Source organism: Conger conger, chromosome 13, assembly GCF_963514075.1.
Source record: "Conger conger chromosome 13, fConCon1.1, whole genome shotgun sequence".
NCBI classification, from domain to species: Eukaryota; Metazoa; Chordata; class Actinopteri; order Anguilliformes; family Congridae; genus Conger; species Conger conger.
The window spans coordinates 44,495,285-44,639,463 of record NC_083772.1 but is presented as its reverse complement, the minus strand read 5'-3'; positions in this window follow the sequence as shown (position 1 = coordinate 44,639,463).

Sequence of the window (144,179 nt, the reverse complement as noted above, 5' to 3'; positions counted from 1 at the left end):
GAATCCGAAAACGAAAGTCGAGAAACTAAAACGGGTTGATAAACTGCAGTTCAAAACAAGGCAGACGGTAAAAGCAAAATGCCGAAGTCGGATACAAAACAGAAATCAATCAGCTATAAATGCTGAAGAGTATGGTATAGACACAAAATAATCTGGCGACTAACTGGACAAACAAAGGGGTTTATATAACACAGATAACAAGAGGGAATGGTAATCAGGTGTGGGAAACAATCAGGAAGTGAAAAGCAGGTGAAACGAATAATAGTGAATGAATGAACTGACAGACTGACTACGGTGTGCACAGAGGGTAATAAAACACGGACATGCTGAGTACTTCGACAAAGACTAGACAACGAAAAACACAGAACCTGACACACACACAATGTATGTTCGTTTCACCCCTGGACCCTAGGAAAGCACTCCATATCAACTTAACTGTAACACAGCTTTTAATCTAACAATTACTTCCATGTAGAGGTTTGGCTCTTTTGCCTTCACTCCATGGTTTAGACTTTAGGCTGATTAGTGAGTTTTCATGACACCAGAGAGTAACCTCACCATGGTCTGCCATTTATGGAAAGAGCACCGCCCTCCATTTGCATCTGGTTTACCAGATCTTTCATGTATTACGGTTAATTCTCAACAGAGGACAGCCATATGGATACATATGGAGCAATCTTGCCTTTATAGATCATTGTTTGCCACTATTTGTACATTAGCGTGATGTCTGGTAATGCTTTTCTATGGATCATCATTAGCTCAACAATGTATGTACACTAAAAGGGTTGCGGGTCGATACCTTCACACTTACGTGGTACAAGCTATTATGTGCTGTTGCTATTGTTACTGACCTTGGCCTTGTGACATGGAGTTAATGTACCCTGCCGGAATGGATTCACAAGTCAATCCCCATAAAATTGTATAAAACATTTATTAAAAAACTATTGAATATTGTCTCCTTGTGCTGACTACATACCTATGGTGTGGTCAGAGCTTGAAGGATGAAAACTTTGCATTCCCAGCTGGAGGGCATCATTCAGCGGCATGTTCTCAATCACGAAGCATGTGTATAGCCAGTCATGGTCAAAATGCACATAATTATTCATTTGGAGCACGGTCTCAACTTCCAGAAAATTCCAGATATAACCTGCTTTGATAAAAACTGGTTTTGACACACAGAACGAGACACCATTGGGAAATGATTTTTTGAAGTTATGACAGCGCAAAAGACAGATATTAGGGCTTGTCTCGCGTCTCTGAAAGGAGCAATCTACACTATGTGATTCAGTGATCGCCGATTGATTTTGTTTCTAAGTGAGTGGGGGAGAACTGGAGCTCTCGCCTCACCAGTCAGTGCAACCCTGCAATAAAATGGCACCAGACTAAAAAGACTAAATGGCTCTGAGAAATTTACAAACCATGTAAGGTTTTAGAAAGAGAAAGCCTATCCCATCAGGCGAGAGTCGGCAGGAATACACCTTGTACGGGTCACCAATCCAACACAGGGCGCACACACCATTCACTCACACATATTCATGTATCTACAGGCGATTTAGTGTCCCAATTCTGCGTAACGTGCATGTTTTTGGACTGTGGGTGGAAAGTCTAGTACCTGGTGGAGACTCAGACAGACACGAGATAAACCTGCAAACTCCACACGGAAAGGCCCTGGCCAGGATGATCAATCATTTACACCTTTACTGTAGCCTAATTTTCTCTTAACCGTATCACATTTAAAATAGTTATACCAGCAGAAACATGTGTTTTAGGCACAAATACCTAGATCAGGGATATCAACTTGAAACCAAATTCAGCCCTGGTTTTCTTTTCTCCAGGGTACTTACTGTTGGCCAGACTTCACACCTGACTCACGGGTAAATGGGTAAATGGAGGGTGGAAAACCAGCAGTCCCTCAAGGACTGCCAGTCTCTGATCCCTGAACTAGATGTTCTAACTTTAGTTGACAAGCACAGAACAAGGCAGCTGAAGCACGTACCAGTACGTTTGTATGTAATGGTGTAACGGACAACAATGATAATTCCTCCAGAGAAGTACACTATGGACATTCTATCAACGTTTCTCCAAGTTAGCATGTTTTTAGAATTAGAAACTATTATGGATTTGGTTTGTGGCTCTTACACTGACATTACCTGGATTTGTATAAATGGTAAGGTCACCCCAAGCTTGTTTTGCCACTCACATGTTACAAAATAAGGAACTGTTGTTGTTTAAGCAATGGCATCTTAAAATAGGTTATACAGATGTAAACATCAGTACTCTCAAGCAGTATACCCTGTTACCATAGTGATTTAAAAAAGGAATGAATGTAAACATTAACATTTCAATTCATCAGAAACTCAAAGTTTTCATGAATGTTGAACTCAAACAAACAAACAAAAGGTCTCATTGAGCGCGGATGCTGACTGATTTCCCAGTCTGAAAGATTTGTGTGTTTTCAGAGAGAAGCCAAAGGTAAAGCCACCCTTCCCCCCCGGAGAGGTAAAATACAATGGCGCACATGCCCAAGAGACCACAATGCTGAAAAAAAAGCTGTCACCAGTCTGAAAACCGATATTCCTGCTGCTCTGTAGAAACATGCAGTCTTAAATCAATTCCTGCCCAGCAAGCTACCTGGCTCTTTGTAGAATCACCAGCCACCCACAACAGACACTGTTCTATCTGCTTTTTCTGTTCAGAAAAAAAAGGAATTGCAGGTGTCGGAGCAGAATTAGTGTGCTGGATCCCCCCTGAAACTAAAGGCTGATTTATGACTCAGCAACAAAGTGTCTGCAACGTGTCCACGGACAAATAATGAGGCAAATTCGACAGTTTTCATATCAAGCCGACACTTTTGAGCATCGGGGACGGGTGTCCTTTTTGTAGGATAAAACTGAAACTAATTCTGGCCGGTGTGGCGGCTGTCACTCAGACAGCTGACGAGTCCACCGGTGTCTGGTGCCCTCCACAGCCTGTCTGGAGCCCCTGCCGGTGGGGGGGGCGCGGCAACTCTTGTTTGAGTCGGGATTACCGCTGTGTTTCTTATTACTGTCTGAACTCGCGTTCGCAGGGGGGGTGAGGAAAGGTCACCGCAAAGACAATGGCTTCTCTCCGCTCTGCTCCCAGACCACCCTGAGCAGTCAGTCAGACATCGCTAAAGCAGGGGTTGTTAGATATATTCTGTTTGTGGACACATTTGTGCCTTGGTATTGTCAACACACAGCCCTGTGCTTTGAAGAAAAGTCAATTTACTGATCTATTGTCCCCCATCCAACCCCCATAAAACTCCCATCCAAGACCAATTTATTTTTTGTTTTGGTACCCTAAAAAGAATTACTTTTTTATGGTACCATTGGTGACTGGAAATTATATCACATATTAGAGGTGGCTTGGAGGTTTCTCCTCCCAAATCTACTCTAGGTAGCAGAAAAAGGAAAGGTGCTTCCAAACTTTGGAGCGGGGGTGTAAATATGCTCCTCAACAGGCAATGTTTGCATAACAGTATAACAGTGTCACTGAGTTTTTGTGTAAATGATCAGTCAGCTTTTAATGGGATGTTGGATCTCGATGAAAAAGGGCAGTGGGACGACATACCAAATGAAATCCCAGCCAGCAAACGCACAGTGAGCACGAGCAGGCAGCCATTGCCACACCTGTCCATCAGCCAACCTCCAATGGCCTGCCAGCAGACAGCCGAGGCCGTGTCCAAGGTGAGAACCAGCTAATAAAAGAATGCAAAATGTGTTCCAAAAGATATTGCACCTGTATGTACCTCTGTGGCGGCCATTTTATAAACGTTGGCAGACTGTCAGCGGGCCTCAGCAGTGGGCCAAAAGGTGCCTGCTTGCTGGGATGTCACAGTATGTGGGGGCGGACATGTAAAACAGGGAACACCTGGACATATCCTAAGCAAAGAGGTATTGAAAGATTAAAATACTACATCTACTACTACTACTACAACTGCATAATAATAATAATAATAATAATAAACTTCACAAACACTCATTATTGTTGAATATCTGATTCACTAATATATGCAATATATACAATTATATGCAAAAACAGAACTATTGTTGTTGTTTTGTGTTTGTACTCGAGCAAATTGGAAGTGAAATAGTTTAGTTTAGTTTATTCCTTCAGAAAGAGCCCTGAACCTACTGTAATTGGTGCCATTGGCTCTGGTGGTAAGAACAGTCGTCTGGCCGTTGGAGGGTTGGCGGTTTGATCCCATCCTGGATGAGTCCCTGAGCAAGACACTTTACCCTCAAATGCCCCTGACACACTGGTTGGTGCCTTGCAGCCAATCGCCGTTGGTGTGCGAGTGTGAGCATGAATGGGCAAATGAGAAGCATCAATTGCACAGCGCTTTGGATATAGGCACTGTATAAAGGCCTCCCATTTAGCAAGGTGGTTAATTCTCAACTAAACTGAGGAGTTGGGGTAATCCCTTCTCAATATAATTGAAAAGGTGCAGATACATGACTGGTTTTTACACATTTTACTGTAAATGGTTCATGGTTAATACATAATTCTACAACGGATAGGTCTGGTCCATTGTCTCTATTGGTCAGTTTGCATTCCAGCCAAGCCAATATGCGCAATATATGCACGGCTAAATGGAATGTTCACACATCTTTTAATATTACTCTACATTTGTAGATCACCGTTATCTACTTTGTAACTTAAATTACAATTGATAACGCAATTATCATCTCGCCGCTAGTAGCCTACCAAAGTGAAATAAAATTAGTGATTTTAAAGTGTCCATTGACCATCTCTGGGATTTGGAAAAGAGTAGGAACAAAATAAATACAACTAGGGCAACAAATGATGACATAACGACACTATGAGTTATTTCAATAACTGCATGTTATCTGGCAGTGTCAAGAGAAAACAAAGACAAATGACTTGTGTGTCAGTGTCGTCAGGTGTAATGTAAACTAGCAAGCTAGCTCGTTAACATTAGCAATACCATTGTTTAGTTACTGCAGAGGTGATACATTATTTCTAGCTAATGTTGGTTAGCTAGCACAGTGGGGATACATTATTGATAGCTAACGTTAACAATACCGTTGCTTAGCAACCATTATACAATGGATAGGTCCGGGCCATTGTCTCTATTGGTCAGTTTGCGTTCCAGCCGTGCCAATATCCATTATATACGCATGGCTAAATGGAATGTAATGAACAAAATTTAACATTAACATCATCTTGCCGCTAGTAGCCTACCAAAGTAAAAGAAAATGAGTGAGTTTAAAGTGTCCTTTGATTTGGAAAGGAGTAGGAACGAAAAAAACTTAGGCAACATCCTCGGATCGAAATACCAGCAATAGCACCAAACCCCGGCTAAGCAAATGATAACTCATAATGACACTATGGGTTATTTCAATAACTGCACGTTATCCGGCAGTGTCCCAATAAACATCTACAACAAAAATTTTTATTTGTGTGTCAGTGTCGTCTGGTGTAATGTAAACTAGCAAGCTAGCTAACGTTAATGCTGTGGAGATAAATAATTGCAATAGCATTGCTTAGCTAAGGTTAGTGCAGTGGGGATACATTATTTCTATTAACATTAGCTAACATTAGTACCGTTGCATCGATAGTGGAGTGGGGATTAACATTATTGCTAGCTAACGTTCACAATACCATTGCTTAGCAATAAACTACTGTTCAGTGGAAGAATACATTTACCATGAAACATAGTTCCATTAAAAATACATTAATTTCTTCTCTTTCTTTAGAGCAATTTTGAATAATAGTAGATAAAGTTAGATAAAAGTGGTAACCATTGTATAAAATGAGAACCTGTGGTATAGTGTGGATATTGGCACAGCTAGGGGGTATAATGGCACTTGGCTTCGCATCGTGCCTAACCACCCCGCTCGCTAGCTGTGCCAATATCCACGATATACCACGGGATATATACATTTTCAGCGAAAGAACACATTTACCATAAAACATAGTTCCATTAAAAATACATGAATCTAAATTTTGTCTTGTCTTTCTTTTGTGTCTACGGTAAAAGTAAAGCTGACAATGTGCACTTTTATTCTCATATACTTTAACATCATTTATATATATATATATATATATTTTTTTGGGCTCGTTTTGTTTTGGAGAACAAGAGGCAAAACAACAAAGATTGTGTCACAGGCCCAATACTTTCGCATTTACTGTTACTCTACATAATTTCATTTATATTTTATTCAGTCAAAGCAGGGGATTTATGTTGTCATCTCTGGCAAATGAAAAGACAAATGAATTATTCTAACACAATCAGCAAAAATATTTTAAATCTAAAATAATCAAGGCGTTATTAGTCTGGTAGTCACACTGCATTAAGCTAATTGTGGCACTGAACGTAATCTGAGCGTTATTATTTTATGGTAAGTGAGTTTTTATTTATTTAATTATTTTATCCGCAAGGGCGACTTTACTGCTACGCTGCTACCGTTTAAGGATGCCAATTACTGTCTGATTCTGCCGAAGTGAGAATCGTGTCTGGAGAAGGCGGGGCACGGGAAACCTCATTTGGCAACTTTCCAGAATCTTTACAAGTACATCCAGCGGGAGAGCTGGTAACGAGTGACACTTAACGAGACCGCATGTCTTGGAAGAGAAAAGTAGCAGAAAAGAAGCCGGGGTTTGTTCACAGCTTAAAATGTGGGGAGGGCTGTAGGTGACGTGCGGAAAAAAAGGGCAGTTAGAAGCTTCGGGGTTCTGTGTAGTACTGCTGCCACTCTTGTTCATTAATATTTAAGCATTTAAGGTTACATATTTCAAATCTGGCAACTCATTTCTGACATACTATGTATAGGAAAAGTTATTGTCAATATTTGCATTGCAATTGAGTTTTTTCAATCATTTATCTCACAGTAAAAATAGACGCTGTTGTGCAGGTCAGAATTTGGGAATGCAAAAAAAACAGGAATGTGACAACCTTCTGCCACTACAGGGAAATGTTATCTACACATTTATTTTTATTTTAATGGTTAGAGAAAAAGTATGTGTCTGATGCTGCAGCCCCAGAAACAGAACATCTGGCAGCAGGAAAATAGTCTGGAAAATCAAGGGAGCACGCATAATGCTGAACACAGGCCTGCAGTTTGGGGACTGGCCTAATGATAAACAATGTAGCGAATAATTAGATGTTCAATATGGGAAACCGTTTTAATGAATTTGGATGAAGAAAAGTTTCCTTGGAGAGGGAATGTTTTAATTTGAAGCATCTCGTGGCCAAGGATGACCCAGAGGAAGCGAGATGACTGTTCGACCCCCTGGGAGTAACCCCATGCCTTCCTGTTTCACATCATTTAATCTGCGCTCTGGGTCAACCATTTTGTTTTTCTTTCCACTTGATTTGGCTGAAGATTGTTTGTTAACCAGGTGATGCTCATTTGCATGCACAGGGATAACATTAAGATATTGACTTATAATAACCAGAGGCACCGGGGGAATTCCAGAAGGAATATTTCTATACAGCAATATAGCTTCATCCGATGGTGTACCCTGAAGCACTATAAACACTATGAATTACGAATCTCACTGCCCACATTCAGCTATTGTGATGTATTCTACTTATTGATCTCACAGACACCTAAAGTATGCAATCCTATAGTTTATTAATATACAGTGCATCCGGAAAGTATTCACAGCGCTTCACTTTTCCAACATTTTGTTATGTTACAGCCTTATTCCAAAATTGAATAAATTCATTTTTTTCCTCAAAATTCTACACACAACACCCCATAATGACAACATGAAATAAGTTTTTTAGAAATTTTTGCAAATTTATTAAAAATAAAAAACTAAGAAATCACATGTACATAAGTATTCACAGCCTTTGCCATGAAGCTCAAAATTGAGCTCAGGTGCATCCTATTTCCACTGATAAACCTTGAGATGTTTCTACAGCTTAATTGGAGTCCACCTGTGGTAAATTCAGTTGATTGAACATGATTTGGAAAGGCACACACCTGTCTATATAAGGTCCCACAGTTGACAGTGCATGTCGGAGCACAAACCAAGCATGAAGTCAAAGGAATTGTCTGTAGACCTCCGAGACAGGATTGTCTCGAGGCACAAATCTGGGGAAGGGTACAGAAAAATTTCTGCTGCTTTGAAGGTCCAAATGAGCACATGGAAATGGAAGAAGTTCGGAACCACCAGGACTCTTCCTAGAGCTGGCCACCCGTCTAAACTGAGCAATCGGGGGAGAAGGGCCTTAGTCAGGGAGCTGACCAAGAACCCGATGGTCACTCTGTTAGAGCTCCAGCGTTCCTCTGTGGAGAGAGGAGAACCTTCCAGAAGGACAACCATCTCTGCAGCAATCCACCAATCAGGCCTGTATGGTAGAGTGGCCAGACGGAAGCCACTCCTTAGTAAAAGGCACATGGCAGCCCGCCTGGAGTTTGCCAAAAGGCACCTGAAGGACTCTCAGACCATGAGAAACAAAATTCTCTGGTCTGATGAGACAAAGATTGAACTCTTTGGCATGAATGCCAGGTGTCATGTTTGGAGGAAACCAGGCACCGCTCATCACCTGGCCAATACCATCCCTACAGTGAAGCATGGTGGTGGCAGCATCATGCTGTGGGGATGTTTTTCAGCAGCAGGAACTGGGAGACTAGTTAGGATTGAGGGAAAGATGAATGCAGCAATGTACAGAGACATCCTGGATGAAAACCTGCTCCAGAGCGCGCTCCAGACGGTTCATCTATCAGCAGGACAACGACCCTAAGCACACAGCCAAGATATCAAAGGAGTGGCTTCAGGACAACTCTGTGAATGTCCTTGAGTGGCCCAGCCAGAGCCCAGACTTGAATCCGATTGAACATCTCTGGAGAGATCTGAAAATGGCTGTGCACCGACGCTCCCCATCCAATCTGATGGAGCTTGAGAGGTGCTGCAAAGAGAAATGGGCGAAACTGCCCAAAGATAGGTGTGCCAAGCTTGTGGCATCATATTCAAAAATACTTTAGGCTGTAATTGCTGCCAAAGGTGCATCAACAAAGTATTGAGCAAAGGCTGTGAATACTTATGTACATGTGATTTCTTAGTTTTTTATTTTTAATAAATTTGCAAAAATTTCAAAAAAACTTCTTTCATGTTGTCATTATGGGGTGTTGTATGTAGAATTTTGAGGAAATAAATGAATTTATTCCATTTTGGAATAAGGCTGTAACATAACAAAATGTTGGAAAAGTGAAGTGCTGTGAATACTTTCCGGATGCACTGTACTAGGCATAGGCTAGAAACATATGGTTTAAAATCACTTGTCACAGACATGAACATATACTGGTAGAATATATAAAATATATCTAATTACTTTATGAATAGAGATTGAAATACTGAATGGGGGAAAATAAAATAGTACTGTTTTAACCAACATTTGGATGTTTAATCCGTATTGGAATTTCATGACCTGACAAGACTATAACCTCACATTCTTGTCATTATACCAGCTAAATGGTTTCCATTTTGTCTATGCTGTATAAAATATTAATTCATTGCTTACATTTTCAGATGAGTTATCCTGGAAGTACATAACAGAAGCTCTTGAAATAATATGAAAATGAGTCATCTGAAAATGAATTGAGATTAAACGGCAAACTTCTGTATAAACGATAAAGTAAATAAATGGATAAGAACTCAACTCAGCCAGGAAGAAATAAAATATTTAAGTATTAATTCAAGAATTAAGAAAAAGGAAGGACAAATCTAATCTGCGGAAGACCGCAGCCACCATAGAAGAAACTGGTGTTATGTCCGTCCACAGACCCAAGCGCAGACCAAGGGATAATCAGGAATCATAGTTTTATTCAGACCAAGTGTCAAAGCAATCCAACAAACATGCCAAATCGAGTTTCAAAAAGAATGGTAAATAAACAGTCCAAAGTCAAAAAATCCAGAAAGGCAAAAGTACAAAGGGGCAAGGCAAGAGAGACGCGGACTGGATACACACAGACCCACATGTAATACAAACGGCTCCAGATTAGGGAGGGGACAATTGCACAGAGTTAGGAGACATACTGATAGCGGGAGGCAGGTGCAAACACTTCACTGAATCAAAGCAAGTAATCAGTGATAGAATAGAGAGGCGGAGTTACAGAGCAGAATCGAACTGGAGATAACGTTAGTCTGTTAGTTACGTGATTAAATCTAATTTACCCAAAACTAGTGACTGTTAGTTCATTAGTTAGACAGACAGTGCGTTAATATCGTTAGTACTGTACAATATCTATGTTAGTTGTTATTAATTAGTGCAATCTACAACATGAACTAGCAAAAAAGCAGGAAGTAAGACAAAGTGAGGCTGAGAAGGAATCGTTGAAAACCGGAAAACAATTCCGAAACCACCCGAATAGTGCAGCACGCAGACAGGGGAGTGACTAGGGCTCAGAAAAATACAGACACAGACATCACAGGGGAGACAGATGCAATACTGTGAATGAATAACCAGATGTGAAATAATAAAAATGACATACAAATGACAAGAATAATGAAAATAAACTCAGAATAACAGGAACATTACAGCTAGCCCATATGTAATAGTACACACTGAGCAGCCCAGGCCAACACCATAGTTCGACACCCTGAAAACCTTGGAAAAACTAATATTTTCTACTTTGCACTGAGGTCATGGAAATCTATTGAAAATTGAAGCTTTAATTCCGCTGAATGAATTCAAAACCTTTGTATTAAATGCTTTAGTTGAAAAATGTATAATATAGCTCCCTTTAAAAAGTCGTATCTCAAGGGAGTTCCAGGTTAAATAAAGGTTAAATAAATAAATAAATGTTGCTGAGGATGAGTCACATATTATTTGGAGTATTCAGCTGGCCAGCTCCTGTGTTCCTCCTGCTCTCTCTACTTCCAAATACCGGGGAGTTCTGGCTGGCAATAGGTGATTCTGCTTGTTCATAAGGAATATTCATAAATATGTTTTCCCAAGGACAGGGTGTCATAGTAATGAATAGTAGCAATCATAATGCAGCGACCTATCTGAGAAGTTCAGCTTCAGGGTATCTTGTTTTTCTCGATAATCTGAGGTTTTTCAGCACAGGGAGATGTGTGTGGAAAATGGCTTCTTCCTCCTGACTGCAGTCTTGCTGCAAATTTGCTCTGTTACGCAGACCACCCTCGTTGCCTCTCTCATCTGACTTAGGCACAGCAAGTACCAATTTCAGCATGAGAGATCCTATGGGATGGGATTATATTTAGAACATCAGCAAAAACGATGTGCTATCTATCATCTCCGTTGTGATTTGAAATAAGGAGGATGAAAATGATGACCTGACTATGAAAGGACTGGATGATAATAAGGAGTTGATAAAAGTGATACTAAAGAGGATATGGGAATGGTTAGACAGCAGTGGGGATAGTCGAGAGAAGGTATTAATATTGCTAGATTTGAAGGTATATTAATATTTATACTAATGAGGACATGCAATAGTGATAGTACCGGGGAGATAATAATAATAATAATAATAATAATAATAATAATTATTATTATTATTATTATTATTATTATTATTATTATTATTATTATTATTATTATTATTATGATTATTATTATTCCTTCCATTCACATAGCTTTGTATCAACCACCAAGGTGATTTATGGCAGCCATTTAGTGCCAGAACGCTAATCACACATCAACAATTCTTTAATGAATTAAATCAGGGGAAGATTACGTGGCAGATTGAGAATTTGGCTAGGACACTGGGGCACCCCATAATCTTTGTGATGAGCGTCATGGAATTAAACCAAGGTCTCGTGAGACAAGGTCTGTGTTTTAAAGTTTCATCCCAAAGACAGCGTCTCCTACCGCACAGTGTCCCCATCACTGCATTGGGCACAAATGGACACACATACATGTAGACATATTGACATAGGCAAAAACATGGTCTCTCTCTCTCTCTCTCTCTCTCTCTCTCTCTCTCTCTCTCTCTCACACACACACACACACACACACACACACAAACAGTGCTGAGTACACACAACTTTGCCTGAGGTGGAGAAAGAGGCCTGAGGAGAGTAGCTGTGCATAAAAGAGAAGCCACTATGAACAGAAGAGAGAAGAGACAGACACTGAGTAATCACTCTCACATCAAACATCCTGCATCCACCTCGACACATGAGTACACAAAACCCCAGCTGCCGGATCAGTCTGGCTGATGCACACGCACACACACACACACACACACACACACACACACACAAATGGACATACACACAACATACATTCCAACATATTAGGTATTTTTGTAGACTTAATAAGTCTTCTGCTGCTGTAGCCTATCCACGTAGAGGCTTGATGCATTGTGTGTTCAGAGATGCTCTTCTACATACCACTGTTGTAATGTGTGGTTATTTGTGTTCAGAGATGCTCTTCTACATACCACTGTTGTAATGTGTGGTTATTTGTGTTCAGAGATGCTCTTCTACATACCACTGTTGTAATGTGTGGTTATTTGTGTTCAGAGATGCTCTTCTACATACCACTGTTGTAATGTGTGGTTATTTGTGTTCAGAGATGCTCTTCTACATACCACTGTTGTAATGTGTGGTTATTTGTGTTCAGAGATGCTCTTCTTCATACCACTGTTGTAATGTGTGGTTATTTGTGTTCAGAGATGCTCTTCTACATACCACTGTTGTAATGTGTGGTTATTTGTGTTCAGAGATGCTCTTCTACATACCACTGTTGTAATGTGTGGTTATTTGTGTTCAGAGATGCTCTTCTACATACCACTGTTGTAATGTGTGGTTATTTGCGTTACTCTCACCTCCAAGGCGTTTCTGTCTGCACAACTGCTTCTCACTAACAATCATTCCACAGTCAAATTCACTTTGATCACATTTTTTTCCCCAGTCTGATGCTTGATGTGAACATTAACTGAAGCTACTGACCCATATATGCATGATTTTATGCATTGCACTGGTACCACATTGGCTGATTACATAATCACACAAATAAGTAGGTGTACAGGTGTTCCAAATACAGTGGGTGTATAAAAAACGTTTTTTTTTTTATGTGGGCGATTGGTCTGAACATAGGAACATCAGTATATGCAACAGTGTTTTGCTTTTAAGGCCAACCTAATTGTACAACTGAACAAAGACACAACTTTAGTTTTAAACCAGCTAGTTACAACATTCAGTGTGGACTTTACACATGTTGATTCACCCCAGTCTTTAATTTGTTCAGTTACTCACTTCATGTAACTGCAACATAGCACAATGTGAATATGGGAATTCTATTCTTCATTGCATAGCTATCTCTGACCTGGCTCAAGAGGGTAAATAATCCCTCTCAACATAACAAGTACCTCATTTGGATAAAATTAACAGCTTGTTGAAATTCTGGGAACGAAAACCAGCATACACGTGGGGCCCCCAGGGCCGAGTTTGGGAACCACTGCTCACAAGACGTCATGGCCTCCCACAGTTTTGTGTATCCTCTGAAGGACGACAGCCTCTGCACCTTCTTCATGTTCTCCCTCCCTCTTCCTCTCAAAGCCTGGGATAGTATATTATGAATGGCAGAATCACAGACAGCTCATTAGGTAGATATGCCTAGAAGTCAGCTCAAGGTAGCAGTCTGGCTGACAGTCCCATCATTGACTTACTCCTTTCATTATTAATGCATTCACTTTAGCAGTACAAACAACCCTGTCAGATCACAGAGCAAGCAATACTCAACAAACATTCCTGTGAGCCATACCTACTGAGCTGTTTCTAAAGATAGGATCCAGGCAGGGAAAGAAATTATGCAAATATTAGTGGTAACAATGAAACAGACAGATCAGAAAATAAATAAATAAATAAAAATCCAGAATAAGCAGAATAAATAAGGAAATGTGATTCAGCTGGCTGGCATGATTCGTCTGAAATAAGATAATAAGAAAAGCAGGAAATAAATTAATATTTAAAATGCTAATCTGATAAACACTTGTTTAATGAAAAATAAATGCAATTGCAAAAAAAAAAAACTAAGCCATCATAGACCTTTTTTATGAAAAAGCAGAAACATAATATTCTGTTTATCTGTTATCTGAGACAGAAACAGCAGTTTGAACAACAGGAGGCTACTTCTCAAGCGTCCCAATCTTATTACCTGCCCAAAATTCCCATAATTTCTATTATGGGTTTATAAAGTTTAAAAGGTTACAGTATCACATAAAGATCATGCTGGCACAGCCCTTGTAGAATGTTTTAACCAGACACTAGCAACTAGCCACTCGAATGCTAGAACAGGAGAGCTGCACGACTGTGGACAGCATCAACCACACTCACAGGCATGGTAGCTCATTATAAACAAATCTTCAAGAAAAGCCAAACAAGCAGAAAGACACATAGCTGCACAGAGCACTTAGGGTTAAGGAATTCAGCAGCTATATGAATCGCTATATTACTTTCATAAAAATGTATAACTTCTAAAAGCACCTAACCAAACTTGCACAATAGTCTAAGCTATAAATAAACAGCTTGTCGAAAAATAGCAGAGTCATCAATGTGCATACTGCATTGTTTTACCTACTACACTCTATTAAAGTAATACATTTCCCCTGGTCACAAATCTTCTGTTTCCATTGCTGAATTCCAAAATAACATTCATATCTGCTGTTGTTGCTGTTGGACATAGGATGCCTGTCAATTCTACTGCTTTACTTGCCATCTGTGTAACCCTCAGCATAAAAATATTTTGGATGATATAATATAGGTTTGGATATTACCTGCCTAAAAGAAGCCACTTCTTTGTTCATAAGTGTGATATTATTTTGTTCTAATTATCCTTTACTTTGTTTTCCTTGCTTGTGTGATGTCTTTTTATGGTCTGTCTGGCCCTTTGGAAAGTAAACCCACCCAACCCACCAATAGATTGAGCCCATTAACCTCTCTGTGACTGATATGATGCATTAAAAAAAAACGGATTTTCTTTTTACAACGAAATGGCGACATGGCTCAGGCAGTAAGAGCAGACATCTGGCAGTCGGAGGGTTGCCGGTTCGATCCCCTGCCTGGGCTGTGTCGAAGTGTCCCTGAGCAAGACACCTAACCTCCAAATGCTCCTGACGAGCTGGTCGGCGCCTTGCATGGCAGCCAATCGCCGTCGGTGTGTGAGTGTGTGTATGAATGGGTGAATGAGAAGCATCAATTGTACAGCGCTTTGGATAAAGGTGCTATATAAATGCCAACCATTTACCATTTTACCATTTACAACTATTAATACTTGCCTCCCTATTGTAGCACTGAAACATTTTGGGTGAAGGCCAACCGTGTTGTGTATAAATGTGTCCTAAACATTATGGTGCTATGTCTAAAGTGTAATCACTACATGGTGAAACCAAATGTCCATTATAATATCCTTTAAGAAAAGCTGAGTAGCTGCACTAAAATCGTGGAGCAATTTAAATTCAGATCTGAATGAAGAAAAAAAAATTCCTTGATCCCAGTTGTTATGGGGGGCACTGTATTCATAGAACATTAAATTAATTCTTAATTAAAAACCCTGAAGTTCTACAGGAATATCACCTTTAAATGACAACCATTTGCATTTCATCCAATTATCTTCAATAATTAATATTTTGCTAAATGTCTCTCTTCAGTCTGTGGTTGTTAAAAGACATGTGGAAAGCTAGTCATCCTAGTATGAAAGGAAGTCCTCTTGAAATGTTCATATTCACTGGATGAAAATATTGTATAATTCACTAACATCAGTTTCACACACACGCACAGAGGGACCAGGCAAGGATGCCCGCCCACATCACCAGTATTCGCCCTGTTCATTGAACCACTAGCCACTGCAATACATACAAATGATAACATCCCAACCCCCTCTACACACCACAAAATCAGCCATTATGCACACTATATATTGCGAGGCCCATCAAGCTCCCTGCAAGAGGCCATAAATTAATTCATCTAAATATCTGACTATGCTATAATCTGGACAAAATCAACAATTTTACCAATAAATTATGTTTATTGAAATGCTTCAGCTCAAAATTCACCCCACTCCTCCACTGGTAATATTAAATATTTTACCCAGCTTACCTTCTTGAAGTGGCAGAATAGCAACTGTAAAAATGACCATTCTACACTGTTCCAAAAATTCACTACCGACTCCATTGATTCCATTGATTTACTGATTCCAAATCAGTCCATCACTAAATTGTTTAACTGACTAAACTCCATGACAACCAAATTCTGCTGGAAAAATAAGATGCCCCAGATCAAACAAATGAAAATAATGAACAACGATTTACAACCACCCCCTCTAATGGATGAAATTTCTTATTAAATGAATCGATACCAAGAAAATTATTTCCAAATTATGCAAAATAATATCAACGACAGATAAAACAATATCCCTCCCCATCCAAGCCTGGGAAAAAGACTTAAGTCTTTTAAACTTAGACTAATTTCAGTGGATAAATAAATACAATATAAGGTACTGCACATATCACCCAGCACAAGATGTATACAATTGGATTCTTGGACTCAGATACTTGCATACACTGCTCATTGAACACTCAATGGCTCTGCCCACCAACTCATCATTTCCGGAAACAAGTCACAGAAAGTATCTCTTATTAGTTGTAGCATGTAGCTGTCCACCTCATCTCAATAATCAACCCACCAATCCAAAAAAACAAACCTATATTGATTGTTGTCCTAGCTATCGGCAAGAAACACAATAAATATCACACAATGGTTAAATCTTCTGAAAGAACACATATCCATGAAAATAATTTCATACCAGCACCAAAACTCACCATTCTGAAAACCACTTTATTTGCCTGTTCACTAATCCTCCCCTCACAAACATATGCTCACATACCGTAATTCCAGAAACAGATCTCGCTCATCTCTTGTTGTCTCATCTCATGAGAATCATGCATATTCTCTTGTTGTAATTTTTTTTATTCTTGTTTTCTGTATTTTGAAATGCATTATTAACGTTTTTGTTCATTATGAGAATTGGTGTTGTTGTTGCTGCTGTTATTACTATTATTGCAATTGGTGTTGTTTTAGTTTTTAATATTATTGTTGTCATTTCTAATCTTCATTATCATCACCATCATCATCATCGTCATCATCATCATCATCATCATCATCATCATCATCATCATCATCATCACTACCCTCCCTTTATTTTTGTATCTTTAGTTTTTCTTGTCAGTTTTTTTTACTCCACTCTCAAAAGGCTTCATAAAAAATTTGTTTTTCTTTTTCTCTCACTCAAAATTACAAAAAAAGTAAAACCTTTATTGAAAATTAATCAGACCTATTTATTGGTGGGGGGGGGCTTGATTCAATCCATCCATGTCAGGAAGAGGGAATACAAGCTTCGGCAGTGCCCTTCCATTTCACGTGGTGGACAATTTTCACTTAATTAAAACAATGGAAATGTAAATTGAATGAGGTGAAAGGTTAATCAGCTAATGCTTTAGTGGCCATGCATTACTGCTATCTTTTATGGATAACTAGCAGGGATAGCTGGACCTGCTATGTGCTTATACTCTGTGGGTCATTTCTCTACGAGTGCAGAAGATTTCTGGATCCATTTCTCCCGATTCCATTGTCTTTAGATGCTGGTGATGCATCCACAGTCCATCTGACGACAGTGAATCCTATGTTGTTCAGGTTGGAGGCAAATAATAATACTGCATTTCATTCTCACACCCCCATATGCACTGCATGGTCTGTGGCAGAAATAAAAAAGAAAAAGCCTTTAAGCGATTAAGCCCTCCTCCCAATGCATTGAACTAGCCAGGGGAACGCTCACGATAATAATTAATTATTGACAGAATGTTTGCGAGCAGGAGGCATGCCTTCTGCATGGATCTGCTGATGAAACACATGAAAACAGGAAGCTGAATTTAATTATTTTCTCGAAAGGTTCGCTCCCGTCTCACAGAGTGGCCATATTGGTTTCGCTTGGTGGTTATTTAATTTTCACCACGTGCATTAAGTGCTAAAGGAGCAATCGACTGTGCCCCAGGCTACAAGTCCTCTGGAGAAAATGAATGAATTGGCACTTATTTACCCATTTAAATGCTTCTTATGTGACCTCTGTGAGAATTGAAGCTTCCCTGTGCATTTTTCCTCTCCATTAATGGAAATATGTGTGGCATTAAGGAGATGCCATTGTTTGTATAGGGTAACGGCCCACACGCATCAGCGCTCTCTTCCTGGTTCAAGTATCTAAAACCCCCACAAAATGTTTGCAAAATGTTTTTTTGAAAAGTCCCTAACCCCAATCCTCTAATCTGCCCCCTACCCCCCATCCCCTGTGGTCAGCTCTCTGTGTTGACATTTAGCAACGTCATTCGATAATTATGCAAAAACATACGTCATGTAACATGGGAAATCGTTTTACAAACAACTCTGAAAAATAGCAGTTAGACCCTAAAATATGCATACTCTACCAAAATACCTGGTTGCCCTACAGTGCAATGCATAATTGGCAATAGTATCACCCTGTGGTAGGAAGGTTTTAGCCAGGATCTAAGCCCTAGGTACTCAACAGGTGGGCCAGATTATAATCCATAGATTTTGTAATCAACATTAAAAAAAAAGTCTTTTGAAATTTGTACATTGCGGCTTTTTTGATAATTGACATTCTTAAATAGAGGTTAATGAGAGTGCTATTTAACTGTGTGGCATATTTAACCAGTTTAATTGAACTTTCTTGCAAGATCATCTGACTATGAGCCACCATCTTTTTTTCCCATCATTCACAAACACATTTATTGTGGTAACAAAGAAAAGGAAAGTGGACAGTGAAAATATGGTTTTCAACACTTGAAATTTGTATTTGTAGAGATAAAGGAGACAAGCTGTTAGGTTTTGTGTTTGCAGAGATAAAGAAGACAAGCTGTTAGGTTTCCACTGTGTTGTATTCCGTCGAAGTGCATCGGTGTTCGACCGGGCCATCTCTGGACCAGCTGCCTCCCTGAACTGTTCCACATCCGCCAGGCCCCAAGTGGCCACTACGAGTACCCTGTGATGCTGTTCAGGCTCACCAACGCTCCAGCCGTCTTCCAGAACCTCACCAATGATGTCCTCTGGGACATGATCAACTGCTTTGTATTTATTTACCTGGACAATATCCTCATCTTTTCTGCTACCCTAGAGGAACACGTCAATCACGTCCGTCAAGTGCTCCGTTGCCTCCTGGAAAGCTGTCAAAGCCGAGAAGTGTGAATTCAACCAACCCTCAATCCAGTTCCTCAGCTTTGTCGTCTCCAGGGGGCAGCTGGAAATAGATATTGAAAAGACCTCCTCAGTAGCTAGTTGGCCCCCTCCTACCAACCGCAAGGAACTCCAACGCTTCCTGTGGTTTGCCAATTTCTACAGGAGGTTTATACGAAATTACAGCTCCTTTGCCGCTCCTCTGTCTACCTTGACCTCCAGCAAGGTCACCTTCTGCTGGACACCTACTGCCGACACCACCTTCAGGGAACTGAAGAGGTGCTTCTCCTCTGTTCCTGTCCTTACCATGTCCGACTCAGAGAAGCAATGGAGGTGGATGCCTCCGACACCGGGGTTGGAGCTGTCCTGTCCCAGCGGTCCCCAGACAACAAGATCCACCCTTGTGCCTTCTTCTTTCGTCACCTCTCACCCACAGGGAGGAATTATAGTATCGCAACCGGGAACTCCTGACTGTGAAGTTGGCGTTTGAGGAGTGGCATCACCTGTTGGAGGGGGCCACCCCTCCAACAGGTGTCTGGACTGACCACTGCAGCCTGGAATACCTGAGGTCGGCCAAAATACTCAATCCCTGCCAGGCCAGGTGGTCACTATTCTTCAACCGCTTCAACTTCTCCCTGACCTACCGACCTGGCTCCAAGAACGTGAAACCTGATGCCCTCTCCCAACTATATACTCACCTCCACAAGTTGATGAGGAACCTGCAACCATCCTGCCTTCCAATACCCTGGTCGCTGCCACTCAGCTCATCATTGTCAGCAAAGTGGAAGAAGCCCTGAGGGGCTGTCCTATACCCGAGAACACTCCGGCCAACTGCCTGGTCGTCCCTAAAGTGGTCCGTCCACTTGTCCTGGTGTGGGCCCACTCATCCCAACTCGCCTGCTACCCTTGGGTCAGCCGTACGCTGGGTATCCTGGGCCACCGCTTCTGGTGACCAATCGCCAAACCTGATACAGCCAAATTCCCAAAAAGTCACTCACTCGTGAAGGTGCCAGCAGACATACATACACACGCACTGTAAAGCGGTGAGATACGGACACAGTGAATCACAAATGTTCTACTTCTACACACACGCTATGACATGCAGTGAAAAGAACGGCACCACTTCCGACGGCGCCGCAGCGACCTCCACGCCAACCCAGATCCCAAACCACGCACTGCAACGTAACCAGTAACCCCAACCCAGATCCCAAACCACGCACTGCAACGTAACCAGTAACCCCAACCCAGATCCCAAACCACGCACTGCAACGTAACCAGCCACCCCAACCCAGATCCCAAACCACGCACTGCAACGTGACCAGTAACCCCAACCCAGATCCCAAACCACGCACTGCAACGTAACCAATAACCCCAACCCAGATCCCAAACCACGCACTGCAACGTAACCAATAACCCCAACCCAGATCCCAAACCACGCACTGCAACGTAACCAGCCACCCCAACCCAGATCCCAAACCACGCACTGCAACGTAACCAGTAACCCCAACCCAGATCCCAAACCACGCACTGCAACGTAACCAGTAACCCCAACCCAGATCCCAAACCACGCACTGCAACGTAACCAGTAACCCCAACCCAGATCCCAAACCACGCACTGCAACGTAACCAGTAACCCCAACCCAGATCCCAAACCACGCACTGCAACGTAACCAGTAACCCCAACCCAGATCCCAAACCACGCACTGCAACGTAACCAGTAACCCCAACCCAGATCCCAAACCACGCACTGCAACGTAACCAGTAACCCCAACCCAGATCCCAAACCACGCACTGCAACGTGACCAGTAACCCCAACCCAGATCCCAAACCACGCACTGCAACGTAACCAGCCACCCCAACCCAGATCCCAAACCACGCACTGCAACGTGACCAGTAACCCCAACCCAGATCCCAAACCACGCACTGCAACGTAACCAGCCACCCCAACCCAGATCCCAAACCACGCACTGCAACGTAACCAGTAACCCCAACCCAGATCCCAAACCACGCACTGCAACGTAACCAGCCACCCCAACCCAGATCCCAAACCACGCACTGCAACGTGACCAGTAACCCCAACCCAGATCCCAAACCACGCACTGCAACGTAACCAATAACCCCAACCCAGATCCCAAACCACGCACTGCAACGTAACCAATAACCCCAACCCAGATCCCAAACCACGCACTGCAACGTAACCAATAACCCCAACCCAGATCCCAAACCACGCACTGCAACGTAACCAGTAACCCCAACCCAGATCCCAAACCACGCACTGCAACGTAACCAGTAACCCCAACCCAGATCCCAAACCACGCACTGCAACGTAACCAGTAACCCCAACCCAGATCCCAAACCACGCACTGCAACGTAACCAGTAACCCCAACCCAGATCCCAAACCACGCACTGCAACATAACCAGTAACCCCAACCCAGATCCCAAACCACGCACTGCAACGTAACCAGTAACCCCAACCCAGATCCCAAACCACGCACTGCAACGTAACCAGTAACCCCAACCCAGATCCCAAACCACGCACTGCAACGTAACCAGTAACCCCAACCCAGATCCCAAACCACGCACTGCAACGTAACCAGTAACCCCAACCCAGATCCCAAACCACGCACTGCAAAGTAACCAGTAACCCCAACCCAGATCCCAAACCACGCACTGCAACGTAACCAGTAACCCCAACCCAGATCCCAAACCACGCACTGCAACGTAACCAGTAACCCCAATGGACTGTGTCATTATAAAGGAGGCAGCATCATGGTAAGTTGCTTTGGATAAAAGCCTCAGCTAAATAACAAAGATGTAAATTAATGAGGAATTTAGGCAACATAATTGGCCTTTCCAAGCTGCGGAGAAAACTAAGGAAAAAACAAAAAAATTAGACCCAAAATCTGTGTTTTTAGACATGCATGTCATGAATAGACGCAAGGATTTATTTTCGCACGTGCATTTACAGCCATTTTTTCATTCACACTGCATTCAAGATATTGTACTCTGCCTATTTAAGCATATGCATGACTTTCTCATCATTCACACCAATATGATATCCCGAGGCATCTCTGCCTTCTCAGTCTCACAGGGAAAAAGTCATTACATTTCCCACTCAACTGTGATATTTCTTCCGTCAAGTTACATTTTTGTTTTATTATTTTTAAATCGGTAAACAACAACTTAGTAAAATACAACATATAAATGCACCAAATCTGAGTTTTTTACAATTTAAAAACAGATAAATAATATTCACTTCTGTGTATGAAATAGTGCTTCCGATGTGCATCTGCTCCCACTGACATCGGTCAATGTCATAGTTACAGGCTGGTACAAGGCAGCTCTATTTTCTTTCTTTAATTATCGGAATTAATGATGCTTTTCTACTGGGACTGGGTGAGTTTCATACATTTGAATTATAAACATAAAGAAAATATGCTGAAGCAAATTTAGGAGTATATCAAAAACCCTTAAAAGCCCCACTGTGAGGTTGAGGAGGTGCGGAGAGCCAGGTGCGACTAAGGGGGTGACCCCTTGTAAGCGGACCCACAAACGAGCCCGCCACTAAGACCCCGGGGGGGTAGAGGAGACAGCACGGTACACGGAGACAACTCCGCACAAATAAAAGAAAGAGCCCCAAATAACGGCTCAGGAAATAAAAACTACCCTCCAAAACCAGGGCGAAAATCACAAACGAAAAATGAGTGCGTAAAGGCTAGCACTACTGCCCGGACCGGGGAAAACCCAAAATAAAAGTACAACCCAGTATAAAAGACTGGGCTAACGAAAATAAAGACTCAGGAGTCGCAGCTCCGAAAAAACACACAAACCAAAATACAAAATACCGGGGACAACGTCCCTCACCCACGGACTCACACGAGCCGAAAACAAAACGAAACAAAGAACCAAAGAACCTTTAGGAAGGCGTCTGCTTGTGCACACTGCACTAACGAGCTGAGCGCCTTCCTTACCTTTTTCTTTCAATAGAGAAACGAAACCACACCAGCACGATACCTGACTCATTTGGTTACCGAGTCTACCGTGTGCTTTACCAGCTTTGAGCCAGAGCGAACAGTGGACACCAAAGCGGAGACTGAGGGGAAATGAGGGCTTTAAATACCTTCAGGAGGTAGACATCAAGTAGGCACTAACGACCACCAGGTGAAAGTAATAAGCCCCCCTGGTGGCCACCATCAGTACTACCTCCAACCCTGACAGGACCCCCCTTCTAAGGAGCGGCCCCAGACGCTCCTTCAGCCCCCCGCCTGCGGAACTCATGGATGAGTTCTGGATCCAGAATGTTCCTAGTGGGAACCCAACAGCGCTCCTCAGGACCATAGCCCTCCCAGTCCACAAGGTACTGTCTACCCCTGCCCACGCGACGCTCAGCCAGGATGCGGCGCACCGTGTAGGCCGTACCCCCGTCAACTAACCGTGGAGGCGGTGGAGGAACCTCCGCCGGGGCCAGCACGCTGGTGAGCACCGGTTTAAGGCGGGAGATGTGGAAGGTGGGGTGGATCCTCATGGACCGGGGCAGTTGGAGTCTCATAGTAACTGGGTTGATCCTTTTAACAATACGGAATGGACCCACGTAGCGGGGGGCGAGCTTCCGCGACTCCACTCGCAATGGCAGATCGCGAGTGGACAGCCACACCCTCTGCCCTACCCTGTAGGCAGGGACCGACCGGCGATGTCTGTCGGCCAGTCGCTTCTGGGTAGCAGTAGCCCGTAGGAGTGCCGCCCGTACTTTTATCCAGGTGCCTCGGCACCGCCGAACAAAAGCCTCCGCGGAGGGCACCTCGGCCCCCTTCTCCAGTTCCGGGAACAATGGCGGCACGTACCCAAATTGAGCCTCGAAGGGTGAGAACCCGGTGGAGGCGTTGCGCAGAGTGTTGTGTGCGTACTCGGCCCACGCGAGCTGACGACTCCAGGACGTGGGGTTGGCCGCGGCTAAGCATCGCAGTGTGTTCTCAAGCGTCTGGTTAGTGCGCTCCGTCTGCCCGTTGGTCTCAGGATGAAAGCCCGAGGACAGACTTACTGAGGCCCCTAACAAGGCGCAGAACACACGCCAAAACCTAGATGCGAACTGGGGTCCGCGGTCGGACACCACGTCCTGGGGCAGACCATGTAGTCTGAAGACGTGGTCGACTACTAACCTTGCGGTCCCCGCCGCCGACGGTAGTTTCGGTAGTGCCACAAAATGAGCCGCCTTAGAAAATCGGTCAACCACTACCAAGATCACCTTATTGCCATCAGATGACGGCAACCCCGTAATAAAGTCAAGGGCCACGTGACTCCACGGACGTCTCGGGACCGGTAAGGGACGTAATAGCCCTGAGGGAGGTTGGTGCGATCCCTTACTACGGGCACAGACTGGACACGCGGCCACAAACTCCCGAACGTCCTTCTCCATCCCGGGCCACCAGAACCGCCTTGACAAGAAGTCCTTAGTGCGGTGAACCCCGGGATGCCCTGCCAGCCGTGAGGCATGTCCCCACTGCAGTACCTGAGACCGAACCCCCGCGGGCACGAAAAGGCAATGAGGTGGACCCCCTCCTGGATCCGGCTCGAGGCGCAACGCTCCTCGCACCGCCGCCTCCACCCCCCAAACCACTGGCGCCGCTATTTGCTCCTCAGGGATGATAGGTTGAGGAGTGTGCTCCCTGTCAGTGTTATCAAACACCCTGGAGAGGGCGTCGGGTTTTGTGTTTTTGGAACCGGGACGGTAGGTCAGGGTAAATGAAAAGCGTGCAAAAAATAGGGCCCAGCGGGCCTGCCGCGAGTTCCGTGTCTTGGCCGTCTGTATGTACTCTAAATTTTTGTGGTCAGTCCATACAGTGAACGGGTGTTCCGCCCCCTCCAGCCAGTGACGCCACTCCTCCAGAGCTAACTTGACCGCCAGCAGTTCCCTGTCTCCCACGTCGTAATTTCTCTCGGTCTGGGACAAGGACCGAGAAAAAAACGCACAGGGATGCACTTTTTGGTCTAGGGGAGACCGTTGGGAAAGAACGGCGCCCACCCCCAGCTCGGAGGCATCCACCTCCACAATAAATGGGCGCGAAGGATCTGGGGTTATTAAGATGGGTTCCGTGCAAAACCTCTCTTTTAACTCCGCGAACGCCGCTTCCGCACGAGAGTTCCACACAAAGCGCGCTGGCACCGTCTTCTTGGTAAGCGCAGTGATGGGCGCAACCACCGTGCTAAAACCTCTGATAAAACGGCGATAAAAATTTGCAAACCCTAAAAACCTTTGAACCTGCTTTATTGACGCAGGAGTAGGCCAGTTCTTAACAGCCGCTACCTTAGTTGGGTCCATTTCGATTCTCCCCTCAGACACAATAAACCCAAGAAAAGACACGGTATTCGCGTGAAAAATGCATTTCTCCGCCTTGACAAATAGGCGAGCCTCCAAAAGACGTGTGAGGACCTGGGTCACGTGCTGAATGTGTTCGGTGAGATTGTTGGAGAATATTAAAATATCGTCCAGGTAGACGAACACAAATTTCTCCAACATCTCCCTGAGCACATCATTCACCAGCGCCTGAAATACTGCGGGGGCGTTAGTGAGACCGAACGGCATGACTAGATATTCGTAATGCCCTGTGTGGGTATTAAACGCCGTTTTCCACTCATCGCCCTCGCGTATGCGTACAAGATTGTACGCATTACGGAGGTCGAGTTTAGTAAAGACCGATGCAGATTGCAGGCGCTCAAACGCGGAGTTCATTAGCGGTAGGGGATACCTATTTTTACGGGTTATCGTATTCAACCCTCTATAATCTATGCAGGGTCTCAGGCTCCCGTCCTTTTTCTTCACAAAAAAGAACCCGGCCCCCGCTGGTGACGTAGATGGTCTAATAAACCCGTTAGCTAATGCCTCGCGAATGTATTCGTTCATAGCTTTGCTCTCCGGTGCCGACAACGAATACAACGACCCCCTAGGTGGAGATGTTCCAGGGAATAACTCAATGGCACAGTCATAGGGTCGGTGCGGTGGTAACGTAGTGGCTCGCTGTTTGCTAAACACCTCCGCTACCTCCCTATATTCCCTGGGAACGTTCTGCGGGCGAGGAAACGCAATCGCCCCTATCATCCGCCCCTCATCTCCACTGTCAGAGCCCTGCACGGATCTCTCAGAGTCCCAGTCGGTGACGTCACTGACCTCCCCCTCGTCCACGGGGGGACTCCAGTCACAGACGGAGTCCCATTCCAGACTCTCCGCCTGCTCATCCGATACCTGAGGACTAGCCTGAACGCTGGGGAACTCCCTAGCCTCCCCCTCGTCCCCCTCGGAGTCTATATCGGTCTCTACGGGTGGAGCTGCGGGAGTGTGCGTCTGCTCAGAGTGATTAGCGCACTGCGGGCCCCACCGGGACACCGGATTGCTCCGGTCTCCCCAGTTTATTTGGGGTTGATGTTTTATTAACCACACGTGACCTAGTACAATCGGGTACGCCGGAGACTCCACCAAAAAAAAATAAATGCGCTCCCGGTGCCCCAGAAACGGAATCCGCATTACCACCCGCTCAGTCATCTGACGCACAACCCCGGACCCCAACGGACGACCGTCCAGCGCCGTGATGGATTGGGGCTGTGGCAACGACCGAACCGGCAGTCTGTGGTGTTTCGCCCACTGTCGGTCGATAAAATTGTCAACTGCCCCGGAATCAATAAAGGCGTCTGCCCTAACTCCACCCCCCTTCCACGTCAAGTTGATGGGGAGAAACGTGCGAAAGCTGATACCTCTCACCAGTCCCACTAGTGCCTTTCGCTCCACTAGTGGGACTGCGCTTTTCCCTTCAGGTCGGGGCAGTTTCTAACTAGGTGCCCAGGCCGCCTACAAAAGAAACACAATCCCTCTTTCCAGGGACGTTTCTTAGGGCGCACCAGATTAGCGCTGTCCACCTGCATAGGTTCCTCCCCCGTGTGTGTGTCTTGTCCCCCCACCGTACTGACAGCCTTGCCTGGAGAGGACGGAATAGGCCAGTTGAACTGACCTCCCTTGCCCGCTCTCTCCCTCGCCCGTTCACGAACCCGGTTGTCAATGCGGATAGCCGCGGATATTAGCGCGCCTAAACTCCCCGGTGGCTCCATGGTGGCCAGGGCATCCCGGACTGGGTCAGATAACGCGCTAGTGAACAAGGTTATGAGCGGGTCGTCTGCCCACCCCGTCTCACCTGCCAGAGCCTGAAACTCAACGGAAAACTCGGCAACACTCCGGGCACCCTGCTTTATCCATGTTAACCGAGATGCCGCCTCTCTACCCGTGATGTCGTGGTCAAAGACACGCGTCATCTCCTGCATTAGGAGCTGGGAGTCATTCATGAGGGGAGCCTGACCACGAATCAGCGGGTCTGCCCAGGCCAGAGCCGTCCCCGTCAACAGCGATAGAATGAACGCTACCCGAGCATCCTCCGTGGTAAAACGTGAGGGTTGAGATTTAAAAAAAATGAGGCACTGGGAGAGGAACCCCCTACATTTCCCTGCCTCGCCACCATACCGTAAAGGGAGCTGGAGCTTGGGCTCCCTAACCACCGGTGTAATGGGTTGGTAAGTAGGAGTGGTTACTTGGGGGGGAAGGGACGATTGGGAGGTGTCAGAGATGGGTGCGGGTGTTGGAGAAGACCGAAACTCGCTGGCTAATTGCCGGAACGTCTCGGCGAGTCCGAACAATACCTCCTGCTGTTGGTCTAACCTAGTTAATATCTCATCCTGCCGTTGAAATACCCTGGTTTGCTGCTCGGCAGTGGCAGTTTGTTGTGCACGCAACATCAATAATTCCTGCTCCTGCCTAACCAGAGCAGCCTGCTGGGCGGCTACAACCGCCTCCAGAGGAGAATCCCCTCCCACACTAGTCGCTGGCCTCTCCATGGTGGCTTTGGTGTTCTGTGAGGTTGAGGAGGTGCGGAGAGCCAGGTGCGACTAAGGGGGTGACCCCTTGTAAGCGGACCCACAAACGAGCCCGCCACTAAGACCCCGGGGGGGTAGAGGAGACAGCACGGTACACGGAGACAACTCCGCACAAATAAAAGAAAGAGCCCCAAATAACGGCTCAGGAAATAAAAACTACCCTCCAAAACCAGGGCGAAAATCACAAACGAAAAATGAGTGCGTAAAGGCTAGCACTACTGCCCGGACCGGGGAAAACCCAAAATAAAAGTACAACCCAGTATAAAAGACTGGGCTAACGAAAATAAAGACTCAGGAGTCGCAGCTCCGAAAAAACACACAAACCAAAATACAAAATACCGGGGACAACGTCCCTCACCCACGGACTCACACGAGCCGAAAACAAAACGAAACAAAGAACCAAAGAACCTTTAGGAAGGCGTCTGCTTGTGCACACTGCACTAACGAGCTGAGCGCCTTCCTTACCTTTTTCTTTCAATAGAGAAACGAAACCACACCAGCACGATACCTGACTCATTTGGTTACCGAGTCTACCGTGTGCTTTACCAGCTTTGAGCCAGAGCGAACAGTGGACACCAAAGCGGAGACTGAGGGGAAATGAGGGCTTTAAATACCTTCAGGAGGTAGACATCAAGTAGGCACTAACGACCACCAGGTGAAAGTAATAAGCCCCCCTGGTGGCCACCATCAGTACTACCTCCAACCCTGACACCCACATGTACCCTAGAAATGAAATATGTTGCAGAATATGTAAGGACTGGAGGTTGCAGAATATGTAATATACACTCACCCACTTTATTACACAAGTACGAGGTAGGACACCATTTTGCCTCCAGAACAGCCTGAAATGTGTTCACGGCTCCCCATCAGCCACTGTCTGCAACTGACGTGGCTTCGAACTGACGTTTTGAAGGAGCGCGGACATTCCATTTGCCTAATTCATGTTTTCTCGATTTCCTGGTCTTCACTTCTTTTTCGGGCCTCTCCTGATGGGTGGAGCCAGGATTAGAAAAAGGAGCAAGGAAAATAAATCAGAGAAAAATAAGCAATTGGAATGAGCGTCCTGTCGGGGTAGGTATTTAGCAAGATTCATCACCAGTGACAAGTGCATAAGGATTCTGTTCGTAGCAGCCTGCACTTGCTGGAATGTCTGCCTCAATGGGAGAATGCATCAGGAATGATCTTGATTAAATTCCTTGGTGTTGTTAATGTTGTTGCTGTTGTAGTTGTTGTTGATTTCTCAATGTCAGGTCATTGTAAATGATAATGTGTTCTCAATCGACCATCCTGGTTAAATAAAGGTCTATATCAGTTTCTTCGTTGTGTTTATCTTCATTCTATCAAGGAATAGAAGAAAACATTATTTTATTCGATACTGTCCTCCCAGCCGTGGCGAATACATTGACATGGCCTGGTTTACAATGGACGATCAGTGCCTAAAAGTAGTAAGGTATGAACAATGCTCAGTCGAGAGAGACCTTCTAGAACAATCTTTTGACAGGGAAGTGCAAAGGAAGTACTTTTGCGGTGAGTGAATGAAATCTTGCATTGTAATCCATTGTTAGAAAGAAGTCTTAATTGGAAAGCAATTAAGTTGGCAACAAAGAGAACACTATTTCCATTATGCCGCTAAAGCAACTTCAGTTAATATTAACTGTTTATAGACAAGTTTATACATTTTAAATCATGAAAAAAGTTTAAGCTGGCGATTTTAATGCTGTGGCTAATCGGTGTATGTATGTATGTATTTATTTGGTATAAAAGTCCAGGGAACAGTATATCCCAGATGATGAGAATAAAAGTACGCTAAAACACCGGCTTCAAATGTCGTCTCTGATGGAGGACAAGCAAGAGGACAACAATACACAGAACCTGCAGTACGGTATATAAACGCCATTAAACTGTCCAATAAACAGAGTGCATTTCTCTGAGCTAATATGGTATATAAATGCCAGTCTCACCTGTCCATTAAACAGAGTGCATTTCTCTGAGCTAATATGGTATATAAATGCCAGTCTCACCTGTCCATTAAACAGAGTGCATTTCTCTGAGCTAATATGGTATATAAACGCCAGTCTCACCTGTCCACTAAACAGAGTGCATTTCTCTGAGGTGATATGGTATATAAACGTCAGTCTCACCTGTCCATTAAACAGAGTGCATTTCTCTGAGCTTATATGGTATATAAACGCCAGTCTCACCTCTCCATTAAACAGAGTGCATTTCTCTGAGCTAATATAGTATATAAACGCCAGTCTCACCTGTCCATTAAACAGAGTACATTTCTCAGTGTGCTCCACTGTCTCATATTTCAGGCTAGTCCCTGTGAAGTTTTCTGGTTAAGGAGTCTCAATACAATATGAGAACATTTGTTCATACATCAGGTGAATGCACTTATGTTTCTCCTCCATTGCAAATCACAAAATGCATTTTCTAAATGTCACGTAATATAGCGTAATATAGCGTAGTAAAACTGGACATGGTGGCAGGAAAGAAAGTTATCCTCATTGGGTCATGAACGTGTTTATTAGCATTAAACCACATGAATTCTGTCTCTGAAAGGTGAAATATGTCAATACACAGTTGGAAGTCAGTTCCATCATATGTGGCCTATTTAAAGATAGAAAAATCAATCAATGCAATAAAAACTATGACAATTAGTTCCCTTTCAACCAGTCTGGGAAGGCGAAAATTGATACATTCGTGCAAGAGCCACTTTCGGCTTTCATGAACTCAGTCGGCTTAAATGCCACTCAAAACAAGATTATGGAACCCTGAAAATCTCCCGTAAGAGTTGGCAGAGAATGATTGTAATCTTAAGCCTTCGCTCTCATTTGCGCATGAAGAATCCTAGCTGCCTAATTGAAAACATCGAACCCAGGGGTTTTCAAATGCCAGGAACTCTGAATGTGCTGGGTTCTGTGCCAGCCAATCTTGTAATGAGTTGAAAACAATGATGTTTTTTTCTGGTGATTGAGAACATGCATTTAGTCTTGCCCCCACAAACAAATGTTTGGTTTCACAGGCCAGATGCCTGCCGGGCAGGTGTGTGAGATCCGCAAGCAGAAATTAAATTTATGCTTGGCAGCCATGGCCAACAATGTTCAGGGTCCCCTGGAACGTTAGTAAAACTCACTAAAACGTTAAATAAACATGCCGTGAACAATTATCAACTAATGTTCTATCGCTAATTCACTCTTGTCAAATTCACTTTTCTCAAATCAAATCATTAAGATCCCCATTCCCCCTCAATGAATAAGACTCAATTTGACTATGGACTATGACTCACTTCCACAACACTGACATTCAAATGTCACAACAAGTGACTTTTAGCTGTAGCTAGTTGACAGGAATGATATCCATCACACAATTCATCTGTTTACTAAATATCTGTGAACTAAATATGATTTTATTTTGGCTAAACGTTCACATTGCTGTCGTTTTGATAGATCACAGTGCTGCTTTTCTATTATTATAATAGCTGTGAATTGTAGAAGGCTGCATTGGGTAGCCAAAGATTTATAACATAAACCCATATTCATGAAAGGCAAACTCCACCCCAGCTGGGATCCCTGGTCAATCGGAAACATTCACAAATATATTTACTATCAGATAAGAAATCCAGGAGTACTACTGGTCTCAGTGGAAAGATTTGAGCACATAGGCTCTAAACTAGATTTCAGTTGAATAGTTCCATAGATTCTTGTCATTTATGCTCCTTAAACACTCACCAAGCACTTTATTAGGGATTTATTAGACTTCTACTGATGTAGCCTATCCACTTAGAGTTATGATGTATTGTGTGTTCAGAGATGCTCTTCTGCATACCACTGTTGTAATGTGTGGTTATTTGTGTGACTGTCACCTTCCTGTCAGCTTTGACCAGTCTGGCCCTTCTCCTCTGACATCTCTCATTAACAAGGTGTTTCTGTCTGCAAAATTGCTGCTCAGTAGATGTTTTTTTTGTTTTTTGCACCATTCTTTGCAAACTCTAAAGATCAGTAGTTTTTGAGATACTCAAACTACTCTGTCTGCCACCAACAATCACTCTATGGTCAAAGTCACTTAGATCACATTTTCTCTTGATTCTGATAGTTGATGTGAATATTAACTGAAGCTCCTGACCCATATCTACATGATTGTATACATTGCACTGCTGCCACACAATTGGCTGACTAGATAATCACATGAATAAGTAGGTGTAACAAAGTAAAAATGGTCCTAATAAAGTGCTCGGTGAGTGTATGTTTCACCACATGCAGTACCATGTAATTCCAATGGAGGGAAGAAGGGTGAAACTGATTAGATACTGAGATTCAGAAACCACCCTTTCTGGCACCAATAATCTGCGTGATTTTATGCATTGCACTGCTGACACAAGATTGGCTGATTTGATAATCACATGAATAAGTAGGTGTACGGGTGTTCCTAATAAAGTGCTCAGTGACTGTATATTGAGAATAAGACATTGGTTGTAAAAGTATCGAGGAAAAAAGCGTTGTTTCTCAGCATGGTTTTCCATTATTAAAAAGGTATTTTGAATGTCCAATAGAGAACAGCTGATGGAATTTTTCTATGCTACGGTGATCTACTGTGAAAAACTGAAGTTGCTTTAGTGACATAATAGAAATAGTGTTCTCTTTGTTGCCAACTTTCCAATTAAGACTTCTTTCTTACAATGTATTACAATGCAAGGCTTCATTCACTTACTGGAAAAATACTTTTACCCTTGCTCTTCCCTGCAGCTGATTAGATAACCGCATGATTAAGTAGGTGTAAGAAAATAAAAATGCTCCAAATAAAGTGTCGATGAGTGCATATGCCCCACATGATCAACAACAATGTGCACCTCTCAGCCTTGAGCCTTGAGGCACTACCCCACCCCCTCCCCAGTAGTTACAACACAAAGTAACATAGCTGCTCATAGTGAAAAATGAGTCTTAATAAGGCAGACCAACCGCCATACCCAAGAGCAAAATAACCTGAGACTGGACAGGAAAAGCAGTGTTAACAGGTGTGGCAGGTTTGAGGGGCTCTCCTGAGACACCCGTGTCAGGCGAGCGAGGAACAGGGCAGAAGAGAGGCTTCTGTATCAACGGCGTTTGAGCATCTCAAACCCGGCTTCTGCCCATGGGACATCATCCTCTCCCTGGTGGCTACTTCATCTTTTTCTTAATTAACGGGCACTTTCCCTGGACATTGGTGGAGTGACAGAGGGGGGAAAGTAAGCGATGATTGGCTGACACGGCCATGTCCACACCTCCCCCCCCCCCGGGTGCTGGGCAATGGATTAAAGACAACCTCCATGACAACCACGGATTTCTACACGCGGGCCACTCTGAGTCAGTTCTCGTATCAGTGATTTCTCAACCGCCATTCTTTTTTCGTCTGCTGCCGTCCCACTGACAAACCGTTTTGAAAGCTAAGCATCCACGAGAGCTATTATATTGCAGAGAAATGCATTTAACAGGAACCTCCTGGTGTTTCTTGTGTAAAAATCATGTCTACTTCTGTTAGTGCCTGCTGTGCAATAACCCCTCTCCTCAAAGGTCCTGCTTACATGTATTCAACACTTGTATGCCAGTGCAGTGAATACATGTGGCATCGATGTGTTTTGCTTGCAGCATTGAAGATTTTAAATGGGGAATATTATGTCACGACTGTGTGTGAAATGTATCCTTTTGAACTGCTGATTAGCATCTTGTTACTCATGAAATGTAGACAAAAAAGGCAATTGGAAACATTGAACAGCAGAATATCTGATCTCTTGCAGTTGTACCGGTCGCTGACTACTTCCTTCCCACATATGAATAATGGATCTTCTTTTTTTTCCCACAGAAATTCCATAAATTAGTCATAAATGGAAGACTGACGCTGTGACTATATACACTCACTGAGCACTTTATTAGGAACACCTGTTATTAATGCAATTATCTAATCAGTCAATTGTGTGGCAGAAGTGGAATGCATGAAATCATGCAGATAGGGGTCAGGAGCTTCAGTAAATTTTGCATCAACCATCAGAATGGGGAAGAAATGTGACCTCAGTGATTTTGACCGTGGCATGATTGTTGGTGCCAGACAGGCTGGTTTGAGTAGCTGATCTGGGATTTTCACACAGAACAGTCTAGAGTTTACTCAGAACGGTGCCAAAAACTAAAAACATTGAGTGAGCAGACAGAAACGCCTTGTTGATGAGAGAGGTCAATGGAGAAGGGCCAGATTGGTTCGAGCTGGAAGGGGACAGTAATGCAAATAACCCCACATTACAACAGTGGTATGAAGAAGAGCATCTCTGAACTCACAATGTGTCAAACCTCTAAGTGGATAGGCTACAGCAGCGGAAGAACAATAAGTCTAAAAAATAAGTATAATAAATAGCTAATAAAGTGCTCACTGAGTGCATATGACGTCTTTATGCTTAACGTGAAGTTAACTATGCCGACTTGGCTTTTTCTGGCTGCTACTATCTGCGTAACAGTCAACAAATATTAAAACTTGGAGAAGCTAGGCTGATTTATAATTGCATATGCCCATGTTAAGTCTTTTCATTGTCATTTCATTGTCGAAATTTCAATTCAAATGTAATAACCTCTAGAGCCATGGGCGTATTTAAATTGAGTTTTGTTTACACAAAACACCCAAATTTTTTAATGAAAGATTGTATGTGGCACATTGTAACGACAATTCCCATGCCACCACCAATTACATTACAATACCAAAATCAGTATTTGCAAGCCCTTTTTAATTGTAATCCACGTGTAATATAGCATTGAGATTAGTTTTGAAACAGCAGAGATACTGAGCTTCAAAAAATGCTGTTTTACATTGGAGAGCTGACCAGCGCTAAGAGTAGTACTGAGTGGATCATTTGGAACTGAACTTGTGCTGAAAAATGGCTCTCGACAAGCACTCAACTGCTTGTTCATCAACTTTAACCAGACTCATTTTTGCACTGAAGTGTTTGAGAGCCTTCAGGAAAGCTTTAATAAAATGAAATGAGAACAATTTACCTCCATCTGCATATTCAGCCCTTTTCAATTCCATGCAATTCCTGACTCACCATAATATTTCCCTTCTTCAATAATATCTACATTATTTGATTTAAATATGGACAATATGTCCAGCTATTAAACTATTGCTCTTTCCCCTCTAGAACTCCAAACATCGTTTTGTATGCTATACTGTCTAAAGGTAAAATGTTGGAGGCATTTTGTTAGAAAGTACTAGAGCCCTGTGCAAAACTGTAGCTAGAATTCTTCATCCTGATTATCTCTGTAGCTTCTCCATCACTTTCTGCTGGCACCACCAAACATCTAAACAATTAGTCTATGGCAGTTTGAGTTTGTATGGTACAATGCATGAAGCTGTCGCAAGAAAGGGTGAAACAATCAGGCCTGCTATCCCAACTTGATCCTGGCTTCATTCGTTCTCAACTATTTAAGTCGCTTAAACATCCTCTAACTTTTCCATTCCTCTATACCCAGTAATCTGGTCCAATTGGTCAGATGCCCAGAGGCACGCAACAACTCTGGCCTTTAGCCCGGAGCAGGCCGTACTTCCTTTCTTCCTGAGACCAGGTTGTTTCCTTTCCTCATCCAGTGTATGACAACAAAATGGCTATATGAAGGTCGCAAGTGGATGGTCATTGTTTAATTTGTCAGGTGATTGTGACGATCCAACGGCACAGGAATTTAGACGGTAATGGCAGGTTAGATAAATTGGATAAACTGGTATTCCAATTTATGCTTCAGGGCTATGTGACTCAGTCAACATACAGTGGCTTCAGAGAGTATGCAGATCCCTTCACTTTTTGCACAATTAATTGTGTTGTAATTTAATTTTTAATGGATAAAATAGCAACTTTTGCCAATCAATCTATACTCAATAACCCATAATTGTCCGGTTCTGTTTTTTTGTAACTTCATTATTTTTCATATTCATGTCTGGTTTCTGTTTTCATTCATTGTTCATTGCACTCGTTTTCCCCTGTGATGTCTGTCTTTACGTAGTTCTGTGCCCGAGTCACTTCCCTGTCTGCATGAATCACTATTCGGGTGTTTTTGGAATTTTCCGGTTTCAGTTCCAGTTCCCATGATTCCTTCTCAGTCTTGCTTTTCTTACTTCCTGCTTTCTCTCCATTCATGTTTGTAGATAGCACTAATCTATGAATCCCAACTAACATAGATTTTGTGCAGTATTAAGTAGATTAACACACTAATTTGTCTGTCTAACTAACAAACTAACAGTCACTAGTTTTGGGTACATATTAACATTATCCCTATTTCTGCTCTGCTCTGTAGCTCCACCTCCCTGTTCTATCTCTAAATTGCCTGCCTTTATTCAGTGAAGTGTTTGCACGTGCTCTCCACTATCACTACATTCCTTGTTTACTCCCCAATCCGGAGCCATTTGTATTACATGTGTGTCTATGTGAATCCAGTTCTGCATCTTCGTGCATCCCTTGTTAGTGTATGATTGCCCTTTCATGTGTCTCACCTGATGTCTATTTGTTAGATCATCCTCACTCCCATGCCCCGCCTAGTCGCCAAGTATCCCTCCGTGTATTTAAACCTCAGTCTGAGTATTCACGGTTGTCAGAACGTTGATCATTATTTCAGTGCCGATTTCTTGTAAGCCTGTTATTTTTGAGATTCCTAAGATGCCCTTTGCCTGTTTATGAGTTTGCCTCGCCCCTTCTGTTTTGTTTGCCGTGATTTTTGGTTTTTGATCACTGCTTGGTTTTTTACTATTCTTTCGCCTAATCCCTTGTATCTCTGATTTTCTAATCTTTTGGATTTTTGATCTTCGGACTGTATCCTCACTACTCTCTTGCCACTCAATTTGGCACTGTGTTTCTGGATAACCTGGTTTTTGACCTTGGACTGTAATAAACAACGATTTTTGGAATTCCGTGGTCTGCATTTGGGTTTCTGGTCATGAACATAACAATAAGAGCGTCTGCTACATGCCTTTCATGTAATCTAATGTAAATTCTGAATCTCCCAGGCTGCTGTGGTCTCTCCACAGCAACATGGGCGATTGGAATAGATAGATCTAAAACACACAAAATCGACTACACAATAAAGTGTGCAAAAATAGGGGGTCTGAATACTTTCTGAAGCTACTGTAAGTCTATTGATTCAGTTTTTTCCTGAAGATAATTGACTAGGCATTACTAATCAACAAAATCACATATTTTAAATGCATATTTCGAATTTGTATTTTCACATGACCACAGACATATTGGGCAGGCTGTAAGTGCATCCTGTGGTAAGATACAGAATGAAACTGCTACTCCTTGCAGGTTGTGCTGTAAATGTCTTAAACCTTTCTTGTGCATTTCTTTGTGAAATTCTAGGTCAGATTGTCTTATAGCAGAATATAATGGTTACATACCTTGAGCAGCTGCTCACTGAAGCTGTATCATGGAGAATGTCTCATCTGGTTTCATTAAAGAATCTGCTAGAACATTATAAAGGAAAGGCTATCAAACAACTGAAATGGTGATGCAACTGGAGTCATATCCAATAGGAAACGGTCCCAAGCATCCGTTAAGATTAAATTCTCCAGGCACGTTTCTTGTGGCTGGGTGGTATGACACACAGGCTGAATGCTAATTGGGTTCTTAACTTTTGAAGACATTAATTTTTAATAAAGACCAATGATACAGATGGTCGACGACAGATTCTCTTTCATTCCTGATGGCCGATATCGTATTTCCCGTAGCGTAGCACCAAAATGAGTGCAGAAGTCAGGGACATCAGCTGAAATCTGTAGAGTAAGCTGTCAATATGACAGAGTTGTGGCTTGTGTGGAAACCGAGAGGGATAGCGGAAGATGACTACTGCTTATTCACAGCCAAAATGACATTAGCCATCGAAATTCTGCCCATGCTTTGAGCCAAGGTGGACATTAAGGGCCCCATCTCTTTCCTTCAAAATGGAAAGGAGATGGCCCGATCCCTTGGTATCCATTACCTACCAATTGCCTTTCTCCTTACTGCTCAGGATGACGTCGTGTTGGCCATGAACTTAGTAATTAAACTAACATGGCCGGATTAACAAATTATCACATCTGACAAAATATTTAAGGTCAGAAGCTCTCTTGGGTGATAGAATCGGTTGGTACAAGCATCTGGTGCTGTCAATGTGCCTTTGTGGTAGCAAAGCCTATTACCGCTGCACATGGTTTTACTAACCAAAAAGAGGTCTAATGCAGTGAGGCTTGATTTGCTAGCAGTCAGATACAGTGCCCTCCAAAAGAATGGCAAGAGCAGAGTGAAATTCGTTATTTTTGCTGTATACTTAATGCATTTGAGGCTTTGATTTGAGATCAAAAGAATAGCATATTCATTATAATAATCTGTTGTCGCTAGATCCAAAGTGACTTACAGTTGATTCAGCTAAGCAGGGGACAACCCCCCTGGGGCAATACAGGGTTAAAGGCCTCGATCCGGCTGTGTAGGTCTTTTCGTGGCTACACCAGGGTTCACCAACCTTCTGGGTCCCAGTCATGTACCTCAGGGTAACAGGAACACTGAGCACTGAGCCAGTAAACATGAGTAAATCAAGGAGATCAAAGCAATGAAGTCCAATGTCTGGTTGCATACTATAGCCCTAATATAGCATAGCTCAATAACTGCATCAAGTCTATGACCTATTGACATCACCAATCATTTGCCTTTTCAGGCTTTCAATGCAGCCACTTTCAGCTGCTCTTTATTTTGGAGGTCTTCAGTCACAGCTAGTGAAATGCATGTTTGACTGGATTGAAATCAGGAGGCTGACTTGGCCAGTCCATAACGTACCACTTTTTTCACATTGATAGATGCTTTGGTTGCATAGGCGGTATGTTTGGTGTCATTGTCTCACTGATGGATGAAGCACTAGCTGATGAGTTTGGAGGAATTTCTTTGTACATAGCTAGACAAAATCCATTGATGCACTTCCAAATTCATTATACTGCTACAATCCTCTGTTACATCATCAATAAAGATGAGTGAGCCTGTTCCAGGAGCAGCCATTCAAGCCCAAGTCATTACACTGCCTTGTCCATAATTTCACAGATGAAGGGGGGTGCTTTGGATCATGGGCTGATCCTTCCTTTCTCCACACCTTTGACTTTCCATCACTTTGGTAAATATTTATTTTGGTTTCATCTGTCCATAACATTTTGTTCCAGAACTGTTCTGGCTCATTTCTATTTTTCTATTCTATTTTGCTTAATTTTAATCTGGCCTTTTCTGCTTCTGATTTGCATAAAACATAATTCACTTTACTGTGCTTTTGGAAAGCACTGTATATCTCACAGTATATAGCAAAATTACTTTTCAATCCATATAATATTGTGTGCATGTGTAGCAATAATGTACCTGGATGAGATGATTACAGTTACATTTAACAGCATACTGTAGCTGTTAAGTACTTGTCTTTTAATTTGTCTTGCACCACAGGATGTTTCCTTAAGAACCTGTTTTTTCCGTCGTCTTTCTATCGAGATGGCTGAATATTTTCCACAAGGGAACACCTGTGAAGAGATCTTTTATTTCATAAGAGGGACCCCTCTAGGGTGTGTTTCATTCAGACACTAAATATGCATAAATGGAAAAGGCAGTGGTTATTATAACCACATATTCCTGGGGAAGGATTATGCCAGAGAATCAAACAGTGAGATGCACAAATTATAAATAATGCAGTCTCTGGCTCGATGCTCCTGTTAGCCTTGAACATGGGGTGTTGGTGCTACGCATTTGCATGTGCTTAATGAAGTGTCAAATGTGAGAAAAGGTCTCCCAAAACATGATCCTTCAAGGCTTTTATCGTTGTGGACATTTTGGATAATGAAGAGAAAGTGTCCAGGGAACTCATGCGATAAAACATGTCCCTATATTTCCATCAGAAGGCATTGCAGCAACGCTTTTGACGAGAACACGAAGACCACTGATATGCGGCAATGACAAAACCACTGACATTTAAGGAGGTCCCAAATGGGTAGCCCACCACGTGGAGCATGCTAGAAACCGCTAACCGGCTGAAACAAGATAAATTATTTCATTCTATTCCTTGAAAAAATAACAGCCGTGTACTGCTTAGCTGCCCTACTTCCCTTTTTTCTTTTCAAAATAAAAGTGCTGGCATATACAAATATTTTCTAATTGCCCACATAACCCTGATCTGCTCTTGCTGGGTTACTCCTCTTTCAGAAGAATTCTTTCTACCTACAATAGTGCACACTATGAGGTTGGAAAGATGATAATGATATCATAATGTGTTCTTATGTTTATGCATTTCCCAAAGTTGGTGCTGCTACTACAGATTAGCCTATTAGCCTTGTCATGCATTTAAAACTCCATGCACTCAAATTTCTTTTAGAATTAATTTTAGGATTTTCTTCATAATTTGCTTCTGTTTAAAACATATATTAATAAAAAAAATTTCCTTCAAGTAATTCTGGTTGTTAAAAGCAATAATATTGAATGAGGGATGAATATATAATATGCGTCCATGTTACATGCCAGATAGATACACAGTCCTACACCTTCATTAGAAACAAGTCTCTGGAAATGCAACCAAGACAGACAGCAGCCCCGGCACCCCCACAGAGAGGGACAAGTTTACAGAAATATGAGATTAACGAGTTTATAATTTAAATCAGGTGCTCATTTGCTGTTAGTCATTTTATATGTGATTCTGAAGATTGTATTCATTTATATATTCTTTTCTCTTTGTTCTTCAAACATTTATGTCCATACAGTGACAAAAACAAGGACATAGCATGCCCATTTTCTGCCAGTCTGAAGTCTCTTCACTCTGTTCCTTGACTCCTCTGCGGGAGTACATTGGATTCACCTGTCTGAATTTTTTTAGCCCCTTGTTGTACTTTGTAGTCTAATCTAGGTTGCAGCTGTATTAATATTGCATTTGCATTTGTACTTATCCTGGTACTGTAATTTGCCTATTTGCCATGTGTACTGGGAATAATTTTCACGGCTGAACAGCTGTTTCTTTGTGAATAGCTTATCTGTAGCGAAGTACAGTACTGTGTAAAAGTCTTAGGCACCTGTATAACGTTCTGTACAGATATGATTCTTTCAAAAATAATTCAATGAAAGGTCCTAAATAAACGTACTATACATTTTACTTAACATTTTTCACAGATGAAGGGGGGTGCTTTGGATCGTAATTTGGCAGAATAGTTCAAAACTGAATCAAATTTTTTAGTGACCCGGGGTGTCTCGGTGGCGCAGCCTGGATGGGGACTGACTGCATGCTCATTGCGAGCCGTGACGTCGGCGGTTCGAATCTGACCGTCCAACATTTGTCGCATGTCTTCCTCTCTCTCGTTCCCATTCTTCCTGTCTCTCTGTTCTATATACTGTCCAATAAAGCTGAAAAAGGCCTAAAAAATTTTTTAGTGACCACCCTTCGGCATGAAAACTGCATCACTTCTCTGAGATGGCCAACGCTGTCCTGCAGTTCTATAACACAATCAGCAGGGAGGTTGTTGTATCATTGACATCATCATGACATCATTGTAATGTCTTACAATGATGTCCCCTGATGTCACTGTTTTTCCTTTGCTTTGGACATACAGTTGTCAGGCAGTCCACACTGAGAGGCAGCTGCCTGCAGGAGCCTTGAAGGTGGCTGTAAAGTGGAAAAGGCGCCTATTTTATGAGACCTGTAAAATCAGAATCTCAGCAGTTACGAGAATACATTCACTGTCCCTGTTATCCTTTAGAACAGGGCTTTTCAAATCCGGCCCTCGGGGCTAGCAGCACTGCAAGTTTTCATTTGTCTCCTCTAATCAGGGACTGATTTAAACCTGATGCACCATGTGAGTGTAACCTCTGGCCAATGGACTATCTTGCATGGACTATGGACTATCAGGCAGATGTGAAATCCAGCAATACTGCTAACCTTGATTTGATTTAAGAAGATTCATTGTCAGGCTTAGGGTGTGGGGATGAAGAAACCAGAGGGAGGTCCTATCACTGTGGGACCATGGGGAGCCCCATTCACCTGATATTGCAGCACCAGCTTCTATTTTTGAGAACTGCAATTTTATCTTATACAGGCCTAAGTGTGTCTCTGCATCAGTTGAGCCTAGCATGACCATGTCTCTTGCTCAGCTTCACAGCGATGGTAACACTTCCAGCCACTCCAAGTTTAAGAGCTAAGCAAATTTCCAGGATTGTTATTCAGCTTGATAACCAACTGTAAGGCCACCTCAACTGTTTCTTGGCTTGAACTGTGGAAAGTGCTAGCTACATGCCTAACTAAAGCCCTTCCTGAGACTTTGCTTTCCCTGTTGAAAACAATAGTAGAAGCCATATGAAAGGTACACATACTTCAGGATGAAATATGGTACATTTGTTCAATTAAATAAAAAAATGTAGAACATGTTTGTTTACATACATTTTAATGTTTAAGAAACCATGGAGATTGAGGCTGTAACACGGTGATGGGGGAGCCCTCTTGATGGAGTGGTTCTGAGATCTCTCATGGAGTATACAATATATCCCTTTAAGTATCCTTCCATATGCCACAAAAGCAAAATCTGAATTTGCGAACACAAAGCTATTTGGACTTGACTACAGGAGTCCACAGCACTCCATTGATGCAACTCATGGGCCTCTGGTGTCATTTAAATAATTACCCCATCTTCTAAAGGCCATGCCTTGGTTTTAATATCTACCTCAAAGAGACATTGTTTTTGGATATACAATACATTCTCAACCGGTTGAGCAAAGTGGTTTGAATGAGTTTGCTTTTTATGTAAATATTCCTTTAAGCAATTTATGTACGAGATTTTTCTTCTTCGTTCAGATAATCTTTTATGTGATGGTACAACAGTCACTGTAATATGCAGCATAGCCTTTGGGTGCTTGTATATTTTTGTGTTTCTGTTTAACATGGAGACAGGATTCCATGTTCATTGATGGGAGTATATTTTATCTTATGTTCAGTGGTTCTGGCCAGACCTGAGTGAAATATGTAATTGTTTTGGATTCAAATGCTTTTCTGTGCTTGATTGATCGATTGATTGATTAACACAATCTAAACCAGTGTTTCTCAACCTTTTTTCAGTCACAGCACCCTTAAAAAGTATGCAAAATTTCAAGGCACCCCAGTCTAAGATGTACAAGAACTATACTCTACATCCCTCTGAGTGCGCACACATGCACACACAAATACACACACATAGGCCTACACACACTGCATGAGAGAGAGAGAGAGAGAGAGAGAGAGAGAGAGAGAGGGGTGACTTACCATCAAGAGAGACCTGAGCCTGGGACGATGCACACAACCTAGCTATTCTGGCAGGAATGGATGAGAGGCAAACACGGAGCTCCTGGTCCGCAGCCCTCAGTCGCTCCCTGTACTTGTTCTTGATGTCGGTTAGGCTGGAAAAGCTCAGTTCACACAAATACGTTGTGGAGAATGGTAGAAGAATAGCAATGGCGCTACTTGAAGCTACTGGGTACTCCTTCTCCAATGATATCCAAAACCTGTCCAAAGCCATGTCTTGAAATGTAATTTTTAATGTGCGGTCTTCCCTGATCTCTGCCAGTTGCTCCTGTGCCGGCAGTGGCATGTCCTTTGAGCTTTCCAGTGCACATGAACTCCAAGGGTCCCGGACCCAGTCAAACTGTGCATAAGACTCCGATGGAAAATAGTGACTAAATCTCTCATCAAGAGTTTTGAGATGCTGAGTGATTAGGTCAGAGAGGGTGGTACTGTTTGAATGTTCACTGCACAAGGGAAACATTTCAAGGCTGCCCCGTTCCACAAAGGAATGCCAGAGTGTGAGCTTAGATCTGAAGCCACGCAGTTTATCAGATGATGTCAGAACGTTTTCTTCTTTGCCTTGCATTTTAGCGTTCAGTTCATTGAGATGCTGAAAAATGTCAGCTAAGTATGTGAGTTTTGCGCACTATCGTTCATCTGCAAGCAGCTCCGCGTATGCAGATTTCTCTGCTACCGGGAAGGTTCTGCATTCTCCTCTTAACTCGTACAGTTGGCTCAAAACCTTCTCACGTGAAAGCCAGCGAGCGGCCGTGTGTAGCAGTAAGTTCCTTAGGCAGCGTTTTTGCAACGAGTGCCTCCCAATGAAGGAAGCAGTGGGTCGTTTGCACGCCTGGGTTTCGCGCTTTGACCCGACTGATGAAGCCCTTCCTGTCACTGCCTGTCATGGCAGCCGCACCATCGGTGCAGATACTGATACAGTTGTTCCAACTTAATCCTCCCCTTTCAAGATATTCAGTTGTCACACGGTAAATCTCTTCTCCAGTCGTTTTGTTAGGCAGTGGTTTGCAAAATAAAAAAGTCTCTGTGATATGGTCCCCATCTACAAATCGAACATTTGCCAAAAGCTGAGCGTGGCCGCTTACGTCAGTTGATTTGTCAAGTTGTAAGGAAAAATGTCCACTTGCCTTTATTTTTTTCCAGAACCACGTCTTCAATGTCCGCTGAGATATCGTCGATTCGTCTTCCTATTGTACAGTCCGACAGCGGGACCTTTGCTGTTTCTTTTGCTGGTTGTGGGCCTAGCATTTTCTTGACGATGGCTGTACATGCAGGCAATATGACTGTCTCTGCAATTGTGTGGGGCTTTTTAGCTTTAGCTATGATCTCGGCCACAAGATAGCTAGCCTCCAGTGCTTTCTCTGACACCTTTGCACACTTCATCATTATTTTCTCCTGTCGGCTGTGTTGGTTTTTCATATGGACAAAATACTCTGCTTCCTTTTTGGCTAGAGAAGGATGGTTTGTGGTCAGGTGCCTCAGAAGTTTGCTCGGAACCATCGCTTGGTTTGACAGTCTCATGCCACACACTAAGCATAAAGGGAGAGGGCACGACTGATCCCCACTAGAGAAGCCATATTCGGCGTTCGTTACGTTGACCAGAGCATTGATATTGTGATGGGCCTATTGCAGTGCACGTGAGACCAATTTTGACATGAGGCAGAGCATTAGTTTAGGCTCACTATCGTATGGGTGCATTTAAATTCGTTTTATTTATTTCAACGTCAGCATATATAATTTTATATAATGTTATATGTATTTTCTAGAATTTTTTGACAGCACCCCTGACAAAGCCAGGCGGCATCCCAGGGTGCCGCGGCACCCCGGTTGAGAAACGTTGATCTAAACCATCCTCAAGTTGTTCCATTATGCTGGATAAAGTGTTGTCCTAAGTCTTACTGGGCGTTTCAGTGGTTAGATTTCAAAAGCATAACTCAAAACAAAACTATGGTTGTATTAACATTTTGACCAATGCATATATCAATTCACTGGGTGTGACAGAGCCGTCAGCCACTGGTCATCATCTTATCCCCTCCAATCATCCCTTCACTACACTAGCACAACTTTCTGACCAGGCACTCCTCGTCAACACCATTGCAGCTGCCTAACCAGGGGAGCACACCTGGAAAGAATGCTAAGCACGGCTCTGCTAAACTAATGCAACACCACTTTAACATAATTGCATTCCTCCGAAACCGCTTCTAACTGTCTCCCGTCTTTAAAGTTATCCGGTCCCATTTCATTAATTTCAATCTTCTCTGCCTTCAAACTCTCTATCCACCTTGTGCCAGTTCCACAGCCAAACCGTACCATTATGAATTCACCAACATTTCTGTTTACTCTTCTGGTTAGTCAGAAGCTGTCAACTCCTCAACGCTGCTTCCCTCCCTATCCCCTAACATGAATGGCTTTAATTCATGAGGGGAATTAATCAATGAGGGAAGGGGTTGGGGGGGCATGTCTAAATATACATGTCATAGCATGCTGTCCTGGGGCTTGTCCTTAGCCCTTCATTGCTCCAGGAGAGGATTGCTTAGTCTGATCAACTGTATGTCACTCTGGATAAGAGCGTCTGCCGAATGCCGTTAATGTAATGTAATGTAATGTAATGTAATGTAATGTAAATAAAGTAGGCTTTAGCATATTTATTTGACTGTGACCGTGTATGGTTCAATCCCTGTAGTAGGGCACATTCAGTGACCTGGCATCCATTAATCCTTCATCCAGTCCTCCTGTAATTTATTTTCCTAAATGTCTGAGCAGTTCTGCTGTTATTCCATTTCAGCCTTTTGTATTTTGTGGAAAAAGCTCTGGATTTGGCAGAGCTCCAAACTAAATTGCTACCCAGGCCTAAATAATTTGAACTAATGTAATGCACTGTTCTGGGAAGCACAATTGACACATCATTTTAATGCATGTTTGACTTTAGAAGTGCAAGTATGTCAAATGTAGTCCAGCACATAAATTGCATTCAATTCTAGACCCTGCTGAAAGAAACAGCTCAAGCTAGGTTTTGAAACAGCTGGTAGCTGGTTGACCAGTTCAGACCACTTTCATACTCAACATGGTTTGACCAGCTCAAGCTGTGTTTTGAAACAGCTGGCAGCTGGTAATTTCAAGATGGTGATAGCCGGATTTTACACCAGGGAAAGCATTGCATAATGGTGAAATTGGGCTAAAAAGTAGGCAATGTGAACTACTTTGGCTATTGTTCATGTTACATCATAGTTTTTACCATACCATAACAACATTATTTGGCTCCAGAATAACGTATTCTTTACTCTCCAACAAAGGTTACTTTGGCTATTTGAAGATTCCAAGCATATCTAAAATTACAATGGGAGCCAGAGTCTTCTCTACAGAGCCTCTGTCTTATAGAACAATTGATGTTTTGGCTTCAGACACACTCTCTGTCTTTTAAGTGTTGGCTGAAAACACTTAGATAAAGATGTCTGGGTATAAATCGGGACCTTATAGCTGTTGTATGAGCTGAGCTGTTGCCCTGCCACTTCATGTGAACACTCTGATTTGCTGTTCTGTGCTGTGTTGGGGTACTGTCAGTCCAAGATCACTTTCCTTTCTTCACATCTTTTAGATATGCTCCCAGAGCATGCTGTCCTGGGGCCGTATTACACTCGGCTCAGACAAGCTAAACCTGCCCGAGCTGGCTGACCAGCTCATACCAAGATAAACCAGCTTCATGACCAGCTTGACCATGCTGGTTGACCAGCTTGACCATGCTGGTTGACCAGCTTATGCCCAGCTAGACCAGCTTCATGACCAGCTTAGCCATGCTGGTTGTCCAGCTTATGCCCAGCTGGACCTGCTTATGATTGGCTTGTCCAGCTCAATTTTAAAGCTGGTCAAGCTGGTACAGCTGAATATCTTTGGCTTTTGCCCCTCCTGAGTTTGCAGACTGCTCCAGCCCTGTCCCTGTCCCTAGTTCAAGGCCATGCCTTGACACAACCTGGAGACCCAGATGTGTCACCCTGCCTCCTGAACTGCATATTATACATCCCTGCATTTGGACTTTCCACTCTACCTGCTAGTTTAATACCTAACCTGCTCAACCCATTTGATTACTTGCTGTGACAGATCCTTGACTACATTTTATTACTACACCCATTCTACCATCCAGGGTAAATGGTGGGACTGTATAAAAACAGCTGTAATTCCTACAGATATCACCCAATATGGTTGTAGTTACCCTGACATGAAATCTGACAGCCTTCATTAAGTAAAATTAATGACATATTCAATATTTTATTTCAAAGCCAATGTGCTGGAGTTCATAGTCAAAGCAACAAGAATTGTGTTGCTGACCCAATACTGGCATGAAAATGTTGGTGTGAGAATGGCCACTGTTTTCCACATTGTACTACAGCACAGCCGTGAGGAACATGGCTCACTGCCATGTTGCTGGAGGAAAGCCTATATAATTTAGGCATATTTCTAAAATTCAACAAATGATCAAATCACTGTACGGCAGGGCTGCCCAACCATGTTCCTGGAGATCAGTTGTCCTGTAGGATTCCATTTGAACCCTAATTAGTCTACTAATGAGCAGCTGAACAAGATCTCTAGCTGTCGGATATGTTGGATTGTACATATCCCCAACAGAAATAATGTCCAGATAATCTAATAAACTCTGCGTTTTTACAAGTAGATGGCATTTCCTGTTTCCTCCTCCTTGCAGTGTTGTTTCCCAGGGATGCCATGTGGATCTCAGGGGGGGCCCAGAAGAAGCATCTGGCACAGTTCTTAAACCCCGGTAATTCCATAACATTCGGGTGCCCACCGGAGACGCATTAAGGTCTGTCATATCACAAGCGCGACAGCAGACACCGGCAGGTACTGGCGGCAGGGGTGCCGGAAGATCCCGGAACCTCTGGGGGGAGACAGAAGTCCTCGTCTGAAGGTTGACGCCACCCTGCGCCGCCGTGGAAACCGGCAACCAGCCGGATCCAGTCTGACTGCGAATGAGACGGCACTACGCAGTGCCTGTGTGCATGTATCCTGCATGCTGATGTGTGGTCACAGCAACAATAAAAAACCCCCATATGGATCAGATCAGCCAGTATATGCAGTCTATTATTTGCAGCTTTGCTTTCACAAATATGAACAACAAACTGAAAGACCTAATGTTGTCTTTTAGAACATTGACTGATCATTAACCGATCTAATATGCTCTACATATTCAATCCAGCAGTTGTTGCACAAGGTGTGGGACACTCTTTTTTGAATAACAAAAGATTGTGAGCTTCACTGTAATATCTACACTGGAATTATAATGCTGAAATTATAACTCTTGATGTGGTTGAAACCCTCCTGTCAACTCTATTTCAGGGAGATGATAGCAGACAAGGGAACATTTCAGCGGGAACTCATTCTTATAGGCATAAATTGTGGGGTCCACTGTTGTACCTCAAATGAACAAGGGACTTGACGATACTGCATGCGTGACATTTTAACAAAAGGTATTACAAATAACAATAATTTATCCTCATTATGTTGGTATGGCAACTGATTTTTTTCAAGATTACTTTTCTATGGCAGTTAGCTTGGGTTTATATTCACCCATTCAGTTGGAAAGTCGGGGCCTGTTTGGCTTGCTTTGGTCAGGTTTGATGTTTCTTTTATATGTCTTATTTGTCAGGCTGATAAAAGACCAGACAGGGACAGCTTGGTCTGACCACTCTAGAGCTGTCATTCTTAAAAGCAAGCGCTGGCTGGAAGTTGGTAAGCTAAGTATAGTGCTTGCATTGCCACTAAAGCTGGTGTGGGTATAGAGCAGAGACAGACAATTTACACTGCCTTTGGATTCTGCAAGGTGGCTCCCTCCTTTATTGCTCCAGAACTTCAAGGTTCAAGGAATTTAATTGTCTGAAATAAAAATAATAAATTTAAAAAAAGATAATTACAAATAGAGGGAAAACAAGATGTACATAGAAACAATAGGAAAAATAATCCAAACCAAATGATACTACCCCAAGCTATTATTCATTCTGCAAAATGAGAGCCACCCACAATATTAAATATACATTTCATTCTAGTAAGTTAACTAACATGCATGAATGATGGAAAAACTCATTACAAAAAAAAACAATGAATTGGATATTAAATTCAATGTTTTTCACTTTGAATGCGAAAGGACAAACGTTACGGGATACAACCTCAAAATGCTCCGAAATGTAGTGCAAAATGACAATGTAAAAATGAAATGTGTTCGGAAAGTTCGGAAACAATGCAAAAAACACATACAAACAGAGTAGAATGGATAGAAAAAAGGCTCTCCTGTGGAGGAATCCTATCTAGTTCAAGCGTTCTTTGTCAAGCAAACTGGTTCAGTCTGGAAGCTTTCACACATTTCACACACACTAGGGGGGTCCATAAACAACTAGAAAGGTTCCTCTTTTCTCTCTGAAAGTGTACTGAATGAGGAGTGCAGCTCAAGCTAGGTTTTGAAATAGCTGGTAGCTGGTTGAACAGTTCAGACCAGCTCCCAACTCGACTTCGCTGGTTTGACCAGATCAGACCCAGCTTGAAATGGTTTGACCAGCTCAAGCTATGATTTGAAACAGACAAGCTACCAGTAGTAGTTGGTTGACCAGTTCATAGACCAGCTTATGACCAATTTCCTCAATTTTCAAGCTGGTCAAGCTGGCATAGCTGGATTTTACAGCAGGGATATGTATTGTTGAGCAAGGTTCCCCCCAGGTAATTGCCTATGTTGCCAATGGCCAGGGCTAGTCCTGAGTGACTAGCCCTGTCAGCTCATTCACAGAGAAGGGGGAGGGATAAACAGTGTTGTGGTTTGAGGGTGTTTGTTGCTGCAATTCCTCTCTTGACTGTTAGAAGTCAGAAATGACCTATTGTACCTGTACATTTGAGAATACAAGTCCTTGATTTATTCAGGCATACTGTCAAATATTTAAAACTATTGTAATTGTAATATATTCATGGATAATTTTATAATACTGCAAAATACTGTTCACATTGATTTGTAAAGTATTTAATATAATAATATTTTATATAACATTTTAAGGATACAAAAAAATGATAAATTGCTGGTGACAAAGAAAGTCACTGCTTGCTGCATTCCTACAGAACATGTGCTTGAATTTGAGATATGATGCCTCAAAATACACACGTTGAGTGTACCTGGAAGTAGAATTGTGTCCATTGAACCAGCGGTGAGTGATATGCGGATAGGAATGTGTAATAGCGGGAAGTGTAGAAATGAATGTGTTTGAGGGACGGTCTGAGATACGGGAAACTCAATTTGTTGACGGCACAGAAGATTGAGATGGGAGAAATTGTGCTGTCCAGGTGGATACGGTGCTGCAGGCAATCACCGCAGAGGAAAAAACTCACCCGGCTCAGAGCAGTGTGTGTGCTGACTGCAGAATGCATCTGTCATGACACAAGCATGCCTGCACACACACACACACACACACACTCGCACACACACACACACACACACACACACACACAAATACACAGAAACATACATTCACTCACTCTCACACACACACAGCTATTGAACTTGCACCCTTAAGGAAAGGCGTTCAACTAAACGATCCAGAATAATTCATCAATGTATTCCTTGGAAGCAGACCCCGAATTCAATCAAACCTGAAATATTTATTGAATAAAGACAGCATAGTGCATCAGCTTATATTACCAGATTAAAACAAAAAAAAAAATTTCATTTCATTGAATGACACTTTCCTCTGAAGAGATTCAGCAGTTTAGCTTCAATTCTGTGTTAGGTGTTTATGCAACAGGGGAACTCATAAACCTGGCTCAGAATAAGTCTCTACCTGGGGATGTCATTTTGCACCACAGCAGGTCTGATTTGCATGCAGATACCGTAGCAGCGATCGCAAGAGCTGAGTTTCTTTCTCTTTTTTTTATAGAAAAAAAATAATGAAAAAAATATTTTAATTTAGAAAACGCTCCTCTCTGCTAACATCCTGGGACTCAGCCGACATATCTGGGATGCAGGTACAGGGAATTCTGTACGTGAAGGTGCTTACCAGGAGACAGAAAGAATATGATTGTGAACAGTCCTAGAACCAAAATGGCCCTGCAATGCTTTTAGTTTCCACGTTGTCTCCGGATCCTCCCCACCCCCAAGTATAAAACGAGTTTTTTTCAGTTCTTGCCGGGGTTGTTCCCAAGGTTTTAAATCCCTTGCTGCGTGATCTGGTTTCACTTCCCTAGCCTTTTCTAATATCCTTTTAATTGCTTTACCTGTTCTGAAGGAACGCCATCTGTTTCCATGCTTGCCATCCTTCATTGGCGGCAGGGTTCTGGACGCGTAGTGACAGCCGTTTGTTGTTTTCATTAACAACAGTGAGGTGTGTGTTGTTACGTGTAAACGTGCTATTTTACAGCCTTTTTTTTTTGCTTTATTTTTTTCTTGATTTTCCACTGTAAATTGAGGTTTTTTCATACATTTTCTTTTCACCACATAGAAACAGTGCTTTTGTATACATAGTCCCCCCATTTCAGGGCACCATATTCTTTGGGGCAAATGGCTTCAGCTGATTCTGAAGAATGTTCAATTGATTGATTAGTGCTGGTATAAGTGAGCTTTCAGTGTTAAGTCTTGATTATAAGCTTCTGATTGCCTTTGATGTCCTGTTTTTGCAGCTAGCTAATGGCTTGCATCTTGCAGTGGAGCCTGTGTAGTTCTGTGTGTGAAGTCTTCTACAGTGAGTAATCACTGACACAAGCCTGTCTCCTGAACGGTGTTTTCGATCTGTCAGACGGGTGCTTGGGGTTCTTCATTAAGGCAAGAATTCTTCAGCCATCAACTGTGAAAAGGTCTTCTTGGCCTACCCTTTGTGATAAATGAGATCACCAGCAATCTTTATTCTTAAGGGGAGGCACCACATGGAAAAGGAGTGATTTTGGCAAGATAGGTCCATTTTCAGGTGTTGTTTTGCTTTGTTTAATGGGGCAGCTTGTAGCCTAGTGGCTAAGATGCTTGACTGGGACCGGGAAGGTTGGTGATTCAAGCCCAAGAGTAGCTACAGTAAACTCAGTACAGCTGTTGGGCCCTGTGAAAACGCCCTTAACCCCACATTGGCCCCTGCTTAGTCTAATCAAATGGAAGTTGCTTTGGATAAAAGTGTCAGATAAATAACTGTAATGTAATTTTTTGAGTAAAGAGCGGGACCAGGACTTGTGAAGTCGGTAGGGGAGACTCAACAGTGGTGTGGACGAACCCTGGACTGGAAATGGATGAGCCATTACATAAAATTTTATTTTGCAGATGCTTTTATCCAAAGCGAAGTGCATATCAAGGTCATTAGAACAAACTACAGAACGGGTTGGATAAGACACAATTCATAAAGAAACAGTTATGAACTACAGTACAAAGATAAATACAAATTTGATGAACTTTCATTTATTTAAATAAATGAAAAATTAAGCAATTAAAGAACCTGTACTTAACTTGTCCTGGTAGCCTTTTGGTGAGTGATTTCCATTAAGTACAAAAGGGTTACTTAAAATGGGTTTTGGCAGTTAGCCTCAGAAGGATGCGCACATACTCAAACAATTCACATGCAGCTAAGGTGCATGTTTTCAGCTTATATTTAAGGTAATTTTTATTAATATTGGTTTCACCATTCACCATTTTTGCACATGCTACCCCCCCCCCGTTGTTTTCAGTTATGTTCTTACATTGGCAAGTTGTAATGTAATTCAGAAATATATGAAACTTGGACATGTGTCCATTGCTAGACACATACTTTCATACTTCCCCCTTCCTGCCTCAAAGAACATTTTTTTGCGAGAAAGGAGGAAAAAGGGGAGGGGAAAAAAGTTTAGATTCAGGGAAACTGTGGAGAGCCGGAAGCATGCAAGGTTCGTATCAACTCAGGGATATTGGCAGAAGCAGGAAAGGTCACATGCTAATCTCGGAGTGGTTCAATTTACTCAACTGCCAGTGCTGCTCTCATCACAAACAGACAGTCCTCAGCCCTCAGGATGGCGTCACATCCATGCTAGACTCTGCACTCTGTGTCCTGAAGACTAGCTTGGCACTGCTACATCTCTGCAGAGCATGGGGAGCTCCGGGTGGCTTAGCCTTTCAGACGGAGGCATCACAGGCAGTTGTAGGGGATAGGCCCAGACACGCTATGTGTAGATAGCGAGGATTGATAATTCAGACGTTCCTGGTTAGTACAAAAACCTTCTGGCGAGTGAGTCCTGAGGACTGGAGTTCAGTAACACTAATCTATACTTTCGAAGCAAAAATGTGGCAATTTAATGAATAATTATATTCGGATAACCTGAAGGTTGTCAGTTCTAAGGAAGACTGATTTGATTTGGCTCATGTTCATTTGACACCAAAACAGACACCGAGTTTAATAAAATAAATGTATTCAACACACAAACACAGAACATAAAAGGGTTGAGCTACTGGGGAGAGCTAGGTAAGATAATTTATGGTAGTTGTGTGTGCATGTGTGCACGCGCATGTAAGCACACATGTCTTTTGAACGAAGGAAAGTTGAAGGTAGCTAGCTAGTGTAGTTAGATAGAGTTCTGAGTGGTAGAGGGTTAGCTGTGAGGAAAGATAGGTTGTGTGTGGAGTTTAACTGTATAAATACGCAAAAGACAATAAACCTATTCACGTGAACTCACAGCTAACATAAGGCATTGTATAGGTAACAATAAAGACAAACAGTAACAATAAACACACACATTCACAATCTAAGCTAAACACTGGCTATGCCTGGAAAGTTTGTTCAGTCTTACTGAGTCGACACGTGTTGCTGGCGGGGTGCTGTCCTTTGAGAAGCAACTGTGGAGCTGTGAATTATGGATGTCTTCGGCGAGTGTAAGCACGAAGCTGGGGTTTTTCCCCATGTGCTGGCCGATGTTGTCTGGTCCGTTCAGTCCCCCCCCTCATTTCACGAGAATATTACTGATATTATCAGAGTCTAATCAGACATTATCATGTTGCATTGGATGGTAACCTCGAGAAAATGTCCTGTGTGTTGCCCCCCCCCCCCGAAGTCAAAAAGAGATCTACATCCTTAAGGCTACCTTTTAATTTTTAAGTGAGGGTAGATTATGACATGTTTCATCACCAAGGCTACAAGGAAACACACTTGCTTGGCTTCCTTCAGCAGCAGATTGTAAAGGCTCTTTCCTTTCCAATTTGGGAATTATCGGATTGCTTTCGATTCATTTGCGGAGTTCAAAGGTCAGTATATTCAAAAAATGTGCTGCAGGTGCGGATTTGGAGCTCAGCCAACGGCCGTATGCAGCATAAATTTGCAAGTGAATGCTGTTTCAAGCTAATGTTTGGCCATAAGCGGAAAGCCTGTCTGTAACGATACCAGATGGCTGGGGGCTCCGGTGGATTCCTGGCCTGCTTTGGGCATGTCGACCTTCACAAAACCAACAAGGTTTATTTAATTTAAGGCTAATGTCTGTTAGCCAGAGGTGGCTCTTACCTTTGTAGCAAAGCACATCCAAGAGCCTGAATGTGTTAATGTATTTATCTTTCATCTCTGTCATATGTGACCCCAGGCCTCCAGGGCATTGTAAGGAATCAATTTATACATTTTAGGAGTGCTCATGTCCTAGTTTAACATCTCTCAGCAACAGATACAGTATAAAGTGAGCACTACAGACTAGAAATCCACAAAAACCTACATATCCTGTGGCCTAACTGGGTCTTAATTGAATATTGATCCAGATTTAACTTGACATAACATATGTAACGGTCTATTGACTACCCTGTGCTGAAAGAAATGGTATTGTGCATGTACAAAATATCAAAGTAAAAGCTTTTCTTCAACTTGTTTTGTTTTGCTCTGCCATTTAAGGACCTTTGGGGTAAATGGACAGTAATTAAGAAGACCCAGAGACAAATGAACAACTAATTACTTAATCAATGTGGTTTAATATTAGTCTCTACTAAATTACTACACTACTCGTTAGGAACAAAAACCAGAAGAAAGAAATGTACTTTTATGCCTTGAAGTGCATAATGCATGATGCACTTGATATGTTTTCAGAAATTATGTTTATGCAGTAATTATATTAAACTGATTATACTGATTATGTCTGCTGTCAACAAATTGCAAATGTAATGATCTAGTGATCTATCTTTTGAAAATATTTCTAATTTACCTAATATTAATAGTCACAGAAATCAGGTCAGAGCTTTATCTGTGACACTATGAGTCATATTTGTGGATCTCTGTGTGATGTCTGTTGCACTGGTCACTTTTTCGCTGGAAGCAGTTCCTCTCTCTCTTGTTCACGGTGATGTCCTGTGACTGCAGCCTGTTTTTGGTGACAGCAGTGATTAATTCTCTCTGTAGCCCCTGTCTTTGTTGATAGCAGTGATGTATTCTGACTGTGGCCCCTGTCTTTGTTGATAGCAGTGATGTATTCTGACTGTGGCCCCTGTCTTTGTTGATAGCAGTGATGCATTCTGACTGTGGCCCCTGTGTGTTGATAGCAGTGATGTATTCTGACTGTGGCCCCTGTCTTTGTTGATAGCAGTGATGCATTCTGACTGTGGCCCCTGTGTGTTGAGAGCAGTGATGTATTCTGACTGTGGCCCCTGTCTTTGTTGATAGCAGTGATGCATTCTGACTGTGGCCCCTGTGTGTTGATATCAGTGATGTATTCTGACTGTGGCCCCTGTGTGTTGATAGCAGTGATGTATTCTGACTGTGGCCCCTGTGTGTTGATAGCAGTGATGTATTCTGACTGTGGCCCCTGTGTGTTTGTAGCAGTGATGTATTCTGACTGTGGCCCCTGTGTGTTGATAGCAGTGATGCATTCTGACTGTGGCCCCTGTGTGTTGATAGCAGTGATGCATTCTGACTGTGGCCCCTGTGTGTTTGTAGCAGTGATGTATTCTGACTGTGGCCCCTGTGTGTTGATAGCAGTGATGTATTCTGACTGTGGCCCCTGTGTGTTGATAGCAGTGATGTATTCTGACTGTGGCCCCTGTGTGTTGATAGCAGTGATGAATTATCTCTGCAGTCCCCCTCTTTGTTGTTAGCAGTTGTGTATTCTGACTATTGCCCCTGCCTGTGTTGATTGTAGTGGTGTAATTTGACTTTAGCCCCTGCCTGTGTTGATTGCAGTGGTGTATTGTGACTGTAGTCCTCACCTTTGTTATTAAGAGTGGTGTATTCTGACTGTAGTCCTCACCTTTGTTATTAAGAGTGGTGTATTCTGAGTGTAGTCCCCATCTTTGTTGTTAGCAGTGGTGTATTCTGAGTGTAGTCCCCATCTTTGTTGTTAGCAGTGGTGTATTCTGACTGTTGCTTCTGCCTGTGTTGAGAGCAGTGATCTATTCTGATGTAGCCCCTCTCTTTGGTGATATCAGCAATGCATTCTGTCTTTGGTGATAGCAGTGATTTGTTCTGACTGTAGCCCCTGTTTTTATTGATAGCATTAATTCTGACAGTAGCCCCTGTTTTTATTGATAGCAGTAATTCTGACTGTAGCCCCTGTTTTTATTGATAGCAGTAATTCTGACAGTAGCCCCTGTTTCTATTGATAGCAGTAATTCTGACTGTAGCCCCTGTTTTTATTGATAACAGTAATTCTGACTGTAGCCCCTGTTTTTATTGATAGCAGTAATTCTGACTGTAGCCCCTGTCTTTGGTGATAGCTGTGATTTTTTCCAACTGTAGACCCTGTTTTTATTGAGAGCAGTAATGAATTCTGACTGTAGCCCCTGTCTTTGCTGATAGCAGTAATGAATTCTGACTGTAGCCCCTGTCTTTGCTGATAGCAGTGATCCGTTTTCACTGTGATCATCCTCTGCCACGGAGACACCAGGTCATGCTTCCAGAAATAATGGCAGGGCGAAGAGTGTTGTAGTAATGAGCTGCAGCAATCATAGTAATGAGGCAATACTGTTCGGCAGAGGTCATTGAAAAATGTAGGAACTTTCATTTGCTAAGGGTTTATCCACCACTCTCTGGCTCACCTGATGACGAAGGTTGGAAGAATTCCACTCCTGTTTAATACAAAATGATCTGTGCAATGTAATTCATGCTCTCGACTACTTATCATCATCTTTATTATTTTTAAATAAATGGTCTGTGCATGTGTGGCATGTCCTATAAAATTTGAGAAAATATATCTTTTAAATTTCATCTGGAAAGTGAGTGTACATTGCGATTTCTGTGTTTTCTTTGCTAGAAGGTCACATAGTTCATTGCAAAGCCTTTATGTAAGATGTTGGTAAAAGGCTTCAAAGGATTTGTATTTAAAGAAATAGTATTTAAAGAATTTAAAAGGTACATTCATTAACCTTTAGATAATGAATAAAAATAGATATATTTTGTGAAAATACAAAATCAAAATGTTCCCCTAAACGCTTTGAACATTGCCCTCATCACAAACTTTGCTATCTGAATTTGTAGATACAAATACAGTTCTTGCAGTGTATGAAATATTCAACGCATAGTGCAGCCAAGGCCATGTCCAAACCAGAGAAGGAGATCAAAGGCAACCATGCAGAAGAAAGCTATTCCTAAAACATCCTGTTTACACTGTGTCCATGGCCCAAAATTGCTAAGTGATCCAGAACTGTGGTGTCAAACTCCGTTTTCCCCTTTAAATATCTGACTTCCTGCAGACATTTAAAATGTACAAATGCTACATGTCCCTCCTCAACATGCCAAAAAGTATTATTTTATTATTGTGATACAGCTTGTATGTCTGTTATATCAGCTTCTTCTGCATTTGGTCAAATTCCATAATGTCACATCCTTCAATGTACAACTCTTGAGTTGTTGAAATGTTAACACACACATACACAAACACACAAATATATAAATAAATACAGACTTATTCAGTGTTTTATCTAGGCTGCATTCATAAATTAAGTTATTTCGCTGACACTTTTATCCAAAGCTAATTAAAATTGATTAGCTTAAGCGGCAGACAATCCACACTGAAGCAATGTGGGGATAAGGGCCTCGCTCAATGGCACAACGGCTGTGTGGCCCTTACAGTCACTACACCGGGGCTTGAAGTCTTCTGGGTCCAAGTCATGTACCTGAGCCACTAGGATTATGAAAACATGGCCCATGCTCATGTTCACACAATATTCCCTTAATTATAAACATATGGGGTGAAGCAGATAGCTTTTATGCAGTGTGACAGTACCCATGAATTCCCACTAGGAAAATGCCCGTCATCACAACAATTGTTTCAATTTAACATTTTTCGCTTTGTCATCGGATTGTTTGCACCAGATACGAATGCGCACAAACAATTATGGAATTGTTTTGCTTTATTGCATTCTTTTCTTCGAACCCGCCGAGCACATTTTGCAGAGACAAGCAGTTTCCCTAAATGAGTTAGAATCCGTAAAAAAAGCCATTAGTGCGACAACGCGGACCTGATGTATTTATCAAACTGCCGCAGACACAAATTTGATGCTCGGTAAGCGTCTAATGAGACTCTCAGCGGAGGAGCATTAGGTGCTTTAGAGGGAAGATCAAAACACGGAGGGGGAAAAAACATTAAAATATGACATCTAAAACCTGCACTCCATAATTCAGATTAGTGCTGGGGGAACAACGGCTTCCGTCTGGCTAGGCGGACGGACCAGGATCCAGATCCAAGTTAGTCCTCTCCACTTTAGTGGGCGGCCTCGCTCTCTCCCGCCCGTAAATCTGGAAGCGGGCCGCTGGTTGAAGCTAACGGTGGTGGTTTCTCGGATGCAAGCTGAGCACAACCATAACGTGCTCCATTTCACACTGATTAGTTCCCAGCTCGGATGGCGCAGACAATTGCTGTTATTTTACAACCCAAGACTGCTCAATTTAACCCCTTCCGCAACGGCGCCGGTAAATCACCATTCGACAAGGCACCTCAGCAGCACGACTCTCTCTGCAGCTGAAACTGGGGCTCTAAGCCTCGTGCCCTCAGCCTGTCGCACTTTAAAGGCAGGATCGCCATTAAGTACCTGGAGCCTGGAAGTTCCTGTGCAATCCAGTTCATCCAGCTTCGCCAACGTATGATCATTGCCACCGGCGATTATCACATCTAACGGTCAGTCGCAACAAATTTTTGTTTGTGCTAGAGTGATGGACGATTTGATGACATCGCTTACATCGTTGTGCCCATCGCTTAGACATAAATGGTATTGAACTTTGGCCCCATCGCTGGCTCTGACATGACAACCTTCTCAGAGAACGTTCTCATCTGTAATCATCTTCAGCAAAGTGTCATCAATTGGCTTCCATCTCTTGAGCGTGCAGTGACTCCACTTCGGCATTCTTAGTTTATACTGTTTATAAGCGACAGCGATACTGGAATGTGGGTGACAACGTCGCGATATCCATTGTCTGATCGTGCATCACCTAACTGTAAAGTTGCCTTCATGCCGTTATGCTGTGAGGAAAAAGACTGAAGGAGCGGAATGGATGGTACCGCGCTTCAGCTTGTATTTGTGACTCAGCTTCTTCCACAGCAACACGCATTACCATACGCCACAAGTGTGTGCTCTCCCTCCTGAGAATTATGTCAGCGCACCTGCAACGCACATTATTTATAGCACCTGCTTTTCCAGAACTTACCGTATTGGCTTTGCACAGCTGGACAGGTCCTGTTTGACTGTAGGCAGACACGTTTGTTAATTCCTCAGCTTCGCTCGGCTGTCCGCGTTGTTCTGCTCTTGCTAAATTTCACTTTAATTTAGTTTTTTCTCTTGCTGCTTCCCCTTGTACCAAAATGAGATGACATCAGTTTTCTAAAGGTATTCAAAATTAAGCTATGCTCTACAACCATATTCTTCAATAACAGTAACTGAAGATTCGAATCGGCTGATAAGCCAACTAGGGAATAGCTATTGGTCAGGTCTTATTAGTCATAAGATCTAATTAGTGGATACATTACAGTCATTATTTTCTAGTCATTTCGTCTGTCCTGGGGGTCCCTGCACAGCAGATAATTAGAACACTAGGAGAGGGGAAAGGTTCTAAAGGTCTGCTTTTGCTTTTGCTTATGTGATGATAACAAAATATGTATTATTTTATTTAATCTATTTTGTTTTATTTTTATTTTGTATCTTTTATTTTACATTATAGTCATTTAGCAGATGCTCTTATCCAGAGCAACGTACAATAAAGTGAAAATCATAAGCAGGGACAAGTGTGCTGAAAACCCTTGAGGGAAGTACGGTTCAAGTCCTACAGTGAATACATAGATAAAAACTTGAACCCTCATTCAAGTAGCAATACCACAGTTGGCCACAAATAGTAAAATAATTAAATGCAAGTGTAATCATTTTATATATCATACATACATTTCTGCCTACAGAACTGCTGCTCACTGGATTTTAACTCTAGAGACTAGTGTGCGTGAAAATACCCAAACCACCCTGTCTGTCACCAACAATCATTCCACAGTCAAAGTCACTTAGATCACATTTTCTCCCTATTCTGATCGTTGATGTGAACATTAACTGAAGCTCCTGACCCATGATTGTATGAATTGCACTGTTGCCACACAACTGGCTGATTAGATATTCGCATGAATAAGTAGGTGTAATAAAGTAAAAATGTTCCTAATCAAGTCAGTGTATATCCCCTAGTTTTCACTCAAACAATGGCATCATAAAATAGTTTATACAGATATATACCTTTTCATTCTTTACTGCTTTCAAACCGTATACTGTGACCAGATTTATTTGACCGCAGACAAAGGGAATACATGCAAATAAACCCACGCCTACCTAAATTTAAATCCCACTGTCCTGACTAACAGAGGAGAACTGATCAGCACTGAACAGCTGAAAATGACTGTGTCTGCAATATATTAGGGCTGGGTGATAAACAATACTGACATTTGTCAACTATTATTTGAGCGCAATCATTATCATTGTGGCGTATTAACTTTCATTTCATCATATCTGAGAACCTCCAAACTTCAGAGGCCACATCACACAAAGTACTTCTGAGGGAAAAAAAACAAGATCAGTTTATTGGGTGCTGATATGACAGCCAATCAGCAGCAATCCCCTTGCAGCAGAATGACCTTGCTGATGACTGGTTGCCATATCAACACCGAATAGATAAGGGCATAAATATGGAGAGGGATCCCAGTTTGCTCTGTTGTTTTATCTTTTCTATAGAGGGTTCTGGTGAGTTTCTCTTATGCTTGAACAAGTTTCTAGCAGAACTAGGTTGTTTTGGATTCAAATACTTTTCTGCATTTGAAGAAGCTTGTATTGGAACAAATTAAGTGATCCAAAAAGTATAAACCCCGTGCATCTGCTCCTCGTTGCAGGTTCAAAGGCACCAGGCAAGATCAACAGAGCACAGAAAAGTAGTTGAATCCAAAACAAATACTATTTGAACCCAGGTCTGGGTTCTGTTGTTTGTTAGCATCTCATTTGCAAGAATGAAGAATGATTTCAGTATATTAAGGTTTAAAGTGTAATTTGGTAATTGTAAACAGGTGTTGCATTAGGTGAAATCTATGTTGTATGCATTTGCATTAAACAAGGCCTTGAACTATTGTTTGTTGTGTGAGCAACATAAACATGACTGTTTTTTTTAAATCAGCCATCGATTTAAGATTTCATTCATTTGTTGTTTGAGTTCAACATTCTCAAAAATGCAGATCATGAGGTGAAAATAACCTAGTTGTAGGCCTACATAATGGGTACTAGCCTTCAAGTAATCATGTGCCCACAGGGGTTATGAATACAATTACCTGTCTTTTTCAGTGGGGCAAAAAAGAAAAAGGATACCTGACCGACATCATTACCTCGGTATCGTAACTGGCTGAATATTCATTGCTGTGTTGTAAGTGAATAGGAGGGCAGCTACCTGGGGAAAGGGTGGCATGTGTGATAATATCACACAAATAAAAGCAGACATGGATCCCTTGATGACACCAGGTGTTCATTGTGAAAAACAGAAAGAAAAATACAAAATAAATAAAAAACGACTCTTCACAGAGCCTACTCGACAGCGCTGGGGTCTCTCTGATCTGCCAGAGGGATAGGCAGTTTCCCTGCAGTGCAGTAGAAGAGGTCAGTACAGCACAAAAGAAGAATTGTTTGAGCAGGTGGGTAAAAGCACGAATAGGGTACTAACACAGGCCATGGTCAATATCTCACTGAAAAAAAAGTTCTACATCACAATCTCTATTTGCACAGCTTTCTCTTCTCAGTGAAGCTCCTAACACCCACGCCAAACACAGCTACAGGGGCTTTTCTTTATCGGAAAATCACCAGAAATTCCTCTCAGGTGTGCTTGACAAGTACTGCTGTGAGAAAGAGATTTACTAAGCAGGACTTTTCAGTCCTCTGTACGCGTGTTGGTTCTGAGGTGAAAATTTGCTTGAGTAACAGTAGCACTGGTACAGAAAATTACCCAAGTCATTTGTTGACTGAAAACTACTCACATTTTTCATCCACTCATCATTTGTTTTTTGTTTGTCTACAATTAACAAAACCTCCTCTGACCATCTATTTACGATCCATTACCAATAGCAGTTAGAGGCACTTGTACTTCGGCTCACCATGTTCGAAAGAGCCGATACAAAACGTAGATAATAGCATTTCTATGTACAAGTACTTCTGTAGAAGTATACAACAGCGGAACAGTGATAATTCCTCAATTCTAAGTAAACAATGGACATTACATTACATTATTGGCATTTGGCAGACGCTCTTATCCAGAGCGACATACAACAAAGTGCTTACCCATAACCAGGGATAAGTTCGCTGAAAGACCCTAGAGGGAAGTACAATTTCAACTGCATGAAATTTCTATCTATCGAAACATTCTATCGATGTTTCTCTGAGTTTTTATAATGATAAACTATTATGCATTTTGGACCCTTGTCGTGAAAAGGACTCTAACATTACCTTATTTCTAGTATTTATAGGTCTCCCCATGTTTGTTTTACCACCCACATGTTACAAAATAAGGAACTGTTGTCGCTAAAGCGAAGGCATCTTAATATAGGTTATACAGATATAAATGTGAGTTTTAATGCTTTCAAGTGGCATATCATGTTACCCTAGTGATTGAAAATTTGTCCCTGAAAAAAGGAAGGAATGCAAAAAACCCTTAAGGAGTTAATCATTCTCTTCAAAAAAACAAGAATTATCATCATATTTTGTTCAGCTTCATCCAATTAAACATTACGTTTTACAGGCTTAGAAAGTATTATTGCTGATAATGATAGTTGAGAACACATAATTACCCTGGTGCAATAAAAACCCAGACAATATCTCCAGTGCAAAAAATAATTGCTTGGTTTTGGAGTATTGACACACAACAGAAACTATACACACATTTTCAGGACTGATCATTCTCATTATTAACAGGACCAGTGAAAGGGTGTAAATTATACACTTCCTTAAAAAATAACGAGCAGCATTTTCAGAGGGGGTTCAAAAAAGAATGCCAACCCTGCTCCTTTCCAAATACCATAACAGTGCCTCTCATGTAGTTGACACTTGTATTTGTCAATGTGAAAACCTCAGCTGGGAAAGGAGGTGACCACAAGACCCACTGTTCAGTTTGCAATTATTCAGGCAATTGGCAATTATTTGGGTTGCAGATTATTTTGTGAGTGACTTATTGTGAGTGATAAGGTTTAAGGTTTTGTATGTGTTTTTTCATACATGAATACTACTACTACTCCTATTACTACTACTACTACTAAAAAAAAACTTAAATTAAATACGGGCTGGAGTGGGATTTTCATTCATTCATTCATTCATTATCCTAACCCGCTTATCCTGAACAGGGTCGCAGGGGGGCTGGAGCCTATCCCAGCATACATTGGGCGAAAGGCAGGAATACACCCTGGACAGGTCGCCAGTCCATCGCAGGGCACACACACTCATACCCACGGGCAATTTAGACTCTCCAATCAGCCTAACCTACATGTCTTTGGACTGTGGGAGGAAACCCACACAAACACGGAAGAACATGCAAACTCCACACAGAGGCGGGGATTCAAACCCAGGACCTCCTTACTGTGAGGCGTGGAGTGGGATTTTGCATTCAATAAAAAACATACTGTTTGTCAATTGCCCTTGTATTTCTTTGAATTAATTTTTAATGCCATCTTTATTTAACATCAGTATTTAAGGTATTATTTTGGACGTGGTTCCCTACCACAAAGCCAACTGTATTGTAATGAAAAGCCATGTATGGCTTGCTTGCAGGTTCAATGTGCTTTTTTTTCCTTGCTTTTTTTTTTAGACAACAGAACATATATTGTCTAAAGTGGAACCTGAAATGTAAAATATATATATATATGTATATGTTATTATTTTTTTTTTTTTACATTGAATTGGCAATAATAAGAAAATTTAAATACGTCCAAAGATTAAAATTGTATACTAATTACATAATCTAATATCATCTCATTTCAGAAAAGGAAAGAATTGATGTGAAAAAGTATTTACAAAAGAGTCTGGAGCAGAGATTGCAGCCCTTATGCAATGGCCACTACCTTCTTCTTCCTCCACTCCCACCTGGTCTTCTTCCTGCACAGTCTCACCCACTGAGATGCGTCTATGATGTGGGACGACAGCACATGCGGCTGTCGCCTTCAATGTGAATGAAGCATGCACCTCCAGAGCTGCATCTCCACCTCGTCTTCATTACACCCTCGTTATGGGCGGCCTGTAGCGTAGTGGTTAAGATGAATGACTGGGTCTGGCAAGGTTGTTGGTTCTAATCCTGGTGTAGCCACAATAAGATCTGCATAGCCGTTGGGCCCTTAACTCTACCTTGCTCCAGGGGAGGATTGTCTCCTGCTTAGTCTAATAAACTGTATGTTGCTCTGGATAAGGGTGTCTGCCAAATGCTAATAATGTAATGCCTAAACATACGCTTGATGATGGACCAAGCTTTGACATATCATCAGGCATTTAGCATTTATCCGTCTGCTAAACCAGGGATGAGTGACCATATCTGTTTCTGGATTTCAGACCAACTTCTGCGCTAAATTTTTCAACTAGCCAAATAATTTATATGATCTATCATTTTTAGCCACGTTCCGTGATATAAACAGCAGCCGATAAGTGGTCTTTTCTTGTATCATTTTATTGTGGTCTAATTTGCGAGTGAATTGGACATGGTGTATATGGCTAATTAGCTGATTCAACCAGGGTAACTGGTGGCAGAAAAATCCTGCGTTCACACCAGCCAACTGGAGTTGGCCATCCCTTCTCTATACCCTTCCATTCACACGTTCCCGGAAGGGCGTGATGAGGCAGATGGGGGTAAAGGTCCCCTTGGGCCCCATTTCAGCTGCTGAGGATGTCAGCCCTTCTCCCTCCCGTTTCCCTGTCTCCTCACAGTTCATTGTTTTTCATTCTTCGATTATTGGTTCTCGTTAGTGTGCTCGTGCCAGTTTCTTTGTGTCCCTGGACCCTGATATTGGGGGAAGCCTGTAACCTAGTGGCCAAGATACATGACCGAGCCCCGGAAGGTTCTGGCTCCAGCCCCGGTGTAGCCATGATATGATCCACTGCATTGCTCCAGCAGGGATCTTCCCCTGCTAAGTCTACTTGACTGTAAGTCGTTTTAGGTGAAAACATCCAGTAAACAACGCATTATTTATTATTTATGTTGCGTCCGTCGATGGCCCGCACAGCTCGTTTACTGTGCCCAGCCTGCTGAGTGACGCCTCCCGCGTCTTCAAGGTCTTCGTGCCGTGGGAAGGCGACGACGTGCTCCACCGGTGACTCGACCTGTTCAGAAACAGCGTGGATGCACCTGTGGACAGCTGAACGTGGCGCCGCGAACACTCTGACAGCCCGTATGACGTTCCGCAAGCCAGCCAGGAAACAAAAAACAAAATGGCTCCAGCTCATGGCTTCAGCCACGGAGCTTTCCCCGGTGAAAACCACACAGAGGGTTTCTCTGGCTAGCCTGAAGTCTGGTTAGAGATGTCCTCCACTGAAGAATAGCCTGTGGATGGGGACACTATTATTTGGGTGGACACAAGGGAGTCTGTAGGGGTGTCCTGTAAATGAGAAAAGCTCATTTCTTTTTTTTCGGATTTATGATCGTGAATGACAAATGTTCATTATTTGGTGAGTTCGAGTCACATTCATTTTTTGTTAAAGTTTCTTGAGAAATTAAGTATCATTTTAATGATTATGAATGTAAAGATTATTTTAATGACTCAGTGATTAAATTGTTTGGGTTCACTTATTTATTCACAGTTGGTGTCTGTTTTAATTACTCATTGATGATTCCTATGTTTTTTCACAGGTGGATTTATGATTATTTGCAGTTCTAAGTAAAGAAAATACAGTTTAGGTAGTAAGGTATTTAAGGGTATTACCACAGGATTTACGATGTTGTTTTTTTTCATATCTGGGGTAAACATGTCAGAAAATACCACCAGATTACCACAGGACATTTTATAAGGGGATGTTTATATTGAAAATAACCATGCGGCAGCTTCTAAAAATCCTATGGGAAAAATCACAATTCCCACAATTCACGGAAGCCTAAATAACTGTCATTCAAATTAATTGTTGCTGATTTCAGACACCAAAGAGAATATTTATGCCTACTATTGACATGTCACATTACGTTGTCACTCGCTTTTAAGAGTAGTGTGCTATGAGTTTTGAAAAGTTTCCTGCGGAAGAGAAAAGGTTGGGAAACGCTGATCTAATGCAATTTGTATGGGTGCTGAATCCTTATTTTTATGAATATACTATATTCCAATGAGGAGGAGGAGGATGTGTGAGCTTTGGGATTTGGGATTTACGGAACTACAGAGATGAAATTCAACGTGCCAGTGCCCTGCTACTACATTTACATTTGCATTTTAGTCATTTGGCAGACACTTTTAATCCAAAGCGATTTACAAGTGCATAGGTTCTTCCACAAGTTGAAAGCATCAAGTCCATAATGAGAAAAACACGCATGAAGAGCTGTTGCAAACAAAAAGATAATAGTCATCGTAAGTGCAATTTATTGTCTTTTTTTTTTTACGGGTTAGGGTTAGACAAGACGGATATCGGAAGGGGGAGAGGAAATCAGGAGGGAGGACTAAGGTATAGTGTGAAAAGGTAAGTGTTTTAGTGCACTGAAATATGGGTAGGGATCCTGCTATCCTGACAGTGGGAGGCAAGTAATTCCATCACTGAGGAACCAGGAACAGGCGTGAACGTGCAGCTAGACCACCTGCTGTTGTCTAGATGTTGTTGTACTAGATGTTGTCACTCTTGCTAAAACAACTTTTGAATATCAATCCCGATCTGACACCAAAGGTGTCGATCTGTCAGGTTCTGTGTTTTCTGTTTCCTGATTTCTGTCTGAGTCCCGAGCATTTTCGCCTCTTATGTCCCTCTGTGACCACCATAGTCTGTTTCCAGTTTCATTCCCTCATTCATTTGTTCCACCTGTGTCTCATTTTGTGTCTCCGCCTCCCCACTCCTTATATGGACTTCCTTCCTGCTATTGCTGCCATTCCTCTCGCCTGTGTTTCATTCAGTCTGTCAATCAGTTGTATATTTAAACCTGTCCTTTTCACTTTCTTATTGTGTCTTTCTGCATTCTGTTCCCCACACCGGTTCTAGCTTCCCCGTACCTGTGCCCTGGATCCATTCCATTCCATTCCATTCCATTCCATTCCGTTCCATTCTGTTCTGCTCTGCTCTGCTCTGTTCTATTCTGCTCTGTTCTGTTCTGTTCCTGTCTGTTCTGCTCCTGTCTGTTCTGCTTTTAGATTTTTCTGGTTACATTTACATTTTACATTTTAGTCATTTGGCAGACGCTTTTAATCCAAAGCGACTTACAAGTGCATAGGTTCTACAACAAGTCAAAGCATCACAACCAGAACTAGGAAAATACACCTGGACTGCTGTTCTAAACATATAGTCGTCATCATAAGTGCAATTTTTTTTTTTTTTTTTTTTTGGGGGGGTTAGACAGGGATAGGGGTATCAGAAGGGGGGGGCGGGGTAAGTCAGGAGGGAGGACTAAGGTAGAGTTTGAAGAGGTGTGTTTTGAGTCTGCGTCGAAATAGGGGGAAGGATTCTGCTGTCCTGACAGTGGTAGGTTCTGACATCTGCCTGGTTTTTTTTCTTGGACCCTTTATCATTAAAGCCTGCCTGTTTTCACCTTCTCCCTGAGTCTGCGTTTGGTTCACCTGTCCCCGAAACCCTGATATAAATGGGTAAAACACTATGAGTAACTTGGTGGAAGATCAAGACGATTTCTACTACCAGACCAGACCAGACCAGACCAGACCAGACCAGACCAGACCAGACCAGACCAGACCAGACCAGACCAGACCAGACCAGACCAGACCAGACCAGACCAGAATACAGGGGGCGGTCTGTAGTGTAGTGGTTACGGTACATGACTGGGACCCACAAGATCGGAGGTTCAATCCCCGGTGTAGCCACAATAAGATCCACACAGCTGTTGGGCCCTTGAGCAAGGCCTTAACCCTGCATTGTCTCCTGCTTAGTCTAATCAACTGTACGTTGCTCTGGATAACAGCGTCTGCCAAATACCATTAATGTAAAAAAACACCTCACACAGGACTGCAGCAATGACCCAGCATCCAGCACCAACCTGGCAAAGAGGGAAAAGAAAGACTCCACTACAGATATGGATGTTCTCCCTGCTAACAATGTTTAGGTCAGTGTGTTTGCATCAATAATTAAAACTTGGGGTCCTTGGTATGCAACACCCAGAGATAAAATATTTAAAATCTACCCTGAAATTCACCCATGACCAGGTAGATACCCTTGAAACCTCAGTGAAAATGCTCACTCCTGAAATGGAAAATATAATAAAACAAAACAAAACAATGAAGGAAACCATCCTAGACCCACAAACCGATAATAAGCATGGTATTTTTTTGTCTTTTATTTTTTAACATTTATTTTCTCTGATTCACGAAATTGCACCTGATAACCCAGAATCCATACTTAAAGACAATGTAGTCTGCACTGAAACTTCTGCAAGTAAAAAAACATTACTTATTGCCAACTTATTGCCACAGAAAGTTGCTAACACCTGCTCAAAAACTCGCTGGAGGAAGTTGCTAGATTTGTGCCAATTCGCATATTCATGACACTGTAACATACTGTAAATACTAAAGATTTCGGAAAAGGCAACAAAAAACTACATATTTTATTTTATAAAATGGACCAAATCATACCAAGCACAACAACAATAAGAAACGGTCAATACCAGATTAATTTGGCAAATAACATTTGCTAAATTGCTCATATCTGTGTTTGTGTTGAATTAGATCTTGTTTTTATGGTTCCGTTTTGTCTTTTGGATCCAATCACTTGAAATTTTTCTGTATTTTCTGTATTTTGTTATAATTCATGATGCATAATAATTATTATATTACTTTAACATAGAAAATTATATAGAATATGAGAAGGAAAGGCTGATCCATTTTGCCATTCTTCTCACATTTATTCTGTCCTGTCTATGCCTGTCTATGTCTGTCCATGTCTGTTCCCTGTTTGTTTAGTCTATGTCTGCCTATGACTGTCTCCGCCATCAATATCAATCTACAATCTGTCCTGTCTATGTCTGTCCATGTCTGTTTGTTTAGTCTATGTCTCTCTATGACAGTTCCCACCATCAATATCAATCTACAGTGTATTAGTATTTTTGTTTTGTCTTCCTCCAGCAGTTTGTTTGCTTAATGTGTTTTTGTCTTTGTTTTACAAATCTTGACATTTTATTAGCACACATGCATTTTGGTAATCAAGCCTTTCTCAGCCTGCATAAGTACAAAAGACTGGCGGATATCTTCAAAGCACAATTATCAATTCACAAATCAACAGGTTAAAAAAATAACCTTTGTTTACATATGTTTTGAATGTGTGGTATTCGGTGTGGTGGATTTGTCTCGCCCACACCTATACCGGTGGAGAGAGCGCACACTACCCACTGGTATAGAGCTGCTGTTCTGCACAGTATGGGGAAGGGAATACATTTTATTTGTTTTGACATGGTGAGGGTGCGCTCTCACCAGGTGACAAATTACAGTGTCCCGCATCTCCCTCCCAGGGTGTCACGTCGTGTGACAAAGTGTAATTGCAGATTTAAACCCCCAGAGACCTACGCATATTTTGGTTGATAATCCCCTCTTCCTTTTTAACTCACGCCTTTACCTGAGGGCAACTTTGGCTCAGGCGGTAAGAGCAGTTGTCTAGCGGTAGGAGTGTTGCCGGTTCGATCCCTGCCCTGGGCGTGTCGAAGTGTCCCTGAGCAAGACACCTAATCCCCTAATGCTCCTGATGAATTGGTTGGTGCCATGCAGGCAGCTAATCGCTGTTGGTGTGATTGGGTGAATAAGAAGCATCTATTGTACAGTGCTTTGGATAAAGGCGCTATATTAATGCCAACCATTTACCTTCACCATAACGCCATTGCTGTTTTTTTTTCAGAACGGGCTCACCTTCTTGAACAAACCATGAAACCGTCATTTCACTGTATTATGTGTGTGTGTGAACTGTAATGAAAGACTCAAAAATGATCCCCGGAGTGACATATTTCTGTCACTCCAAGTCTTGGCATGATTGCCACTCACTCCTAACAGGTAAAACAGTGCTTGATTTAATTATTCAATCAGCCATCTGCACTTCAGCACAAATAAAAGGGCTGCACGTATTAAGATCTCCTGTGTGGGAGAGCAGTGGCTGAATACATTGGAGCGGGAGACAGAGGGAGGAGCAGCAACAGCAGGAGATGTCACACTCCATGCACCCGTCCGCTGTGTGTCATAGCTCTCCTGGTTTTCGGGGAGCTATGCGGCATATGCCACACTAGGTTGCTATGCTGCACTCGGTCCATACCCTACTGAAAAAGCAACAACTCGAGCTAGGTTTTAACAGCTGGTAGCAGGTTGACCAGTTCAGACCAGCTCCATACTCAACGTGGTTTGACCAGCCGAAGACATGTTTTGAAACAGATGGTAGCTGGCAATTTCAAGCTGGTCGAGCTGGATTTTACACCAGGGTACAGAAATGCACATCTTCTAACTTTCCTCGGGACACTCTGCAATACTCTCACACAACCTGATCAGAGGGAGCAAGAAGAGGCCGAAGCAGCCCATGTGAGTTGTCATTTGGGACTATGTGAGTTTCCACGAGGCTGCTCTGATTTGAGGTAAACAAAGCACCTTCCCTTAGTCTGATAGAGGAGTTTTTTTCCAGAATGGCTATGAAAGATGTGACTGTATCCCCCATGAATGTGTTCCTCTACTCCAAGCAATGGGGGAAGCATGTGGATATATACTGGAGTCAAACCAGGGGTGTCTCCGTCATGCCAGAAGACAAATTTCTCAAGACAGATATTTCTCAAGTTTTGCAGAAATGGTTGACTGTTTTGTGTTTATAGATTTGAGAAATGACATACAGTATCAGGAAATGTAAACGCTTAAGAATAACAGTAAGAAAGCACTCCATTAGTGATTATGATGTAGTGATGTGTAGTGTGTGTGTGTGTGTGTGTGTGTGTGTGTGTGTGAGTGTGTGTGTGTGTGTGTGTGTGTGTGTGTGTGTGAGTGTGTGTATGTGTGTGTGTGTGTGAGTGTGTGTGTGAGTGTGTGTGTGTGTGTGTGTGAGTGTGTGTGTGTGTGTGTGTGTGTGTGAGTGTGTGTATGTGTGTGTGTGTGTGTGTGTGAGTGTGTGTGTGTATGTGTGTGTGTGTGTGTGTGAGTGTGTGTGTGTGTGTGTGTTTGTGAGTGTGTGTGTGAGTGTGTGAGTGTGTGTGTGTGTCTGATTGAGTATGCTGATGTAGTTGATGAGACTGACTGATGGCCAGCTGTTGAAGTGTTTCCTGACAGAACCTGCTCTGTGCATTTCAGAAATAAGCTAAATTATTTTCTCACTTGAACTCGACCACCATAGGAAAACCTATTTCTACAGCACCAATTTGCAGATGTTTGCATACTACATTTCAAAACACACTCCAGATCAAACCTCAACACATAGGATAAATTAAAGTGGGCAGCAATTTGCTAAGCCACAAATACTATATTGAAATGCATTCAAAACACTAAGACGTTTTTATAATGGCTATAAAGACACTTCTGATTGAGGTTGATGCTGATTGTGGTGCTGATTGAATTGGTCTGTTGAATATAGACCAATCACAGCTGCTTCTCGTCTCAGCTGGCGACCTGCGCAGGTGTTGAGGGAATTTCAATTTCATGAGAATCTATAAAAAAAAGGGAACATGATTAGAAAGGGTTTGCTCAAGATTTACCCATGGAGGAAGAGAGAAGTGGGTGAAGGAAGACAGATGTCTGGATGAGGGGGAGGAAGCTAGGGGGAGGGTATGAATGTGTGGTGGCATTCAATATACAGGATGCCCGCAAGCTATTTTTCAGATGAGATGAAAACAATAGTCATAAATCATGGTCTATCATTACAAGAGGCTGGTCTAAGAATTAAACCAAATGTCAACCGTGGCATCAATAGTAAGAATTTCCCAGCCAACCAACAGGTTAGATATGCATGACGTCTGCTGCAATGCCTACAGGAGTAACTTGAGCTAATTGAGCTGTTTGTATTTGTTTTTGATCATTTGAATGCATTACATTACATTAATGGCATTTGGCAGATGTTCTTATGCAGAGTGACGTACAGTTGATTAGACTAAGCAGGAGACAATTCTCCCCTGGAGCAATGCAGGGTTAAGAGCCTTGCTCAAGGGCCCAACGGCTGTGTGGATTGTGTGTGGCTACACCAGAGATCGAACCACCGACCTGCGGGTCCCAGTCATGTACCTTAACCACTACGCTACAGGCTGCCCCTGTGTATAATGCCTAAAGTATGATTAACTGACAGGGAGCCAGCAGAGGCAGGACTATGTGCAAAAAACAAAGAAACTAACGAGAAGGACGCAAGACCTGTGTTTGGGTTTATTCCGGGTCCTCCGATTTCCTCCCGCCCCAAAAGACATGCATGTCAGGTTAGGACTAGAAGAAATTAGTAGCTCCATATACCCTGTACTGCCACTGTGAAGTTTGCATGTTTCAAAACGTCTATGCTTACCAAACACAGATGCTGCTAGTTTCTGGTTCATGCTTTTTAAAACTAAAGCTGTCCAAAGCATTATCAACAGCACAATCCCACAACAGTGAACAGTTTACGTCATTGGCACACACAATACACATTTTAAGTTATGCAATGTCCCTCTGTCCTCTGTTCAGAATCTAAGATGTGATGAACACAGCTTTGGCACATATTTTAATAAAGCAGTTAAATAGTCATTTAATAGGATTAATTCTGGATATCGCTTAAAAGCATGTGTGTGAGGTACATAGAAAATAACACCTCAAAGACTCTACAGAAACTCTCTGAGGTAATGGATGGGAAAGCAGAAACACATTTTCAAGGCAACCTAGCCCTTCTTGATCAAGGCAATGAAGGGAGAAAATTTGCTGCCGCGGGTTCCTGAAGGAGCCGCAGGGATAACAGGGTGTCAGCAGGGGGTTGACACCCCAAAAGCACAATCCGGAGCTTACAGGAGTGCTCTGTACAGCACACAAGCTTGCACTCTGCACCACTGATGCAGTCCAGTCAGTCAAGCAAGTGAATCAATTCCAACAAAACCTGAGGTCCATTTTCATTTTCTTTTACAGCGACTCTGCTAACAGAAGCGCTAAGTCCCATGAGCTACTGAATCGGCCTGAGGAGCCTGTTCAACTTCTCCCAGCCGCTCAGGGTGAGACTGTCTGTTCACAGTGCAGTGACATTACATTGCATTACAGCCGTTTGGCAGACGCTCTTATCCAGAGCGACATACAATGAAGTGCATAACCATAACCAGGGACAAGTGCGCTTAAAGACCCTAGAGGGAACTACAGTTCCAAGTCCCAGAAGTGACTACACTGACCACACAGATAGAAACCTGACCCTGTAGATTAATTAATTGATGGCAGTGAGACAATTCAACTTTGCGGCAGTCTGTCACTTCACGACAGGTATACAGCCACAGACTGTCCTCCTCTCAGAGCATTCCCAAAGAGAGGACTTAGACTTGGGGGGCAAGGCTAGCACCGCTCGTGGGGGGGATTGTCAATTAATTAGTCTAATTAGTCTGATTAATTGTAAATGGTTTAAAGTGCCAACTAAATAACAGATTATTGTATTGTATTTTCCGCTGTCGAGCTGATGGTGGATGGAACAAAAGCAGTGCTGAAAGATACACTTCGAGAGTCCTTGAGCAGCCTTGAGTCTCAGACCCTGAATTTCCCGACTGAATGCAAGGGAAACAAGCTGTATGATTTCCAGCTGCAAAAGGCAGCTTTTAAGAATCTGAAGACGACACACGTTTGTCAACAGCGTGATTGCTGAAATTGATGACGGCTTTCCGGCAGACACAATGGATATGTCTCGCTACTCTGTAAAGCATCGTTGAGACAGTCTTCTGTAAAAAGTGCTATACAAATAAGATTGAATTGAATTGGAGTTTCAGCATCCTGGAGCTAAGGAGAGGCCAGACTGCAAAACAAGACTTCGGCACTTCTCCAGCACTTACCCACCGTCGTGTGTGCAGAGGCCATCAAATCAGTTCACCTTGTTGAAACAGGTGATGGTCTCCAATCAAACCTACTCCCAGATGACTGTCAAGCATTTTTCACAAACACCCTGTGGCATTTGTCAGCTGTGAGCATGGATTTAGCACCCAAAACAGAATTAAATCCAAGTTCAGGAATTTTACTGAACAATGAGAGATTCGAGTCCTAGATTTTATTATTTTTGATTCCAGAATACATAAAGTAAAATGGCAATAAGACAAATAAATGCTCATTATACTGCAAACCAAAATGAAACAAAAAAAGGAATTTTAAGCCTTGAATCAGATCAAGGAACTCCAGGTCCAGGTAAGGTGTCGATCCAGTGATTCTGAACAAAACTTAGGGCACAGTAGGACACAGCACTCAATGCCATGTTGGTTTTACGTTTTAAAGGCTTTTATTTACTCATTTTATTTTCTGTGCTTGATTTCTTTCAGAAACTGGAGGCTAATCCCATGAAATCCTTTAAACGGATGAGGCGGGCTTCAATTTAGCCAAAAGTCGTTGTTGGGGTAGGAATATAATTGCAAAAAGGGCCGCAGTGGATGTCCCGGGGACCAGAGTGGTGCCAACATCATGTACGCGGCAATATCTCCCAATGGTTTACTGTAGCACTACTCCAAACTCGGCCCATACAATACAGTGCACCTACATTTATTCTTAGATGACCTCTTAGTGCACAAGGGGGCAAGTGAGGCCAAATATGCAGAAATTTGTGATTGTATGGGACAGTGTTGTATTTCACAGCTCACATGCAGCCCAGCACAAGAATGCTATCCCTTTTGAAGCATTACATTACATTACATTATTGGCATTTGGCAGACACTCTTATCCAGAGCAATGTACAGTTGATTAGACTAAGCAGGAGACAATCCTCCCCTGGAGCAATGTTGGGTTTAAGGGCCTTGCTCAAGGGCCCAATGGCTGTGGGGATCTTATTGTGGCTTATGTACACTACAAGCCCCGTTTAAGAATCATATTCCTTTTGGAGGTGAAGCGTTTATGATCATCATCCGTATGACCAATAGCAACGATAGCAAGGGGGACATATGGTGTGATGACAAGAACATGTGGCCAAATTAAATAGACCTGGTAGACTAAAATAAGCATTACTGTGCCTGTCACTTCCAGTCATTTGTATGTACAGATCTAATGGGGAGACCTTGGCTCAGGTGGTAAGCGCAGTCGTCTGGCAGTAGGAGGGTTGCCTGTTCAATCCCGCCCTGGGTGTGTTAAAGTGTCCCTGAGACACTTAACCCCTTAACCCCTTAACCCCTTCAGGACATTCTCCTTCAGGATTTTTTGGTAGACAGCAGAATTCATGGTTCCATTTATCACAGCAAGTCTTCCAGGTCCTGAAGCAGCAAAACAGCCCCAGACCATCGCACTACCACCACCATATTTTACTGTTGGTATGATGTTCTTTTTCTGAAATGCGGTGTTACTTTTACGCCAGATGTAATGGGACACACACCTTCCAAAAAGTTCAACTTTTGTCTCGTCAGACCACAGAGCATTTTCCCAAAAGTCTTGGGGAACATCAAGATGTTTTCTGGCAAAATTGAGACGAGCCTTAATGTTCTTTTTGCTCAGCAGTGGTTCATGGTGGAGTCATGAACACTGACCTTAACTGAGGCAACAGTTCTTTGGATGTTGTTTGAAGCATTACATTACATTACATTATTGGCATTTGGCAGACACTCTTATCCAGAGCAATGTACAGTTGATTAGACTAAGCAGGAGACAATCCTCCCCTGGAGCAATGTTGGGTTTAAGGGCCTTGCTCAAGGGCCCAATGGCTGTGGGGATCTTATTGTGGCTTATGTACACTACAAGCCCCGTTGAAGAATCATATTCCTTTTGGAGGTGAAGCGTTTATGATCATCATCCGTATGACCAATAGCAACGATAGCAAGGGGGACATATGGTGTGATGACAAGAACATGTGGCCAAATTAAATAGACCTGGTAGACTAAAATAAGCATTACTGTGCCTGTCACTTCCAGTCATTTGTATGTACAGATCTAATGGGGAGACCTTGGCTCAGGTGGTAAGCGCAGTCGTCTGGCAGTAGGAGGGTTGCCTGTTCAATCCCGCCCTGGGTGTGTTAAAGTGTCCCTGAGACACTTAACCCCTTGACTGTTTTGATTTGTAATTCCTATATGCCAATAAATCATTCACTGTATCATTTCTATGACTTGTCCCTGTTACATATATCCACTGAAGATGAATATTCTGCTTTGTAATGGAAAGTTTGTATAAAAAAGCATATATACATTGCTTACACTACCAGCTAAAGAACAAAGCAATACTTTAAGTGCAAAAACTAAACAGCACACAACTATTTACAACAAATATCGACATAAAATAGTGCATCTACTATTGCCACCTGTTAGTGTTTTTTATATACATTGACAAAGTATTACTGTTGGAAGAAAACTAGTGCATTTTGAGCCAAAACACAAATCCTTTGCATATTCATCAAAGTCACGCTTCAGTGTAGTGTAGGTAAAAGCCACTACAATGAAGGAATGTTTTCCTGTCAGTCTTTCTGTGGTAAGCCTCCAATTGGCATTTCTACTTTCGTGACCAAGAGATTCAGGAAGTTCCCAAACATTTATCTGATGTGACCACAAATGAATGTTCACAAACTTACCTAACACCCTAGACTGGAAATACCACAACCACTCCTGTCTCATTGATTTTTTATAGTTGGGTTGTTGTAATGTTAAACACATAGTGGCCACATTCACATATTTAGTGAAATATATATGTATATACAGTGGTGTGTAAAAGTGTTTGCCCCCTTCCTGATTTCTTATTTTTTTGCATGTTTGTCACACTTAAATATTTCAGATCATCAAACAAATGTAAATATTAGTCAAAGACAACACAAGTAAAGGGAGAAAAAAAATCCAAACCTACATGGCCCCGTGTGAAAAAGTGATTGCCCCCTAAACCTAATAACTGGTTGGGCCACCCTTAGCAGCAACAACTGCAATCAAGCATTTGCGATAACTTGCAATGAGTCTCTTACAGCGCTGTGGAGGAATTTTGGCCCACTCATCTTTGCAGAATTGTTGTAATTCAGCCACATTGGAGGGTTTTCGAGCATGAACCGCCTTTTTAAGGTCATGCCACAGCATCTTAATAGGATTCAAGTCACGACTTTGACTAGGACACTCCAAAGTCTTCATTTTGTTTTTCTTCAGCTATTCAGAGTTGGACTTGCTGGTGTGTTTTGGATCATTGCCCTGCTGCAGAACCCAAGTTCGTTTCAGCTTGAGGTCACGAACAGATGGCCGGACATTCTCCTTCAGGATTTTTTGGTAGACAGCAGAATTCATGGTTCCATTTATCACAGCAAGTCTTCCAGGTCCTGAAGCAGCAAAACAGCCCCAGACCATCACACTACCACCACCATATTTTACTGTTGGTATGATGTTCTTTTTCTGAAATGCAGTGTTACTTTTACGCCAGATGTAATGGGACACACACCTTCCAAAAAGTTCAACTTTTGTCTCGTCAGACCACAGAGCATTTTCCCAAAAGTCTTGGGGAACATCAAGATGTTTTCTGGCAAAATTGAGATGAGCCTTAATGTTCTTTTTGCTCAGCAGTGGTTCATGGTGGAGTCATGAACACTGACCTTAACTGAGGCAACAGTTCTTTGGATGTTGTTGTGGGGTCTTTTGTGACCTCTTGGATGAGTCGTCGCTGCGCTCTTGGGGTAATTTTGGTCAGCCGGCCACTCCTGGGAAGGTTCACCACTGTTCCATTTGTGGATAATGGCTCCCACTGTGGTTCGCTGGAGTCCCAAAGCTTTAGAAATGGCTTCATAACCTTTTCCAGACTGATAGATCTCAATTACTTTCTTTCTCATTTGTTCCTGAATTTCTTTAGCTCTTGGCATGATGTCTAGCTTTTGAGGATCATTTGGTCTACTTCACTTTGTCAGGCAGGTCCTATTTAAGTGATTTCTTGATTGAGAACAGGTATGGCAGTAATCAGGCCTGGGTGTTGCTAGAGAAATTGAACTCAGGTTTGATAAACCACAGTCAAGTTATGTTTTAACAGGGGGGGCAATCACTTTTTCACACAGGGCCATGTAGGTTTGGATTTTTTTTCTCCCTTAACAACAAAAACCTTCATTTAAAAACTGCATTTTGTGTTTACTTGTGTTGTCTTTGACTAATATTTAAATTTGTTTGATGATCTGAAACATTTAAGTGTGACAAACATGCCAAAAAATAAGAAATCAGGAAGGGGGCAAACACTTTTTCACACCACTGTATATATATATATATATATATATATATATATTTATCTTTTTAAAGATTTTCAGGCGACCCCATCCTGAAATCGGGCGACGAAACATGAGGTCCCAACCCAGTAAGGGAATTGAGTGTAAGGACAGTAAGGAAAACTTCATAGAAGCTAATCTCATGTCAACATATGAGTAAAACTGTCCTAATCAAATATCACTGTAGAATCAAATCTCGGTAACAATTGTGGTCATCCTTACCGCAGGCCTGGATCTATATACAATGGCACACCACTACTCTGCCCAAAATTCACAATTTAATAGGCTCTTTCTTCACCTCATTACCTTATTTGAGGTAATGATGTCACTTGGACATCACTTTTTATCAATTAGGCATCCTCGGTCAAGCACGATTTTTAAGGCACCCCATAACTTCATGTTTTGAGTATTGCAGTCTTCTGAATCCTCTGAATCCATTCTCTAAACAGGGGAAGGGGAGGAGTTGTATCAGGGTGATGTTGTTAGGGGGTGGAGATTATACAGGCTCAGTGTACATAATACCCAACCTAAATGCACTTTAATTACATCTCTGCTAATTTGCTGTTTGACATAACGGGTGTATTCCTATGAGTAATTAAGCCAGTTCAATATTCTACTCAATATTCAAATAGTATTAGAGCAGTAACAGAATTTTAATAATGTGCTGTCCAGTATTCTGCAACGTAATCGGTTTAACGATAGACACAAGCAGTCATTAAGATGTCTTCATGCTGATACCCCAGGGCCAAAGGCAGATACATTATCCACCCAAGCGATGCATTTTAGCCATAAAAGTAAAGCGATGCGGTTGTGGTTAAACCAACTTTACACTGCCATGATGGAGTCAAGGGACCGCGAACAGACTAAATCTTTCCACGGCTGGTGTCATTATCCGCATGGCTGGTTATTGTCTGGTTTATGAAATGTATTCATTTTTCTTGCAATATGACTTCAAAGCATCTGTTGTATGCATCTGGGAGCATCTCCTATATTTCATTCAATAAAAAAATGAAAGCAAAGTTATGAAAATATGAGAGAGGTGAAAGGAAGATGACATTAAGATGTGATAAAAATATAATATTCTGACTAAGACTGTGACACTATAAAATGAGGTGAGTAGGTAGATCTTGGGCTATATTCAGACCATAATGCTCAACTCACTTCTGAAATTGACCAAGATTCTGCCAGTGCAGAATTATGATGACAGTAACCGTCATAGGGAGACTGATGTAGGACGACTTCTCTGACCTACCGGTTGGTAAGGGAGTGCCCTTCTGTACATGAGTTTTTACAGTTCACACTGTTCTAGAATCATCCAAACAGTCACATACTGTATGAGGGAACGTGCTATAAGCCAGCTAAAAAAGGGGGGATAAATAGGTACTCTACAACCATGAGAGATATTATATGAGTATATCATATATTTTTTTAGGCCTTTTTCAGCTTTATTGGACAGTATATAGTATAGAGAGACAGGAAGAATGGGAGCGAGAGAGAGGGGAAGACATGCGATGAATGTCGGACGGTCGGATTCGAACCGCCAACGTCGCGGCTCGCAATGAGCATGCGGTTAGTGCTCTACAGCCTGCCCCACCAAGACACCCCAAGTATATCATATATTAATGAGTCAATAACTTCACAGGGATAGCCCAAAATGAGAGTCTTGAGGAAGACGTTGTTCACATGACACACAAACTCAAAATAAGGGGTTAGCTTATGGCCCTTTATTAAATAAAAATAACCAAAAACCAACAAATGCCTGACTGAAATAATGAAGTGGTTGACAAGAAATACTAAAATGGAGGAAAAGAGCAGAGAAGAAGGCCAGGACAAGACCATAACAGAACTCAGTCCCAAAACCCTTCTCTGATAAAGATTATAAAGCCCACTAATTAGGTAAGTGGCCACAGCTACAGTTATTGCAATTAATAACAGCATGGTCATGCTTGTATTAAGGGCCGGTGTGCTATTTGTGTGCAACAAAGCCTAAAATCTTTAAAATGTGATATATTGTTTCTGTGCAATACAAGCGCAAGTATGTTTGTGTTGTTTGTTGTTCATCTCGCTTGTGCTGTGTTATTTGTGGAAAATGTTAAATCAATGTTGTCCATAAATGTGATTAGGACACAGTGGGGTAATGGTGCTATTATGGGATGTTACTACTATGGGTACCAGTTGATCAAGGACAGTTATCGCACCAGTAATTCAGTCATCTCGCAGCGAGAGAGCATTGATGGAGCCATTTTGTCAATTATCACAGTAGCTCTTCCCAGTAAACTTCATCAATTGCCTCTAAATAAGCAGAAACGATGACTGACAGCAATGCTTTTCAGTACGTAGAGCCACAGGCACTTTAATAGTATTATAATAGAAGCAATTGCTGGTGTGAACATAAAGAATGGAATTATATTACCAGCTCAAAACTGGTTAAATAGACAAATCACAATTATGAAATTGTTTGCAGTGGCATCAGCTTCAAAATGAAAGCATATAACTGATGACTTCAAATGAAATAAACATGCAAGATGTAAACTTTGTTTGTCAGGCAACCATTCTAATCTATTTGAATGTCGCTGTCATTCTTTGGCAGTTCTAAGTGTAAAATTTCCCATCGGAAAATCCGTCTTTCTACAACAATATTGAAGCAAGTATAATTTGTAATATGATACAACAACACTCAACGAGGAGACCACAGTCAAACCAGCAAACACGCCGACGGTAACTAAAGACATAATAATACAAAACAAAACTAATATTACACACAGGAACTCCAGTACATTATAAAACATTTACAAAAGCAAAAAACACACTAACTGGTTTATAACAGTAACAAAAGCATGTGCAAAATCAGGCAGCACACAAGAAATGTGCTGGCGCAAAGCATTCTGGGAGCTCTGAATATAGCCAATCTAGAGGCTCTCTGCTGCTACAGTATCTTACATTATCCAAGTCAAATGCAAATGCGCTGTTGAAATCAAACTCTAAATTTAATAGGCTTTAATAGGTTTGAGGCCGTCCATGACTAACCCATAATTTATGCCATGAAGGTACACTTTTAAATCAGCTTTAATTGATTTTCCTTGCGAAGCAAATAGAATGTGCAGAACGTAATTGTCTGTGCCATCTGTTGACTTGGCCGTGACCATAGACATGCTGTCAGCTCACTTAACCAGCTAGATCATTTCTTACATGAATATTTAGAAATGCAGATCATTTATGATTTGTCAACTTTTTCAAGTGGAATGTTCGCGCTGAGAAATGCATCTGTCACATGCTGGATGACATCTGTCCACTACGGAGTTCTCCATCCGTCCGTTTATCGAAACTGCTTACTCCCGGACCGGGTCATGGGGGCCTGGAGTCTATCCCAGCAGACAGTGAGTGAAAGGCAGGCATACACCCTACACAGGTCACCAGTCCTTGGCAGGGCCCGATTCACTCACTCACTCACTCACTAGTCACTAATTCCTATTTGTTATTTCGGGCAGCATCTCATCTAACACACCGGTAGCGAGTGACACGTCTGCCTGACTGAAAGCAGGTGGTTTTTCACTCTAAGACCCTCCTTCCTCCAGACCCCGACAGACGGGTGGCGGGAGTCATTCTCAGTAACAAGGTGATTCAGCCCGACGTGTGGAACGCACGTAATAGTCAACCGACTTGGCGAACCCACGGGAGGATTACTCACGCCCGGCCGGGCTGCCGATCCAACGAGCGTCCGAGGGAACATGACACGGATGAACACGCCAACTACACTCAGGGTCCTTTTATTTGTCCACGCAACCGACCACAAATAAACCCGGGGCGTGATTTACGCGCTTTGTGCGCCCGCTCTGCTCCCAGCATGCCCGGCAGCCGGTTCATCGGCAGGTCTCAGGGCCGGCGTGGAAACGGGGCCCCTCCGGCTCCTGAGTGCGTTTCGCTGCTCGGCCGTGCGTGTCAATATTTTCGTTGCGGGAGGAAGCCGGCGAGCCGGAAAACTCCAGCCTCTCTCGGCGAATCGGTGCCCGCGTTACGATCTGGCACGGAGCAAACCGCGAGCGATGCACGCGGCGGCTGATGCCTCCCCCCGAGGGCACGCCGTGAGGTGGGAAAAACAAACGCCTGCCAATTCTGCCGGCGAGGGCTTAATTAGGGAGGCGATAACGCGTACCGCAGACATGCCGGGCGGCCCCTCCGGTCCCCGGGGAGCCGGCTCAGACGTTCGCCGGAGGTCCGCTCGCCGGAGCGGCGGAGTTAAAAACGGCGGGTCGCCCGCCGGCACGGCCTCTTGTTGTGGATAAAGCGGCCTGTCAGGGAAGCCTCTCGTGTGGGCGACCCCTGTACCGACTCCAAGCTGAATTATTTAACCCACCCGCAAGCGCGTGTGATGATTTATTAAGGGGTCCTTCCCCCCGGCAGAAGGACGAAATTGATTGCGTTCCCGTGGGATGGGATCTGACGTTTCTCACACTGCGGCCCCCCCAGGATAAATTGCCGTGTTCTCCTTTAACTCTCGGCAAAACAAGTCCTGACATGCATCACGCAGTAGAGTTCAACCGCAATCAGTGCCTATCAACAGGCGAAACTCCTGCTGGATGTCCAGGGTACGGGCTGTTTGGTGTGGCACGATCAACCTGAATGGGCTCACATCTGCAGTCAGCGAGGTTTGTTTTAGATGAGTATCCGGCACTTATCCAAATGGAGTACACACGGAAACCCGACCACGGTCTTGTGTTTTTTCAATTAAAAAAGGGTCTGGCCTTTGGGACTGTGGTTCAGGTTGCAAATTGGTTTCCACGACTTCAAAGATTGCAATTTACTTTTCCCCCCACGAGCAGATGGATTACGTTGGTAGATTCTCACGTCTGCATGCTTGAATAGCCCACCCAAGGATTGGAGTCCCAAGTATTATGGTGTGTATTTTGGAGAAAGCTAGCAGTTCAATCGATATGATGCTGTGGTCTCCAGATAATACATTCAATGTAAATTAGAAGGTGGTGAATGACTCAAGCCATCACAGTCAAAGCCGTTTTGGACCCAATAAATCGATCAACTTTTTTTCTTGTAATTTTAATCAAATATAAAACGACAAAGGACAAAGGGCAGGTAAGCGCTGCTATGTGCTGATTTCACACCCACGGCTGTATAATGAAGCGATACAAAGCTTCTCATTTGAATTCGAGACCCATTTGCACCCTTCAAAGTCATGTCCCATCGCTTCTGGATCTAATGAAGAGATCCTTCACAGCATGCCTCTTCTTTTGTCTCAGTTATGGAAATATGGAGAATGTCACATTTTCCCTTGGGAGTCCCAGTCGTCAATTTGTATCCTCATTAGAGTACCACACATGGGTCAAGCGCCACCTATTTCCCTTTTAACGAATCAAAGCTTCATCCCCCATCCCCCTCAGAAACTCAATCAACAGCTCCACAGAGGATTCATATTACCGGAGCTGCTTCGCACAATCAGACGCGTGTTAAACAGACGGCACGTGCGACCACAGGAAATGCGATAACCGTGTTCACGTTTTCTTTTTTCCTTCGTCTCTGTCTCTCTCACCCTCTCCTCCTTTCCTACCTGTGTAACCTTACACACCCATGAGCACACACTCATACTCTCATACCAAGCACACTCCTGCACATACACGCATGCATGGAATTGCATATTTTTACTATATGACTACTTACTGTCAATGTAATGTATTACATTTCAAATTTGCTAAAAAATGTTTGTGTTTTTTTTCCGTTGCTGTTTTTAGCTCCTGATATTTTATTTGTGGAAAAATGCATGCTTTATAATTTAGGGGAGGACTCTTATAAGCCATTTAGCATTTCTCACCTTTGTCTTCTGTCTTATGTATGATGTTATCCTTTTATGTTCTTACATGCTTATTTTATTTTTGTACAAATGAATCAAATCAAAATCATGTGACACGACCCAGAATTCTTGGCATCCTTTTGTTCAGTTCCATGATTCAGAAGCTTGGAATAGATCTGTAAGGCATATGGATTAGCTGAGAATGTGACACAAATAGCATTAATGAAATGCCAGTGTGACCTGTAATGGTCTGGGATGTCTCCTGCGTTGGCTTATTTTTTTTCTTGTACTTGTTTACTCATTTACTTGCTCACTTAACCCCCCCCCCAAGCAGAAGCAGTGTGCAAACGACTAGCACTAAAAAACTTTCTCAACTGCCACGGTGTCCTTGAATGACAATTCCCTGTTCGACTGCTTGTTTTGTTTCGCGGATACAAGATACAGCAGCTATAACAACGCGCTGAACTGATGCAAATGACTTACTTTTGTCAGAAAGGCAAATGTTTTTGACATTTTGAAAAGGCGCGCACACGAATAAGGAAGGATGGAAGCTGGCAGGAGATGTCAGTTCAGAAAACCCGCACTGATTTCCTGGGAGATGCCTGCAGGTTAGCTGTTTGCTAGCTGTGGTCTTTTCATCCACTGGTCTGGTGGTGGTGGCAGTGATGGTGGTGAGTTGTGAGTATTGTGATATTTCAAGGGAGACACAAGTTGGGCACTGCAAATTCTGAGCAGGACCCTCTGGCAGACTGCTTTTATCATCTTGGTATCGCGTTTTGCCGGGGGCCTTTTCAATATGCAGGTATAATAAGACATGCAGGTCCAGAATTTCATCTTCTTGTGTGTTTTTTAGGCCTACCATATAAAAGTCATCATACATACACTGTAAACAAAAAATGAATGAATAATTATTTAAATAAAGTTTTTTTCCCCCTGTGGGACTTTGAGTCTCCAACAGAATTGCAGACTCTGAAATGAAAAACATTCTTCCTTTCCATCTGGCTCCTTATAATGTGTAGGTCTCCCAGGATATGGTTTCTCGGAGATGTTTTGTGACCAATCTGCCCTTCTGCTGTATGATTCACGCCTTCCACCTTAGCTAAATTTACACTACCGTCTGGTATCTTTTCTTCCTTTTCTATCTAAAACAACCGAACGGGCTGCTTCTAATCAACTTTCTTCTTTCTATTCTAAAAATAGAAAGTCTGCAGTCTGCTAGACCCCCATCAGTCCGACTTCAAAATTAAAAAAAATATCTGATGATCAAATAGGCCCTGGTCCTTATCTTTGTTATGCAGGTAGCAATTGAAATTGTACTTCCCTCTTGGCTCTTTCAGAGCATTTATCCCTGGTTATGGGTATGCACTTTGCACTTTGTTGTACATCGCTCTGGATAAGACTATCTGCCAAATGCCATTAGTGTAATGTAAAGTATATACTGTAGATGTGATTTCCCTTCCAGTGCCAGAGATCCCTTGATCCAACTCAAGATGAGGCAGGTCTTTGCATGTTTAAAATACCCCCAAATCTTCTCCTGAAACCAAACTGCTTTTATCTGACAAACTGTTGTTCATCACTTCATACACAAACTCCTTGTGTTTTTCTTCAGATAGGTATACATTTATCTTCATAAATCATCCGTAAGCATCTTTTTTTATGAAACATGGCAAGACACTTGTTAAGTGAAAGGCTGCTGTCAGACTTGACGGAGAGTGACAAGGCTTATGCTCAATGTCAAGGCTTATGCTCTTATGAAAATTCCTATTATGTACCCGTGAATGAATTACAAAAGATGCTGTGCTGTGAAAATAAGGGTTCACGGTCCCTTTAGGGTGGCCACAATATCTGTAAAACCCTGAATTTCCTTTTTGTAATCAAAAGGAAGAGGTAGTGTATTTTCTGTATGCTCCATATGTGTTCCTTGTATGTTTTCTCTGTAATTAACCTTTTGCAGTGACTGAAGGTGTGTTTGTGGATAGAAGGAAATCCTAAAAACAACATGAGAATGCACAGGTAACATAGAAAGTACAGAAAGATCTCATTCTGCTGTGGATGGTGGTATGCTTTAAGGTTGCACATTGTGGGAAATGACATTTCCCTTGCTATTTGGATTATAAAGGAGGCGTTATAAAAGAACACCTTGTATTTGGTGAGCAGTTTGAGAATACCAAAATGGCCGTTGGAAAGGCCAAAGTTTTTTCACATCTAGAAATGTCAAGATTGACACAAGTGCTAATGCGAAACAAGACAAAACACAAAATGGAAAAAAAACAAAGTATACAAACTATACAATACATGTACAATAAGTAACTTCGTCAGTCATGACAAGTTCAGCATGCTTCTATGTTTCTTGCTCCTGTGCAACGCTTTTATACTCGCACTGTCTCTCTTTTACTAATCAGTTTCAGAGAAAACACAGATTCAAATCTGTTTGTTGCATTTCATGCTGTTGTCTTTATGTATCGCAATCATGTCGAGTATGAACAAAGTTTCAATTTCAGTGAACAACTGAAAGTATGTTGGGGGCGTTATCCTACAAATTTTATATTTTGACAACGCCCATAATTATTATTATTATTGGGGAGGTGATGGTGTTGACTGCAGCCAGGGGTGGTCCAGTAATGGCGTTGGTGCGGAGGGCCTGGGAGAGGAGAGATGTGGGAGTCCCCAGGCGACGGGACAGAGTGGGGACTCGCTCTTGGTGGCGAGCCCCCTCCCAGGAGATGTAAGCCATGACGGTGGACCTTGAGGTTGAGGGTGATGGATTCAGGGCAGCACCCGTCAGGACCCCCTCATTCACTGACGGGCGTTGTCTTTTAATGGCCAGGTCCACCACAGTACAGACAGAGATGCTCCTTCACCCGTCTCTCCCTCTCTGTGGTTGAGAGGAGCGTTGTTCCCTCCTGCATGGGTTCAGGTTTGGGACAAGGAGGTTCCCAAGGGATATGGCATTGGGGACATAGGCAGCTGGTCCGGACATGGCCCACCCTCTTCATAGCAGTGGAGAAGTGAGCAAAGCTGTAGCATTCAGGGACGCCAGAGTCCCAAAAAACTGTTCCCCATTCCCAAGCTCTGCCGGACCGAAGAGTGACCACGTAGGCCACCTTGGACCGTGCGGTGAGGAAGGTGGAAGGATCAATGAGCACTGGGACAGGAAGGAGGTGCAGTCCTTTGGTTTGCCGTCGTAGCGTGGCGGACGTGGCAGACAAACTGCTGGAGAGTATGGATAAGACACATAACAATCTGGCGACAAACTGGACAAACAAAGGGGATTAAATAATACAGGTAACAAGAGGGAATGGCAATCAGGCGTGTGAAACAATCAGTAAGTGAAACACAGGTGAAACTAATTCACGAAGTGAAGGAACTCACAGGGTGGCTACGGTGTGCACCGTAAAAAAAACACGGAAACGCTAAAAACTTAGACAAAACCTAGACAGTGAAAAACACAGAACCTGACACAAACGTCAGTTACAAAGCATGCGCTCCTGCTTCCTCACGAGAAAGGAACGTTCTGTAGTTCTTCGACTTCTAGCTCCAAGAAGGAACATTTCCCGAGTTGGAATGTCCTTAAAGATGGCGGACCTCGTTCGATTTCTGGATTAGGAGAAAGACAAAGACAAAAGTGGAGAAAAACAAGCAGTTGGAATGAACCCCTGTTTTCCTTAAACGGGGGATTGTAAACAGGTGTGGCACTTGAGTCCGAGGAATTATGCAGCCTGAAAACAGTTCTCTCATTTTCCTGGAGCACATGCATCTAAAATGTAGGGGCAAAACAATACAAAAAAAAGGGGGGGGATAAAAATAAATTTTGATTCACATTCAATTCAAATAACAGATTATGATTCCAGGTGTACAAACAAATACAGGCCTGTTGTGATTTCCGTGCCTGCGACAATGGCCTTGTCTGTGGACAGCGGGTCCAGATTTATGGGGTATTATTTTCAAGACAATACCCACTGTGCAAAACCTGGACGATAGGGTCGGATCCATGGAGAATTGTGTTGTGTAATAGACACGAGAAAATAGATTATGGAAATTATGTCATATTTCAAACATCTTCTTGGAAGCCTTGAAGTGGAGGTCAGAATTCAGTGGCTAAAGCTGGTCTGTGCTATGCGGCACAATATCTGACTCACAAACACAGAAGTCAGAAAAATGAATAATTATACGAAGCCATGTTGTATTACTTACACTACCATTCAAAAGTTTAGAGTCACCTTGTCTTTTTCTGATTTAATATTTAAATTAAAGAATTCATACATGGTCAACGCGCAGACCCAGAGATTTCATTAAAAGGTATTGATCTTTACACATTTTGGTTTCACCATGTAGTAATTACAGCACTTTTTATATATAGTCCCCCATTTCAATGTTTGAGACAAATTAACAGAATGCCAATAAAAGGGTCATGTGTTGAATTTGGTTGCATATCATTTGCATTCCATCACTTCCTGATGTCTGTGACCTATCAACATCATCAGAGTCTGGATATCTTATCTTCAGTTTGTCCTGCAATTCTTTGCATTTCAATGGATCTCTATGGGAAATGGGGGGTGGGACTAGATTCACCTGTAAATTATGCTGCTACAGTATGCAGTATGGAACACATTTGGGGTCACCTTGTAGGACAACCTGTAAGACAAGGTGACCCCACACTTTTGAACAGCAGTGTAAGCTCTCATATACAGTATTCAGAAGTGTTCAGAAGAGTCAGAGTATTTATCAAGCTCTGGAATTGCCTTCACCTGGCTTAATCCTAATGAGTCAATCAAGTATTTTTCTTACATCAATCAAGATTTGAGACCTCAAAAAATGGATGAACTGGAAGGGTGTCTGTTTCTATGTAACTTTTTATAGTTAAATTCAACAAATACCCTACAGAACTGGTTGGGTGTGCTGGCTGCTTTTCACCGTTCAACAAACCATGCAATTTGGACAATGGTGTCCAAATTTTGCATACCCCTGAGTGCGGACAGTCATGATCAAGCCAGTTAGCTTGCTAATTAACAGAGACTGCAACTGGGGAGGAAACTAATTTAATCTGTGTGTGCTTAGCTGGTGAGTGGCATATTAAACAAGCGCTGTGTCAACAGGGAAACACTGAGTAAGTGAAGGATCTCGCTGCATGGGGTAATCTTGATTCTTGGTAGCTTCCTTACTTGGCGAATGAGGTTCAAAACTTCAGTTTAGTTTGTTGTTGATTACTGCAGTAAACTCCCCAGCTATGCCAGCTTGACCGGCTTGAAAATTGAGCTGCATGCTACGCCGCCCTATGTTTAAAAACATAGTTTGAGCTGGTCAAACCATTTCAAGCTGGGAGCTGGTCTGAACAGGTCAAGCAGCTACCAGCTGTTTCAAAACTAGTTTGAGCTAGTCAAACGATTTCAAGCTGGGAGCTGGTCTGAACTGGTCAACCAGCCACAAGCTGTTTCAAAACTAGTTTGAGCTGTTTTTTCAGCAAGGTTGTTTCTACACAATACACCCAATTGCATTTTAAGATGGGTTCTGCTTCATTTGTTGGGTAATCCACCTTGGAAATGGGTAACAGGAATGGAAATCCTCAAATTAAAGTCTACATAACCACAGTAGTTAGTACACACACTCTACTAAGAGCCACCCTCCCAGCCCTCCTCATCCACTTGAATTAGCTCAGGGAAACAAAGTGTGATTAAAAACAAGTTCACACTCTTTGCATTATGCACAATGTTACTTGTCATATTTACTTGATTCAACAAATACTGTAGAAGTTGCTTCCTGCTTTGTTTTCTCAAGAGCACACACTGAAATCTAAGAAATAAGTTTCCACTTTTAAGCCATAAATCTCAATAGGCTGAATGTGAAGGTCCATTGCGATGTGCTTGACATTTAAACAATGCAATATTCATTTAGCTTTTCTTTTTTCTTTAAATAAATCAGTGTTATTTTATTCACTGCATGAGGTTTGACATGCAATGAGACGGGCAGAATGTCCTGTTCTTATGAAATTTCAATAATGCTTCTATTTCTTATTTTATTTGTGCCTGTGATATTATTTGACTTTTTTAAGGTCCATAAAAGTGCCCAATAGTGGAATTTATCTATCCTTCCCACTATATATATATATATATATATATATATATATATATATATATATATATATATATATATATACTGGTGTACAGATCTACCTAATAAAGTATATATATATATATATATATATATATATGACCACTTTATTAGGCAGATCTGTACACCAGTTTGTTAATGCAAATATTTAATCAGCCAATCATGTGGTAGCAACAAAATGCATAAAAGCATGCAGACTTGGTCAAGAAGTTCAGCTGTTTTTCAGACCAAATGTCAGAATGGGGAAGAAATGTGATCTAAGTGACTTTGACCACGGAATGATTGTTGGTGCCAGACAGGGTTGTTTGAGTTTCTCAGAAACTGCTCCTGGGATTTTCACACCCAGCAGTCTCTAGAGTTTGCAGATAATGTGGCAAAAAAATCGACTGAGCCGCAGTTCTGCAGAGAGAAACGCCTGGTTAATGAGAGATGTCAGAGGAGAAGGGCCAGACTGGTCAAAGCTGACAGGAAGGTGACAGTAACACATATAACAACACATTACAACAGTGGTATACAGAAGAGCATCTCTGAACACACAACATGTCAAACCTCTATGTGGATCGGCTACAGCAGCAGAAGACTTAAGTCTAAAAAAGCCAAAGTCAATAAATACCCAATAAAGTGCTCACTGAGTGTATATATAAGCTTTTGTAAAATATCAACATTCAAATGGAAGGGGGATTTGTTTGTTCTCTGTACATGCCCTTAATGTCATTAAATTAAGCCAGTAATGCAGTAAGGTCAAATTCTTTGATGTTGTGTGCGGTTTGCAAATAAAGCCACTGATATATTTTGGTTCTTATTTTTCAGAACATGAAGGGCTTTTTGAATAACTAAAGGTAAAAGCTACAGGTCAGGAAAAAATAAAACCTTTGAAAACCTACTCGCTTCAATTACGCCTCCAGCAGACCCCTTTGGTAAACATCAAATATTAAACCCGAGTGAGCCTTTTCAGTAAAAAATGTAATGCTAATTATCATATGCAAGGCAGATGGCAATTGCTCCGCCAAACCTTAATACGAGAAATGCGATCCGTGCTGGTTCAAATGTGTGCCTATTCTGCTTTATTTGATAAAAAAAAAGCTGGCTTTGGTGCACACTGCGTGCGTTAGGTAAGAATATGAGCATTAGGAAGTGCACTGTGTAAAATTCCCCACCTGCAGAAAGATAGCTTGAGTGTAGGCATCCAAAGTGAAATGAACTTAACATTTGTTATAACTGACCTTCCTCTAACAGTTTGGTCCTAAAGCTCTAGTGCCAGACACCCTGGAGTAAAGCCTTGTCTTTGAATTCTAGTAACGCACACAGTGTCAAATACACTCACCGAGCTCTTTATTAGGAACATTTTTACTTTATTACACCTACTTATTTATGTGATTATTTAATCAGCCAATTATGTGGCAGCAGTATGATGCATACAAGTGACCGTGGAGTGATTGTTGGTGACAGACAGGGTGGTTTGAGTATCTCAGAAGCTGCTGATCTCCTGGGATTTTCTCACACACTAGTCGCTAGAGTTTGCAAAGAATGCTGCAAAAAACCCACTGAGCAGCAGTTCTGCAGACAGAAACACCTTGTTAATGAGAGATGTCAGAGGAGAATGGCCAGACTGGTCAAAGCTGACAGGAACGTGACCACACATTACAACAGTGGTATGCAGAAGAGCATCTCTGAACACACATCGCATCATAACTCAAAGTGGATAGGCTACAGCAGCAGAAGTCTAATAAATCCCTAATAAAGTGCTTGCCGAGTGGTATTGGGGTGAGGGGATAAAATTAAGGTGCACAACTGCTATACATTTTGCAGATTCAAATAGAGCATGTGAACAGTCAGGTCCACTGTGCGAAATTTGTTTATAAAAAGCATTCAGGACAAACATAACAATTTGCACTTTTCACATTTTAAAATAATTTTAAAAGGCTTAGCAAATGTTGTAAAGTAGTGAGGTTGTCAAGATTTTTTTTCTGAAAATTGAGGTTTTTCAGAAAATGCCCCTCGCAGAAAATACACATTGAATTTGCTGTTTGAATTGCATTTGACCCCATTTCTGTCTGTGCATAGTGAACATTTGTGGCAACACCCTCCAGTCTCCAACACATGACGCCCAGGCCTAAAACGATAAAACAGTTTGCCTAGCACTTAGCATGCTGAGCGGGATAACAGTTATAAACAGTAGGCTTCCCATGTCAAAGAAAACTGTACTTGCAGGGCTCAAGTTGTGGCGGCTGTTGTGTCATGGTTCTCATCATGAGTAACGCCTGGGTCACATGACTGCTGCTTTATCGACAGCAGTGCTGCTTGTGGAAAGACTTAAGAGACTAGCATATTGTTTATCATAACCATGCCAACATCTACTCATTCATAAGTTGCATGGCAAATCATTTCTCAATATTTTTAGATGATAGCTACTTCATATTCTATGAAGATTTTATTAAATAAGCTGCTACCAACTACCAGCTCAGACAAGCTACCAGCACTAGCTGGTTTACCAGCTCATACCCAGCTAGACCAGCTTCATGACCATACATGATACATACTATATTCTCTTACATACAATTCATTCACACAGCCAGATATTTACTTCAATAAAATTTTATGTTGCGCTTTTCACAGAAGACTGCCCCAAAGGCACTTTACAGAGTAACAGAAGTGTTCATTCTGATGGGAAGAAATCTCGGGAGGAACCCTACTATAGGGGGATGCCCATCCTCCGCTGGCCTATTGGTTGAGATGTATCTTTCATTTTATTAAACTAGTAGGTAAACTCTACAGTCCATATGGAGGAATGTAGAGTCTGGAGTTCAGAGAGGAGGGGGTGAGTCTGTAGCTCCAGGATGTAGAGTGTGCAGTTCAGAGGGGAGGGGGTGAGTCTGTAGCTCCAGGATGTAGAGTGTGCAGTTCAGAGGGGAGGGGGTGAGTCTGTAGCTCCAGGATGTAGAATATGCAGTTCAGAGGGGAGGGGGTGTGTCTGTGTTGGATGTATAGTGTGCAGTTTAGAGGGGAGGGGGTGAGTCTATAGCTCCAGGATGTGTGGAGGAGTGCGTTGGACCAGGGGAGGAGCAGGGCTGCATAGGTCCATGAGCTCAGAGTGAGGGTTTGGGGGTCCGGTTGGAGTGGTCCCTGAGCTCAGAGTGAGGGTCTGGGGGTCCGGTTGGAGTGGTCCATGAGCTCAGAGTGAGGGTCTGGGGGTCCGGTTGGAGTGGTCCATGAGCTCAGAGTGAGGGTCTGGGGGTCCGGTTGGAGTGGTCCCTGAGCTCAGAGCGGGGGTCTGGGGGTCCGGTTGGAGTGGTCCATGAGCTCAGAGCGGGGGTCTGGGGGTCCGGTTGGAGTGGTCCCTGAGCTCAGAGCGGGGGTCTGGGGGTCCGGTTGGAGTGGTCCATGAGCTCCGCGGGGCGGGGGGTGGAGTGGTCCATGAGCTCAGAGTGAGGGTCTGGGGGTCCGGTTGGAGTGGTCCATGAGCTCAGAGCGGGGGTCTGGGGGTCCGGTTGGAGTGGTCCCTGAGCTCAGAGCGGGGGTCTGGGGCTCCGGTTGGAGTGGTCCATGAGCTCAGAGTGAGGGTTTGGGGGTCCGGTTGGAGTGGTCCATGAGCTCAGAGTGAGGGTCTGGGGGTCCGGTTGGAGTGGTCCCTGAGCTCAGAGCGGGGGTCTGGGGCTCCGGTTGGAGTGGTCCCTGAGCTCAGAGTGAGGGTTTGGGGGTCCGGTTGGAGTGGTCCATGAGCTCCGGGGGGCGGGGGGTGGAGTGGCAGGCCCTCCCCGTAAAAGAAACAAAGAAAGATGTTAGGCGCTAAAATGTATGAGTACATAGAATAACATTTCCTCATGCACAGGACAGAATGCATGTACCACACGTACCTACCCGGTGACTAAAGTTGTAGCTAACCCCACTGGCACCATTACTGAAGGTAAGTACCTTGCTCAATGGTCCAATTGCACTGCATAATCTGGGAACAGATCCTGTTCACTTTGAGTCGCAAGCCCAGGTCTCCATTATGCTCCACCTCCAGCTGTTATCAGCAGTAGCAGCATGACTAATGCTCCGCTTTTGCAAGACCTCTTCCTTGTATTTTTAAAAGGTTACTCTTGTATTTGTGTGTAGCATCTAGCACAATCTTAGGGCAAAAGTATTATTATTGCAATATGCCTTTTGTTATATAGAGCATTTTGGTTTGTGAAAGAATGTATAGCAGTTACTGTGCGAAATTAATATGATAAAAGGAGGACACTTCTGCTCCTGTCCTTGCAGGTAAACACTGTGATCAGGGAACTGAGAAAGATCAAATGAAAGTAACCAGTTTAGTCTCCTTTGATGTACCAGCTTAACCATAATGACAGCCATTTTCTCTTTTCATTTGCTCTGCTATCCCTGTAGATGTTGGGAGCATTGCAGGTTCTGTCTGTGTGGACACACTGGTTTCACATGTGAGAGTTACTGGATGGATATCTCCCTCAACTTTGACTGTACTCTGAAGTCCCTGCTGTCTGTCAAAGCCAGGTCGCCACCAAACTTCAGCAAGAAACACAAGCAAACTGCTTACATTTCAGCTGTGTTTTCATATTCTAAATGCCAAAGGAAAATAAAATGTAAGATTTATATTTAAGTGTACGCCCGGGAATGTTGTTTCTTAAATGCCTCATTCTCATTCTGGCAATTGAAAAATGGAAACGAAACCTCTTTAAATGTATATATTTTATAATTAAGGTCACCCATTACTTGTAGCGCTGAATAATGGGGTTTCTAAAGAAAAAGCAATGGAATGGGAACTCCAGGCAAATGCACATTTTTCATCCCTGGCGTGAGTCAGGACGAGCTAATTTAATTATATTCAGTGCAGCCTAGCGTGTGCCACCAATTTTGGAGTGAAGCGATTGCATATCTCAAGTGAGGACATGCATATCTCCTTATAAGCTCCATATAGCCAAGAGTATGCAAAAAGCACTGAAACATGTTCCACACGTTAATAACAGGCATATTGAGTAGGCCCAATCCAAAGGATAGGCCCTTATACCTTCAAGACCATGTTTCCTAGGTCAAAACGCGTTCCTGTGGCGGTGATGAGCCAGACTCAAGGGGGCAATCCAGGACAGTTGTGCGAGACTCAGCAGAAGAAAGCACAAGTTTAAGAAGACTTCTGAAGGCTTCATCCTGTTATTTCCTGCTACTGTACCCCTTGCTGCGATACTTGACACTGCAGCTCGTGCCTGTGTTGTATTAAGAGTTTCAGGTGACAATTGTGTGAAATTGACATTGCGTAGCTTGGACAGTCTGTGTTCACATATTTATCCTACCCCGCTTCCTCACCCCTCCCTCATTCAAAATGCAGACCTAGGCTACGTGAGCAGAACACTTTATTTTTTGTATTTTTTTAACAGCTTGTCAATTCCTTCCAAGGCCGAATGTAACATTCGATAAGCATTTAGGTTTTCTCATATTAAAGAACATCACATAATGCTGGGAATGCAGGCCTAAACATGAAGTAAAAAAATTACTTGACCATGGCAGAGACTGATTTAACACAGATAAAAACATTTTTGCTATGAATAGAATGGAAACTAGCAGTGGCGGACCATTATGAATGAATTAGTCTACATTGCGAACACCTTTGAAAATGTCAAAAAATGTCTAACGTCCAAAAAGCTCTTTTAAAAAGAAAATGATAATATTCGGATCTAGCTAAACCGCAGGATGCAAATCAGAGCATGTCAATGTGAAAAGTGGCATCTCTACTCAAATGCAAGTTTTTGAAAGTTAGGCTGACGGCGAGGCGCTGGTGGAGGTGTTCCTTCATAATTCTGTTTCTTTTGATTAAGTTGACTTTTCTCTTTTTAGATTCCATTGAAAAGTTTGCTAGCTAGCTTACTGCAGCCGGCTATTGTTTGCGTGTGCATCTAGTAGGGGGATTTCACTCCACCCTCCCGACTGTCACTGTGGTGAGTGCAAGCGTCGCCTCAGAGTCTCGAAGCTCCAGCAACCATTTCATGTAGATTCCCCGTTTTAGGTTTACCAATTAACTATGACAGCCAATCGTGTGAAAAGATTAACATCTCGATAAGAGAAGCCAATGTTCTGCCCACTGTTTTTCTGTAATCATTTTTCTGTAATCTGTAGTCAATCGTGTCTGCAGTGCTGAGACTCCACTGGGTCTGAAACTGAGCCCCTGTTTCTGGGATGGCAGTGTGATGCTTCACCTGCCCCATGCATTCTGGCTTCTGTTCTGGTGAATATGGCCTCCTGTGTGTTTTATTAAAGGAATTGTTGATTTGTTGTTTGGTGACTATATAACTCATTACGTTTTGTTCTGAAGGGTAGCCTGGAGCTAGGGTGATTGACTGGCAACTGTAGAGTTGCTGGTTCAAACCACCGGTGGTCATATAGGGATGCTGACTTGTATCTGGAGTAATGAAGAAAAAAACTCAGCGTTTGGGCCCTTGAGCAAGGCTCTACTCCCAAAACAAAACATCTTCAGGGGCTCTCTCTCTCTCTCTCTCTCTCTCTCTCTCTCTCCCACTCTTGTCACTTGAAACTTTGTGTAAAATGTTATCAATGGGCCTTCCTTCCTGACTTGGTTAAATAAAGGATTCAAAAATAAGGATTGTTTATTGTAAATTTTGATGGTGTTTTGACAGATTATAGGGTTAATTGATTGTTTTGTAGAACTTTTGGGATATTAACTTTGTTCTCCGGGTTTCTGTCTGTTTGTTGAGAACTGAATTAAAAAGCATTGCACAAATATTTGTCATTGTGCCATTTGTTTATGCCTGATGGCTCACACTCCATAACAACCTTCATATGCAGTGCCCTGGTCTCTATTCATCATCTGGAAGTTTTTTTTTTTTTTTTGTAAAAATGGAAAAATGGTTTACTGATATGTTGTTGGCTGTGACAGTGGACTTGGCTGTCAGTGGCTGCTGTTTTCAGTCTTACCTGCAGGGGGCTCTTTAGTGCTAGTCTTTGAGTCTCTCTTTGCACCTCTTCAGTTCTGCTTCAGTTCTGTGTTTGGTTATGGGCTTTTGGTTTGGCAACACCTGACAGAACATGTACACTCATTCCAACACTTTTTTCACAACTGATCCTACTGATTTGCGCACTGCATATCTTTTTGTATTTGTTAATTATTATATTATAATATTAAGTTTATAATTTAAACCTAAAACTAAGTTATCTTAATCGTGTGTCGTCTCGCTCCTTTGTCCTTCCCTTGGCTTGGGTTGTGACATATACCATATACTGTACATCCTCTATATGTCTATATAAGAACATATAAAAAATATATATTAGTTTATGACAGTTCAGGTCATAGGTGAAGGTCACTTCATTAAACTATAGCTGTCACAGGGTAGGCAGGGCGGACCCAAGTGCAAGGCCGGGAGGCAGGAGTAGGAGCGAGTAATACTTTATTTACAAGAACTGAAAACCCAAGGAAACTAAAGCCAGGGACTAGTCATTGCACATATTTTCATTGACCGTTATGTACTATCATTATACATGTATTTTGGAATCAGCCTCTTTCCCATTAACCGGTACCGGCCAGCAGCAGATGGGCCACCTCCTCTGAGTCAGGTTCTGCTCAAGGTTTCTTCCTGTTACCAGCCAGGGAGTTGCTCCTGACCACTGTGTCCCTCGGCGTGTGCTTGGGGAGGTTCAGGCCTGGATCTCTGCAAAGCTGCTTTGTGACAGTGCCCTTTGTAAAAAGCACTCTACGCATAAAAATTGAATTGCAAATTAAATGTTCTCCACATGCTTTCATACCAGGAGTGGTGGTCTCTGTGCTAATATCGTCAAGACAATGAATATGCTGAAACCACCCAAGAGACTGAAACTATCACTGACTGGAGGACATTCAAGCAGCAGTTTCAGCTGTGGCTGTCAGTCACTGGCGTAGCAAGGAAAATGGACACATGGAAAATCACTCTTCTGCACACAATCGCAGGACTATTGAATAGCTATTGAAAACAGCACTTTCATGATTTCTAGAAAAGCAGATGGAGACAAGTACAATGAAGTTAAAATGTTTGATAAATACTGCTCGTTGAAAAAGATTGAGACCTATGAAGGTTACGTATTCCACTCGTGGGTGCAACAACAGGGAAAACGTTTAATAGCTTCTTAACAGATCTCAAACAAAGTGCGAACTTTGGGGACATTGAAAATGCTTTTATTTCACAACCAGATTTTTTCTTTTTTTCTTTTTGGCGTGCAGGAAAAGAAACTCCTTAGACAACCAGAACATACTGCACAAGAAAAATATATCTTGCCATGGAAATTCTCATTGTGAATGAGAACGTGAGTGTGTCAACCACACATGAGGGTGCAGCGTTAGGTGCGATGTCGGCCATGTTGAAGTGAAACAAAAATCCAATCCAAAGCAAATGAAAGACAGTGAGCTTAAATGAAAGCCCTGTGCTTTTCAATTCCAACCAAAGCAGCTCAGTCTTCATTCAGGACATTTGCCAAACAATATTTATCAAATGACTGATTATCACATAGATAATGACAGAAGAAAACAAACAGAAATAAGAAAAGTAAAAAATGTTTAAAAAGTAAAGTGGGCTCAAGAGTTATTGGCACCCTTGATAAATATGCACAAAAAAGTGCTGTAAACAAAATAATTATAGTTATTTTCCAACATGATTATAGTGTGCTTTATCAATGATTCAATGGAATCAACCAAAGTCCTGGTTTAATACTTTGTGCAAACACCCCTGGCAAAGATGACAGCCATGAGACCCTTCCAATAATTTGTAGAGATCATATTTGAAGGGATTATCTGACCATTCCCCCATGCATAACCTTGCAGAATCATTGATATCCCAAGCATGAGGTGCTTCTCCTGATACGCATTGTATTTTTCCTCAAAATATGTAGATGGTAGATGTCGAAAACATTACATTTTGGTCTTCTCTGACCATAGAACTCTTCCAGTCATAATTCCAATGAGGCGTGGCAAACTCAGATGCTTGGTTTTGTTTATTGTGCTCAGTAAGGGCTGTCTTCGTGCCACCCTTCCAAAGAGTTTGCTGGTATAGAGATGGATTTAATGTAATTTTCTTTTACTTGGTGACCCCAAAACATAGCCAATCTCTGCAATTTTTAAACTGCGATCCTTGGGCTACTTATGGCCTCCCTCATCATCGTTTTATGTCTCTTTATTATTGCCCTTACAGTGCTAAGTGGTATGTTTAACCATTGATATATATATATATATATATATATATATTTTTTTTTTTGGTATCCATTACCTGACTAGTGATGGTCAATTACCATCTGTGTCTTCTGAATTGACAGTTCTTTGCCTTTTCCCATGCTGATGGTTGACAAGGGGATTTATTATGCTCTATATCACTATCCATGTTGTTTATTATCTGCAGCCTTTTTTCTCAATTTGTATTCAGGGTACGTATAATTCTGGAGCCCACTCTATATAAAGAAGGAAAGGAATAGATGGAAGTGGGAATTTAGGGTTTATGTTTTGCTCATTCTTTGAAGATGGCAGGACAATTAGAGATGCTTTTAGATGCTGGGGCAAACCATTCAAAATAGAGGTCCTCTATGTGAAATTGTAAATTGGCATAGCGAAGTCAAAAGAAAAACTGCATGGTGGTCAAGTAAAATTGTGAGGAATAATGCTGACAAAGATAGGGAGAACCAGAGTTTGAAGCAAAAGGCTTGCAGTATAACAAGGGAGAAGCGTCATGACTCCATGTCGCCAATATGTCAACATAGATAACATTCAATTACGATCAAGTGTCAGTCCAAATCTAAGATTACATAGGCCTGTCAAGACTTTATGCTCATTATATCTATGACATGGTATAAATATGGTAAATGTTAGGTCAGTGGTTCTCAATCCAGGCCTTCAGGCTGGAAGCAGAATGATTAGCATTGAGCAACAGCATATTTGACATGCAGCTACGGGAGACAAGGATATGATATAAGGTAATAAATAATGTCCATGAAACTGCTCTGGCAAACATATACTGTACTACATCGCAGCTGTATTCAGAGCATATACTGTATTCATAATTGCACAGCAGGATGAGTCGATGAGGAAACATGGCCATAGAAAACAGGGATGGTGTATCTTCATAATCCTGAAATGCGTCGAGCAGTAATGTGTATAAGTTAGTTGTGCCCATCATGGGGCTTATTATGCAGAAGCAAAGTGGATTGAATCCTAACAAGTCAGTACCCATGTTGAACGCAGCAGAAAAGAGTTAAAAACTGCATCATCGTTTAGATAATAGATGGTAGAGGTCATGTTCCCAAAAGGTTATGTGACTGAAGGAATAAGGGTGAAATGCAATGCAATGTACAATTTAAATGTGCAAAACAATTTCCATTTGCTTGTGCATTTTAAAAAATGTAGTGTGCAACTGTAGTTGCATCACTGTTCAATGTTTCAGTGTAGCGAAACAAAACAATCTTTTAAGCACAAACAGTAACTGGCATACAGTATACTGAAAGCAGAAATTGTCTGTAAAGAAAAAAAAACATGACAGGTACTCATCCCATAACAAAATATATTTAGCTTTTCAGATTGTCAGATTGCTGATGTACAAAAAATAGATTTTTTTCTACTTTAATGAAGTGAAATAAAAATGTCTCTCAGACTGACACTGAACATTTAATGTTGATGAAATAAATAAATGCAGTACCACTCTTACAGTATCTACCCTAAGAGTAATGGAGAGGGATTCATTCTGTATTTTGAGTAAAAGCTCAGTTGTTTTGGAATAATAAAAAACCCTTCTGATAGATAGTGCAGGTTTTGGCTGACTACATACACAGCTCATGTCTCCAAGTAAAGTGCTTTAGGAAGTAGAATATTTATTTTCAGCTTTTTGCTGGCTCCAAACCCAAAATCTCTCCCTCTCTATCCATCTCTTTCAAACCTTCTTTACAAAAGCGACTTATGGTTCTGCGAGCAGAGCTTGCACTCTTTGCTGTAAAATCCAGTTATGCCGGCTTGACGAACTTGACAATTGAGCCAGTAAAGCTGGTCATAAATGGTCTAGCTGGGTATGAGCTGGTAAACCAGCTAGTGCTGGTAGCTTGTCTGAACAGCTGTTTGAAAACATAGCTTGAGCTGGTCAGATCATGTCAAGCTGGGAGCTGGCCTGAACTGGTCAACCAGCTAAACCATGTTGAGCTAGGAGCTGGTCTGAACTAGTCAACCCACTACCAGCTGTTTCAAAACTTAGCTTGAGCTGTTTTTTTCAGAAGGGATTACATTTCACTATTTAGCAGTTGCAGTTATGCAGATCAGTTAGACAGCTTATACTTTCTGCACACAACTAATTTATTCAGTTTGATATTTTACTGAAGAAATTAAGGTTGGCTATGTTTCTTACTGGTACAACAGACAGAATTAAACCTACCTTGTTTCCTCTTTAAGTTGACTAGTATGAACTTAATTATGTGAAATTATGCATTTGGCATGAAAATAACACTCTGCATTGACCAGCTTGAAAGTACCAGCTACCATCTGCTTCAAAACATAGCTTGAGCTGGTCAAACTATGTCGTATGTGGAACTGGTCTGAATGGCTTGGGCTTGGGTTAAACTGGATCTCTATTAATGCCTTCAAGACACCGACATGTCCAGCCAACAGGGTCCTTTCTCATACCCACACTTCTGCCTTTTAAGGGCCTCCGGCTTCCGCCTTAACACGCATCATTATCATAACAACACACCAGCCACCAGCTGTTTCAAAACCTTTCAAAGCTTGAGATGTTTTTTGTCAGCAGGGATACCATCTTCTCTTTGTTCTTTTCTCTTTTTGCAGTGCATAATAAACTAAAGCGACTTTCTTTTCCATTACCACAGGCATTATTTTTTCTCTGTCTGGTGCACAAAATGTTGCCATTTTTGTGTTTCCTGCGGTTATCACAACCATAGAATCTGAATCCGAGCCCTAGCAGCATGGAGTGTCACTACACGAATGGCTCTGAATGCCACAATGAGGTTACACAAGTTTGGGTCTAGCGCCGTGTTCACCTTCTTATCAAGTACACTCCTAGCTTTAGCAACTCGAGCCACTCTGAACAGTGTTTTCACTTGTCCATTTGTCCTGAATCCCGTTGTTCTCTGGACTGGCCCAGGTACAGGGGGGGTGCAGGGGTGGGTTGGGGGAGGACACCACCCCCTCCCCGCCCCCCCCACCTGATTTTTCCCCTCCAAACATTTCCATGACAACACATGAGCCAATTACTCCTTGGGCCTCAAGTCCAACACGGATGGTCATAGAATCACGTTTTTATAACAATAAAATATGAATTAATATATAAAAATCATTTCTTTCTGCTTTTGTTTTATCTTCCAACGTGTTATTATTATTTTAAAAATTAACAGTATATTTATATTTATTGCAGGTACTTATTCTTATTATGGGTGACATGGCTCAGGCAGTAAGAGCAGTTGTCTGGCAGTTGGAGGGTTGCCGGTTCAATCCCCTGCCCGGGCTGTGTCGAAGTGTCCCTGAGCAAGACACCTAACCCCTAAATGCTCCTGATGAGCTGGTCGATGCCTTGCATGGCAGCCAATTGCTGTCGGTGTGTGAGTGTGTGTATGAATCGGTGAATGAGAAGCATCAATTGTACAGCGCTTTGGATAAAGGCGCTATATTTTTTTTTAAAAAGCTTCCTTGGCTAATTTGAATGCAACGCAAGTGAAGTACATTTACAGACTTATGACTAATGTTAATTAATGATTACAAGATTAAGCAATGTAAGAATGAAGTTAGCTCACATTAACGTTACTGCATTGAGAAGAACAGGAATCTAGGGGGTGGAAATATAGGCTGAGAGATGTTTGTCATATAGACAGACTAGGTTCACCCCAATACAGCTCAGGGCTTACCTGGATAATTTTGGACCATATAATGTCATCGATCAAACCCAGCTGAGTGTGCGGGAGAGAGTTCATCCAAAAAACCCGAGCATCCAAAGTGTGGGAATTCCCAATACTGTCCAAAGATGCAACGGCAGATCACAGCAGCACGACAGCCATGGGCGAACACTTTAAAAGAAAGGATCCAGGAGCTGTGATGCTAGGGTATCTCGCCTGCTATGGTTATGTATATGTAGCTCTGTAACGTTATCAACATCGCTATTTTCAGACATGTCATTGAATGAGCTGCATTCAATTATAGAGTGTTGATTGCGTGATTTTAGTGAAATGAACCAAAAACCCACGCATGTCTGAAATCTTTATAATGCCACAGTTACACTAACGTTACAAAGCCCTATTTCCACTGCTGAATTCTGACGGCTCCAGCCACTTAACGTTATGCATACCGGTAGCAATCTTAGGATAGTGTGTAACTCTGACCACGGTTCTACATTCCATTAATGGCATCAGCGATCGAGCGTTTTGTAAGACAAACAAAAGGCGACATCAGCAGCTGTTACAATTTTTAATGTAAATACGGATATCCCATTTCGAAAGCAGTCTTAAAAAATCTAGTGTAAATGAACCAGTTGTAAGGTTAGTTTAATAACAATGTCATAGTAATTGGTGGGTATTATATTATTTCAAGAGAACAATGTAGCTATAATAAGTCAATTCATTAAAAGCAGTAAGACATCATACTTCAAAAACCAATACATTTTTAAATGTTTGACTGCAAATTGAACCAATCAACTAATCAATAAAATAATCAACAGATCATTCAATCACAAAATAATCGTTAGTTGCAGCCCTACAACCCTTTCTTTTCTGTGACCCACTTTTGTGCTTCAAGAGCATTTTCACACTAGGCAGCTAAATGGCGCACACTATTTTATGCACTAGACTAGCTAATATGAACACATCAAGCAAACATATTTCCCTGCAGCACTCTTGGCATATCAGAAAATAACATCAACACCAAATGAATTAGCCTGCCACAAGTTATTTCATTACATAGTTTATACATTGGAGCCTTTTTTCTGTAAAATAGATACAAGGTATAAATTTAGCATGATCATATATTGTAAAAAGAAATAACCATGTAATTGTACTAACCATGACTGAGACGAGTTTGCTTATTTATGGATATATAAACACACACCACTGCCACAGTAGACGTTGTTCTGTTATTTTCTGGTGAATGGTGGAAATATAAAGACCAGTAAAAAGAGCTGAGACATGGGCCCCCCCAACCAGGGGCCCCGGTGCAGCTGTGTACCGCCTATATGACCGCCCCTGCATCCGCTCATTTATTTTTTAGGTGTTCCTGCTAAAAATCTGAATGAATCATAGTGACATTTTTATCTCAGATCAAGAGTAATATCGCCAGCACAGCATACTAGGGCCTGCCATAATATCAAAGAAAAATGCTACTTTGAAATGGCATTTTTACAGGAATATTGCAGACAAACATTTGTTTGCCCTTACAAAGTTTTTCATTGCCCACCCCAATCAAATGTAGCAAATACAAGCACTTTCCTTTTATTTTATTTCATTAAAGATACAATAGGAAAGATTTTTGTGTTAAAACATTGGGCCTCATTTATGAAACTTCATAAAATTTTTCGGATGGCAGTTTTTTCATAGGAGTCAAAAGAACTTCAGATAAAAACTCAACAGAATTCAACAGGGGTCATGTTTAATTCCAGTAATCCTGATTAATTAATGCTTAATTGGGGTTTAATATAAATTCCATAAAGCATGTAAAAGGTGAGACGGGTGCGTGGGGGTTGGACCCAAAATGCACACTCAGAAACAATAGTAAAATAAAGTCGAGGACATGGACAAAAACAAGCGATGGTCAACGAAACAGAAAACAATAACAGTGGTCGATAAACAGGCTTGGATCTTAACGTGTAATCAATAGTTATAATGCTCAAGCGTTGCTTTGACGGACAAGAGGCAGACAATTTCGCAAAGAGCAGAAGCGCGACTGGGCTATAAATGCAGGTGTAGACAGGTGTAGACAATTAGCAAGGGAATGGAAAACAGGTGCGATGGATGACAAGTTTAACAAGGTAATTAGTAATCATTAGTAATAAACCTAAATTAGTAAATGACATGCACGAGAAACGTAAGGTAACATGAACACATGATTAGTCTGTTAGTTTTACCCAATCCTGATCTAGCATTAGTAGTTTTAGTAGTGTATAGGTATTGTTGTTTTTATTGGCTGTTGTTGTATTCTAGCTGCCAACAGTGGTATGCTAGTTTGAATGTTGATTGTACTCTTCAAGGGTTCTGAATTTCTGTATGTGTACACTAGGACTCGGAACTGTACTGTCCTCTCAGGTCTACTTTTGCACTTGTTCTTGTGATTGATTTGCACTTTGTTGTACGTCGCTCTGGATAAGAGCGGCTGCTAAATGCCACGTAATGTAATGTAATGTAATGTAGTAAATAGACAAATAGAAACAATTAGGGTGTGAGTGACAGAAAGAGAGAGAGAGAAAGCCGGAACGCAAGGTTTGCGGAAAGACATGTAAAAGTGTATGTTTAAACAACGAGCAGTCTGCGTAACAATAAACATAAATCAAAACATAACACTAAACGAACTAAGACGATAACCACTCAACATAACAAGGTCAAATAATAGTAACGAAACATAACTAGACATGACAAGAAAATGAATCGTAACAAGAAACAAACTAAACGACATGAAGAACCTAGACTAACATAATACATGATAAGACAATACGTGACTAAGACAAATGATAAAACATAAAACAGGGCAAGACAGACCTGAAACGTGACAAAAGGTTTGCTATAAATAGGGCGTAGCCTTCTTAGGCTGTCATTTATGTCTTGCCTCTCTGTACATTACTTAACCTATCTGGGGCATGGTGTAGCCATGGTGTAGCCTACTTCGGAACAAGTGCATATTCAAATACCGACTGTTAAGGCTCACAGAAGAAACAACGAACAATAACGGTAAGTTCACGTTTAAACATCATGGTGTAGAAGTGGTATTGCACGTGGGCGCTTAATTTGTTAATTAATTTTGATTTTTGCCCCGCGTTTCATTTCCACGGTTCACATGAACTGTTTTTTCCAATCCGAAGGTGCTAACTCGGTCATTCCGATTTGACGTGAAAGCAGCATTAGACTCTTTACATGAGACTCTTTACATCACATTTTAATGATTGCTTTATGTTTCTCCACCAGGACAATCAGATTAATTTCCTTGTTCATCTGTGAACAGAATAAACAACAGACAATAACAGTTCAAGCTGAAGTTTTTTTATAAGAAAACATCACGGCATTGAAGATGTTAAGTCTTAAATAAGTTTTCATATTTATTTTCATGTTCACACAGACAAGTTACAAAGTAGATGTAGCACACACAGCCATATAATGACAAAAAATGTTTTATCAGATCATGTGCTGGCGAAACAGTATTTTAAAAAGCGACATATTTTCATCTTTTCTCTGCCATCTCTTTAAATGGCCTGGAATTGATTTCCGTGGTCCTTGTAAAATATTTTAGGGGCGTCAGCTTATGCTAATTATACAATTATACATGTTTGTGCATGCATTTTTTATTTACGATTGATTGGTATTACATTATTGGCATTTTGAAAGACGCTCTTATCCAGAGCGACATACAGCTGATTAGATTAAGCAGGAGACAATCCTCCCCTGGAGCAATGCAGGGTTAAGGGCCTTGCTCAAGGCCCAATGGCTGTGCAGGTCTTATTGTGGCTACACTGGGATTAGAACCACCAACCTTTCCGCGTCCCAGTCATTTACCTTAACCACTACGCTACAGGCCGTATTTATCAACATACACACTTGGATACGAAAAAAAACTATGTTTACTCCTGTTTCATGAATCCCGCGGAAATTTTTCGTTTGTTACCGATCACACATACATTTGCACACGTATTTCCGAAAATATTGGTAAATGAGGCCCAGTGTTACAAGACCATTGAATCCCTTTCTATCAGTTGACTCACTCTGACAAGTTTTTTAGTCCTTAATTTCTGTTTCGAAATATACAATTGACAGCCCTACACTCTGTACCAAAACACTGTATAACTGTACAATAATTCAAGCTCATTGGTTTAAAATTGGTTCTAATTGCCACAACAAATGGCAGCATTCACAGAGAAGGGGGAGGAATAAACAGTGTTGTGGTTTGAAGGTGTTTGTTGCAGCAATTCCTCTCTTGACTGTTAGAAGTCCGAAATTACCTTTCATACCTTTAACTAGTACTGACAAGAAGTTTTATTTCCCCCAATGGAAAACTGAATTGAATGAAAAATGGAAAGCAATTGGTAGATAACGGGTGTTATGCCTGGTAAAAATAGGCTAGAACGGAAGAGAATCTCCCATCAGTGATGACAGATGGCCTGTGGGGACCTGGCACATTACTCAGAGGAATTAATATTTAAAAATTAAAGGTTTTTTCAATGCACAATTTATTACCTTACAAGCCATAATAGACATGCACGACCAGCACTTTTGAATTGGACCAAAATACTGACACACAGACAGAAAGGAGAGCAGCCTGTTGTAGGTGGTATAGACCTTATAGGAAGATGAACAACAATAAGTTATGTGTAATAACTAGTATGGTGCATCCGCTGTGACTTGTCAAGAGCTAATATCAAGATATCTGCTATCTGTGAAGATTGCCACAGGGTATATGCTGAAAACTACACATGCAGCGTAATAAAATTCAAATTCAACCATTCTACTTCCGATGATTGCATTTGGATCACGTAGGACAGCACAGGGTTCTGCGGTTGAAGGTTGGAAGGAGTCTTTCACAGAAAGGCTTCATTCTACTATGCATTATTGAAAAAGTTTCAGAGCTTGTCGGAAAACTGTGTGATACAATTTCTCTCCAGACCTACCTGCCTTCCGAACCCTTCGAGACGCCATGAACTGTAAGCAGTTTTCCTGCCTTTCATATAATAACAAGAGTATGTTTCTTTGTCTTTTTTATTTCTTTTTCAGAAAGCATCAAATGCACAATGGCTGTAATTGCTGACAAAGAATCCATTTCATTATTCCCTGCGTCCATTTGAAGTCAATGTTTCACGCCATGACTAAAGTTCTGTAGTTGCTATTTTCCAGCTGATACAAAAGTGTGTACCTGTAACTGTAATAGGTTCTGGACTTTGAAACATGTCTACATAAAAGAATAGATTTAAAACAAAGCACCTATATCTATCAGTTACATATACAAACTACTTCCATCATATCAACAGATGAGTATCATGTCTACCAAACCACAAGTTTGGTAGACATATAGCTATTGAAAGTTATCAATTTGGTTAAAAGCAGTTTGCCTAATTATTGATTACACTCTTCATAGGATAGTAATTGCCATATCCTACATGCACTTTGTAGTTTTACTACAGTCCTTATCATTGCAGTAGAGATGGGTGACATCTCTTACTGCTTTTGGTGCAGGCTCTTTTTTGAAAAGGACAGGCTGCAGTGATGTGCCATCTTGTATCCAACTTTTCCCGACTGGATTCCAAAGGAAGGGTCTCGGAACATGACTCTGGCACCATATACCAGTTTGGTACATTGCCCGTCGGACATGCTGTTCAAAAGCATCTTCACTGGGTGGCAGATGTGAGACGGGCATGTCTGTGGTTGATGCGAGAATGCAACAAAGCTCATCAAGACTGGTACACAGCTGGCCTCCTGCCTTCTTTTTCAGGCCATAGAGATGAAGAGCATATTGTCTTGTAAATGGCAAAGCCTCTGAAAGGCAGTGAGACATGCCAAAGGTTCTCAGACCCTGAAGCTCATTTATGTGTTTCTCAAGTTTGTTGAAAGCAGTTATTTTGCGTATTTTGAACAGGCTGCTTGTTGTATCACATCCGGGCAATGCGTGGCATGCTGGAAGACTCTCACACAGTGCCGTTCCCAATTTCTTTGAAATCTTGGATTGCGGAATGAACCGTTGTCTATCACCCTGACCAGCATGCATGAACACGGAAGCTGTTCCAAGCAGACGTCAACTGACATAGTATTATAGTGTTCCAGCACTATTATTTCTTGGAAGTTTTATCACCACTACTGTGCAGTAAAAAAGTGGACAAATTACGTTTTCTGAGAAATATATTGGCGTGCTCACATGCACACACAGCGGTCCACTTTGCCCTCCCTACTAACACATTGTTTTATATAGACGGTAGGCTATCCGTTTTTAACTGAGGCTAAGATTAACCACATAAAGATTAAATAGACATGTGCCTGCTCACCAGAGTGCAAAACTGTAGTAGCTAGTTGTGCTTCAGGTGCTATCCGGAAAATTGTGAGCTGACACGTTTCTGAACAATTCACATGTATCCAAGTTTTTGTGTGTCTGGGATCGCGAATAAGCAACCATATCATAAATGGCATTCCTCAGGGGAAAATCCACCGTTGAACGGATGTTAACTTCTGATGGAAGCAGCCACCCGGGACACAGTGAGTCTACGTTTGTCTAGCTAAGTTAACTGTCTTCGCTTCAAAATGAGCTAACTCGGCTAGATGATCTGGTAGCTATGATTTATCATGACGTGCCACCTAAAATGCAACTGAAATCTGAAAGTAAAGCATATTGCCGGAATTGCATTTTATATAGGCTACAATTACGCCATATAACTAGGCAGCCTGAGCCAACTAGCTTGCTCAAGCTAAAATAATGACATATACACAAACTTATATCCCGAAAGCAATAACCTGAATATAGGATTAGCCAGGATTTAGCAAGCTACATCTGAGTCATCTAGTAAAGCTTTACTTTTCAATCAAATGTAAATGGCTTTTTGCCAAAAAACCAAGATGGAATTTCACCGGACTTTTCACCACAAAAAATATTCAGCGGCTAACGTTAGCTATAGATAGATGTACCATAATGTTAAGTTACTTGGTTTATTTGTATTTCTTCCAAGTTGTTATTTTTATTGACGATTGAAATGTATATTGTCATTATCAAAGCACTTTGTAACTGGATGCCCAAACGAAGAGTTCAACGTAATGAAAGGCTGTTGGCTTGAAGAAATGGTATCTGATCTCCGACAACATCCTATTATTTCTTGCTGTAACTTACAGTGTAAGTTAGCTGGCTAAATGGTAACGTAAACTGACCATGATCCGAAAACAGTGCAACTTTCATGACAAATAAGTTCAAAATTACTTCTAGATTTTTGTGTGTGTGTAAAATCTAATTCGTTCCATTTCATAAAAACGTGGTACGAGTCACATACCCGATCAATTTCAGCATACGGTGACATACATGGTAATGCTGATTCACTGTGACATTGTGGTGGGAAAGCTGTTGCTAATCTCATTTTTGACCAAGATCAAATCTGACGCAGTTATTACGTATTCTGTTAAAGTGAGAGTTGTGCAATGATACACCCTTTGTCATGATGCGACACAAATAAGGACACCTTGCAACATTGAGTGTTGCATACCTGTCCAGCTGACATAAAGGTACAGCATTTAGCTGGAAGCTTGAGCACTCTGCTTTCTGATGCTAATTATCTTGTTGCTGGTTAGAAGTGTGGAATGGTGTATGTAGTTGAACTGAACATCGACCGTTTGATGACAAAAATTGTTTTGTTGCCTGCCTTGCACTAATCAGATCCCATACAGCTCTGACTACATGGTGTCATTCTGCCTCCCCATGAACCAGTGGAGATTAAACAATGGCTCTCCAACATAATGGCTGCCTACTGCGTAGCTGAAATGCAAATAACAATGAATTATTATTTGTCGTTTTTGTTCATTTCAGGTTTTCCCATTTATTTATTCATTGTGAGAAATGAGGGCACGGTGACTGCCTGTGTGAGAGGGCTCAACACAATACTGTAATAACTCATATCTAACCTATCTGACTGCTAATGAACCTAATATTTATCTTTTTTTTGCCACACCACATCTCATACTACTAGGGATGCACCGATATCAAAGATTTATGTCAATTAATTTGGTCCATGGAAGAAAGATGTTCATACAATAATTTAGAGTTTGACTGTAAATGATGAGACATAAAAACATCATACAATTCCAGAAAAAAAAAGCATTCTTTGGCTTGTCTCCATGGAGGAACCCTTTTTAGTTCTTCATGGAACCCTCGACCAAAGGTGTGAGGTGTGAAAGGACCCCTGAACTAGACAGGGCTTTTGTATGGAATCACACGGTTCTTTATAAAAAAATGATAATAATAATTTGTAAGTGGGAAACATTTTTTTCCAACTTTTGCACCAGACCAAAACATAAGCCATAGCTTTGTCACAAGGTTTATTGCAAGAAAATATACTGAGGACATCAGACTGATTAAAAGGATTGAAGTCGGGCCCAAATACACTGGCTCGCGGTTGAAAGGAGTGGGCTGCACACAAACTGACTCTGTCCTCTCACTGCACTTTGAAGCTGAATCGCTGGTTGTCATCACAGTATCACACACTGTGTCTGAGAGAAGCAGGAGGGAGATGCGGGGTTAAGACAGAGGGCCTGGTGCTGAGTTGTTAATCATTCAGATATTGAACGAACGTTGTTGTCTAATAGTCTTCTGTTTACAATTCAATATTAATTAAATTATTCAATTGTATAATTATACAATTTAGCCACACAGTACTTTGAATCTAAATACATTATTAGCCTGTCTAATAATATATAGGCAATTTAATTTGTTTATAAATGAATTGTACTTTGTTTCATTTAAATCACCATGGGCTAAGAACATCATTTTAATTGTTTATGAATTTATCTATTGTTTATGGGTTTCTGCTGCACTGTGTTAATGTATTTATGTTTCTAATAATGACATATTAATTTTAAATTCTTAACACCAGCAGCCATTGTATTGTTTATATTTAGCCTGGTATTCTCAGAAGTCACTGCAGCTGCATGTGATCGATGGATGGCCAGTCACAAGGCATTACTGTGTGCAGCAAAATGCAAAGAGGACCACTGCTGTCCATACAAATTAAGTGTACCACTAAAAGAGCCACGAACAAACCATACCGAGGCCACTCCCTGAGGGGTGGTCTCAGTTTGGTTCATTTAAAAGGGGTCTGAGCTGAGTCATCGGTCCACTTGAAAGGCTGAAACGGACCACGTATGAAGGGACCCCGTGTGAATGAATGGTGTCTGTGCCTGCGATGGCCTGGCAACCTATCACTGGTGTGTTCCTGACCGATGCATTCCAATGCTGGAATTGTCTGGTGTAAGCCATTCATAAGTAACATTTGGTGTCATGCGCTAGTCAACTTGCTGACTTCCCCCTCGCAGAGCATACATTGTTAGCCCCCACCTTTTGGCACACATGCCTGTGGGGGAGAGCTAGAGAAGGATTCTTAGAGGTGCCTTCTTGGGCCCTGGGGCCCCGCCTTTTCTCACATTCCTTACAGGTTAGAGCACAGGAATACTGGAGATGGCATAAAGATGTTTCATGATAATCCCAGGTCAGAATATAGTAAAGTTTGGTGTTATACTGATTGGTTCAGTGCGACTGGTGTAATGGTCTAGTTTTTGTAACAGTCTACCGTCGATATCATAACCATTCAGGAGCCGAGGGGAAACTGGGCAAAAGCTGTCTCTGTAGAAGCCATTTATTTTAGCTCCCTGACCAGTTTGGGAGTTTGGCTGTAAATTACAGATGGGTGACTCACTTTTAGGGTCAAGAACTAAGGCCTGGATTTCGGAGATAAGGAGAAGAAACCAAGCAATCTGGAGTTGTGTCTCCTTTCCTTTCATTCACCCAAATCAGGTTTATCCAAAAGGTATATTACCATGAGAGGCACAAATACATATTTACAGCATATTGCAGTTATCATGAAAACTCCCAACTACAGCATTCATAGATATGATGGGGCGGCCTGTAGTGTAGTGGTTAAGGTCAGGAAGGGCTTCCATTTCTGAGGGGCCTGAGAGCTGAGGTTTCTGATCAATGTTGTTCAGACTACCTTTTCAAGGGAAAGATGTATGAGTGGTCCAAGGGCAGTTAGGTCATGGGAAAAGAATCCTCCAGAACATTGGTGACCTCCCTGTGACCCCATACCTGGTCACTTCCAAGGGGGAAGACTCCGGACAATGCCACAGTGCCCTCATTTGGGCACTGCTGCCATTACACCGGTGACTGTTCTCCTAGATTAAATATTCAAAACTGCTATTAAGATAGTAATAGACCTGGTAACACCTTGAAAACATTCTCCATGTGATCCTTGTATTATTGCATTAAGTCTTATGTAATGGTAACAGGAATTGCACGTAAAATGGATAATCAGGAGGAAAGTTTCATGATAGCTGCAACATAGTAAAACATACCCATCTGTTTGGTATGGATGTGATCTGGTAAAATCAAGGAATCGGATGAGATATATTTCATACCAAATGGAGTTTAATAAACCATAGTTTCAGTAACTCAAGGGAAAACCTACACGTCCTCTCCTGGTAATCATCTCATTTTCCCTACTCAACAACCCCCAAGGGTCGGGGTCTAAATTCCAGATTTGACCACCCCTCCAGGTTGATTTATGGCACTGCCGCCTGGTTTCAAACGTGTGATTTGGCATAAAAGCAAGTGAGACAGACCAATCTGGGAAGATCGTATTCGACTTCCCACTCAGCATATTGTACGTGTATGTAAGTATCAGGAAGATTGTATATGACTTCCCACACAACATGTCTTGTGTATGTATGTATGTATGTAGGTGTAGCAGCGGAAGATCATAATCGGCTTCCCATACATGGCATATTCTATACTCTGTGTTTGTGTGTAGTCCAAGCAGGCTAGGTATGATTATTTACTCTATCGCTATTCTTAATTTGTGTATTTTGTAATTGACTGTGATATTCTAAAGCTAATAACCTACTTGTCTGCGAATAAACTATTTTGTTTGTAACTTGCGTGATCTCCATGACTCTAATTAATCTTGTACCTTTTCAGCCTAAATTACAACTGAATACTCTGGGAAAATGGGGGCCAAAGACCGACCGATCGGCGGTGCGGTACACCTGTGGTAGTTCTAAGCTGTGAGGCCAGCAATTTCTGTCCATTAAAGGGTCGGGTGACGCACGGCTCTTGTGATTTGGTGCGAAGGGAACCCATGGGCGTTACGGCGCTGGTTCCTGCGAAATTAGCTCTAAGGAGCCCAAACCGACCTGGGCTCGCAACTATCATGGCAGGTTTGCATGTATTGTATTGACTGGACCCTCAGCCTCTGAGTTCTCCACCGAACTGAGATTTCAGCAGTAATGCTAATCCCGGGAGCATCTATTGAGTAATGGTGGCGCAGGTACGAGTCAAGTGTAATCACTCCAGAGGTCCGCGTAAGTTACAAACCCAAATTTCTAAATTATATTTTAAATGGAGTCAGATAAACGAGTAAAACTATAGTAACCACTAAGCGTACAATACGGCCCCGTTTGAGAACGGAGAATATTAAGAATTGTACTCATCCGTTTCTGGCCAGCTGTAAGCGGGATATGGGGCAGGTCAATCCATATCCGACCCATGGCAACGGACCCAGTATATTCTTAAACATAATTGTGCTCTGTTCCTGTACGGAGGATAATAATTAACCCTACTAATGTTCTCCCAGCAACACCAGAAGGACAAGCACGCAAAACCCCCTTCGGCCCTCGCCAAATTTCGTCATTGGGTTAGCGTGGGGTTTTACACTGGTATCCAATGTATGCCGGAATAGTCTCTCGTCCATTGTATAATGGAATAGCATGTCACCCAATGTTTACTGGAATAGCCTGTAACCCAATGTATGCTGGAATATCATGCATCCCTACCTGTATCCTGTTGTGCAATTCCTGCTTTGTTGTGATAATGGCCTTGGCCACAATCTAAGTATATCTGACGAATCCTATGCAAAACCTCAGCCGAGATGTGGCCTAAAATGAGCTTGATGAAAAAAATCTCCACGGTTCTAAGCGACAAGGTGTAACCACTTGTCTGTATTTATTACCAAAACCTGTTGGCAGTTCCTGAAAATAATATATAATTTGTGTGGAGTAAAATATGACATTGAATGATGATTTGCAAGTTCTACTGTACAGTTTGCTTCACTTTACAATTTCATGCATAAGGAAAGAATCGGCCCAATCCAGAGAAAAATTTAAATGAATACCTGCAAGTTAGAGGCTTCTGCAGACTGCACTATATGACAGAGGTTTATAAAAAAATACCTTTTAAAAGTCTTGAATAACATTACAATTTACAAAAGCACCAATATATATATATGTGGTTAACTAAGCGTGGCAAATTTTCCCTTCAAGGACCGCACTCAATGTGCATTGATCGGACTTGAGTTGTTAAGTCTGTTATAGTGTGACTGCAGCGTGAACAGACATCATAAGTGATACTTCCAGCAGAGGGGGTTGGTCAATTCTACTGCATGGCAGGCTTATATTTCTGTAAATGCTTTTATTTTATTCGGAAAATGGTTGGTGTGCTCCTTCTACTTGGGATAACCATGGTACTCATAAGACACAAATGCCTTTCCGCTGTCAGTTTGGCAGTTTTCAGTTGATATTTGGCAGAAAATACATGCTTTCATATTCGGCTTGTGAAATATATTTGCATGCATTACACCCATGCAAAGTAGTCTGAAGTTCTGCTGTTACAATAACAAATGTTCCTAGTTCCTAGGAATCAGCAAACCCTGACAGGGATAGTTCAATCTCTGGACTATTTCTTTTATTAAATATTATCTCAATTTTAGTAGGAACTTCTGATTCATCCAGACAGATTCCATTGGAACTTTCATGATGAAATATTTTTTTGATGCTGCTAGATAACATGCCAGCTTAAGGCATCTGGGGCTTAAGAAACTAAGAAAACACAGAACTCCAAGTGTTACACTGTTCAGCAGAGCTAGGTGAGCCTGAACTTGGTGGTTGGATTAGCTGTTGCCATGATGGTGCCAAAGATTCCCAGTCGTCTCTCTGCGTACGTTGATTAAATTGGAAAAATACTGCATTCGGGCATAGTTGAGAGCATCCCTACATTTGTGCAGATGATTAATATAAGCAGGTGAATTAACTGTCAGGCCAGTTTTCTTAACTAGTCACTGAAAGTGTCGGCCAGTGGCTCTCATTATCCTGAGCTCACAGCTGTACCAAATGTATTTGAGATGATGGCGTTATAACAGGTGGCACGGATGGTGCAGTGGGTAGCACCGCTGCCTCACAGCAAGGAGGTCCTGGATTCGAATCCTGGTGGGCCGGGGCCTCTCAGTGAGGAGTTTGCATGTTCTCCCTGTGTTTGTGTGGGTTTCCTCCTTGCCCATGGGTATAATTTTGAGAGTGAATGGTGTGTGTGCCCTGCGATGGACTGGCGATGTCGCCATGTCCAGGGTGTATTCCTGCCTTTCGCCCAATGTATGCTGGAATAGGCTCCAGCCCCCCTGTGACCCTGTTCAGGATAAGCGGGTTAAGATAATGGATGGATGGATGGTGTTATAACATTTTATAAACAATTTAATTAGGACAGGATAGTGTAGTCATGTCCATAAGGGGAGATGCACATAATGAGTTTAAAAAGAGAGCCAACTGACTTGATGATGCAGAATGATACAGCATACCTTTTACATCAATGAGGGAGGGGGATTTGAAGGGTAAATTCAATGAGCTTATTGTCAGAAATGCCAAGATCTGAACCAGAAGCAGAATCACGGCCTGCAGAGCAGATTAGATCTGGTGTGTGGCCGTGAGTGTGTGTGGGGAAATTTACAGGTCATGTGAAATTGAAGCAATCAAGTACTGACATGAAGTCACTGGTGCGAGAACACTGAGAATCAAGCGGAATACTAAAGTCACCAGACAGGATCACAGAGGGGCACGTAGAGTTGGTGACAGTGTGTAGCTCATTGAGTTCAGATAGGAAGTTCAGGTAGATTAGCACACACAGACGTGGAACAGAATCAACAGTTTTAAGGACCGAATATTCAAAAACTGTGACATCGTAGAAAACAATATTCTTCATTTTTCGGTTTCTGCGATAAACAACTGCCAGGCCACCACACTTTCCCATCAGTCTGGGTTTAGATAATTGACTGTAATCAATAGGAGTGGGCACATTAAGATACATGTAGCCAACAGATTGTTGCCAGGTTTCAGTAAGGAATAACAGATGTTTAAGGACAGTCAAGTCATCAAGGAGAAGTGCTTTATGCCTATGATTTGATATGATTATATGTCTTCTTACAAATTAACCAAGCTTAGATAATGCCACAAGAATACAGTAATTAGTAGGTCTATGGTAAATGAGTGTAAGGCTACCACTTCATTCACCATGAATATGATAAAGTATGAACATGAAAATGCTTTGATAACAATATCTTGCTGTAACGAACAGATCTGCTGAAAAAATATATTTTAAAGTTTCATTTGTTCACAGAAAAGACAAATCTTCTCCCCTACCCTTCTCCCTTTGAAATCAAACTGTGAAAATTGACATCATAATTGGAAGGAACTAACGGGGGGCTATGCTTCTAACTACAAGTTGAGAAATGTAGTTGCAACTGCACAAATTTGTGATGGTAGCTGCAGATTTATGTCCAAACTACAATTATGTATTTGACCCTGGTCTGCACCCATGCTGGACCAAGAGGGTTATAAGTGCTACCAACCATCTCAATTATTTTAGCAGTGGTGAGATCACTTTAGCTGCACTTCAATCAGTGAAAGAATGCAACTGAAGTTCTCCCCCATGAGAGTCATCCTTTATACTTAAACCTCATTTAGATCAGCTGTTTAGAGGCATCCTGGCCAATGGCAATGTCTTGATTCACAACATGTCAATGAACATACCCATGATGCATTGTGTAGGATAGTAGCTAAAGTATGGACTTTTGGAAAAAAAAAAAAGTATCAGTTTTATCTAAGGGGAAGAAACAGTTCTACACTCCTCAATACTTTTAATATGGATAAAATTCCTATACTCCCATCTCATCCCATAATGTTTATGTACTCCTATACGATGTGTTCTTAAATTTGAAAAAGGTAAGGTAATAAGATCATGAAGATGTTCCCATTTGTATTGACTTTTGAATGCATGGATATTGGTGATATTTGTCACATAATCACATACTTTTTAAGTATGATGTAATTGTTCTTGAGATTTGTTGACTATGCATTATTATTATATAATAATGCATTAGAAAACAGTGCAGTGCGTAAGTATTTGGACATCTGCTCTCTTTGTTCTTAATGATGTTCCAAACGGTTTGTTTTGCAAGCCTATTGTTTCGCTGTGGCTCTTTTTTCTTATTTCTCAGCCACATAATGGCTTCCTCGCCTTTCATTGGCACAACTCGGCAATAACGGATTACAAAGGCAATCAAATGCCGAGAATCAAGACAAGATACTCAAAGCTTCCTGCATTAAGGAAGCGATTAAAGACACCTGACTATTCAGAAACAGCTGAGAAGCCAATTACTTTTGGTCCCCTAAAGGGATGTAATTCCAACATGGAACCCCTGATATGGATGTACAGGTTATACCCTCAAATGAAAGATAACTTCAAATTCATGGTTTCATTTCAAATCCAATGTGCTGTAGTACACAGCCAAAATAACAGAAATTGTCCCACTGTCCAATTACTTACGGACTGTTCTCTATGTTATGTTTTCAGCCTAATGTGCTGTACGTTTCCCTTCATAGCACATGAATTGTCATTTCACCTTCACGATTACATAGCCTGCTATGTGTATGAGTCACTGCGTTGTCATTGGACCACTGTAATAGCACAGCCTGTTGTATTTAAACACAGCCTGTGTTTAAATAATGACACGGTAGAATATTTAATCAAGGAAATTTACTGAACAGTGCAGTAAAATTAATTAGGATATTATCAAGTTTGTTGAGCAGTTAGTTGTCGAGGCAGAGCTGCCCCCAAGTAATAAAGCATCTTTCAATCAATCCAACTTTCCCTGTGAAATATTGTGTTTACTGTAAAATTAATTTTGGAGGGATTTTAAGAGTGAGCCTGCTGTCGGTTGCTATTGATTAGCGGAGACAACTTGGCCCTGCTAGCATTCATCATGAGATGTTTAGTGCTGTTGAGATATCTGTACTATGGCCATAATTTGAATGTTTATGGATACATTTTTTTGATTGAATGCCCAGAGTAAACTTTTTGCAACACACACAAACCTGCATGTGCACAGAGACACACACGAATGCTAATCTGATAGCAGAAACACACCTTCTAATAATGGCTTCCCAGAAATAAATACTTTAGACTGGCTACTGTGACATAAAAATCAGTGACTGGTATTGCTCTACAACATAACTGAGATGGTGGTGAATAAAACACTATTATTACTGTGGGATAAATATTGTTATCATTGTTTTCAAATAGTTTCTTCTGAAAAACAGCAATTAATTTTGCTCATCAAATTTCCATTGGCCTCTCATAATGCCAAAGTGTTCTGTAATTGCTTCCTTTAACCCTCCTGTTGTGTTCACCCCCCACCCCTTACTTTAGTGTTCCCGGTCAAATTTGACCGGTCTGTTTTAACTGCTCTTAAATGAACACAAAAACCATTTATCATCGCCAAATTTTTATTTAACTCTCTTTAGCTGTGAACAATGTCTCAGAGTCATGGTGAACATTCCAAAATGAACTGTAATGTGAAAAAGAAATGGAAAAACAAAGACCAAACTCCTCAACATGAAGTTGTGTGTGTGTGTGTGTGTGAGAGAGAGAGAGTGTGCGTGTGTTTGTGTGCATGTGAATTCATGCACATGAGTGGCATTTGACACTCTTTTCAGCAGCTCCTGACCAAGAGCATATGATCTGAAGAAGTTGTCACGTGATATTATGCCCTTGGAGAAACGTTCCTGATGGCAGCCAGTTTGTCATTTCGTCAGCGGACGGGTTGTGTATCTCTGTTATCGAATCGATTAATTCTAAAGGACATGAAACTGTTGTAAGGACATAGTTGCCCAGAACATAGACCTGCCAGACTCTGCATCCCACTTTTTGTAGCCTCATTGTTTGAGCGATATACTCCTGCTAAAATCAACAGACCCATGTAGGCTTGAAGGTCTACCTGGTCAATTTCTCTCCAGGTGTCGCCAAACGCATGCTTCCCCTCCAGGTTTGTCCTCTCCAGTATAATTCCCTCAATGGACTCTGGTAAAAAGAGTTGGAAGCTGGACTTGATGTCATCCACATGAGATGTTGCATACCGTGTTGGCCCTGGTGTCATCTTTATGTTTTCCACTCTCGCTCTACTTCCTTTGTCCTGGGGGGATGAAGACCAGAGCAAGTCTCCACTCTTGGACTGGAATGTCTCCTCAGGTGCCTGTTCTTCAGGCGCCTCTCCCTCTCCATCTGTTGACTGGTCAGTCTCCTCAAAATCTGGATCCAAATCTGTGTTGTCTTCCACTTCCGAGACATCCTCCTCTATCTCTGGTTCAACTTCAGTGCCCTCTTCATTGTGTTCGAAAATTATCTCCAGAGCCTCTCTGACAGATAACTGCTTGGTCAGTCGCCTACTCATTGTGCTCAGAGTAAAAGGAGTGCAAGGCAAACATCAAGCTATATATATGGGGTCTGTGTGAAGATATGATACATTGATTAGTCTGGAAGGTGTGGTTCACGTGGGGGGCAGGCACAAAAGCACGGGAAAGAGGTGGGTTCACATAACAGACACCTGTCTAGTCTATGTGAAGATATGATACATTGTTTCATCAGGAAGTTGGTTCACATGGGAGGATCGGCACATAAGCGCAGGAAAGAGATGGGTTCACATAACAGATTGTTCAGTCTGAAATGTGTGTGTGTGTGTGTGTGTGTGTGTGTGTGTGTGTGTTGGGGTGGTGTGCATGGGGTGGTATGTATGGGGATGTTTTCTGATCTGATGGATGAATATAGTCTGGATACCCATTCATTTCCTATGGCGGTCACTTTTGACTAAAACACTCAAAATTCAATGAAAGTGGTGATCATCACTTTTATATGTTCAAGTGCACAGTGTGGAGGATATCATAAGGCCTTGAGGCAATCAGATGTAAAACACAATATTTATGAGTGTTTTAAGTTGTAAATCGGTCAGATTTGACCCAAACACGACAGGAAGGTTAAAATGGATGACACTTGTCCATCAGACAATGATTGACAATTAACAAAACAAGCCCAAGGGATTTGATATTTCTCATCAATCAAACAGTAGCAACCATTCCTTTCTTTTTTTATTGTTCAGGATATCATGTCTGTAGAAAAGCAAACCCAGTCGCAGTAATCCAACAGGCAAAGAGTTTTTATTTTGTTCAGGCGAGTCAAACAGGCGAGGGTCAATAGCCAGCAAACAGATTCAGCAGGGATAAGGGAGTTCATAAAACAAAGTCCAGGCAATGGGTCAAAACTCCAGCAAACAGGTATAACAGGGATAATCCAAATCGTGGTCATGGGCAAAGGGTCGGTAACTAAAAGTAGACAAAAACAGAATCCAAAAAACAAAAGTCAAGGTACAAAAAAAGGTTGATAAACTACTGTTCCAGATCAGACGGGGGCGAAACAGGTTGTAACAGAAACAGGTCATAACAGAAACAGGTCATAACAGAAACAGGTCGTAACAGAAACAGGTCGTAACAGAAACAGGTCATAACAGAAACAGGTCGTAACAGAAACATCAATCAGAAAACGCTGGAGAGTATTGAGAAGACAGATAACAATCTGCCAACGAGACAGGTAACAAGAAGAAAACAGCAATCAATCAGGAAGTGAAAACACAAGTAAAACGAATGAATGAAGTGACAGGGAGACTACGGTGTGCACAAAGGTTACAAAAACACAGGTGAGACAAAACCTAGACAGTGAAAAACACAGAACCTGACACAGGAAAAATTATTCAATTCATCACGCATATACTGATGTTAAAACATACACCTTGAGTACAAATAAAACAAACTCAGTATAAAAACTGTTTTACAGTGGGTTTCTTGTCCAGCAGAAACACAATAAAGAAGAGTTGAGGGTAGAGAAAACATGGGACGAACACGAGGGGACTTTCGGGGAAAAGATTGAGCATGTAATCAGTGAGGGTGATCAGTGAGGAGATGACTGATTGGTAATGAGATAACGCTTGTATGAAAATTTGCAAGTTAAAAGCAGATGGTTCTGAGAGAAATGGTGTTCAAAAGGCTTAGGGTATGTATAAATAAAGGAGCTATAGATAAATCCAGTCGTGACATTTCTCCGAAAACTATGGTCTTGGTACCTTTACAGCCCGTTTGCTGGCACGTCGCTGTAAGTCCTAATGCTGCATTTTCACAATGTCATTACCACGTACTTATTTGAAGTCTTGAGTAATAAGTATGATTAAAATGATCATTTGGCGCAACTACACACAGGCATTAAATTTTGCACGACTGGATTAATTTGGCTGTCTGCGCTTCCTGGCACCATGTCACCTGGGGCCCGCGGCCTGCTCTGCTCTTCAGCTGACAGCGTTCCAAGGCGACTTGGCACCGAGACTCTGAGGGCTGACTGGCGTTTCTGATCCGGCTGGGGCTCAGATCCAGACTTGGCACTTTTCCGCGACGGAGCTGACGTTGCGTTCGCGCTCCACCGAGGCTGACGCCGACCACGAGCGAACGCGAGATAACGACGGAGGCTAATGACGCGGGCACTTTCCGGCGTAGAGATGCCGTGTTAAGGCTGAACGCATGCCTCGGATTCACGGCGCGGGACGTCACGATACGGACAGCCCTCTCGAGATCGATACCGCCGAGAGATGTATACAGGTAGATGAAGTTCAAGCTGGGGCTTCAAAAATTAATTTAATCGAAAACCAATGTAATCAGTTTGAATTTTGATGCCGTTGTAAACCACTGTCATAATCTTGAGAGATCTGAATTATTTCCCCAAATTGAAGTCACTATTGACCTCTTTGGGAAATGATGGTCTCCGTTCTATGAACATAAATTTTGAATTTACTTCACATTGAAAACTTGAAATTGTATGTGAGCATGGAATGATTATGGTTCGGATCATTCATTGTGTAAAACATCCGTACTCCTGGTCCTGGGGAGTTGCATGGTGTGTTGGTTTTTGTTTTCACCTTCATATTACATTAACAGCATTTGGCAGATGCTCTTATCCAGAGCGACATACATTGCTCAAGGGCCGAACAGCTGTGCGGATGTTATTGTGGCTACACCAGGGATGGAACCACCGCCCTTGCGGGTCCCAGTCACGTAACTTAACCACTACGCTACAGGCCGCCCACTGTATTGCACTGTGGAAAGCCAGGACGCACTGCGGCTCTCCAGGAGTGAGGACCGCTGCTGTAAATTAATTGCTCACTGTGGTTGCAGAAGTTTATATGTGTGGCTATACTGTGGTTATATATGTTTCTGTATAATTTCATTAGGAATTCATTAGTAATTAATAGATTACGCAGTCAATGATAAAATTATCAGTTGCTGTGGACGTTGTGGAAACCAATGACCCTGCTAGATCTACTAGTCCCTGCAAGACGACTTGAAAAATGTACAATTGACCCTTGTCAATTGTACACTGAGTGAATGCAAGTACAGTACTACACGGCAAAACATTTGCATGTTTTCATGTTATTGGAAGTATTGATATACAGTGGCTTTAGATAGTATTCAGAATTTGATTAAATTCCCATGTGTGCCCATCAATCTATACTCAACAACCCATAATAACAAAGTGAAAACATGTTTTTAGACATTTTTGCAAATGTATAAAAAATCTAAAACTGAAATCTCTCATTTACATACGTATTCAGACCCTTTGCTGTGGCACTCCACAAGCCACTGTATATCACGTTATAGGACGTTATTATGTATTGCTATACGTCAAACACTGGAATACTAACTGAGGGACAGGGCGTGTGAATGCAAGAAACAAAACCACCTTTCCTCTGGCAATAACAAGAGGCCCTCCTGGATTGTTTTGATATAGAAGTCTTTGACAGATTAGTGGGATACAGCCAAAACTGTGTTATCTAAGCCTAATGGATTTCCACAGCTAACCATCTGTTACAGGGCCAAAATAGACCAAGGAGTTGAAGAGTAAATTCTGCCTTCGCCATGGAAAACACAAAGAGGAGAATATGAAAGACAATACTGAGTTTGGGGGGGGGTCAATTATTTTATTATTTGTTTGTGTTTTTATTTCATTAATAGTTTGCTTGTTGGAAGAAAAGTGTTACTTTTGGCTAACCTTTTCCTTGCTATTTTTTGTCTCAAGCCATCAGTCACGGTAATCTGGGTTGTTTGTTCTATGCTTGCAGTGCAGTAAGGCAATGTCTCCAAGTCAGGTTGGAAGGCAAGTCGAATTTGTATGTGAGTCACCTTTATAAGGACACAAATAATCCAGTGGGATTCATTTTTGATCTGGGTGATATCAATTCCAATAATGAAGGTACTTCAGACAATGCAACAGCAGGGCTACTGAATTGTCTGCCTCTCTGTCCCTAGCTGCTGTACATGATTGTTATCGCACAGAAACGAATAATAATTCCTTAAAGTAGCATTTAAATCAAATATTAGTATGCAAAAATATTCTTTTTTTTAATCCTCAGTGAGGCTTGAAAGTTAATGGAATATATGCCATGAGCCAGGATACATTTAAACACAGGAATAACTGCCGATGTGACTAATGCAGGTTTCTGAAGTAGTGCTGTAATGAAAGCAGTCAGCACCTGAAAGGAGGGGAAGATTTTAAGGTGCGTTTAGCCCACATGGAGCCCACATAGGGCAGTTTTTAGTTTTTTCTGTTTTTCATTTTAAACTTTTTAAAGAGAGAAGTTTCAAAGTTTCTGTTTCATGCAAAATGTATTATAGGGAGCACACATCACACATAAATGACTGATTGACATTTCAAATGACTGTTCTTCCTTACTTCAGTGACATAATGTCGTTAAAGCTCCTCCTTCACTGTGTTTAGCACCTGCAGATTCCTACCTCTAACCTGTACAAGCCCCGATTGCCATACCTTCCCCTTTTGTTTCCACATCGTTGAGCTCCTGTGGAGTTCCTAAGTGGCCCTGGTTTCCTGTAACATATATATAGACACTTTACATGCTCTTTCAACCTTATTCAATCCCCACAGACCTCCAGTACATGTTTATATCTGTATCTAAGCTACTTGGACACTGAGAGCGTACAGAGATAATTTGTTGAATCACTCAACAAAGCTTCTTTTTTCTCTTTACACTCGTTCCCTTGGCCCTGTGATCACTGCACATGGGCTATCCTACCACTGCTATGTGGACGATACCCAACTCTTCATCTCGTTCCCACCATCTGATACACAGGTTTCAGCCCGTAACTCTGCTTGCCTGAGTGACATCCAGAGCTGGATGGACAACCACCATCTAAAGCTCAACCCAGGTAAGACTGAAATGATATTCATCCCTGCTAATACCTCTCTCCATCTGGATCTCTCCATTTCCCTCGGGGATACCACACTCACGCCATCACCCAGTGCAAGGAACCTCGGCGTGGTGATGGGCAGCAGACTGTCCCTCTCCGAGAACATTGCGGCGGTGACCCAGTCATGCAGGTTCTTCCTATACAACATACGGAGAATCCGCCCCTTTCTCACCCCCTACTCGACCCAGCTCCTGGTCCAAGCGATGGTTTTGTCCCACCTGGACTACTGCAATTCCCTCTTGGCTGGCCTCCCAGCGTCCGCCATCAGACCCCTCCAATTTATCCAGAATGCAGCAGCTCGTCTGGTCTTCAACCTTCCCAAATACTCACATGTCACCCCCCTGCTTACTTCCCTCCACTGGCTGCCTGTCATGGCTCGCATCAAATTCAAAACATTGGTGCTAGCCTTCCAAGCAGTTAAGGGGTCTTCCCCAGCTTACCTACAAAAAATCATCAATTCCTACACCCCTGCCAGACCTCTTCGTTCAGCCTCCACAGGCCGCTTGGCACCTCCCCCTCTCCGAACTTCCACCTCGCACTCATGACTACTGTCTGTTCTGGCTCCACGGTGGTGGAATGAACTCCCCGTTGAGGTCAGAACTGAAGAATCTCTCCCCACCTTCAAGCGCAAACTGAAGACGCACCTCTTCAAGCAGCACCTCTCCCCGTCCCTCCCTACCTCCCTGTGAACCTTAATTGTTGTCTTTCTGTGATTTACTTTTTTGTGTATCGGTATTTTTAGTTTAGCTAGGTAAGCAGTGTTTGGCTAGTTAAGTTTGGTCACTTTTGCTTTGTTGTTTGTTTGTTTGTTTGTTTGTTTGTTTGTTTGTTTTAAAAAAAAAAAACCTCTAGGGTCTTTCAGCTCACTTATCCCTAGTTATGGGTATGCACTTTGTTGTACGTCGCTCTGGATAAGAGCGTCTGCCTAATGCCATTAATGGAACTCACACACACACATGCACGCACACACACACATGCATGCACACGGGGGCAGACACACACACAAAACCTGAATTCAATTGGCTCATACTCCATTATTCCAAGTTTGTGTGAAGGTAGAAAAAACATTAGAGAACATATTTTTTGTTCCTTTACCCTTCATCAACACAGCAGCAGGACCATTTGCCTTACATTTTGTTGGTGAAGACACATGTAAAGGGAGGTCTGATGAAGAAAAGTATTCCATTCAGCTCATTAAATCACTCAGGCAGGCCAGGCTGCCTAGTGGCTCATCCTGTTACAGCAGAATTCTGGTGAATACAGAGTCCCTATGGTCTGATATCAAATCTAGCCCATACCAAGGCTAACGCATAACTAGTCCTAGTGTTGTTGACTACGTTCCCACAAGTTCAACTCCAACTTATGAACTGTGATGCCATAAGCTGTGGCAGCAGTCATCTTGTGCTTCAGAGGAGAACAAATGCAGACATACAGATCAAAAATTGTTCAACTGGAACTAAAACACCATAATGACGGGGGGGGGGGGGGATCAATGGGAGAACAGTAGACATGAGGAACCAGGTATACAGAGGTGTGACACCCCCCACCATGAACGGTGAAAACATATAACTTTCAACCTCATGTTTGTGCTCACCCTGTCATTTTCCATCTTATAATCATATTACCCCCTACCCATCATAACATCCATCTGGAAAATCAATCTTCAGCAGTGTGCTTTCACACAAGCTGTTAAGTGCCCTGATTGTCTGCAACCATGCTTTTCCCAATGTTCTCCCATGTCAAAATTAAATCAATCAGTACAACACATTTTTCATATTTTCTCATTTTTTTATTTTGTCTTTTTTTAGACACTTATCGTACTGTTTGCCTAATGATCTGTATCCATCTGTACAGCACGGGGGCAAATGAGAAAAGCTGTCATCATTAAATGCCTATTGTTTAAAACTCTTTAAAAAATCTATTCATATTTATTGCCAGTCAATTTCCACAGGAGTTTAAATAGAGTGGGTGAACCCGCCTCTATTCATGGCTGACATTTTCACTGTGAATATTTCAGCGGCAATAAATGTCTCTCCCTTAAGCAACAATTACTCCAAGAGGAACAACATTATCACACCAGTTTTACATCGTTTCAAAGAAAATCGTGGCAGGGCACACACAACAACAAATAGAATAGAAAAGTAATTCCATACTTCAGCACTCTATTGATATAGACTTCACTTGTCCTGAAAAACATTTTGCAAGCTCTTAGGCTCTTTATTGTTCTGGTATAAAGCTTGTTTCCCTATGGGATCAGCCTTTGACAAAATAATTTGTTGTGTACAGTCAACATCTTTTGAGCATTTCATCTCATGGAGATTAATCTTTTATGAAAACAATGTTTAGCTAGGGAGAAACATTTAGTTAGTTCCATAAAAACATACAAAATTCACTATTATGTTTTAAATTGTGCATATTTGTTTTAAATACAAATATATAATTTAAGAAGTTATACAAATATGACTTTTACCCTAAACACACACGCCTGCACACACACACACGTGCGCATACATGCACATACACGCATACATGCACACACGCACACACACATACACGCACACCCATACACACATGCATACATGCACACACGCATACATGCACACCCATACACACTCACACACACACACACTGCAATGGTAATGCCTTTGTAAATACACCAAACAGAATAGCATCTGTGTGGAAGAGCACTCTGCATTTTTTGCTGCAGTAGGTTTTCTGCTCCAGTGATTTTTTCATCTCACATTTCATTTTGTCTCCTGGATGCTTTCTAGCTCTTTGTTGTTAGACTTTTTACGGGGGGCGGTGGACTCCCGAGCCCCTTCAAATATTTGAAGCAATAAGACACACCACTCTTTCCCTGTGCTTTACCACCTGGTTCAATATTAAACCTTTTAAACGATCACTGTTGCTGTGGATAAGAGTGCCTGCTAAGCAAACCAGTCATAAAGTCTTCTGAGAGCACGTTTGTGTACTGATCTGAAGTAGCATTAAAATGGCTTCTCCAAATCACAGTGTTTTGCCTCATGTGTTAATAAAAGAGAAAATTAATGACTTTGTTGCCTAATAACTGCATTATTCATGGTATATGATCCTTTTTTCATAATTTAATTAATGCTGCTTTTGCTCTTTCTTTTGCTCCTGCAGAATAAGCAATATGGCGCCTCTTGTGTATGAATTTTAATAGCATACTTCAGTACACTGAAAACATATACTAGCGACGATGCAATCTCATGAAGTTGAAATCGGTTTCATAAAGGGCTCACAGTGAAAACTCAGATCTGTCCTGCCTCAGGTGTTCTGAAAGCACTAAGACATTCAGAAAAATGTTGGACTTGAAAATGTAGTAGAAATTTTATTTCACATTTTTCAAAAGAATTATAGAAACTGCCGTGCCGTTCCTGTTGAGCATCGTCTGCCAACACTGAGAAATGCTGGTACATATGTCGTCTAAAATTAGGCAAGTGGAGGTGGTGTTCAGTGGCTTTACTTTCCAGGCAGGCCAGGTATGGTGATTTCATTTAAACGGAAAACATTCTCGCAGTTACAGCTGCTAATCAGCAGCTGGTCGAAATTTTGCTCTGAAATTGTTGAAGGGGATTATTTCTGGACCAAGAGAGTCCTCCATTGATTGAAGTGTCCCTACGTCAAATTACTCCCAAACACTTGCACGCACTGGATTTTAAATAAATAAATATATGTTGACTGACTAACAGTTTTTTTGGGTTACCATCCAGTTATGTTCCGATATGATTATAATTGTTTTATAATGCGCGTGAGCCTGCATGATTACTGGTGCAGATGTTGATACTGATGTGGTATATCCTTTATCCAGTTATATTCTTACACACAGATTTAAGGACCTCAGAAGTTGCTGGTTCGATTTCCTGGTATCACTGCCTCAGATCAGAGCAAGAGCTCAACCCGATGCAAGGGACCTCACCCAGGCAAACATGTGTGGCACTGAAGCTTTACATTCTAAAAACTGAACCCCTCTGAATGTCTCAACATCCCAAATGTAATGACAGCTTTACTCTCAAACATCCACAGACCTTGTTGTGCACGGTTTCATCAAAAACTATTTGATCGCAAAGTACACCAATATACACGTGAATTGTATATCTGCGCAGTCTCAACCAAAGAGCATGCCAGTACGCTGGTGTGCTGTGTCAACATGCCCATATCCTGATGTACTCTTTACAGCGGTAATACAAAAGAAAAGAAAAGATATGCGTCAGGAAAATGAAAGCTGTGAATGTTTCTGTGGATACGATGTCTCCTACATATTCAAGTTCAATATAGTTTATTTTTCATTTGTGTAAAATACCATAGGAATTATGAGTCACAAGCCAGCTTGTCAATGTTGCCATAATCCATCCATCCATTCATTCATTATCTGAACCCGCTTATCCTGAACAGGGTCGCAGGGGGGCTGGAGCCTAACCCAGCATACATTGGGTGAAAGGCAGGAATTCACCCTGGACAGGTCGCCAGTCCATCGCAGAGCACCATTCACTCACACACTCACACACTCATACCTAACCTCCATCTGTTCCGCCCTGTTGTCATAATATAATGATAAATTAATACAGTAAGAAAGAGCACAAAACCTGGAACCCGAAGCAATGGACAAAAGTAATATGGTTTGTTGCTCTTTTCCCAAAATTTGTACAGGGTTTTTGCCAGCTGGTAAACATGGTGGGGGATCTGTAGTAGTACGGGCAGCCATCTTGTGGGTCCGGACATCTGGTCACAGGATACACATCTGCTGATGCAAAACAACAACACACAATGATTTATTCACTTTAAGTGCTTATATCATGCATAACGAGTGCTGTCAAACTTTCCACAGTGAAAGCTATCTGCTGTGTGCAAGACGGTAAAGTAAATAAAGAATAAATGAATATGAAAATAATAAAATCCGTATTGATATCATATTAGATTTCTATTTAAATAAACATATACAATGAAATTATGCATAACTATTCATCTGTACTGTTTGAGGTACACCCCAAAGGAAAGGAAAAATATTTTTTGGTTCCTTTTATATTTAGAAAGACTATCCCTTCATAGCTATATACAAGTGACACTAACCCAAAATACATTCTTTCAGTTTTTGGTTACTATAAGTCTCACAATCCCTGGTAAGTAGTTGTAATTCTTACAATTGTACTGCTCATTTAAAACCTCTCATTTAATCCATCTCATGGAGCTCCAAGCTTTAGAATCCAAGTTTGTTCTGCCTCTTCATGTCCAAAACACAGAAGCCTTTAAATCAGTCATTCTTACATACTTAAAAGGATGATCTTGAAAATGTTGCACCAAATGTGTCTGTTTTACCTTTGTTTAGATGTTAACCTTTTCCACTTTGCCCCCCCCAAAGGGAAATTTCCACCTAGTTTGTACTAGTCCTATAAAAGTCTCAATATCTCAAAAACTATTTACTGCACACACATGGCTGAAGTCTTAAATTAAAGAAGAGGTCTGTACCATTCAGGAACTTGAGACAGAACAAATTATCAAATGTATTTCAGAGCATGTACATACAGTGTACACAAAAGTTACACGAAAATATAAGATAATTACAAAACGCCTTATGTTTTTATAGTTTAGCACTGAATATCTCAATTTCTAAGTCAAGTACCAAGCCAAAACTACTTTATATTTGTGCACGGACCTGATGTCAACTTGTCTACAAAATATGGTAAAGAGATCGACATACATTCAAATTCCCAAAGTTTTCCCAAAACTGCACCCAGATGTCCCTAAATCTTCCAAATACAAAACATCTGCATATCTTTTTGTCCAGACACCTGAATGATCAGCAAAGCTTATTTTTCTATTAAAACAGGTTTTTTGATACAAAATGTAAAGAACATTTATCTTCATGTGTGTTTTATTCACTTATATGAGAGTATGTTTTTCTAAAGCTACCCAAAGTCCCCAAAAACTCTCCAAAAAGGATTACTCAACCTAACGCTTTCTTCCGAATGCATCATGTTTAAAATAGAACCTTCCTTCAAAATGAGGTTTCCCAGTGCCCCGTTAGCCAGTCCAATACAGTCCAATACAATACATCTATAGCAAATCCTGTAATTAAGCACATATGTGTATTCATAAACTATCTGTTGCCTGAAAATGATACATTACACCTTGTTGGAAAGGGTATGAAACCCCTTACAAGAAGGGTGCCATGTTTAACATTAGTTCAGTATTGAAATGACCAAGCAATGCATTTACGCAACAATTAGAATTTGCTTCGGTATTTTCCCAGCAAAAACAGTTCTCGAAAATGGCTGAACAGATTACGAAATAAACTTCAACGTTATTCAGAAAACAGTCGTAACTTCATAACCAGATGGGATATTTGGTTCCATGAATAGGTCCGTATTGAATAATTTGCATTGGAAATACGTCGGCCCGATGTACAATAAAAGTGAACTAAGAAAAAAAAAAGTCCTGGATGCTGCTTTACAGCGTCTGGGGTGGGCTATAGACGGAAATGTATGAGCAGAAGTGTCAGTTTTTTTCCACTGGATTTGTCACAGCGGATGAGTAGGCCGACCCAACCCCTCCCAGAAGGCCGGCACAGCAGGGGAGTGGAAGCTCTCCTGGCGCTCTGCACCGTCTGTCTGATCGCGCACGGGCAGTCTGAGGCACCGGGGGTGGGCCGCACGCTGCCTGAGAGCGGGGGCGCGGGGAGAGGCTGCCTGAGAGCGGGGGCGCGGGGAGAGGAGGCTGGCGGTGATAAACTCATGCCCTCGATTCAGACCGATGCTGGACCAATCATAAGACTGCAGAGATACCGAAAATCTCTAAAATAAAAGTTAAAAGGTATAGATTATGAAGGCTGCAATCAATCTCAGCAGAGCTAGTAAAATATAATAAACAGAATAAAATGGAAAGAAATTAGAGAAAATATCAAATTACATTAAAGGTACAATAGGTAATTTTGGACTGCGGTCAAGAGAGGAATTGCTGCAACAAACATCCTCAAACCATAACACTGTTTATCCCTCCCCCTTCTCTGTGAACGTGCTGATGTTGAAACCCCCCACATGCCATTGGCTGTGGCAATTTGAACCAATTTTCAACCAATGAGCTTGAATTATTGTACAGTTATATAATGTTTTGGTACAGAGTGTCCGTCCATCAACTGCATATTTTTAAACTCGAATTTAAGCACAGGCAGAGGGTGACTAAAGGGGGGACTCAGAGGGTGATGTCAGTGAGCCTTTTTCAATGATAGCAAGGGATTCACTATGGTCTTGTAACAATGTTTTAACACATTAAAATCAATATAATAAAAAACCTGAATCCTGACTCCATAGCAGAGCAGCCAGCTACAAGGCAACAGCAAAACAGCAACAGGATTCAGGAAACAGCTCTCTAGCTCTCTCTAGCCTCCCCATATGTATTGAAATAAAAGTATATTGGTTTCCTGTAAGTGTCAACATAGTTTCTTGATAATTATCCATGTTGTTTATTATATGCAGCCTATTTTCAACCTTTTTATTAAAGGTGCCAATAATTCTGTTGCCAATAATAAATATATGTTCCTCATGGAGCATATTAACATGCTGCTTCTGCAATGTGTGCAATGCCATAATGTTCAGAAACATCAGGAACATGTTATATTCCAATGCCTTTGTTGTTTTTGTTTTTGTGTGTGCATAGCTGAGCGATCGGTTGCTAAGCATCCTTCATTGACAGAGCTCATACAACATAAGTTATTCATTTCACATTGGTGTTTGTTTCAACTGACCGTACTGTCAAATACTGCTGTGGACATACTGTCATTTCTCCTTCATACCCCTCGCTGCCTCAGCAGATGAAAGCACTTGGTGAACCACATGGAGCTGACAGCAAAGCAAAGAGATAATACATCTCTGATTCCTACTCAGTGGTGGTCGAGTGTGCCTTCGGAAGGCTGAGGAGAAGATTGAGATATCTGTTGAGGAGGAATAAATTGTCACAAGGGAGGGAGAGAGGGAGGGAGAGAGAGAGGTCACCAAAGCTGGCTAGAGCTTACTACTCATATCACTAAGGATGGAATAACTCTGGAAAGGCCACATTTTTTACTCCCTAGAACTGCCAAGCGTGACGCCCACCTACAGTGATATAATTTTATAAAGATTAGGAAACCAATATGATGCTGACAATATTCTTGAAGTAAAAGACAGAACTGAATAAATTTCAACATTTTAATTTCTAAAATGTAGTGGTTTGATACACAAGCTAAGGGAAAAAAGATTGAGGCATATGCCTACAGGCACACTGAGATAAGTGCTAAAATGTGCAAAGCAACACAAAACTCGAAATGTAAAAAGTAGTTAAAATTTGGAGTACACTTCTACACGCTTTTGTTTTAACTAGAGTTAAAAACATTTATACATCATAACTTCTGCACTCACAATTGTTGCCATGGAGGGGGGGCGATGCTATAAATATAAATATTCTTGTCACACGCCATGACACCCCTGGTTGGACAGAAGATATTGACACAGGGAGGTAGCAAAAGTCTGAATTTCACCGGCATTTTATTATTTCACAGTCTCTGGGCCGGTAGAGCAAGAGAGCAACACCAAATGCAAACAAACCAAACCAAACTGCAACTTTTCAATTCCCAGGCTTTTCCCGGGCAGACGGCTTTCTTTCGTCCAGCTCTGTTCTCCCTGGTCATTTCCCCAGTCTCAGACGCCTACTGTGGGAAAGAGCGCACACTTAACAGCCTGGACTAATTCCTCATACAACCCAGGTGTGTGTCTACTTAACCAGTAGGCACGCCCTGCCTCCCTCCTGCAAGCCGAGCCCCACCCAGCACAATTCTGTTTGAAATCTTTTGTTGAATAAAGAACATTTGATTTGACAAGTTAGTGCTCGGAAGAGTAATAATGTGAGTTCCTTGCAGTTGACGTGAGAAAATATTCACTGAGAAGTACCAAAAGAAAAGATCTCAGTCAGGGCTCATGGAACCTGACCTATGTCTCATACGCAGCCCTGTGTGGTGTCATCATGCGTGACCTTTCTGTTCGGTAGAAGCCATGGTGTTAATGGAGCCATTTGTTGATTGATTTATTTGCTTGTTTGTTTCCGAGTCAACTATTTCCAATGGCACCATACTTCAAAAACCAAAACAAAAGTGTTACTTAAAATGAAGATTTGCCAATGGAATAAGACAATTTCACTTGTGAAGCAAGCAATAGCTTAAAACAAACTGATATTTTTTTCTTCAGTTCATATTAATTAAGATCTTAAGACTAACTCCCTTGTTAAGACATTTTTAGAGTGAACTGATAGCGCCTTTTTGTATGAGTAGCATAATATATTCTCTCTCTCCCTCTCTCTCTCTCCCTTTCTGTAATGTGTGCATAGTGTGGAGATGAAACACAGTTAATAATATTCCTCATTGAAATGACTTTTATCTTCTGGCACTTTCTTTGTTATTTAAGTCACCTTTTCTTTATTTAGATTAATTATACTTTGACATATTGTGAATTGAACATGAAGGTGTATATATCAAATCTCAAAGGACAAATATGTAAAATGTTCAAATTCTCTGAACAGAACTAGATTGACATTTAAGGAGCCATTTCAGTTCCCATAGAGGAGTGGGGGAGGGGGTCTGAGGAAATCAGGGCAGGTGGGATATTTAAATGAGGATGAGAAATGACATTTTGAGTCTGTCTCTTCCTTGTAGATACCTACATCTATTTTCTATGCATTATGATACGCTCTGGACCAAACATATCTTTGTAAGATAAACCACTTACATGGATATCTTGACACCTTTTAAAATGACAACAGACCTCTCTGTTTCCATGTTTCCTGCACATAAACCTTTCTAGTAGCTAATACTGTTTGAGAAAGAGAGAGAGATAGAGAGATAGAGAGAGATTGTTATTATTCATTTAGTTTAGTTTTCATTTTCCTTTTTTATTATTAAATATAATATATTTTGTGTTATGCTCTTCACAACCTGTATTATGCTCATGCTTGTATTTTAAGTGTTAATGCTTGCCATTTATGTGATTTTCATATTTCTGTCTGTGTTTCTATGTCCTGTATAATATTGTATTGCTTTGGCAATATGACTGTATTTGTCCTGCCAATAAAGCAAAATTGAATTGAAAATTGAGAGAGAGAAAGAAAGAAAGAGAGAGAGAAGGGGTGTGTGTATGTTACTGATGTGCAGGTTAACTGAAAAGCAACGGACCCTGCAGTTTATGTGTGAGGGAATGCTTATTGTGAATGTATATTCTGAATTGGTTTTGAATAATGACTGTGTCAACATGTGTAATGTTGTCAGAGGCGTTTTTTCCAGCTGTGACTTTTTAGCTATTTGTATGCCTCATGCTGTGTGAGTACTTAGTGATTCTTGGCCCTGTAATAATAGACAATGGCCTGAGCAACATCCCAGGATTTAAATTGCAGCATCATTTTTCCCTGTGTTTATTTTATGAGATTCTTTCCTCCATTCAAAGGTGGCATGGAGGCAACAGTTGTAGTGTGTGTGTGTGTGTGTGTGTGTGTGTGTGTGCATATGTGTTTCTGTGCTTTCAGAACGCCTCGAGATGCCCCTTAAAGGAACTATGCACGTCTGAGAGTACTAAAGTACTCAATTAAAACTTTTACATATAAGATGCGCCAAAATTGAAAATGTTCTACTGTAATTTGTGTATAATTTTTGTAATTTTTATAATTATCTTTCAGGGTCACAAACCACTTTAGAAGGGGGAGCATGCAGACAGCGCCCACCAGGGTCACTGGTACTGGAGTAATGGACAGCAGGGGTTTCACTGTATACAATCTATTATGAAAATTTCAAATGCTGCGTCTCTCTAGGTCTCAACTTAAACTGGCTCCATTTGCTGCTGCTTGTGCATGCCTTTTATTTCCCATCTGGTGAAACAGACCAGTGTTTAAGTTATTTCAAGAGGTAATCAATGGTTATTTGGGAATTACCTCTTGAGATAACGTAACGTAGCCAGTATAGACAGCCACATTAACACAGCCAACACTGGGTGCTTTTACTCCTTTCATTATCATCATATTATCTGTCATGTTTCAGGCTTGTCATGTCATGTTTCATGTTTAGTTATTGTCTTGGTTATTTTATTGTTATGTCACGTATTATGTTAGTCTAGTCTCACTACGTTTCTACGTTTTATTTGTTACGTTTCATTTTCATGTCATGTTACGTTTCATGTTTAGTTCCTGTTACGATGTATTTTCTAGTCTTGCCATGTCATGTTATATAGTTTATTGTCATTGTTTTGCAAACTCACAATTTATGTCCCATGTTATGTTGTACTGTTCATTGATTTAGCATACACTTTTTCGTGTCTTTCTGCAAACTTTGCATTCCTGCTTTCTCTCTCTCCCTTTCTGTCACTCACACCCTAATTGTTTCAGTTTCCCTTGTCTACTTACTAATCTACTAATGCTAGATCAGGATTGGGCGATACTAACATTCTAACCATGTATTCATGTTTACCTTACATTTCTTGTGCATGTCATTTACTAATTTACTAATGCTAGGGCAGGATAGGTTTATTACTAATGATTACTAATTATCTTGTTAACTTGTCAATCATCCGCACCTGATTACCATTTGCATGCTGCTCTCAAGCAAATTGTCTGCACCTGCAAAATTGTTGCCTCCTGTTCGTCAGTGCACTTTTGAGTGGTTTTTGCCTGCTGTCCATGTACTTTTGCCCCGCGGAGCGGACTTCGGTCTTGACTCTTGCACTGCCTTCGACTCCGAGCCTGCCTGTCATCCGTCTGTCCGCCCCGCTGACAGCTGGTTACTGGACTTATTGCATGGTGTATCAATTTCGAGATTGCCTTCTCCCTCGGTACTGTACTTTGGTTTTGACAGGATTATATGTGTATGAAACTTGCTTGTTTTTTGACCCCGCTCATTGGACAATCCCTTTTTAAAGCCCTGATAGGACTTTATTACACCTTTGTTTGTCTGAGTCATGCATTTTGGGTCCAACCCCCACGCACCTGTCTCATTACCTCACTCAAAAATCCATCAATATGTGCTGTGTCCTGCGGAAAACAAACTAGACAGTTGCCGTAACCCCCTGTAATTAGTTTTAGGTATGATTAATGATTGAATCCCTTGGAGATTAAAATAATGTAACATTGTAGCAACAGTAGGCTAGTGAGTAGGCTCCAGTTGTCTTAGAACCATGGGTGGAATTTAAGCAGCTGAAAGAACAATAGCCTTGAATACCGGCACAAATAAAACTATAACGTTGTACCTGGTCTGAGTGAATACACTATTCTGGGCTGCATTTCCCTAACCAGGACGAAAGTCACCGCACACAACCACCATAGTATACAGGAGCTTGATGGCTTGATATGGCTTGATGTGGCTTGATGTGGCTTTGTTGTGCAGTGTGATTAGAATGCGATTTCAAATTTGTTTTCCTTGATAGACCTACAAGGAACACTGAAGCCAAATGCTATCACATCGGCAAAAACATCAGCATCAGGATACAAAATGTGTTCTTGCAGTAGGCTAATAAATTTGCATACGTGATTCCTGTTTCTTTTTTCAGTTATCCATGATTTTGCACAAGTTTCGGAAATATTTACAAACACCCAGACTTATTCATAATGTTCATCTATTTTTTGGGCTAATCAAACTTATGTACAAAAGCCTGATAATAATAGGCCTCCTAAAGTGATGAACAACTAGGTTAATTAACTCGGAAATCTCACGCACTGGGGACAAGTAGCCTAGGCAATGCTTTTTGCTTTTGACAGAACATTGAATAGAAACCACATGTTCCAATTACCGTGTAACCTGCATTTCTTTGTATGAAAGGTGCTTTATAAATAAAGCTGATAATTATTATTATTATTTGGCAGAGCCGTATAAGCCTGCCTGGTTAGTAGTCTCTCATTAGCAACAGCTTCCTGACTACACTGTCACAGGGGAGCACCATTACCTTGTCACTGTATACTGAGAGGGATTGCGTACGTGGCTCTTGCAAAGTTTTTATGAAAAGGGAAGGAATGCGACTTTATACACTCTTGAGGAATTTGGAAAATGGTGTGTACTCCCTTCTCTTTGGCTAAGCAGAATCATATATGGCAGGAGTCAGGGGCAGTTCTAGGACTTTTTTACTGGGGTGGCCAAGGGCGGGGGGTCCAAGGTTTGTCTGAGGGTGGCCATCATATCTCCTGGCTTTGTGCGCACAAATCATTTTTGGGGTTATTTATGTTTTTTTATTGTTTCACATGCGAAAGTCTACTAAGCATTACTAGTCTACTGAGACTAAACATAAATTAATAGACTGTAGGCTACAGATAATCTAATGTGCAGGACAACATTAACAAAGAGAAATAAATAGGCTATTGCCTCTTTTGTCTTCAAGACCCTTGCCTGAGCTCACTAACAAAAGTTAAGGCTTTTCAGTAGACAAAAGCTCTTGGTAAACCACCAAACAAAAATGCATTATGCAAACCCTGGGTATTATCTTCCTATGAATTGACACAAAGGATACAATTGTGAGGCTCTATAGTGCACTGTGCGCTAAAACAGGCAGTGTGGCAAAAACGTGGCATGGAGTAAGGGCTAAGCATATGGAAAATGGCATGGAATGCTCTGAGTCTACACATACAGTCCATTTAAATTAAATTAATTAAATAAATTAAAATTGTGATAATACACATTGTTGCTTTGTCCAGCCAGCTCTGATGCATGTTACTTATCCAGTCACTTCATGTAAGTCTTCTTCTGGATGAATACAGAGAACACAAACTCGACATAAGGAAACACACTCAAAATAACGACATATATATTTTCTTTGTTTAAAGGTACAATAGGTAAGATTATTGTGTTAAAATTTTGTTACAAGACCATTGTAAATCCATTCCTATCATTGAAAGGCTCGCTGACATGTTGACTCGCCCTCTACCTGTGTTTATAGTCCTTAAATTCAGGTTGTAAAATATGCAGTTGACGGGCCGGTACTCTGTACCAAAACATCTATAGCTGTACAATAATTCAAGCTCATTGGTTGAAAAACGGTTCTAATTGCCAGAGCCAATGGTATTTTGATTTCAGCGAGTTCACATTGTTGTACAGCTGTACAATGTTTTGATACAGAGTGACGGCCTGACAAATGTATACTTTGAAACCCGAATTTAAGGACTATGGTCTTTCACTGCGGTGGGAACCACCTGGCCAATACTAAGAGCTGGGATACCGTCGCAGGAATGAAGCAGGACCTGCAAGACCTCTATCTGCATTTTGTCAATCCAGGGAAGATGGAGGGGTCTAGGAAGTGGGTCAATAATGTCATGGCCACATTTATTCATAGTTTAAGTGGCATTTTTGTCCCACATCGTGACATAATAATTCTGACCTCTTTATAAAAGATGGTGTTCATTTCACCCCTATGGGAAATTATATATTTTAAAATATTATCATACTTTCCTTTAATGACTGAATCCAGGAGAGGAGTAGCTGCCTACATTGGTTTCCCTGCTCAATTCATGCAGTTTCTCCAATGCTGGATTTAGCTTTCAACAGAACAGGTTTTTTTTTTTTACATTATGTAGTGGTCATGTGGCGGCCTGTAGTGTAGTGGTTAAGGTACGTGACTGGGACCAGCAAGGTTGGCGGTTCGATTCCTGGTGTAGCCACGATATGATCCGCACAGCCGTTGCGCCCTTGAGCAAGGCCCTTAACACTGCATTGCTGCAGGGGAGGATTGTCTCCTGCTTAGTCTAATCAACTGTACGTCACTCTGGATAAGAACATCTGCCAAAATGCCGATAATGTCATGTCATTTGTATCGTGTTTGTAATGTAGTTGCTTTTTATTAATAATGAGTAATGTAGCCATGACATTGTCCACCAAACCAGCCCTGCTCTTCCCCATCCCTCATCTCCCCTTCCCCCCCACATCCCGTCCTCTCCTACCATGCCAACCCATGGTCTCTCTTGTGGACTTCTCCCTAAGCCGGATGTAGCCGTCGCATCCGTCTGCATTCGCTGATTTCACACAAAAATAAACGATAAAACTGAAACAGAACCCACCATCGACAGCAGAAAAAAATAGGACTGATCTGCTCCAAGAACAGCAATGAACAGGAAGTGACGTAAACTGTCTCTCATTGGTCCACTAAATGGTAATACAGTGCCCACATGGGACATGGCATTAAGAAATCAAACCGTGGACAAGTAAATAAGACAAGTAAATTAATATCCATCCATCCATCCATCGTCACCCGCTTATCCGGAGTCGGGTCGCGGGGGCAGTAGGCAAAGCCGGGTATTCCAGGCGTCCCTCTCCCCAGCAATGCATTCTAGCTCCTCCTGGGGGATCCCGAGGCGTTCCCTGGCCAGGAGAGATATATAATCTCTCCAGCGGGCTCTGGGTCTCCCTCTGGGTCTCCGCCCAGTTGGACGAGCCCGGAAAACCTCCAAAGGGAGGCGCCCGGGAGGCATCCTGATGAGATGCCCGAACCACCTCAATTGGCTCCTTTCGATGAGAAGGAGCAGCGGCTCTACTCCGAGCTCCCTCCGGATGTCCGAGCTCCTCACCCTATCTCTAAGGCTGAGCCCGGCCACCCTACGGAGGAAGCTCATTTCGGCCGCTTGTATACGCGATCTCGTTCTTTCGGTCACTACCCAAAGCTTGTGACCATAGGTGAGGGTTGGGACGTAGATCGACCAGTAAATCGAGAGCTTCGCCTTCCGGCTCAGCTCCTTCTTCACCACAACGGTCCGGTGCAACGCCCGCATTACTGCTGACGCTGCACCGATCCGCCTGTCGATCTCACGCTCCCTTCTACCCTCACTCGTGAACAAGACCCCGAGATACTTGAACTCCTTCACTTGGGGCAAAGACTCGTTCCCAACCCGGAGGGAGCAATCCACCGTTTTCCGGCAGAGAACCATGGCCTCGGACTTGGAGGTGCTGACTCTCATCCCGGCCGCTTCACACTCGGCTGCAAACCGCTCCAGTGCGTGCTGAAGGTCACGGTCCGATGAAGCCAGCAGAACCACATCATCTGCAAAAAGCAGAGATGCGATTCTGAGGTCACCAAACCGGACACTCTCCTCACCTCGGCTGCGCCTTGAGATCCTGTCCATGAATACCACAAACAGGACCGGTGACAAGGGGCAACCTTGGCGGAGTCCAACACCCACCGGAAACGTGCTTGACTTTGTGCCGAGAATGCGGACACAGCTCTCACTTTGGTTATACAGGGACCTGATGGCTCGTAACAACAGCCCCGGTACCCCGTACTCCCGCAGTACACCCCACAGGGTTCCCCGGGGGACACGGTCGAAAGCCTTCTCCAAGTCCACAAAGCACATGTGGACTGGATGGGCAAACTCCCATGACCCCGCCAGCAACCCTGCCAAGGTAAAGAGCTGGTCCACTGTTCCACGGCCAGGACGGAAGCCACATTGCTCCTCCTGAATCCGAGGTTCGACCGTCGGTCGGAGCCTCCTTTCCAGTACCCTAGAGTAAGCTTTCCCAGGGAGGCTGAGGAGTGTGATACCCCGGTAATTGGAGCACACCCTCCGGTCCCCCTTCTTGAAAATGGGGACCACCACCCCGGTCTGCCACTCTACAGGTACTGTCCCCGATCTCCACGCGACACTGAAGAGGCGTGTCAGCCAAGACAGCCCAACAATGTCCAGAGCCTTCAGCATCTCAGGGCGAATCTCATCTACACCCGGCGACTTGCCACCTCAGCAACTTCCGCCAGGGATATAGGTGCAGATTCCCCCGAGTCTTCAGGCTCTGCCTCTTCCACAGAGGACGTGTTGTTCGGGTTCAGGAGCTCCTCGAAGTGCTCTTTCCACCGCCCGACAATATCCCCAGTCCGGGTCAGCAGTTCTCCTCCCCTGCTGAAAACAGCCTGAGACAAGCCCTGCTTTCCCTTTCTGAGTCGTTGGATGGTTTGCCAGAACTTCCTCGAGGCCAACCGAAAGTCCTTCTCCATAGCCTCCCCGAACTCCTCCCATACCCGGGTTTTTGCTTCAGCGACTGCCGAAGCTGCAGCCCTTCTGGTCACCCGGTACCTGTCTGCTGCTTCAGGGGACCCCCGGGCCAGCCAAGCCCGAAAGGCCTCCTTCTTCAGCTTGACGGCCTCCCTCACCGCTGGTGTCCACCAGCGGGTTCTTGGGTTGCCGCCCCGACAGGCACCGATGACCTTCTGGCCACAGCTCCTGCTTGCCGCCTCTGCAATGGAGGCTTTGAACATGGCCCACTCGGACTCCATGTCCCCAGCTTCCCCCGGGATGCGTGAGAAGTTCTTCCGGAGGTGGGAGTTGAAGACCTCGCGAACAGGGGCCTCCGCCAGACGTTCCCAGTTCACCCTCACTACACGTTTGGGTTTACCGGGTCTGTCAGGCAGCCTCCCCGGCCACTTGATCCAACTCACCACCAGGTGGTGATCAGTTGACAGCTCTGCTCCTCTCTTCACCCGAGTGTCCAAGACATACGGCCGCAGGTCTGATGATACGACCACAAAGTCGATCATCGATCTTTGGCCTAAGATGCTCTGGTACCAAGTACACTTATGAGCTACCCTATGCTCGAACATGGTGTTTGTTATCGACAATCCATGGCCAGCACAGAAGTCCAAT